Below are 121,896 nucleotides of genomic sequence, written 5' to 3' on the forward strand. Positions count from 1 at the left end.
ACAAAATAGTGTTTTTTTAAAATCAAGGTAAGTGTTGTTATTATTATATGTTTATAACAGGCTATAAGGTGGATTGGCTATGCTAAATGTGCCCCAGGTGAGTGAGTGGTGGACTGGTGACCCATTCAGCCTCAGACCACAAAATTAGGCATAGTACATAAAGTTTACAGTTGTTTCAGACTAAATTTCTTCATCAGCTATGCAAGCAAAGTGCTCTTGAAGCTGTAGGAAGTAATCCCCCTCACCATCACTCTCTCTCTCTCTCTCTCTCTCTCATATTTAGATAGATCTTTACAACCTCACATCCAACACAAAACATAAGACACTTTGCATTACAACACGTCTGCATAAGAATTGCCAGACCAACATTACGTTTCAGTAATGCTGTATGTCCATGTCAGTTTCCTGAATGTCATCATTGTTTACCACATCCTGAGGAGAGAGGGGTTTCACACACACTACCTCACCTACTGTGTTAAAGCACAGTATATTATTTGCACTAGAGACGTATTGTTTATATATAAATTTATTAATGATATATTATTGTTTGCTTGAATTTAATGACAGTAGAGGCCATGTGAGTAGAGCAGATTTTGCCCTTTCTGACCTCCACAGTCTTCCATGTCTAATGGAAAACATGAGTATGATCCTCCATCTGAAAGCTGTACATCAGATATCTGTAGTTCTCTTGGATTTCGGGGATTAACCTGCACCCTGCTCGATGTGTAGTTGATCACAGTTCGGTTTATAACTGGGCTGTAGACAAAAATAAGATTCCCATCTTTACGCCAACCAATATCTTTAAGTTCACTAGTCAGAGTTCCATTGAAGTGAAAAACAACAGTTTCCCCCTTAAAAGCAGTTCTGTTCATCTGGTGTAGAATATTTCTCTCAAACTTTCTGATTTTAGTGTACAATACAAAATGCCTGATGGTTTTTTATTTTTTACTGTGCCATTGCTTTACTGCTTTTAATTTTGAATAATTACTTACTTCATTCTGCAGTTTCAGATTAAAAATAACCAATTAACCAATTTTAACTACAATATTAAATTTCACTTTCTTATCACCTAATACAAATTAATCTTAGTTAATTGTGTACACCAATGAGAACTCATTCATAACCAAGTGATGTAAATGTCATTCAGGCTGCACTATGCTAGTAAAATCATCATTAATGAGAATGAGATACATGGAGGATGGAGGATATGAGCGTTGCTACTTCGAGCTCAGTCTCTGCTTGTTGCAACTTACGCTGTCTTTCTAGATGCTTGGATAAGGCCTTCTTTGCTGCGAGAGCGTCCTGTTGAATACGCTGGGCTTCCTTAGCTTGTGTCTGTAGCCGCTGGTATTCCACATCAGCCACTGAGTCCTCCTCGACCTGCTGGCGGAGACTATCTAACTGCCTCTGTTTGATCTTCTCCTCCAACATAACAGTCTGGATGCTAGAGAGTCCGGTGGAAGGTAAACGCCAGTGAAAGTGATAGCGTGCCAACTTGTCCAGGAGTGAGAGCTTGTGCCACTACGAGACATTTTCCTCGAGCTGCTTCTTGGTTGACTGGGACAGCGGGAAGAAGCTGTAGGAGGAGGGTCCACAGTGGGTCGGTAGTCAACCTCGTAATCGTCCAGGTGAGTAGGCAGATTATTCCTGCAGTGAGGTCTGTCCATTGTCTCTAGTGTGTCTCAATCCGGCTCGAAGGACCATAATAATGTAGCAGAGTCTCACTACAATCAAGATTTCAGCTGGTTGAGGCGGCCAAATATGAATCAGATTCCGATCAGAGAATCAGGAGCGAAGAAGAGATTCTTGATTATGAAGCATTTATTTACAGTCTTAAATATACATCTGAGGTATGCAACTGTAATATTGTATGTGGTACGTATTGCATGAACACATTACACAGAACATAACCAGCAGCATGTAAGAATTAGCAGTCATCTTATTCCGATGTGCGTCGTTAATAACGGAACATGCAGGAAACGATAATCAAACATTAGTTCCTATGACAGGATTTCTGACACTTGCCATTGGGAGCAACTTGGGTTTCAGTGTCTTGCCCAAGGACACTTTGGTATGTGGAGTCATGTGGGCCAGGAATCAAACTGCCAACCCTATGATTAGTGGATTACCCGCTCTACCACCTGAGCCACGGCCGCCCAAATATGCTAAAGGACAGCATTATCTACTGTACACTATAGTACTAAGTAATTTAGCGGACGAATATCCAAATTTACATACAGTAGGCCTACATTTAGGGAGCCCTCTATGTTGTTATTTTAAATGCTGAAATTACAAATACAGCTAGGGCAGACAACAATAACAACAACAAACACTTTTCCAAGCTATAAGTTATAAAAGGCAACATCATGTTCAATATTAGGATTTTTCTAAAAAGATATGCATGATGTAATTATTATTGTACTAACAGATATTTAGGCAATTTAGAAAATAATGTCTGCCATTTTTGTGAGGTTGAAATAAACCTTTTTTCTTCTATTTTTCGCAATAAGGTGGAGAGAGTTGTCAGGTAAAGACGAATTCAAGAGCAGACATTTATTTTTGAAAGTGTAAAACAAAACAGAATAAAATAGAATTGTGAAAATCAGAATGAAGCGCATAAACATGAGACACTAGGCAAAAGAAGCAGACTATAAGCAAGGCTGAAAAATGCAAAAACATAATCAGGAAATCAGGATGGGGCCAATACTTTTAAGGCCAGACAATTTATATATCCTTTCAGGATGAGCATCATAAAACATTTCTTCAGAAGCGCATGATGGTAACGCTGCTCATGGTCCAATGCTGTAGCCAGTGACACAGTTATTTGAGCTTGTCATTGTGTAGACCTGTACAAAATGCAAATAAGAGTAAATTTAAAAAAAGTATATACTTTACTATATCAACATTGACTATATCAACATATCTCAATTGGAGATGATTTGCTTGATTTGAGAGTGAGTGAAAGGGTGGGAGTTGTGTAAATGGGTCAGCTGATGGTGAGAAACTTACACAGGAAGTTATCACCTCACTGTGAGAATCTTCTTTTGCCTTTAGATAAAAGAAAATATATACATTAATAAAAACAATAATAATAATAATGATAATAATAATAATAATAATAATAATAATAATAATAATAATAATTTCACAGGAGTGTTAGAAACACCTTATGTTTTCAGATTGGCTGTAAACTTTAGGAGACCCAAAGATTACATTATTCAGGAAACCTTTCTACATATGAAAATAATAATGATACATTTCATTTGGAAGCATATTCAATGACATTTGAAATGTTTAAATGTTTAATGTTTACATGTTTAAATGTTACTTATTAGTAGAATTTCTAGTAGACAACAAATTTATAGTATGCATAGTTATGTAATCAAAGTTTCTCCACTTCTTTGCAAAGTATCTAAACAGTAAAATCCCCAGTGTTGAATTAACACCCAGAGCGTTTATTTGAGTCCAATGGACTTAAAACTGTAGGGTGTGAATTCAACACTGTGGGTGTTAAATCAACACTGGTAATTTTGCAGTGTATCTTAGATCATTTTATCAATTATAACAACAATCCTCTTTTTGGAAATCATTTTATTAACAATAAATGACAGTATTTCTAATAAAAAAAAATGTACCTAACCAATCACATTCTTATATATTTATGCTAAGTGAGAACTTACAAGTTCATTGCCAGTTACAGTTTGAGCAGAGCCTCCATTCTTTTTCCATTTCCTGTAATGAAAGCCACGTTTTATTTGCAGTGTAACATCAATGGGCCAAACAACCATCATATTAATGCAGTGTAAAACACAATGTTGCTCACAAATTGTAATGAATCCTGTTCCATCCTGAAAAGGCTGTGATTTTGCTTAAATAACTGATGTACTTCCTGTGTGTATTTATCATTTATCTATCAGTGACTAGTGAAAAAAGGGGAATCTGAAATATTGGAATTTGTTTGGTGCACTTATCAAGATTGCAGTTGAGAATAGGATTAACTGTATAAGATTAAACAGGATTAAATGTAAAATAGGTAAAAGATTATTGTAACTGAAATGTTACAATGTATTGTATGTAAACATTCACCCAGTCTTGCCATTTTCTGTTGAACTGGATGTTTTTTCTTTATTGCACCATATCGAGTACACTCTACAGACTGTTGTGCATAAAATTCCCCTGACATTAGCAATTATAGAAATACTCAAACCTGTCTGGCAGCAACAATCATGCCTCGGTCAAAATCGCTGAGAGCACATTTTTCCCCCATTCTGATGGTTGATGTGAACATTATACAAAGCTGCTGGCCGTATCTGCATATTTTTATGCATTTCACTGCTGCCACATGATTGGCTGATTATTGCATGAATGAGTAGGTGTTCCAAATAAAGTGGTGTGTGTGTGTGTGTGTGTGTGTGTGTGTGTGTGTGTGTGTGTGTGTGTGCGTGTGTGTGTGTGTGTGTGCAAATGGGTAAAAAATAAAATGCATTTTAGAATCCATTAAAAATGTATGCTTTTTTTACCCTTGTAGTGGTCACTCACCCGTGAAGCACATGCAGCACAATGCACACAATGCCACTGTAATGTTTTCTTTTTGCAATCCCCATTTTTTTTTTGTTTGTCTACAATTCTGGAGTTGTCTGTGTAAGACATCTCACTGGTTAAACTGATATAGAAATGCTGCAAATATATATTTTTTTAAACCCCAAAGGTTATTAGAATATTTCTTTCTGAATCTCTTATTGTTGCCACGTACCTGTGAATACACACAGCACAGACGGAAAAGAGGCAAACTGCAACAGCTCCGGTGACTGAGAGAACTGTGTAACTGAAGGTATTGGATACTGATTTACTGTCTGGAACTGGTGACAGAAAAACATAAAAATAAATACTTAATTTAAAGAGTGCAATCACACAGTTAAAAAAAAAAAGAATAGATTTAACGGCAAAAAAAGTGTTGTTTATTTGTTTATTTGTTGTTGGCGGCTTTTTATCCCAACAAATTACCTTCTATATTTAATATCCATTGTTTTTTTAATAGAAAACATGAGTATAGTCCTGCATCTGAAAGTTGTACATTAGATATCTTCAGTTTTCTTGGATCTGTGGGGTCAACATGCATCCTGCTTGATGTGTAGTTTATCACTGTTTGGCTCTTATGTGGGTTGTAGTTAAAAAGAAGATTCCCATCCTTACGCCAAATAAAATCTGATTTATGATCTGGATTTCCATTGCAGTATAAAACAACAGTTTCCCCCTCAGAAGCAGTTCTGATCATCTGGTGTAGAATATTTCTTTCATCTGACTTGGTATAATCTGCAGGAATGAAACAGAGAAGTCATCTTTCATTCTGTGTCTGAATTTAAATGAAACATTATTATCTGCGTGGGATTTGCCCCACACTGTGTTTGTATAAGCTGAAATCAGATCTACATATTATTGGCACAATCATTGATATGATTGACAGCAGTGAACATTTTAAATAAAAATTGTAGTACTCGAACTAAACATGGAATTTCGTCTATTTAAACCCATTTAATTTAATCCATAATGTTTCCTACCTGCAGTCATTATACTACATCGCATTGCATTTGGCTCATCTATGTGGATCCTATCTGAAGTATGTCATTTTTTTTATTTTTAGTTATGTATAACATTCATTTAATTTGTGGCTTTAGCTAGAAAAGTCTAACTTAGCTTATAGGAGTGGATTCATATAAAACTGCAAAAATACAAAAACATGGCAATTAAAAATGAAAACAAATTACCAGCAACCAGCATAACACAACATGTTTACTGATAACTAGTCAGGTTGTTTAGCAGAAAATGGCTTGATTCCCACAAAGGATATCTCATCTAAACAATAACTCTGTTCATGTAGAATTTAAAACAAAACTAATAAAGGATTTGTTATACTGTATGTACATAACTGCTATAGTCAACTAAAACAGAAAACATTGTTTTATGCTAATAATGTGATAAAAATTTTCATTTCTTTTTGCTAAGTTAGTTTTGCCAGTTATAAGCTTCTAAACTTATAGACTCTGGTATGCAACACAAAATTCTTGATAGTTAATTTTTGAGAAGTACTTTGTTTATTCAACTATATTAAACTTTCAGCATAAAAAAATATATATATATATAAAAACTTAAACCTAAAACGTATTTGGATTAAACTTCATTCAAAATTAAAACAAATTTGAACAAACATATTTAACCACAATGTTAAATTCCATGCCCTTATCACCTAATAGAATTTAATCTTACAGAAGTATGTATACCGATTGAAATTATAACAAAAAACATCATTCAGATTGCAATATTCTATAAAATCTTCATTAATGATGAAACACACTCCTTGCTTAAACGCTCCAAGACAATCACAGCAGACACTCAGAGAGGAAAACACACCAAAATAATACCTGAAAACTGAATACCTGCACAGAAGAAAAGAAACCAGATGACCACCAAATACAGCATTCTGATTTAATGATGATGATGATGATGATGATGATGGTGCTGTCAGTGTGATTAAAGACTAGGTCTACACACTCTGAAATGGCTGAAATACAGTAGAAGAATGTCTTTAAAGCCGAGGTAAACCGCAGAGAAGAGAAGGCGGAAGCAGAAGTTGAGAAAAAGTAACAGAGAGCAGATAAGAATTCATATGTTTATATAATTTATAATTATATGTGATTTATACATTTATATAATTTAATATAATAATAATTTTTCAGTAAATAGCGTAAACGTGCATTTACAGATGCGATTCTTAAAATGGCTGCTTAAACATCATGATCTTTGCAGGCAGGGACCAAAGCAAGGTTAGAAAGTAATCTAAATAAAATATTACTACATAATCTTGGTAAAATATGTTTGTTTTTTTAAGTAGAGATTCATTCATTTATTCATTTAATTAAGGAGAGAGAATTCACCCTGGCTGGGATGCTAAAGCAGAGATGTCAAAGTGCATGACTAGCACAAAAGCAATTTTGGTCAAAACCTGATTTTGCATAATTTTTCTCTGTGTTACAAAATTTACAAAATTTGAGTCTGTACAAATCTGTACAGACTCATTACTGGTTTTCAATTTTAATTCAAAGAAATCTCTATAATCTAGGATATTTCTTATTCAACTTAGAGTTGCAGCTCTATCATCTTTGCTTCATGGGAATAACCGATCATATAGTCAGAAATACCAAGCAAGGATCACTTTTAACTGTTTATCACTTCTTATGAGTTGGTATTTGCAAATTCTGTGAGATAATAGACTGTGATAATGGTGCATCTATTGATAGGTGTATATGATGTCTGAGGTTTCTCATTTGCAAACGTTAATAAACCCTGTGCTCGATCTAGGCATAGAGGGTGATATGGAAATTCAGAGAGCACAACGGCATACCACATTTTCCAAACTTGACCTAAATACTGGTTATGTTCCAGTAGACTACACACATCAGACTGTACTCTCACATGTGAACACAACTGCAAAAAAAAAAAAAAACACTCTTACATCTGTAAGTGTGAGATTAGAACATGTAATATGGACAGGGCTAATATACAGGTGCAATCAAAATTAACCCCCACTGCAAATCAGGTTTATTGTCAAAATTTACAGACTTTCAGCTGTTTGCAATGAACAAATCAAACAAAAGCAATTGAAATAGTTCAACACAACAAATGCTTCACGTGGCTTCCCCAAATTCACCTGAAAATGCAACTTATAATGACTTCTCCCGTTTCAAAATTATTCAACCCTTTCATAGTAAGCATCTTTAGTACTTAGTAGAGCAGTTATGACCTGCTGCATACGAGATGCATAGCCAGCATTAAAGCACATTAAATGTTGAACATTAGAGGCTTGATGTTTATATAATATGTTAATGATATATTTTTGTTTGCTTGCATTTAATGAAAGGTGATCAGTCTGTAAAACGCAAGTGGAGGATGTTGCCATCTCTGACCTTCATCTTGAGCCTGTTATCAGATTCATGAATAATAGATGGTTCGGTGTCGTTGTGTTCTTGCCTGGAGATATTCTTTTACAAAAGCACAACACAAATAAAGCAGCACACTTGTGTATGTTGGTGGGCTCTGTTTCTGTTCATCTTTATGATCTGCTGTCCCCTAGTGGCTCTTTTACTTCCTGAGCATGTGTCGGATATGAAATTAACAAAAACAACATGAAGATGTCAGATAAAACTCTATCAAATAAGTGTTGTTTTAAATGTTATTTATTTATTTATTTATTTATTGTTCAAGTAAGCATTTGACTGAGTTATATTTAAGCAACAAATATACACTATGTGGTCAGAAGTTTGTGGATGCCTGACCATCACACTCATGTGCTTGTTGAACATCCATCCTTTCCAGATTTAGTCCTCCTTTTCTGTTATAATAACCTCCACTCTTCTGGGGAGACTTTCCACTAGATTTTGGAGCGTGGCTGTAGGGGTTTGTGATCATTCAGCAGCAAGAGCATTAGTGAGGTTAGGCACTGATGTCGGGTGAGGAGACCTGATGTGCAGTCTGCATTCCAGTTCATCCCAAAGGTGTTCAGTGGGGTTGAGGTCAGGGCTCTGTGCAGGACACTCAAGTGTGACAACGTCACAGCTGTGTTTTAGAACATGTGGTGTTGTTATGACATCCCAGCTGTGTTTTAGAATAGATGGTATTGTAGCGACGTCACAGCTGTGTTTTAGAACATATGATATTGTGATGACGTCACAGCTGTGTTTTAGAACATATGATATTGTGGTGACGTCACAGCTGTGTTTTAGAACATATGATATTGTGGTGACATCAGAATTGTATTTTAGAACATGTGGTATTTTAGTGATGACTCACAGAAACTGGACAGTTAAAGATTAGGAAAAAAAATCACCTGTTCTTTTTCCAGTCTTCAACTGTCCAGTTTGGGTGAGTCTGTGCTCATGATAGCCTCACATTCCTGCTCATGATAGCCTCACATTCCTGTTCTTGGCTGACAGTGGAGCCCAATGTGATCTACTGCTGTTGTAGCCCATCTACCTCAAGGTTTGATGTTTTTTGCATGCTGAGATGCTTTTCTGCTTACCACTGTTGTAAAGAGTTATTATATAAATTACTATGTCCTTTCTGGCAGCTCAAACCAGTCTGGTCATTTTCCTCTGACCTTCTCTTATCAACAATGTGTTTCCCCCACAGAACTGTTGCTTACTCAGTGTTTTTTGTATTTTGCACCATTCTGTGTAAACTCTAGAGACTATAGTGTGTGAAAATCAACAGTTTATGAAATACTCAAACCAGACCATCTGGTACTAACAGCCATGCCACATTTAAAGTCACAGAAATCAAATTCTGATGTTTGATGTGAACACTGAAGCTTCTGGCCTGTATCTGCATGATTTTATGCATTGTACTGTTGGCACATGTTTGGCTGATTGGATAACTGCATAAATGAGCAGGTGTACAGGTGTTCCTAATAAAGTGAATGGTGAGTGTATATGGTATTTAGAGCTGAAGGGGTATTTGAACAGATATTTGAATCAATTGAACTAATTTATATGCAGGTTATGTTATTTAGAATGCATTATTAATAATAAAATAATAATTTAATATGTGTGCATTTTTTAAAAACTTTTGTAGTGGTCACTCACCAGTGAAGACACATAGCACAGAAGATAAACAAACAATCTGAGACACACAGTGTTGTTACTGAGAAATGGCCTTGCTTTGTTAATTGTATTTCACTCTTTGTGTTGATAAAAGATAAAAAGTAAAAAAATAATAATAAAAAAAAAACATGGAGAGGAATTTATATTAATCACAAAATCTGTTATAATCTTTTATCATAAGCCATTAAAATGACAGCATCTGATTCTGTTTCAGTTGATGTTATTTATTCATTCATTCATCTACAGTAAGCACTTTATGATGCAGGGGGGAAGAGCTTTCCCTTACAAAGCCTCACAGTTATGGAAATGCCTTACAATTAGTGTTCGGGACTCAGACACAGTCTCTGTATTTAAGTCTAGGCTGAAAACATTTGTTTACTCAAGCTTACCATGAATAGACTTACCTTTACACAAAGTACATAATCTTATCCATCACAGGATAGTAAGCATACCTAATAATCTCTCCCTCTTTTTACCTCATTCTCCCTCTCTCGTTCTGTCGAGCCACACATGATTTTATGGAGATGCCAGTGATCCTGACCCTTTCTGCACTCCGGACCTGCCTGATCCATCCAGATGCCCTACCTCTGGATGGAGCTCTCATCAATTAGAGGCTACAGCCTGGCGATTGATTAGGATGGTACTGTTTGAAGTACCATGAAATAGTTTTGGACCTCAATTCCACATGGACATGCTCACTGTGGTTGCTGGGACTATGGTTGCAACTATGGTCTTAGGACTGCAATTACCACATGCAGGTTTGCACTCAGGTCTCCTCTGGTGAATAGTGGACTAGTTCAACAAACAGACTTCATTTTAAGTCCATAATGAACTTTCTTTTACTTTCACACTATCCGTTGTTACCCAGATGAGGACGGGTTCCCTTCTGAGTCTGGTTCCTCTCAAGATTTCTTCCTCATATCATCTTAGGGAGTTTTTCCTTGCCACCGTCGCCACTGGCTTGCTCAATAGGGATAAATTCACACAGTTAAAATCTGTATCCTGTGTTTATATGCTTCTGTAAAGCTGCTTTGAGACAATGTCCATTTTTAAAAGCGCTATACAAATAAAATTGAATTGAATTGAATTGAATATTATGGTCAGGGTGGTCGTGGATCCTGAGTTGGATCCTGATGGCTCCAGGTGGATCCTGAGGGAATGAGTGTGTTTTTGGTTCATATTCTGTGTCTGGGTGGGTTTCATCTAGGTTTTTTGGTTTCCTCCAACTGTCAAAACACATGTGTGAACTGGTGACTAAATTTCTCTAGGTATGAATGAGTGTGTAAATGTGTGGCTGCCCTTTGAAGGACTGGTGTCAGGGGGTGTTTTTTTCTGCTAAATAACAGCAGTGATTAGAGAGGAGAGAGGTGTTTCGCATGCACTGCCTCACCTGCTGTGTTAAAGCACAATATACGATTGGCACTAAAATGCCAGAGGATTATTTTGTGTCTCTGACCTTCATAGTGGACCTGTGGTCTTTCATGGATTTTTATGAATGATAGACGATTCAGTGTAGTTATATCCTTGCCTGGAGCTATTCTTTTACAAAAGTGCAAAACAAGATAAAGCAGCACGCACCACCTGTATGATTTAAAAAGTAGGCTATCTGGTAAATATATACAATCATGTAATAAAGCTAATAAAATAGCTTTGCTTATTTGCAGATGTTGGTTTTTCCGTATCTGCTCATTTTTATGATCTGCTGTCCTCTAGAAGCTTTCCTGTTAATCTAAGAGCAAATTCACATAAAAAAAAAAAATAATAATAAATGGAATGTAGTATTGAACCTCCATAAGAGGGCACAGGAGTCTTTTGCTGAACATTTACTTAAAACAGGTTATTTCTTTTGAGTTTTCAGTCTTATACAGTAAACTTGTACTTGTATTATTGTATGTGTATTACTGTATTTGTAATTTTTGGGTTATATTGGTTTGTACTAAACAATCTAAACAAACTATATTGGATTGTTTTTATTTTATATGGACAGTCCCATGTTGTACTTCTTACTACTCTTCCCCACTACTTCTGCATTCATACAACATTTAAATCATATAAGGCTCACTGGATGAAAATGGGACTGAATTAATAATACACATCCTCTCAACTTCAGTGTAATCAAAAACCACGAGCTGTGACCAAATTTTAGTGTACATAATCCATACATACATGTGTAACTATACAGCACATCTCTTTGTGTGTATGGATACGGGCTATATTCAATTCAATTCATTTTTATTTGTATAGCACTTCTAACAATGGACATTGTCACAAAGCAGCTTTACAGAAATATATAAATTCAGGCTGTAGATTTTAAATATATAAATTTGCCCTAATGAGCAAGCCAGAGGCAACGGTGGTGAGGAAAAACTCCCTGAGATGACATGAGGAAGAAACCTTGAGAGGAACCAGACACAAAAGGGAACCCATCCTCATGTGGGTGGCACCGGATGGTGCGATTATAAATAATTCCCTTCTATAACAATGTGCTGTAGTCAAAAAATGCAAATGCATAACTGGACATTCATAGCTTTAACATCAAGTTATCAACTGTTCACTGATGGAGACTCGACTGCAAAACTGGTTTATCAATTGCAGTCAGAAGCCATCTTCATTGTTTTTAAGTGGTACTATCCACAGTAATCTCATTGATCTTTAGGTTGTCCATGTGGGCCATCCTCAGCAGCAGCGACTGGTTTCCAAGTGATGAGAACTCCGACCAGAAGTTGGGCATCAGGATGGATCCGGCAAGTCCAGAGAGCAGAAGGGGTCAGGATCACTGGTATCTCAGGAGTAGCATTTGTAACTCAACAGCGAGAGAGAGAGAGAGAGAGAGAGAGAGAGAGACAGGTTATTAGGTATGGTCGTTGTTATGTAATAGTTAAGGAGAGTGTGCATTGTGTGCGCATATGTGCTTGGTTTGTTTTTACATGAATGCATAGAAGAGTAAAGTGCAATAGAAGAGTAAAATAGAAACATCAGACAGAACTCAGTTTAGCCCAGGTGAGTATAGAAGCGACGTACAATCACTGAGAACGGAACACCCAAACACTAGTCTGAATCAGACCTCATGCTGATTCGCACTGACCCCTTGCTGGACATCCTGTAGTTTGCTTATCGAGCCAATATGTCTGTTGATGATGCACTCTGCGTAGGGTTACATTATCTTCTCTAACACCTTGACTGTCCGTGGACTTGTGTAACCCAGAGGTAAAATAGTCAATAAGCAAAATAAATAAATAAGTCCTAAGTGAAATAAATATGCAATAAATGTTATGTACAAGTGATTATACATTTTGTGTGATAACTGTGTGGAAGCGCGTTATGCTCAAAAGATCGCTTGTGAACTAAAAGGGAAGTTTTTTGTAAACCTTGATATCATCCAATAAGCGGGCATGTTGTTATTGGGACATTAGCCTGTAAGGTTGAGTGTTACTACATTCCAGCCAGTAGAATGGTTAGGCCTGCCTCTCAGCCATTCACGGTAGTGAGGAAGATGGGAAGTGATGCCAGTGGTAACTGAATCATCGTGACGGTATATTGATACTTACTTTCTGTTACAGGTGTAAACTTCTAACAGTGTGGAATACCACAAGAGAGTCTAATTTGGAGGGCATGTTCAAGCTAATGTGCCGTTCCACTGCATTGGTGAGTATATGTTCCACTAACCTATATGCTAATGTCCGCCATTTTATGCCCATTGACCTCAATGTAAACAGCGCTAGCAACCATGCCCTGTGATGCTGTAAGCTAAATGTAAGCTAACGGCTAAAGTGTATTATCCCTGTTAACATACTAGAAATGTATGTAATGGTAAAACGGGATATTTTGTGGTATTCTGGACTGCTGCCACTGGTGAGTGGAGTAGCTCTGTTGAGTTATATGTTTTGTAACTGTGTTTTACATCGAGTGTTAAATTGTGTGTATTAACCGTTGCGCCCTTGAGGCCTAGAGGCCTGTTGAGACACTAATATTAGTGAATGCTAACGGAGAGCTGGTTTTCATGCACTTTATTCATGCATTTAGGGATATTAAGTGTATTTTGAATGTGTTTATTGACTTTATTGATACTAGCCTTAGCCTATGACAGCAATGTCATTAGTCTTAGCTGTAAGGTAATTTTATGTGGACCTATTCCATATAGGTCAGGTTTTATTTTTGGATTCAGATGTTGAGTTGTCGCGGTTACTGGTGAAGTCCGAACCAGCGGTGGAGATTCTGGAGATCCTTGGAGAAACTGTTCAAGTACTGGATGGCGAGCCAACCCCACTTGATATAGAGCCTGGTTGTAGCTAGGAGGTTGCAACCTAGAGACACTGAGCCAGAGAGCCTTGATCTATTTCCCCTTGGCCCAAGTGGTCAGGTAGAACTGTGTGCACACTGACACTTGCTTTCCCTGGAGGAGGACACGCACCTTGCATTAATCCAATATCGGTGCAATCGATGGACTGTGAACTTTTTATTTTAACAGACCTGGGTCTAGTCTAATTTGAGTGCACTCACAACTGTACTGAGTTTTTATTATTTTGATACTTTTCTTCTTTTGTATATTTGGGATCCCACTTTTCCATTTTACTTCTTTGCCATTGCACTTGTTCTTATTGTGCATTGCATTTATGCAGTTAAACTAATCTCTGTGCCTTGTGTTGTTATTTCACTGTAGTAATCCAACTTTTGGCTTCAGCGAGTGAACCTATTATCTTCTGATCTGGACAAATTCCGAACATCTAGATACCTTGACTACTCATTACTGTCATGCGAATCTGTGGTTACCAATAATAGTGGCCAGTCTTTGAGTAGCTGGTTACACTTGCACTAGGATTTTTTTGTTCTATTCAGTGGTCACCTATTTTTTTATTTTTTTATTTTTTATTTAAGATCTGCTCCATTCCAGAGTCTCATCCTGCCGGTGTCTGTTTGTCAGTGCGTCTCCAACTCTCTCACCTTTAGTGTGTGTCAGTGGTGTCACCAACACTCAGTGTGTCAAAAAGGTCCCCTAAATTCTCCTTCCTGAATATACAACAGGTATTGATGGAAAACTCCACCCTAAAACATAAAAGCAAAAGCTTCTTTCCTCAATCACTCATATTAATGAGAAATCCAACACAGAAGCAATGAATAATGACAGAGACTTTGCTCAGCTAGTTAGCGATCTACACGATGATGAGTATGATGCAACTAAGGGTGGTATTAGCATGAAATTTAAAGCTTTTGAAGCTGATTTGTTTGAACACAGTGTACAGATTAAAGGACTAAAGCACTGGTGCATTGCTCTCTTTAGGTAGATTGAAGAGCATGTTAAATCCCACTGGCACCACAATCAGCAGGTAGTCAAACAACATTGACAAGTAAAATTATACCAACACTCACAACTGCCCAGGAAAATAATTCTCCAACTTCAGGCTAGTTCTAGTTCTGGTTATTCCCTTCCTGTGCTAGTTTTGTTTTCATTTCCAGTTCATGGGCTATAAAAGCAATTCACATACACTTACAGCAGGAAGTCTTGCCCAGTCTTGCCAAGTCTTGCCAAGTCTTGGCAATATGTTGATGGAACATCAACTAATTTCATTATAATATACTTCTCAGATGCCTTTATATCATGTTAATAATAAACATTAATATTCAAGTCCTTTAGGGTGATCTTTATATCTTTATAACTTTATATTTCACAGAGTTGACATGGCTAGTTACATTGTATAAATCAATATAAATTCAAGCTGAAATGCACAAAGGTTAAATCAAAGACAGTTAACAGAACTGCAGTAAAAAAAAAAAAAAAAACCTCAACAACACAACCACAAACAGATGCACATTTAATTACAGTAGGTTTTATAGCTCTTGAACCTTGTTATTTATGGTATTTGGATTAGTTTGCTGATTCTTTATTATTCTGGACATACTTGTTTTGTTTTTTTATTGCTGCTTATTACATATTGCCCCAGGGCTCTCCTTGTTGCTCCTTAGTGCTTGTACACTAATGACTACATCCACAATGACCCTTTATTAAACTCCTGAAGTTTGCAAATGCCACAAAAGTCTCATCAAAGGTGTCTCTGATGCAGCCATAACAACCTAGAATCGAACACACTCAAGACCATGGAGCTGAAGGCGGACTACAGGAGGAATCCCTCATCACTGCCTCCACTTCTCATATATATTTAACTAAACTGAATTAGCTGTGGAGTCCCTCCGTTTCCTGGGAAATATTACATCCCAGCACCTGAAGTAGAAAGCAAAACAATGAAATGTGTTGCTAAAAAGGTCCAGCAGAGGATGTACTTCCTTCACTAACATACAGCTGTGGTTTATCCTGCTCCAGGAGCAATCACTGATTGTGTCCTCACCCACCTGCAGAACATGAAAGAAATGTGACCAGTGTATAGGACTGGTTTACCTTCAGAGGCAGGAAACAGATAGCAAACCTGGCCACTACTTTCCTCCAACAGGGGCACTGGATGAAGGTACACCACAACCAAAATATCTTCTTTCTTCAACTGATGACAGGAATGTTACTGACAGTGCTGTGTTCAAGATACGTATACGTTAATACCTGCTCAGCAGTAATATATGGGATTCTCTCTTGTACACAGCGCTTGTGTGTACATTATCACTATTGTTCTTACCTTTCTTTTTGTGTTGTTTACACAGGCAGGGCTGTTTCTTTGCAATATCTAAGTGATATATTTCATACATCTCAATTTGCAGACCACAAGATGGCACCCTGCAAAAGCCTGAAAGCCTGAATCATGGTAACGAACAGGACGTTTTGGACAAAAGTCAGATGTGTAAGGAAAATGGTTCTGATGATGTATGATGATGTAATAGATTTTGCTAAAACATGACAACACCTCATGACAAGAATTATGTTTATTTACTGTATATATTTTGTAATATATGTGGCATCATGTTGTAACTGCGTGTTGGTTTGATTGCTGCTAAGAGTATAGATGAGCTTCTTTTTCTCCTTTCATTGCTCCCATAACAAAAACTAGCAATGGGGACAGATATGTCATTAACGTTATGTCCATTGCTATTGAAGTGTCTTGTCAGTTGAAAGGAGATGTACATTCTGAGGGTATAAAGGTGTTTGACAAAATAATCAGACACTCACCTCTTGGTTTTTCAAGTAATTTCTGTTACGGAGGAAGAATACTTTATTGTGCTTGTGCATTTGGCCAATAAACCCTGGTTTTAATTCTGACTCTGAATCAATGTGTATACTACTTAGTACTTAATAGCATTAAGCATGAGCTTAATCAATACTGAAGAAACACTGCTCAATTGAGCCAGCTGACCTGTGAGAGCTTGGAATGAGCAGTGGTGTCCCAGCGGTTGAGGCTCTGACCTACTGATCAAAACGAGTCTAAATCCCTGTGCCACCAAGCTGCTGCTGTTTGGTCCTTGAGCAAGAACCTCAACCCTCATATGTTCGGTTTCATACTGTTGCTTTGGGTAAAATGTAAATACAGTGTAAAGTGCTTTGAGTCCCTAGAAAAGCACTATATAAATCTAAGGAGTTATTAATTATTATTAAAACTGTCGGCCAAATGAAATGGAAGGGTAAACACTAAAAAAAAAAGGATGAATACACCCTGATTACTGTTTGTTCTCCAAATTGCAATGCAACTGTGATTAAATGTGTGTGTATATACAGTATGTGTATACAGATAAGTGTGTATGCATATATTTGTTCATTCATGTGTGTATGCATATATTTGTGTATTCAGTATGATAAATATAAGTGGTATTGCCAAAGCCATAAGCACAGTGCTGACTGCTTGGAATATCAATGCAGTTTACTCGAACAGCATGGCTTTTTGAAAAAATAAAAATGCTCCCTCATTACCATATGGAGTATGGTATAGGGATTGGATGTCAGGATCAGGGAGTAGAGGAAAAGAAGATGTGTTAATCCACCTGTTCTCTGCAGATATAGCAAGGGATATCAAACTACATGTTGTATACTATATGCTATACATTTCTTTTGATTTAATTGATTTATTTCCCACATAAATATAATCTACCTTGTTACAAACTTCACTACCGGCTTTGATTTGACTTTAATTTTGCAGAGCATGCAAAATCAAATTTCTTTTAAAGCGCCTTTACTATGTTTTTGTTCCCTGTGTTAATGAAGGTTTGTTCATTTAAATGTCTTTAGTAAATCTGTGGTGGATCCAGAGCTTAATCCAGGAACACTGGGCACAAACCAGGAACATGCAAGAGAACCAGAGAACCCAAAGGAAACCCACATGGACACACAGAGAAAATACAAAATGTCACACAGACAGTAATTGGAAGCTCAGGATTGAACCCCAGTCTCTGTAACATTACATACACTACGTGAAAGCCCTCTTTACAGTTTAAAACATTGTTATTCTCTATCTGGTTGTCCACCACATGTCCTCTATTCTCATGTACCACATATAGCTTTGAATTTGTCTCATCACCATGCCTATGCCGCTCTCATTTTCAGCAAATAAATCATGGTTTTCTTTGTGCCGCAGTTTTATTGACAGGTAGGCCATATTAATAAAACATATTGGAGCAATATGTCATGGTTAGTCATGTAAGCAATACAATTTCATATGGGATATATTGATCCGGGTAAGAAATAGGTCATTGCTGTGCATTAGAAATGTAACCCAAAACGGATACATTATTCAGAATGAATATATTTCTACCATGTTTCTATACAAACTAGCCTGGAATTCACAAACAAAATATGCTTTTATTTATAGAGCTGCCGCTTCATACAGTATAGTCCATGCAGACCACACCCTGTTCACAAGGCAGCATATCAGCAAGTTCACATTCCATGTGTTCTGTGTTTGAAGAAATTATTAATTATTTATTACCTGCAGTCTAGCCATTTAAAACACAGTGTCACGGTCTATCATTTCTGCTTCTGCCTCTATGAAGAATCTTCTGTTCCTCTAGTAAGTCATTAAGAGCCACCTGTTCACTGTGAGATGTAGAATGGTAGATGACAGCTTGTCAGGGGTCAAGGCTTTAATTACTAAACCTGGTATTAAGTATGGTGTATTACACACACACACACACACACACACTGAGCTCTGACAGTAAAAATGTGTGATATCATTGTCAGCTATGCAGCTATGCGTATGGTATAATTAGCTTCCATCTGTTTTTGTACCTAGAATGGTGCATATGTGAAACTCCGGTTTACAATGTAGCGTATTGTCGTTTTCTTTTACAGTATGTGATGATATGATAATTATAATTCCATGTGTGGATTGTTCTTTCAGTGTATGTTTTTCAATAAAGCTTAGTCAACTTCCTGTTTGTAAATTGCATGTACTGTATGATTGCATACACAGTTTCAATATTTCAGATTATTTCTGATATTACAGGTCAAATATCTGCATTTATAAGATTTCTAAGTCTTGCCTAGAACTGTGAGGAATCAAACAAGGCTAAGCTCCCTCTATATACTAGCTAGCAGTCTGTATGTGTGAGCAGCATCACTAGATATTATCTCCATGAAGTAGATGTGTCTGTGTTATACCGCTAGCAGGTATTTCTTTAATGGCAGATAGAAGTGTCTTTCACTGGCAGTCAAGCCAATTTCTTTTTACCATCAGTGCCAGTGACAGAAATGTAATTTCTACCATTAAAATGGTATGGAGAAGAATAAGTGTATTGTAATACAGTTTAAAACATATACTGTTTTCATGCATATTGTCATGTGAACCATCCATTTTAAAGCAATTGCGGCAACACAGAAAATCATAATATGATAAGTGAACGTAATTTCATTTATAACATCAGCTTTATGGCGATTTTTCAATATTACCCTGGAAAATGAAAGGTTGTACACAATGTTCTTTTTTTTCTTTTTAAATCACTTCCAGATTGTTCACTTAGCTCTTTATGTACCCACTATTATTGGATTTCTAAGGAAATTGGTATCTTTTATCTATCTAACTGTCAAATATGAAGGATGTTACCAAAAACGAATTGCATGTTTTTCATCTAGACAATGTGTTGCACGTGTTCCAAAATGTTTCTATAGTAACAACTTTCACAGGGACTTGTATAGTGGATGTGCCATAGATTTAAAAATGTGTGGAATTGTTGATGTGAGGACACGTTTGTTTAGCATTTTTGGAAGGATTCTCCAATTGCAGTGCTTTGTACCTGTTAGAGATAAAGCTGTAACTTAGGTTAACTGACACAAGAAAGTCTTCAAATAACACATCAAGCTGCATTTCTTTGTCTTTTAACTTCAAGAGGGAAAAAAGAAGGAACGACTATTTGGGGAACGACTGTTTATAGCTGCTACAATGTAATGTGGAACTTGTTTCATGGACGTTCCATAATGTTTAATGTAACTATAAATGGATAAAACAGACAATGTAATTTATTAATAAATAAAAAATTGTAATCGTTGGTAAATTGCTGTGGTATGAGAGGAATAATACACTTCAGGGCGTGCTATTATTGGAAAATAATGGTAATAGTAACTCATCACATCATACTACCATGTTGCTGATTGTTTTCCTGTAAGAGCACACCCTCATGTATTCTATTCCTTTCCTAATATTCATTAATTTATTCATCCATCCATTTTCTATACCGTTTATCCTACAGGGTCACGGGAAACCTGGAGCCTATCCCAGGGAGCATCGGCCACAAGGCGGGGTACACCCTGGACAGGGTGCCAATCCATCGCAGGGCACAATCACATACACATTCACACACCCATTCATACACTACAGACACATTGGACATGCCAATCAGCCTACCATGCATGTTTTTGGACTGGGGGAAGAAACCGGAGTACCCGGAGGAAACCCCCGCAGCACGGGGAGAACATGCAAACTCCACACACACACACAGGGCAGCGGTGGGAATTGAACCCCCAACCCTGGAGGTGTAAGGCGAACGTGCTAAGCTACCGTGCGCCCTGCATTTAGCCATATTAATTAATATTATTTACTATAGTGTATTAAGCTGTAAGTTGAGTAATATGAAAGGTATGCTGAACTGTACTGAGAATATAAAGAGGTTAAATTCAGTATCATTAAGTATCTTACATAAATGTCAAGAAGGTGTGTAAATGGCATTTATATGCACTATGTATGTATATGTAATGTAATATGAGTTGATACTTGTGTTCTTAGTGGGATGTTAGTGCTACCATGGATAGTTGGACACAGATATACAAACTAATCATGAATTATGATTTATGCGTGGGACTGGGTTTAAAAATACTACTGGATGTTCATGTCTCTCTCTCTATCTCTCTCTCTCTCTCTCTCTCTCTGTTGCTCTCCCTGTTTCTCTCTGTAAATGCATTCTCTCGCTCTACTCCCTACTGCTCTCCCCCAGTCCTTCTTTTTATCTGTCTTTTTTTTTTTTTACCAAAACCACCTCCGTTTCCTCTCCCTACCTGCCTGACAGCCTGGCATGTGTGCAGCATGGCAGGCAGAGATAAAGTGTGAAAAACAGAAGGTCCATCTCTGCCAACATCAGTATGCTTTTTAATGGGAAGGAGTTAACAAATGTCAGTGTTTATCGACTTGAATGCTTTGTAAGATGCTTATCTATGGGCTGCTAACCCTAAACAATTCTGCTGGAGTTATTTTAGAATGATCAGTCAACCCTTATGGCTGTCTTTACAGATAAAGAGACAAAGAGATAAGTAGAAGGCTGCAGGGTTTACATTTGGCTTGGTGGTTTTTTTTTACACAGAGAATGCACATGTCTGAGCCAAACCATTTTGTTTGCACTTGTTATAGAGTCTGAACTCATTATGATTACTATCTGGCTGCAGTAATCAAGTGGAGCCTTGAAAATGGGATTATGCCCAGTGCTCAGTAAATAGCTGATGTTTAGCCCAAATCAATATACTTGAATGAATTAATGTGGTCAGGCAGGGAAATTGTTTATTATTCTAACACCTGATACTCCTGAACATATTGATTAAAACAATTGTTCTGTAGTCCAGGGGTTCTCAGGGGTGACGTCTGTAATTAATTTCTCATTGTTTCAGAAGTGGTAATCATAATCCAACATTTTAACTTGTGTTTATACAGTACTGTGCAAATTTCTTGCAAAAGAAATGCTGTAAAGCAAAGACGAGTTTTATAAGAAAATGAGCTGTAAGTTTTACTGAGCATCTTACAGAACCAGCCACGGTTCTTCTGGAGACTTTGACTTTTGCATTTGCATTTTATTTTTGCAGCAAAACCCAGCAGCTATCATTTGTCTGAAAAGTGTCTCTTAACACTTAATGTGCTGCTTTCTTTGCTGACATACAAAAAATTTTCTGTAACATTTCATTTTGTGCTGGAAAGATGGAAATAATTTTGTGCTAGAAAATTAATGTTTGGAAATCTAAAATGTTTTTATACTAACTCGATAATGTACAAGTCATAAAATAAAAATCTATAACAAAGGGTGTCTAATATATATATATATATATATATATATATATATATATATATATATATATATATACACATACATATATATATATGTGTGTGTGTGTGTGTGTGTGTGTGTGTGTGTGTGTTCAATGTATCCAATGAAGAGCCTTGTATTGAATGAAATGATGCGATACACTGCATTGTTATGACTAGGGCTGCAACTAACGATTATTTTCATAATTGATTAATCACCTGATCATTTTTCAATTAATCGATTACTCGGATGGGGGCGGAAACAATCTTACAATACCATTTTTCAGTTTTATTTAAATCCACAAACTGAGTGTTACAAATATACTCAGCAAAAAAAAAATCTCCCTTTTTCAGGAGACTGTATTTTAAAGATAATTTTGTAAAATCCAAATAAGCTTTACAGATCTTTATCGGAAAGCATTTAAATTATATTTTTCATGCTTGTTCAATGAACCATAAACAGTTATTGCATGTGCACAGTTTACAGGCGGTAGGCAATTAAGTTCACAGTTATAATAACTTAGAACACTAAAGAGACCTTTCTACTGACTCTGAAAAACACCAGAAGAAAGATATCTAGGGTCCATGCTCACCTGCGTGAACATGTCATAGGCCTGCTGCAGGGAGGCATGAGGACTGCATATGTGACCAGAGAAATAAACTGCATTTAGTGTTTCTACATAAACTGTCTGTAATGTAAGACGTCTAAGACGGTGCTACAGGGAGACAAGAAGGACAGCTAACTGCAGTGGAATATTACATGTAATCATTTGTCCCCCCAAATGTGATCGAGAAGTTGAAAATGCCTTGGTGGAAGAGTGGAGTAACATCTCACAGCAAGAACTGACAAATCTGGTGCAGTCCATGAGGATGAGATGCACTGTAGTACTGGTGGACACCAGGTGCATTAAGTTTTTGCTGTTAAAAAAAAAGTCTGCTACATTAAAAGCTGGAACAACTGTTCTTGTCTATTGAAAAGCTGAATACCTGGCTGAAGAGGCAGAGAAAAGCAGCTTTTGGATCTGGGTGAGGAGAAAGGAGACGTGTTGTGGTAGTAACATATAACCCAAGGTCTAGATGTAGGGTGTGGCAGGGAAACGTCCCTGCCGCTGCTCAACCATGAGGGTTCCAGGGTTAAAAGAGTTAAACATTGTTGAGCGGTGGTACCCGGCTGACGATCCTACAGCTGATCTATGTCATATGGAACCAGGGGCATTGAGCATGCATTAACGGTGCCAGTGCATCTTGTCACAACCTTATTTACTGGGAAGGTCTGTATGGCTCTGGTTGTATTAGGCAAGCATGTTGTATTAGGCAAGAGTGTATTAGGTGTAACATGAGGAAACCATATGGAACCAGTGACACTGAGCATGCATTAACGTTGCCAGTGGGGCTCTCTACAGTCTTAATCACTGGGGAGGTCTGTATGGTTTTGGTTGTGTGAGGCATGTTGGCAAGGCTCACGGATAAGCAGGGTAATCCTGTGGGCACCAGAGGAGGTGCAACAGGCAGTAATTCATTTTGAATAGCAGGTCAACTTCTACCTATGTAATCAATGAAAAATAAAACGTATTTCATGGACACAGGCTTTATCCTTAAGCCATAATATAATTAATGTGTGTATTCTCTCTGTGTGTGTGTGTGTGTGTGTGTGTGTGCAAGATAAAACTGCTAAGATAATTTTTTTATTTTTTAATTAATTTATTCATGTTAATCAGCATAATATTCAAGACTAATCAGTGCATCGCACCACGCAACAAAACCTCTTGCTAATGGTGAATCTTGTATGAGGTATGTTTTTTTTGACTACGCATTGATTATTCATTCCTTTTGTGGATTTGAGATACGTTTACATATTTAATCATCATCCATTGTAGGATGTTCTCCTCCTCACCACCCTGCATTTCCCTCAAAATGAATCAAAATTCAATATTTCAGAATGTTTCAGTTGATTATGGGATAAAAGCAGCAGCTGCAAGAGAGCCTGTATTTGCATTTTAAACATACTTTACTGCTGCAAGCATTTGTGCTGTTTTGCTTTTTGGAATAAGGAGACAGTGGGTTACATTTGCATTTTCTTATCACAGCCAAATTTAATTACAACATGCACTCTGCCCTGATGTTTACTTTTTCTTATTATAATGTATAAAGAGAATCTAGCATAATTTAACTCAGTTTCATGCTCACAAGAGCACTGTATTAGACTTTCTGCTAATGCTCTGTTGCACCAGTTATGATACTTCTTGCGGAAAACATTGCTTATCTGAGTGTGTATGTGTATTTGTACAGGCACTGTTTCTTTTTTCTTATACTGCAAGAACGTCCCTAATGGAGACACTGTGACAGCTATTAACCAATGAACAAAGTTAATAACAAACCTTTATCTGTTTGAAAAATATGAGGTTCTTGACAAAACTTTAAATCATTCCTTTTGTTTATTATTCAAACTCTTTTCATGATGATTTATCTGATATTTTTGATGTCCACTGATGTGAGTTGTGAGTTTTAATGCCAGTATTGTCAAGCTTTGGATAAAAGCGTCTGCCAAATGAGTAAAAATGTAAATGTAAAAATATTAGGCCATGCCCTTAGAAGAGTCTGATCAGAAAATTCAACTGCTTTTAAATCAGTTTTATCAAATTCCTCCACAGCCACATAAAAAAACCAAACAATGGTTTCATTTTTAATACCCTACACTACAGGATCCCAACCCTGGTTATCAAGTACCCCGTGCACATTTTAATGTTTTCCCTGCTCAAATACATCCACTTTAACTGATGTTAAAGTGTTAAATGTTAAATGGGCTGTTAATGAGCTGATTTGTTCAGTTAGGTGTGTTAGGCCAAGTAAAACAAAAATAGGTTGGAGTTCCAAACATGTGAGTTTGTATACTAAGTAATGTTGGTTCAGTGGTTTTGGCTTTGGGCTACTGATTCAAAAGCTGAGTTCCAATCACTCCACCACTAAACTGCCACTGTTAAGCTTTTGAACATGACCTTTACTCGTCATCTGCTCAGCTCAGTTATAAGTCTCTTTGGATAAAAGTATCTGCCAAATATGTAAATGTAAATGTAAAAATACTATGGAAAATCGCTATTTAATATAACATACATGAGAGCAGAGATCATGTGTAGAGCGAACAAATTCGTCTGCCACTGTGGGCAGCATCTTGAAAAGCAGACTCCCAGACAGGCTGAACCCCCAGGCTCTCAGACTCAATAACAAGCACCACCCACTACCACTTTCACCTACACTACCATCTTCCCCTCACACCAACACAATGAAAGTATAAAACATACCATTCACTTTACAGCATGTACTGGGATCAGACCAGGTCCACCTTAATATCCAATTAGCCTCTTTTGCACAATAACTCATGTAAATACCTTTATTCAATAGACTACCTTATGCAAATATGACCTAGAGCGACCCTTACTGTTTTGAACTTCCAGGGTTGGGGGTTTGAGTTCCGCCTCTGCCCTGCGTGTGTGGAGTTTGTATGTTATCCCGGTACTTTGGGGTTTCCTCTGGGTATTCCGGTTTCCTCCCCAGTCCAAAGACATGCGCTGTAGGCTGATTAGCATTTCCAAATTGTCCGTAGTGTGTGAATGGGTGTGTGAGTTTGTGTGCAATTGTGTCTTGCGATGGGTTGGCACCCTGTTCAGATTGTCCTATGACTTGTGCCCCGAGTAACCTGGGATAGGCTCCAGGATCCCCGCGACCCTGAGTAGAATAAACGGTACAGGTGGATGGACAGACGGCTGGATGGATGGATGGATGGATGGATGGATGGTTGGATGGATGGGATTAATTATGACCACTGTTATTTATATGAGTAGTTTTTACATTCAGATTTCTTCCTCTACATACTGTATACTGTCATCCTGCACTGCATCTCAACACTGTTGTTTTAATTTATTATTTCTTTTATAAATTGTTTTACATTTACTTTACTGTCTTTATTATTATTATTATTATTATTATTATTATTATTATTATTATTATTATTATTACTATTATTATTATTATTATTATTATTAGGGGTCAAGGTGGCTTAGTGGTTAGCAGATTTGCCTCACACCTACAGGGATGGGGGTTTGATTCCTGCCTCCACCCTGTGTGCACGGAGTTTGCATGTTCTCCCTGTACGGGGGTTTCCTCTGCGTACTCCGGTTTCCTCCCCCAGATCCAAAGACATGTGCTGTAGGCTGATTGTCCATAGAATGTGTGTGCGATTGTGCCCTGTGATGTGTTGGCACCCCATCCAGTGTGTCCCCAGTCCCCAGGGATAGGCTCCAGGCTCCCCATGACCCTGAGTAGGACAAGCAGTACAGAATATGGATGGATTATTATTATTATTATTCATTATTATTAACTTCTTCTTGTGTATATGTCAACATACATTCAATACATAGCATAATATATTTTCAAATTATTGAATCTTGAATCTAATATAGCAGTTATAAACTACTGATAATATAAAACAAAATGAACAAAATGCAAGAGTTAAGTAAAAAATACATAAGATTGCATTAAAACGTTAATTTGAATTGTCTGCTATAATTAGTAGAGCCAATGAATTCAGCGCGGTCTTCAGTTCAAGGCGTATTGATTGATCACGTGATGAAGGGGCGGGGCTAAACGCTTCGTCCGGATTCCTGAGCGCGAGCCGAATTTCCTGTCCACTCGGTGTGTAGAGCCGCGCGTGAAGCGGAGCTTTTCTCTTTCCTCCATAACCGGAGCTGCTCACAAACAAACAAACAAAGAAAAAGGTAAGTAATCGTAACCGGGTACGTTCCATAAATTTTCCCTATATCTAGTATACATTTCTTGTCCTGAGTCACGACACTTGGTTTTAATTATAGAGTCATTTTGCACCCATTTTTCCCCTCTCTTTATTCCCTCTCTTCTTTCTCTTCCATCCTCCTCCCCGTTCTGTACAGATGTTCCGAAGTCTTGCAGCTGTTGTTCTGCTGGCTGCAGTTTGCTGTCATGCACAGGTAAGTCATTTAAAATGCAAAATAATAATAATAATAATAGGAAGAAGAATTATTATTAAATGACAAAAACAGATGTTAAAACCATCTCCCATTTGAACTCAGTAAGAAGTCAGTAAGAGTCTCTGTGTGCTTTTTTTCAGCCCCTCTGTGTGAACCCTGAATTCTTTAGATTTAACCCTATTAATGCCAGTGCAGTGAGGAATTAACTCACTGTCTACTGTATACAGGGATACATCTGACATAATGAAACTGATCTATAGGCTAACCCATTAATTACAACCCTGCTCGTGGTTCTATTATTTTATTTTATTTTATTTATTTATGTATTACTTATTGGAGTTGTTCCAGTTTAGGTCTGAGAATAAATGGACAGTGAATGTGTTTGACTAGTTCACATGTGTGTGTCTTGAATATCAAAATTACATCTGTATATGTATTTATCTACATAAAATGCAGGTATAAATGCAATTATTCAACAGCACATTGAATTGGTTGGAGAGAAGGTGTTGATTCATTTTCTACAACAGCAGCTCTGACAATATTGGCAGCTGTAATACAAACCACAGGTTTATATCAATGCACTTTTATCGTTTCTATAGTAACAGATCACTCATAGGGACTTGTATGGACACTCCACGTAATCCAAACCTAATTATTAACAGTTCTTCTTCTACGTAATACTGACGCAATACCTAGGACAAAATGTTTAATTTTGCATTGTTTATTGCGAATAGATGTCAGACAATTGTAAAGTGTTTTACATGATCTCCATTTTATTCAGTGCAAGTGTTCTAACACTTAAAGTGCACCTATTATGGTTTTTCAGATATTACCTTTCATGTAGTGTGTTATAGAGCTGTTTGTGAATGTAAAAAGTCTGCAAAGTTTCAAAAATCAAAGTGCACGACACACTGAGTTTTTGACACCCAAAAGAAGGAAGTGATTCTGAACAGCTGAAACGAGTTGTTAGTAATTCCAGACTTACTTCCTGTACTAACCTACGTAGGTTTGTAACAAAAATCCCCGCCTCTGGTCTTCATCGGTTGCTCTTGAACAGACGGAGCTGAAACTCGTTATGGTAGTGGGCGTTTCGTTTTTGACAGATGCTGACAGTGATACACCAATCACAACAGACTGGGACATCTGACCAATCAGAGCAGAGTATGCTCTCTGAAAGGAGGAGTTTAGAATGAATCCTTTAGAACGGGTCATTTAACAAGTCGTTTTTGACACTGGGGAAAAAAGGTAATGCTGCAATTTAAATTATGAGCACGTTAAAGTGTTCTCTTTTTTTTTTATCTTGGATGCATGTAAATCTATTGTATGAGACCTTTAAAACAAAATTAGGCACGTTTCAAAACCATAATAGGTGCGCTTTTAACAAGTGGTTTTCTGGATTCCTAGAAAACAGATTGATTCAGTTGCAATTTATGTCACACTTTTAAGGTTCTCATTTGACTTATCCTTGTATAACTATTGTTTATATGCCTAATAAGTAATATTTCAAAACAAGCTTTTTGTCAGGAGATTTAACGTGAAGAGTTTATTTGACATTTATGGAAGGTGTCTCAGGGATCAACATTTTCTAACTCTCAGTTTAATTCAATTTGATTTATATAGCGCTTTTAACAATGCACATTGTCACAAAGCAGCATTACAGAAAGTCTGGATATAACATTTTTATTTAAGTTTATTCCTAATGAGCAAGTCAGAGGAGACAGGGCAAGGAACACAGGTTAGGATAACATTCATTAAGTTTTCCCCCATGGGAGAGTCTTCAGGACAGAGACTCTTTTTTTTTTTTTTTTTGTTAACGTGACATACCTTATTAAATGTACTATAGAACAAAATAGAGAGCTTGGGAACAAATGTTAATAGTTGCTATAATGTAAGAGATAACAGGAGCTAACTTGTTTCCCCATACATTCTACAACCTTAAAAGTTGCTATAAATAGTAATGTAGGACATGTCGTTCATTAATAAATGAAAACATAATAATTAGCAAATTGTTGTAGTTTAACCCTCCTGTTATGTTGGAAGAAAAGATTACATCCATTATGTTATGGGTCAAAATGACTTCCACAGTTTAAATACACACAAAAACAGCACTTATATAGCGCTTTTTTAACCTTAGCGGTTCTACAAAGTGCTTTACACTGGTCCTCATTCACCCATTCACCCATTCACCCATTCACACTCACACACCAATGGTAGCAGAGCTGCCATGCAAGGCGCTAAGTTGCCATCGGGAGTAACTTGGGGTTCAGTTTCTTGCCCAAGGACACTTTGGCATGTGGAGTCATGTGGGCCGGGAATCGAACCACCAACCCTACAATTAGTGGACAACCCGCTCTACCACCTGAACCACAGCCGCCACGTTAAAACAGTAAAACTTTATTATGGCTTGTCCGAGACAGGCCATAAGAAGAAATATTTGCATATAAGTTCCTGACCCTAAATTAGGAAAGTCAAAAAATTTCAAAGAGAAAAAGAGAGATTAACCAGTATTTCAGACATCCTGAATGTGGAAATGAGTCAGATTGTCCTATAACATATTAGGGGTGATAACAATAGCTGCACTTAATACTGTGCTGCATCATATTGCCCCTTTGTTGAATGTTTCCCTATAACAGCATGTTGCGTTTCATTTAAAACAGCTTTAATCTTGAATGTGTAAACACAGGAGGTCAGGAGGTCAGGTCTGAGACCCTGTTTAAACCTGCTTGCTTTAATGAGTTTTGTATCTGGATTGTATTCTGATAAGATGTTTACTGCAGGCATTTACATTCGGAGCCAAATTGGAAAATCCTGTCAAATCCTGTCTCCTCTCTCCATCACATGTAATATTCAAATCACCTCATAACAACATACAGCTATCTGTATACCTAGTTTCAAGCTGTTTTATGCAAAAGATGGTTGTGGAATCAAATTTCATGACAAAATGTTCTTTAAAATTGCCATCTCCATGCTCCACATGAGTTGTGGTATTGTACAGTATATTGCGAGGGGCTTTTAGGTTGTCACTGGGTATATCCTGGGTGCATTTACATGTGAATATTTAATTGAATAATCCCTAATTCGGATATAATCCTAATAGCCAGCATGCATGAAACGACCAGGTGCAAAGTGCTTCCCAGAAATCCATCTCTACAAGCCACATTGTCAAACACCCCCCCCCCCCCCCCCCGCCGTAATACATTACATCAAAACACACAGATCTAGTGTTGCTCAAATTGGCACCTTTAGAGGGCCGTAAAATCACAAGACCTGTGATGCTAAGAGTATAGCATTAGATCTTATAGATTTCTATAAGATGGCATCTTTTGCATAAAACAACTAATAATGAGGCACAGTGCTAAAATCTGATGATCAAAGGTTATGAGATGATTTGCATAGTGTGTCTAATGCAGCAGTCAGGATTTAAAATCTGGCTATCCAGAGACACATTTCACAAGTATAAATGGGGTCAAATCTTATTAGGACGCAACTCAGATACAAGACTCCGAGTGTAAACAGAGTGCTGGGGGTGTGTTTTTGATGCTGATGGTGATAAGGATGATGATAGCATTTGTGTGCTTGCATCTTTGTGCGTCTGTGTTGGGTAAACAGGGTAAGAGATAGACGGAAGTTAAAGATGACAAACCTGTGAGTGTAAAGCGTAGAAGGGAGGATTGATTGGGTTGTGTCTGATTATATCACTCAGGTGTAGCTTTTCAAACTGCAGAACAGAAACTAAGGAGAAAGATTCACACTCCAAACCTAGGTGTGGTTTAGATATAGAAGGAATGTGACTTAATCCTACGACTTAGGGGTTTTTTTTCTCTGCAGTATCTCCTGCCTTTTTTCTCCCTTAGTGCTGCTGGATTAAAACCTCATAATCTGTATAAATGTGTTTATTTTTTCTTATTTTTGTGCCTGTGAAAGTGGCATTTCATTCTGAAACATGCACTAAGTATATATAAAAAGCCATTTTGTAATGTACAGTCATAAGAATCAGATGTAAGTGGTATACCGTGTAAGATTAAGAGCATTTCAAGAGCTCATGGCTCAATCGACAGATTTCATGCATGAAATGCGAAGAATGGTGGACGGATTAGATTTAAAGGAATGTTTCAGTGCAATTTTTTTTTGTTCTCCTACCACATCTGTGGTACCACCATGTCAGCTCAGTGGTTAAGACATTGGGCTTCTGAGCAGACGGTCATGAGTTCAAAACTCCAGCACCGCCAAGCTGCCACTGTTGGGCCCTTGAGTAAAGCCCTTAACCCTCAACTCCTCAGATGTAGAAATGAGATAAATGTAATCGCTTTGTATAAGGCTGTCTGCCAAATGTAAATGCAATTTTTTGTGTGACTACACTGGATAAGAACTTGTGCTGAGAAAAGTAAGACATTGTCTCAAACGTGTCTAATCTTGAGACCTCAAAGAGGATACTGGAGATGTAACTGAATACAAATATGTTATTCAGAATGAACAGATAATGTGTACAAATACAGATACGAATATGAAGCACACTGGCTGATAGGTTCACATGTTCACAGGTTCTAGATTAGAGGCATCAGGACTGGGATCCTGCTGGATAATAGAGTTGTGTGAGGCTTTTACTTTCATGCAGACTTGGGTAAACGGTCAAAATAGGAAACTTTTGGGGGACAAACAAAGACCGCGTTCATTAATATGAACAGCAGCACTGCACGATGCATTTATAGTATTCTTAGTAACTGCCTGCTAGTTTGTTTTTAGAGCTAACTAAATTTGTTAGAACATATCATGGACAGGTATAAACAAAAGTCACATAATGTAGCTGAGGTTGAGGACCTGTCAGAGCCAGAATTCACGCATTGCTGGCATTTCTACATCTGGATTTTTTTTCAGTATTTTGCAAAAGAAACAACGAAAACTTCTTCTTATTTAGACCACACCCACTTCAAGTTTAAATCCAAATCCAGATAGAGTCATAGTCTTCTATTATCTCAGTCAGTCTGTAGAGGATTTTGTGGAGTTTTTTTTTGTGATTGTTGTGGCCAAAAACGCTTAAAATAAATTTTTTTCAGCCAAAATTTGCATTGCAATATGCAGTTTTTTGGTGCTTTTTTTGCAGAAAGCTACTTGGAATTGGTGAAATTACAATTGCAGGAAATTATTTTGCACAGTCTGTCACGTTGATGTGTGTTGGTAAATGAGAACTTTTAGCTGTACTCATGTTCGACGCACATGAATTGAAGTGGCTTTGACTGAATGCGTGTTGCCATGATGTCACATGACACATCTTGGCCCAAATCTGAAGAAAATCTGCGATAAATTTGAAGTTTGCTTGATTTTGCGTTAATTTTGCCAATTGCACAATCACAAAATCCTGGAGGTACTGGTGTTGAAATACTTGTCTGTAGTAATTGCACATATGCTACAGATGCAGTTAAAACCTCATCTTTAATGGAAATTCTGTAGTTAAGGCTCACATACACACTTTAGGTTTCCTAGAGTTCTTAGTGGCGTGTTCTCTCCGCTCCACCTTGGCCAGTACACCATTAGTTCCTATCTCCCTAAGATTCTAAGGAATGATAAGTTGCTTACATGCTCTGAAAGGGTGTCGGCCCAAATTAAAGAGCATTGCTTTCCCTTGTGTGAGCTTAAATGCCCTACAGTATTTCCACACACACATCAGTATTGGGAAAGACCAGTCAGTATTGAGCGTGACCAGTCAGTATTGAGCATGACCAGTCAGTATTGAGCATGACCAGTCAGTATTGAGAGAGACCAGTCAGTATTGAGCGTGACCAGTCAGTATTGAGAGAGACCAGTCAGTATTGGGAATAAACAGTTAGTATTGGGAACAAACAGTCAGTATTGGGAAAGATCAGACAGAATTTGGAAGAACCAGTCAGTATTGGGAAAGACAGAAATCCATGACAAATGGGTTTGTGTACTAACTTTGTTGGTTGTCCACATCACTGTACTGTGTAGGTCTATGGTGTGTTTTTGTGTGTTTGTGAATATCCATCATATAATCTTGTTTGTGAGCTTACATGTAGCTGGCATTGATTAAAAACTGAACACCATTCCAGGAACAATATTCTGATGGTTGGTGAGTCACACAGATTAAGCAGAGACAACAAAAGCACACAGTGTTACAATATTTAGACAAATAAAATAAAAGTTAATCTAAAAATGAAATGTAGACAGATTTCTCATTACCCCAAGAGCAGTCAAATAGTCAAGAGATATTCGGAGTCCAACATCTGTTGCTTCGGTTCCTTTAGAGATTTTAGTCTACTGTTAATAGCAAGTAATGAAAGTCTGTATCACCCAGAATCATTTTGTAGACTATACGAGACGCTTCAGTTGAATAAAATTGTGTAAAACTGTCGCTCGCATAATGCATAATGAATAATGGCTAAATTTGACATCAGGTGAATGCAGTCCATTGTAGTGAATCTTACAATATGACATCTGCTGGTGTCCTAGGTAAAGGATTGTTGTGTTTGCCAAAACAAAAAACAGCTGAAATCTTTTAATAACTTTTTCTTACTCTTGCTGAACAATAAACGAGTAGAATAGATGGCATCTGTTCTTTGCACCAATCATAGGGATGATGGAAGGACAGGAATATAGTAAGACATATATTTTAAGACGGCACAGTACAGTGTATGTTCATTTTTGTGACTTTTTCAGAGCTTTTACAAATGTAACCTAGTATATACTGTATAATATGTATATAACTGTCTAGTACGTGTATAAAAAAGACATTTTTACACTTATCCAAACCTCAGTAAACACAAATACATGTTTGTTTTTTTTTATATACCTTTAGTTCCAGAGGGGAAAAAAAACCCAAAACATATCTTGTATGAAAAGTAGAGCTGCAATAACTAATCCATAAAATCGATAATAATCGATTATGAAAATTGTTGTCAACGTATGTCATTATCGATTAGTGGGTCTGCGCCCGGGACGAGGTGCGTACAGACCAAAGTTGTGTCTCAAATGACGTACTATGCATTTACACTATGCACTGTGTACTCTACTGTCTAGTATATGAATTTTAGAAAGGTAATATCGTTTCAAATGGAATATTAGGGGTTTTTTTTACTAACCGGAAGTATAAGCCATTTCCCAGTCGATGGCACATGACGTCAAATGCACATGGTGTCCAGGTTCAGCGTCTTGCCCAAGGACACTTCGGCAACTGCTAGCTTTAGCAGATACCCAGAGTCACCGACAATGACTTTCTTCAGTTTATTGTTCATGTCAATGTTACCTTTTATTCCCAACATGACCTTAGTCACCATCAGACGGAGGAGTAATAGTCAAGCAACTGAAGAAAAAGGTGTGCGACCTCCAAGTCCTCTAAGGCAGGGGGCATTTTATATTAAATGCCACAAAGAAAATGAAACTTTACAGCAGGGGAGCTTGTGTAGGACGGACACACAACAGTGATGCACGAGCACAAATTATGTTTATATCCAAAATGCTCCACTGTGTGCAAGGGCTTGGGGAAACTGGTACAAGTTGCTTAAAAGATTTAGTTTAATTCAAGTTTATTGTCATTATATGTTGTATTTGTGTGATACAGTGCAAATTCTGTAGTTTATTATAATGGAAGTGATCTATTTGTAAACTCCTCACTCACAATGTAGACGCGGTGATAAGTAAGATCTGCAATGTCAAATTAAATGTTACGATCAAAGTAAACATAAGTAAAACAATATATATAAAGGCAGTGAGTCATAGAAACCATAAGGTGTAGTGTAAGGGAGATTTTATTATTCATTTAGGACTGTAGTTTAATTATCAGTGCTTTTTTGTGCATCCATAAAATATAAATGCTTATATAATGTAAACTATATATAAACTTATACTTGTAAACTTGTAAAGTTTTAGTCTGAAGTTTATTTTTGTAACACTCAGTTTGTGGATTTTATATTTTAAAAATCATGAAAAAAATGGTACTGAAAGTTCGGTCGATTAATCGATTAGGGAAAATAATCATTAGATGCAGCCCTAATGAAAAGCACTATCTATCTCGTCCTGGCAAGGTTACTCTCATTTGTTTCTGGTTTTCCTACATAGGACATTTTGTTTGTCAGGATAATTCACACATGCACACACAGAGAGAGGGAGGGAGACAGAGGGGGGGGGGAGAGAGAAGAACACTGTGAGAGGAAAATGTGTATGCATGTCAGGTTTTTTTTACTAGGATGTCATTGCATGACATGGAGTGAAGCTAATACAATTGTGTTATTCAATTTCACTCTGAGAGAGAGAGAGAGATTCTGTGTGTGTGTGTGTGTGAGAGAGAGAGAACGAGAGAGAGAGAGAGAACGAGAGAGAGAGAGAGAGAGAAATACTCATCTATTCCACACTTACTCATGCCCCTACCAAAAATAGTGTTTTCCACAGAGTGTGAGAGCTGAAGAGACAGACATAAGGAGAAGCGAGAGACATAAGACATGAGGGATACAAGTGCTACAGAAACAGGAAGAAGTTAGGTGACTGAATGGAGCAATGGATGAGAGAAAAGAATAGGAAGTATAGAGTGAGAAATGAGAAATATACAGTGAAATACTGTAGGTAAGAGGTAGATGTGGAGATTAGAGAGAGAGAGAGAGAGAGAGAGGAAACTAGGCTCACCCTGAGGTCAGTGTGCTCTGATTTTGCTCAGGTTCAGCTCTCATGATGAATAATGATCTGCTGTGTTCAGGGTGTATGAGCTCCTAGGACACTCTCTGACAATTAACCTTAGTCTGGAGGCATGAGGGGCATCACACTCGCTCATACAAATATGAATTGGAGCAATATTCCCTGTGAGCCTTCTGAGACATTTTAACCCGGTTTACACCTGCTATTGTAATGCATCTTGAGTAGCACGATTAGATCAACACCCACATAGAAATGCTGGTAAATCCACCCAAGACACATTAAAATTTAATTAAGCAAACCACTTCCGGAGGCCTGAGACACATTTTAGACAGATGTTTGATAAGTTCAAATATATATTTGTCCCATCGAGCCACTTTAAACAAACAAACAACCAAAAACTCTCTCAATACATTACATCATAACACCCAAGGTCCATGACTGTCAAAATTGCCACCTTTAAATAACTTTAAAAATGCCTTACAAATATTGACTAACCATATTTTGATCTACATAGAACAACTGGAATAAAAACCAAAACAGGAAGTTCATTGTCAAGTGTCATGATTCGATTCACACATCCATATTTCATCTGGATAACTAGTGACACATTTGATCACATGTGTGAGTACTGTATATCTGGTTAATATTTTATTTCATAGTGTATATATGGCATAAATGGTCATAAGGATATGCTTATACAGTAATATACAATATCAACATGACAGTATATGTTGCTGTATTTATACATGATAAACATGTTAATATATTTATATTTGTATTAATATTTTAGCTTAATTCATGTATTTTGAAGGTATATATTAATGCTTTATAGCAACATACCTGTAGTAGCCATTACAAAGTTTATTATTATTATTATTATTAGTAGTAGTAGTAGTAGTAGTAATAGTACTGTTGTTATTTATTTATTTATTTATTCATTTATTTATTTAGGAAAAAAGGATAGTCAAAACTTGGAAAAGATGAACACGGTACATAAATAAAGAAAGCTTTTAATGCTTTTTATTTGATGACAACGGCTCTTGTGTTTCAGTTGTTTTGGCTACGTTTACATGCAACCAAATAATCCGATAGTAATGACTTAAATAATGACAGTAACTGAAAAGCCTTCATGTAAACTCCTTTATCGATCTGATTGAGCTCTATCTGAACGAAGTTACAATCGGACTGGATGGGGTGGTTTATTCCTTTTCTAATCCGATCGAAAGGAAAAAAAATGACCATGTAAACGCTTGAATCCTATTGATTTCTCAATCTGATTCAAAAATACCTTGTGCAGTGCAATGGCGCGTATGCTCACGTCTTACGTCTTAAATATGGCATCGGGTGGAAATATCTGGTCGGCGGAGGAGACAAAATATTTGTTGAACATACTAAAAGACAAAAAGATTGTCGAGAGACTGGACGGAAGAAAAGTTTGTTATAACGATCTCTTCAACGAAGTGTTTGAGGTAATGCATTTGGAGGATTCAGTCGGTCAGTAGAACAAATTAAAGTGAGTAAGATTTGGGGGGAAAAAAACATTGCTGACATATGTTTATATATATCAACAAAGCAAAAAATATCCTATTAGGTCATTTGGTGTCACGTCCATGGCTTTCTTTCTCCGCTATTGTATGGTTGGCATGACGACAGGCGCTGTGCGCTTGCGCAGAAGCTTTGTTCGGAATACATATAATGCACATATAAACGAATATTTGAATTGAATTGCAGTGTTTAGGGTACTGTACATATATCTGTACATAGATCTACAATCGGATTGAATTCATTCGGACTGACGAAAACCATGTAAACATGGTCAGTGTGACTGAGAAGCAGTTTATTTTTACAATCACGTTCTGCTTTTGCATGTGCTCGTTTGTTTGTTTTTTAAATAATAATGAAATTTTATATTCATGCATTATTACTATTTCAGTACATATTGTAATATGAATCGTAAATATGGTGCTTGAAGGACATTTCCACAATGGTTTTTAAAGCAGTGTTGAGGAAGATGCTCTGGTGGGGTAAAGAGTGCGTTCCCTCAGGCTGTCTGCTCTCGAGGCAGGTGGACAGGGTTCAGGTCAGACTGGAGGAGATGATGCCCCCTGTTAAAGGACACTGCCTATAAAGTGCTCACTTAGAGGGGAGCAGAGTGCTCATAAGAGTGTTCATAAGTGAGAAATTAAGACATTTGCTGTGTCCCAGGTGCTTGACTATTAAATTGTTGCACACTTGAATACTATAGATCTGCATAGTGTGGGCTTGCAGGAAGGTTGTAGAATGCCATGTAGACTTGGAAAACGGGCGTTTGGGACAGGGCCTTTGATGGACTCGGTCAGCTAGTTGATTTTGATTTTAGGATGCTGCCGAGATAGTGAGAGCTGTACACATGGTTCAGTTCTGCCTCTGTAGTGTTGTAGTTTCAGCCTTTATTAAAAACCCAAGGCCTTTTTAAGACTCTTTTTGTTCTGAAAAGAAACTTGAGCATTTGGCCTGAGAGAATTAATCAGAATATTTTTTTTATCTGGTCTTGCTCATACATGTTCTCATGGCAACCTTAAAAAAATTGTTCAAGAGTAGGGAAGAAGAAAATGGTATGAGAAAAAGGAATAGATTAGCAGAAATTAGACTCTGAGGAATAAACAGAGAACATTTTATATTCAGTGCAATGTCTGAATGATTCAGGGCTGTTTGGATTGTTTGTGTCCTGAGCTTTTAAAGCTTTTGATGTAGAAAGTGTAGTGAAGAAAACTATAGTTATTCTATCTGTCTGTCTGTCTGTCTCTCTATCTATCTGTCTGTCCTTCTATCTCTGTATCTATCTGTCTGTCTATCTATCTGTCTGTCTGTCTGTCTGTCTATCTATCTGTCTATCTATCTATCTGTCTGTCTGTCTATATGTCTACCGCTCTATCTATCTGTTTATCTGTCTGTCTGTCTATCTATCTATCATTCTGTCTGTCTATCTATCTATCTATCTATCTATGTGTGTGTACAGTATACCTATCTATCTATCTAACTATCTATCTATCTACAGTGGATATAAAAGTTTACACACCCCTGTTAAAACAGCAGGTTTTGTGATGTAAAAAGGATAAATCATATCAGAACATTTCCACCTTTAATTTGAAAATTGCAACCTGTATAATGCCATTGAAAACCAAATTGTCAGAATTCAGAGAAAAAAGATATGAATAAAATCTTATCATAACCTAATTGCATAAGTGTGCACACCCCTGAACTAATACTTAATTGAAGCACCCTCTGATTTTATTACAGCATTTAGTCTGTTTGGATAAGAGTCTATTAGCTTGGCACATCTTGACTTGGGAATATTTTCCTACTCTTCTTTGCAAAAACTTTTCAGATCTGTCAGATTGCAAGGGATTCTCCTGTGCACAGCCCTCATCAGGTCCCCCCCCCACACACAGATTTTCTATAAGATTTAGGTCTGGACTCTGGCTGGGTCATTTCAAACATCAATCTGTTTTTGACTGAAGCCATTCTTTTGTTGATTTGAATGTGTGCTTTGGATCATTGTCATGCAGAGAGGTGAAAGCCCTCTTCACCTTCAACTTTCTAGCAGATGCCAGAAGGTTCTGTGCCAAAATTGACTGGTACTTGGAGCTATTCATGATCCCCTCCACCTTCACTAAAGTACCAGTTCCAGCTGAATAAAAGCAGCCTCAAAGCATGATGCTTCCACCACCATGCTTCACCATCGAGATGGTGTTCTCGAGATGTGCTGTGTTGTTTTTGCGCCCAGCACACCTTTTACAATTATGCCCAGTAAGTTCAATCTGGGTCTCATTAGACCACAATAGATTGGTTATATGTTTTTGTAAAGTTCTTGTGGACTTGGATGTTTTTTTGTTTTTCTTTTTGTTAGAACAGGCTTGTTTCTTGCCACCCTGGCCCATAGCCCAGACAGATGAAGAATACAGGAGATAGTTGTCACATATAGGGAGCAATCTGTACTTGCCAGAAAGAGCTGCAGCTCCTTTAATGTTTTCTTGAAAGCCTCCCTGACCAGTTTTCTCATTGTCTTCTCGTCAGTTTATGAGGGACGTCCTATTCTTGGTAATGTCACTGTTGTGCCATATTTTCTCCACTCATGGTTTAATTGTCTTTGTGGTGTTACATGGTATATCCAGTACCTTGAAAAGTGTTTTGTAGCTCTCTCTGGAGTGATACCGTTGAACAACATGATCCTGTTGATGCTTTGTAAGCTCTTTGTGGCTCTTGCTGTATGATGCAACCAAGAAGATGCCAGAAAAGTCCTGCAAGAACAGCTGAGATTTATTTGGAGTTAATCAGAGTCACTTCAGTTGCAGACAGATGTGTACTAACTCCTATTTCACATGAGCTTGATGACTGGTTGATTCTGAACACAAACCCAATTATGAAAGGGTGTGCACATTTATGCAATTAGATTATTCTACGTTTTTAATTTTTATCTTTTTTTCTCTGTATTCCGTCACTTTGGTTTTCAATGGCATTGGACAGGTTGTAATTTTTACATTAAAGGTGGAATCTATTTATCTGTTCATCTGTCTGTATATTTGTATCATACTCCTTCTGTTCACACTCTTAGGAAATAAAGCTCCATGTGGCACCCATAAGGGTTCTCCAGCTTGTCCTGCTTGAGGAACCCTTTAAGGCTCTGTCTAGAAGCCTAGAACAGAAAGTTTTCCTTTCACAGAGGGTTCACATTAGAACCCCTTTTGGGAAGCTTGAAACGCTAGAAACCCTTCAGTATCCAAACACTCCTTAAAAAAAAAATCATTTTTTTCTAAGTAAAAAAGAGAGCTTTGTCTCTCTCTGTGTACATACTTTCTCTTTCTCTCTCTTTGCTTACTCAAGCTGATCTCTCTCATGTTCACTCTGTTATGTAAATGAGTTTTCTATGAATTTTCCATCCTCCATGCTTTATAGTACCACTCCTTGACCACCTGTCGCTTTTTATCTCTCTCTCTCTCCTTCCTTCTCTCTCGTAGTTTATATCAGTGCAATTGTCCTGTCATTGCCTTTGTGCTAGTGTTTTATGGTCCTGATTTTGTCTGGCCAGTCCTATCCATTTGCCTTGAAAGAGCCTCATAATGAGATGGAGAGAGCTGGGGATGAGCAGATGGAGGTAAATTACCTAATGAAAAAGAGGGGCAACGTATTTCTGCTCCGTTTGCTTTTCCTGATAGTGAGAGATGGAGGCCTGGAGAAAAGGTAAACAGGCAGGAACAAAAGGTTTTTAACAGCTACAAACTCATGGTTCAGATATACATTTACTGTGCTTTTGTCCTGGCTTACTGTCTCTTTTATCAATGTTGAGAATCTAACCTAAATAAAAAAAACAAAAAGAAAAATCACCACCATTATTCTAAGCAAAATTTCTGATTATTTAGAAATTACCAGGAAACAGCTCAATGTCTCATTAATTTCATTACCATAGTATGCAGCTAAAGAGTTGTGGATGATTACTCAGGGAATAACAGTGATGCTTCAGGCATTCGAACATTTTCAATGCAGAAAGAGCTGTTTAACAGAGAGATCCTTGACTGTTCTGTGATTTGCAGTGTGAAGAAAAAGGGCATTGTGGGAAATGTGTGTCTGGAAATAAGCACGCTTCCGTTTGCAAACACAGCCATTAGCGAGGCATTCTCTGTGATTCCCTCCTGAGAAAACCGCTGTCTGGAGAGTTCTCAGCAAGACCCCAACCTCCACAAGGCCTGGAATTGAGCCCAGAGAAAAAAGTGAGAAGAAATAACATGGGAGAGAGATAGATGTAGGGTGGGTTGGTTAGAAAGTAGAAGGTGGAGTGCTGCTGAAAAATGAGACAATGAAGCAAAAGAGAGAAAGGATAAGGGCTAATAGAAAATGCAAGCGATTAAAAGCATACCGTTGAACTTGGAAAGAGTGTAAGGGAGGATAGAGTCAAAAAGAGTGTGCAATTAAGAGGGCTGGGAAGAAGGAAATACCAACAGAAAGATAGTCTTTCATTAAAAGCCTGCACTTTGGCTGCCTGTACTTTGTTGGCTCTTTCAACCAAACCCTGAACTCATACCGAGCCCTGCTGCATGGCCTGAAAAATGGCCTCCAGCTGGAGGATTGAAGACTTTGAGACTCAGTTTGGGACACTATGGAGAGTGTGTGCACTCTTTTCCTCCACTGATTTATTCTCTTCTGGCAGCAGCTGTTCTGTTTTTATGGAGTCTGCCAGCGTGCTCTGCAGTCCTGATCAGAAGAAACAAGCCTTTTGTACCCACTCGCCTTGCGACATGAGGGTTAATCTCCCATCTTACTGGGCATTGTGCCATGAAGACCTGCTCTGTAATGGTTCCCCTAAACAAGCTCTGTCTCCGTGCCACTACTCTTTCCAAACTCTCCAGTCAGAAAGGGTGCGGTATTAAAATGAAATGACATCATTGTGTAACGGTTTTGCTTTCAAATAAAGAACAGACATGCACAAACAGAGGATCAACTCCTGCTAATGTTCTGCTCTCCTAACAGACACAAAAAAAGATATCTTTGCCAGACGTTAATAGTATGTCTCCATTTTGGAAAGAGCGAAAGCATTCTTTGAAGGACACATTGTGGTTGTATGCAGGTCACTCTGGATAAGTGGATCTGCTAAATGGCTAAGTCTAAAGGTTAAACAAAAGGATGTATATTAAAATGTCTGAACAACATAGGCCTGGACCAATCTTAAACATATTTGTAATGTTCTTAATGTGGTAATAGAAATCAGACTGGACAGACTGGATCAGTAATGAACCAAGTGAACCCCAGTTGGCCAGAGACATTCATAGCTGTCAATTACTGCGCTAGGTCTGACTTAGGGCTGAAACATACCCTACGTATCTACAGGAAGGCAAACAACAATACCTGTCCAAGGTTTAGTTAACGCACATTCCTGTTGTGTATATACTCAATGTACTTTTTTCTCTAGAGGGCAAAAAAGAGTGTTTAATACTGAACCGTATACAGTAGCATTACCGAATAATGAAAGTTAAACTCGGCAGTATGACTCTTTATAAAATCAGAGAGCCATGCAATCATTTCCAGAATAGCCATAGCCACGTTCAGTATTCCTGATACAAACATCCTTCCAGTGTTTCCTGGCTTGGACAAATCTGTCCCAAAGTTGTTTACATTCTTGTCATGACTGTTTTTCAGGACTTACAGAACATGCAACTTCTTGCCAGGTATTTTCAATAGCTGTTCAATTGGAGTGCAGAGCTGATGACGTATCATACATACAGTATATGTTTATAAGAACGAACCAACTCTGCAAGAGACTGATCAAACTACTGGTCTTGGTCTGCCATGACAGTTGACATGGAGAAACAGGCCTGTGCTCTTAGCCGACTATAGCACCTCTTGCTGCAGTGATCAGAATGCAGTGTTATAATTTCGTCATGACATATTTCTGAATGTAACAACTCATGAAATTTACTTTGTGTAGCACAAAGCATATGAATTTGGTATGTTTTGGCCCTTAAATTGGCCCATAAGAAAACACCCTAATTGGTCGGTAATTGTTTTTTTATCAGTCTTAGTCCATTTTGATTTGATTTATCCCTTAAATATATGTCTCTTTTTGGGTCCATATTAGTGTCATGATTGGTGGACAGATGAACACAGGTGCAGGGTCAGCAAATAAGTGGATTTGTGTGGAAAAAAAACTAGAGACAAACCAAAGGGGCAAAATGATGGACAGGCAAAAAGGTGTGAACTAGACAAAACAGGGAATCACAAAACAAAATGGATGTCAAACCAACTACACTTGTCAGCAATCTTGGAACCTCTGCATGGAGAAATAATACCCAGAGTAGATCATATGTAACTCCTCTTTCCTCCTCTCTGTGAGTAGTTCAGTTCACTTTATTGATTTTAGTTCAATTTTATTTGTACGTCACTATTTTTCAATGGATGCTGTCAGAAATGTAGGCTCCAGACCATTACTTATGAAACAGAAGGTGATTTTATATGACATCAGCATATTAAAACTGGTAGCATGTGAAGCAAGCCTTGAGAAGAGTCAAGACTCGAAATGTGAGCCCATTCTCTGAATGACAAGCGCTGTAGTAGATTTACTGTGATCCCCTAGTAGATGAACGACATTAAACAGAAGTAATCGGATTGTACATAGAGCAGATAAATCCTTTGTGAAACGACATTACTGATGATGTTAGAGATTTCCTGCCGTTAAACTGTATTTAAAGCCAACTAATGTAATTCCATCTTTACAACTGACACAGCATTGTTATTTTGCTCTGCTAGCTGGTTAATAAGCCATTATCTGTACATGGCTCGAAGGAAATCGAGCATACAAATCACCAAGGACATGTGCATTCCTTTTGAAAAATCCACCCACGGTTATACCACTGAGTTCTTGGGCTGCTCTGAGAGAGAGAGTTAGGGCGAGAGAGATTGAGAGAGAAGCAGCAGCAGGAGTATGCTAACAGGATTTTGCACAGGTGTGCAAAACGACAGCTTTGCAGCAGTGATTGGTCTTGACAGTGTTATTCATAAGTGCGCTGGATACACCGTTAGCCACTGACACATTTGCATGAGCGATTTTCACATCATGAGAGGCTGCAGAAAAGATCTTTCCTGCCTAATTATTTAGTTAGTTATTTGCACACAAAATAAGCACATTGTGCTCTCTCTTGTGCAAATTTACAATTTTAAAAGACATTTTTATACCATATATCTTTATTTAAAAAAGCACCACAGGAAATGTTAAACTACACTGAATGGCATGCACTAAAATAGTCCAAAGGTGATACACTATATGGACAAAAGTTTGTATACACCTGACCATCGCTCTCATACAGGATGTTGAACATTCCATTCCAGATTTATTCCCCCCTTGCTCTTATAATAACTTCCTTACTTCTATGAAGGCTTTCCACTAGATCTTGGTGGAATTGTTTTTACATTTTGGTGGCTGTGGTGATTTGTGATCATCCGGCCACAAGGGCATTAATGAGGTCAGGCACTGATGTTGGGTGAGGAGGCCTGATGTGCAGTCAATGTTCAGTTCAGTTCAATTCAGTTTTATTTGTATAGCACTTTTAACAATGGACATTGTCTCAAAGCAGCTTTACAGAAACATATAAACACAGGATACAGATTTTAAGTCTGTGAATTTATCCCTATTGAGCAAGACGGTGGCAAGGAAAAACTCCCTAAGATGGTATGAGGAAGAAACCTTGAGAGGAACCAGAGTCAGAAGGGAACCCGTCCTCATCTGGGTAACAACGGATAGTGTGAAAGTAAAAGAAAGTTCATTATGGTTTTTATATGAAGTCTGTTTGATGAACTAGTGCACTGTTCACTAAAAGAGACCTGAGTGCAAAACTGTATGTGGTAATTGCAGTCCCAAGGCCATAGTAGTAACCGTAGTCCCAGCAACCACAGTGAGAATGTCCATGTGGAATTGAGGTCCAAAACCATTTCCATGGTACTTCAAGCGGCACCATCCTAATCAATCTCCAGGCTGTAGCCTCTAGTTGACGAGAGCTCCATCCAGAGGTAGAGCATCAGGATGGATCAGGCAGGTCCAGAGTGCAGAAAGGGTAAGGATCATTCCATAAAATCTCCATAAAAATATTGTGTGGCTCGACAGAAGATGTGTGACAGACAGATGTGTTCCAGTTCATCCCAAAGGTGTTCAGTGAACACTGCCCACTATGTTTCATTAACCTTAGTTTTCTTGTTAAAAACAGAGTTGTTGACTCATTTAATATAATTTATAGCATTTAATGCCATTTACAGACAAGCTTCAGAATGTTGAAATTGTGACATAAAGTTTCAAATGTTTTTATAATGAGCTTTTTGGAGCAAAATACTGTGTAGTCATTCTGTTGAAAAAAGTTCACCGTGATCATCTTTAATAGTTATTACATGGTTCTGTTCTGAAACAGTGCTGAGTAATCATGAATGGCTACTTACAACATCAGTCAAACAGCCTTGTCTTGTGAAAGGGTTGTTCTTGGCCATATTTAATGATGAAAAGTACCAGGTTCTGTCATGAAAGTTCCATGTCTGGCTTGAAAGACAACTGAGGTAATAGAGCTCGAAAAATAGAAGACATCATACGGTAGACAGCCAAGTCACTTATGTGTTGCATCCAGGATAAATTCAAGGTCATCATGCAGACAGTTTGTGTCTAGTGCTGTGTTCAGCTCAAAAGTTCTGGAGATTCAGGGTTTATCAGTCATTCTTCTGACCCACATAACCAAGAAATCCGGCACAGCATGAACCCAATGAGAAAGACCCGTAGATATTAACCAAGGAATTCACACACACCATCTCTTTCCCTATCCTCTTGTGTATTTGTTTGCATGAGCATCTTGTTCCCTCCAATTCTCAATAGGAAGCATGTGTGTTGTATCGGAGCAACATTTTTTGTAGAAGTGACTCACTCGGTAGTTAGGCCATTAGCTGTAGAAGGTGGTACGGTTCTCAGTTTGGTGGTAGGAGACAGAGAAAATAAGCCGGGGGGAAAAAAGAAGAAATTCATGAAAAAGGTGCTTGGAGAATGAAAAGAAAACACATGATGTCATAGCTGTGCCCTGAAGAACATACAAAAGAATGTGTTTGTTAGCAGTGACATCATTCTTTTTAACGTTCGACATGGGTTTCCCCTCCAGACTTGTAAAATGCACAGACGGCTCTAATTTCACTGCTCGGGCCTCTTGAGGAAGGGAAGAAAATGGCAGCTCTGCAGAACACTGTGCGCTGAGTAATGGTCGTGTTTGTAATGTATTATTCTAGATGTATTTTTTTTTACCATTAATAACCAAATATTTTGGAAAGGAAAAGTTCAGTCTCAAATGCCAATGATGTTATGAACTCTCCACTGAGATGAGATTACACATTTAGAAAATTACAAAACTCACAGCTGCCTTTTTCACCCTGTGTTTTTGGAGTAATGCCATTGTAGTGCTTAAGACAATTATAATGTAAGGAATTAAACATAATGAGATGTGCTGTTATAGGGGGGGAAAAAATCAACATCATGGTGCTATGATGCACCTCAAACTGAAGTGGAGTTCTTGTTACCATACCTGAAGTTGATTGTTTTCTAATTGCATTATTCCTATTATACCTCATCAATTTGCCAATGATATAGTTACATTAAATATAGCAGCTACAAAAGGATATGTATAAAACCTAAAATTTAATAAGAAAAAAACAACTCCTCCGTCCTGCTGATTTTCGCAAAATGGAACAATTTACCTCTTACTATTACAAAACACTGACACTGGAGACTCCTTTCATTTTAGAATGAGCACATTAATATTTGCCTTGCATTCAACACTGTTGTCAGAGATGGCAAGGAAAATATTAATGTGCGCATTCTAAAATTGGAAATAGAGCAATTAGGATCAAGAATTGAACAGTGCTACAGTAAATATTTCTATACAAGAAATGTACACCATGGTGCATGAGATGGTGGTTATATAGAAATGTACACTTTTCTTATTAGGAATATAGTGGAGTGTCGACTAGTGTGTTATAGTTTATGATGTTCAGACCAGTGAAACGTGTCCAAAGTTAATGAGGGCAGTACAATTGTCAACAATTGCAGAGTTGTGTTAAATATTTAAGCACACTATAATATACTAGGTTTTTTAATTACTAAGATGGCTAGCTGACTAGCTAACTCACTGGTTCAGATGGGTTTTTCCTGCATAGCTGCATTTTGCCATCCAAGACTGTTGGCTCTAATCATACTTGAACCCATCATCCCCAAAATTCGATCACCACACACCCATGTACACACACAAACACACAGATGGTCTCCTATTACAGCCTGAGTCTGAAACACTGCTTCCTATTGTACTCCCTGGTCTTCCAGCACTGCTGCTCCTTATCCCTGCTTATTCAATAACATTCTTCAGCATCTGTTGACATTCAGCATTCTGGTTTCATTTACTTCCCACTATCTCGTTCATGCCACTGGCATTCATTTTCATTTCACTTATCTGTTTACTTGTTTACGGGATTTTTTTGGGGGGTATTGAGTTCTGTGTCATGATGTTCCATTCTCCAATCTCCTGTATTTAGTTTTTGGTGAGGGAATTAAATCTCCATCTGTCACTTGTGTAAAATATAAACCTTGTGTTGTCTTGTTTTGCATGAATACACACAGACACACTGACTCACATCAAATCACTACAATGCAGCAGGACTCAGTCAAACCACATTACTGATGAAACTGATGTCAAATGGTCAATCTCAAAGCTTCATCTGTGTAGCGTCATGGCATTGTCGGTATTCGAGATTTGCAATCTTCTGGCCTATTGGGTGAATACTTTTCCGTTGCACCACTCAGGAGTGTGGGTTAGAGGTTTATTCCCCCTGTGAAGTTCATGCAGATGTGATGAATCATATCTTGCTCGTTTTAATTTAAATCATTGCTGTAGTGTTGCAGTCGAATCTGTTGAGTAATATTAACTATGGACCGACTATGAAGCCAATAACCTAATGTCAAAATTTGATCACAGGCATTTATATAAATTGTTTAGCTAAAGGCGGCTCATTGAACCAGAGACTAGCTAGCTATTGGACTAGAGACACTACATCAGAAAGGGGAGAGTTTTCACAGACTTTCATAGATTTTTCATTTCATTTCCTCTCTCTGTTCTGATTAGTAGCTGACAACATTGCTTGTTTAAAAAAAAAGAAAGTCGATGCTGAAAACAGACTGGACCTTTTGTTCTTCCCACATCAAATTCAAAACACGTGTCTCATCTATTGGGTTGTGAAGTGCTTCTATGAAACAAAACACAACCACTTCGAGTTCTTATTTACAGCCATGAACTAATCATTAATGGTTAAAAGGTAACTGTTGTCACCATTCAGTCATATTAGTTGTTTACCTGACTGTGTGTAAGCAAGGAATTTTATTTAACTGGACCGTTACATGTTTTATTTGAAGATGCTGCTTTACATTGAGGAACAAATGAGAAATTCTGAGAACTTCGTAATTAGGTGGCGTTACCCCATAGTGTGATTTGCCACCATGTCTCTAAAAACCAGGACACTAATCAATGTCAGTGTGGCACCACTACAAGACTAATTCTGCCTGACAGACTTGTGTGCTAAGCTAATGGGCTGCAAGCTGTGCAGATTATAAGCTTGGGACAGAAAATGCAGAATGTGCAATTTCGAAGCCCAGCAGCAAATCAACAAGCTCATAAATCAGCAGGTTCTCCATCTCTATTTGCCATCGTATCCCTCTGTCTTCTTTTTCTACTACCTTCAGGCAGTTTGTCTTTCCTGCTGTCCCTTTGCTTTTTTTTTTTGTTTTGTTTTTGGGTTTGACACTACACATGATGTTGGCTCTAAGACAGCATGTGTGTGTTCGAGCATTGGGCAAGTCAATAAAATGAAAATGGGTCTCTGTCTGCACAAGCTTGGCTCAGCTCTGCATTGCTGTGATTGAATTCCCAGACATTAAGCATTTAGTCCTTAATGGAGCAGAATTGAATTGCTGTGTAGGTCTGTGTGTGTGTGTGTAATTGTGTGACCACAAGCTATATATTACGTACTATAGTCAGTGGAGGAGCTTGCAGTTGTCTGGAATGCAGGTCAGGACACAAGTCCAAGTAGACAGGTTTTTAATTATTGAAGCAATCAGAACAAAAACGTAATGCAAAGTCATGGTGCACAGGCAGAGGTCAGGCGAGAAAACCAGAAACAAGATCAAGAACCAGGCTAACAGTCAATATTCAAAAGGCTTGGTAAGGACTGGTGAAAACAACACAGAGTGCATACTTCTCAAAGAGAGTTTGCAGTGAGAATACTTAAATACCGTTCTTGATAGAGTCCAGGTGAGTGCAGTCAGTAGTCGGGTGAACGTGAACGTGAATGTCCATGATAGCTGTGAGTTGTAGTCTGTTTCGGCCATGTTTGTAGGCCACGTTGTATTATGGGAATTGGAGTTTGACACTAATTCCAGCGTAGACATGTCAACAGTTTCATCCCTTCTGCCTGATAAGGGTCGTTTCTACTATTTGGTGCTGTAAAGCCTTAGGGAAAAATGTTAATGTACCATGTTTCATAAAAGGGGCAGTTTAAATGTTTCAGAAGTAATACTGATTAAACACGAATGACCACACTGTTCTAGACCTATGCACTTTTAAATACTTCTCACCAACAGAAACAGCAATCCTCACAGGATGGAACCCACGTCACAACGTGTACTGTGGCTAGCTACATTAATTAGCAGCTGTTCGTAATGATTATAGTAGCTAGTGTTTTAAATGAACAATTCTCTGTTCTGAGTAATATTAATGAATAAATTGAGCTTCATTCAGTGATATACATCAGAAATCATATCTCCATATTTCGTTGTTTTTTTTTCCCCCATAAATTAATGCTATTGGTCACCCTTTATTTCTGTCTGTGTGTTTTACAAATATTTGACGAATGAAAAGTCTTTAGAAATGAACATTTAAGTGCTTGATTTAAAAAAGAAATCTTCTCAGGGGACCATGCCCCCCGAACCCCCTATCATTTCAGTGTTGCCCTGGTTCAAAATCACTCCTACATCCCTGTGTTATTCTACAAAATACATGTTTATATAAAGGAGAAAACATGTACAAGGTGACCAGTAACTTGATGGACTTGACAAGAGAAAAACATTGTTAAATATAACTATGAAGAACAATATAAAGTTTAGAAGATATTTACTTTATACCATTTAATTGATCCCACTTATATTTCTCACAGTATCTGTATGCACAGCTCTAGGGATGAGACCTGTAGTGTTTTGTGTTAAAATGTATCAAATTAATATCCGAGAGAGACTGTTTGTATCTCGCCTGTTGCTGAAATGCTATTCTTACTTTCTTTGACATAATAAATACAAGGACTTGTGCATGGATGTGTGAAAATCACCGTCACATAGGAATGACTCATAACCACCAGGACAAATAAGCTAGCTCGTTAGTCCCTTGTTAACCGCATACATGGACGCACACACACACACACACACACACACACTAAGCCAGGGAAGAGCTTTCAAAAGAACTTTAACACAGATGTGCATTTACACCAAAATAACATTAGCGGTGGCATGTTCAGCCCTCAGACTCTTTTCTACCCTGACTGATGTAAATCTCCCACACAGGACCGCTGATGTATTCAGCATGTCATTGTTTTTGCAGACAGTATGACATTTGCGCTGCAGTAATGGATATGTAAATAACCCTGTGGGTTTTGGACAGGGGGTATTCAATGGAAGCTCCCTCCAACAATTGGAGGCGAAAAGAGAGAAGAAAAATATCAGAAAACAAACAGACTCTCGCTGAATCTCTGGTCTCGGGGGGTTTAAACTCCCTGTGTGTGTGTGTGCGTGTGTGTGTGTGTGTATGTGTGTGTGGATCTCTTTTCACACTGAGCTGTTAGTACATATTATTAAAGAAAAACAGCCCCATGGCTGCTCAGTGCTCAGAGCAGAATATGAAGACTTTAACTAAACACACTTTGGGGAGAAAGGGAAACATCCGGTAGTTGTTTGAGTAAGGAAACTGGGCAGGCTTTAGAGTTTCCCTTCATTTTGTTTTGTGTTCTGTCTCAAGTCTATGGACTGTGTGTGTGTGTGTGTGTGTGCGTGTTGGAGCACATGCCCTATTTAAAACCACCATGTTGTTATAAACTCCTCTAGTTCATTGCTTCCAGTTTGCATTTCTTTTAACATGCACGTGAGAGACCATTATAGCACTTTTCCAGTAGTTGTAGCTTGGCACAATTACCCACAATCCTTCATGGCTCTTCTTGCCACCCATATAGGTGGAGTTAAAATAGTCCAGATATCCTGATGAATGTCTCTAGCTGTAGTTTCTCATTCTTTCCTAAATTAGTTTTTCTGCCAGTTTTAAGAGGCCAGAATTTGAAATCGTTTAAACTGCTTTAAAATGCAGTTTCATATTCAGATTTGTTTTTATTTGCTTAGCAGTCAGTATTAAATCTCGTTATTATTCTTGAACTTATATTTATATTTAGAATTTGCTATCTTCTACAGAAAATCCCAAAATAACTGCTTGTATGTGTATATATTTTTTTAAATGTAGTAAAGATTTTCACTCACATTCCTATGTATTTTCACAATAGAGTGCTGCAGGGATGACGTATTTTTGTAGGCCAACCCGGAAGTTATTATCACACTGGTTCCCTCAACAAAAAGCCAACAGGATTTTTCCATTCGCGTTTGTGTTATTGCAGAAAATAAGCTCTGTGTCCAACAAAAGTTTATGATTCTTACACGTTTTGTTCATCAAGATAATCTTCACAAATGAACACAACTGTTATGAATTTTGAAGCCTAAATACAATCGCCAGAAGTAAAAAGCTATGAATGAACTACACCACGGTCATATGAGTTCAACGTCACCACCACGAAGCTGTATAGCACTACAATTTTTTTTTAAAAAACACTAGAATTGGAAAATACTGTAAATTGATGCATTTACAAGTTGCAATACTTCGCAAGAGTGTGAGTATAAACACAACGAGGCTGTAGTGGATGAGTTGTGCTGTTCACACGTGATGACGTTTAATGTCCCCGACAACCTCTGTAGTCCCATTTATTCACTTGTTAGCAACCGTCTTTTTCAAGATGTGTAAAAGCTTAACAAAAACATGAGTAGGGTATTACTGATGTATTTTATGTTATAGAATAAAATGTGAAAATTTCTTAAGCTTGTTTTAACCCCAGACCTTATTTCAGGCATTTAACCAAAAACCCATTCAAAAAACCCACTGACTTCGAGGATGATGGAACCGGAAGTGCAAACATGCGAACTCATTTCAGAGTGTTTGGACTCATTTATGCAGCCAACTCAGTGTTTGGGGCAGCCATTACATTTCACTCAACACTGTCATTGTAAAAAAATATTGCCATTTTGACAAAAATATCAAATAGAGATATGTATCATAAGGTACATCTTTGTGAACAATTTGGTTTAAAAAAAAAATTATACTGAAAAGAGGGAAAAAAATCTTAATTTTTAAAATTTTTTTAAAAGAGTAAAGGACAAAATTTGCTTCCAGTTAGTTTGTAATTCTTGAAAAGCAATTCTTAAAATATATCACAGATAGCATTTATCATTTTACTATATATATATACATACATACACGCAGCACTGCAATTAAAACTCGCTGTATCATCTGTACGTCCACTCAGAGAGAAATGCACAAGCAACACGTGCATTTTATATTTCATGAGATAAGCCAACTTCATTTAAAAATGTGTTTGAATTTTGAGTAGTGTTCCACTACATGTGCCTGTCAAGTCACCACCCAAGAACCTTTATACAAAGGGAAAGCGACATACAGCGTACACTCAGACAGAATACAGATAGTCCGCATTTGTTGCAGAGTCGTGCTGTTCACTGCTATTAGTTCTCGCTACCTCTCAAAAGGTTTGTCTCAGAGTTTGGCATCCTTGTGCAGTGACCTATAGATAGACCTGGCATGGAGTGTGTGAGTAGACCTTATGCTCACAGCCTTCTCATCCAGAAATACACACTCTCCACACATGAGCAGCTACTTTGACCTCATTCTCTTCTCTCCACAAAGACATGCTCTTTATCTGACTCTTTCCACCTTGTTCAGTCTGCCTCGTACACGCATGGTGACACTCTTTAAACCTGTTTTCAGCATAGGTTTACTACCAGAATATTTAAGATTGACCTTATTTATCTAGAAGTACTCTTTTACATTTGAAACCACAAGAAATCATTGCGTTTGGTGGAATTTATGCATACTTTTGTTTTTGCTCAACATTGTGTTGAAACGCTATGTACTTTGCGGTTAACCTTAGTAGCACTAGAGACCGATTGAAGTTGTGATGGCACCTCGGGAAATATGCCGCTATGTTAACAGATTTCACACAGGATTCAACAGTTATTGCAAGCACGTTTGATCCTGAGAAACCATCACAAGCGTGCCAGAAATCAGCATGTGCTCCCACCTCCAACTATGCTTAAAAAAAAATTCTTCAAGGTTTGACCACCTGCCAATTCCCAGCCATCTAGCCATCTCTCCTCAATCATACACCAGCTACCTATCATAAACCATGCTACCTCTGTGATGCCATCTTTTCAAACTGCTGCTCATGTTGTGTCACACACATAACACACTCGTCAGAAAGCACTATCCGCCCTCTTCCACATACATGAGCTCACGGGCGCCCAGTGGCTAGTGTTGCTCTGATTGACAGGAGTGCGAGATCACTCCACCTCAACCACAGATGGTTGTGGCATCACCAGGATTCAATCTCCGAACTGTTTTGCGCCAGTCGGCAGCACAAGTTAAACTTTTGACCTGGAAATTGCATCAGCTTTGTCCAACATTTCTAACATTTGGTAACTATTGCTATCAGACTTGGTTGCTACAGAAGCAGTAATGAGTGTATGATAATATGATGTGTAACTCTTTTCAGATTGTTCACCCACCATTAGGACTAATCCAGATCTAGCATATGTTCTGATCTTTCATCCTTGGAGGGACACAAGTTGATCAGAGAGTCATCTTCTGTGTAAAATAAATAAATAAATAAATAAAAAGACTGGGGACACGGTGTCTTAGTGGTTAGCATGTTTGCCTCACACCTCCGGGGTTGGGAGCTCGATTCCTGCCTGCGCCCTCTGTGCATCGGAGTTCGCATGTTCTCTTTCCTCCGGGTACTCCAGTTTCCCCCTGCCTCATGCCCCAAGTATCCTGGGATAGGCTCCAGGCTCCATAAGCGGTACAGAAACTGGATGGATAGATGGATATTAATACAGAGTACTAGGCTATCTAAAATCTAATCTTGCAAGTGGGCTCCAATGTTCAAGTTCTGTTTGTTTAAAACACTTGACTGTAGATTAATGCTCTTATAACTTGAGACGTGACATGTCTAAAGTCTGCATGTCTAATATACTACTGAAGTTTCAACCTAGAAGGAAGTGAGACATTTTCTGTGTTTGCAGAATCCTTTTTGGTGTAAGTAGGCCTATAGAGGAACACAATAACAATTATGGAAATTAACGTTAATTCCAGAGTCTTAATTAAACCAGTTCCCCTGTGGAGATTGATAGCTCTGTGATTGTAAGTGTCTCGCAGGTGTTTGCTTCACTGTGCTTTATTTGGAGATAACATGAGCTTCGGGTTTCTTCAGGAAAGACTTTGTAATTAAGGCACTTTAATTAACTCATTTGCTTTGAAGTGATGCACAAACCACAAAGCTGCATTTCACGTTCTCGCTTGTTTTCTGAATACCAATGTACATCATCCTTTACACATTGGCATGTAACTTTAATACAGGTGGTCAGGACCCAAAAAGTCAGGACCAGGTGAGTGTCAAAGTACATATACTTCATTTTATATTTATTATTTACAACATATGCTGTACATGTTCACCCATACACTCTATGCATGTTCTCAGCTGCTGTATGATGTTTTGTAGATTTTGCTCAACATATTCAAATCAACATATTTGCTGAAGAAATTCCCATTGGTTCCTGACTTTTTGGACACTCTGTATAATTTCCAGTGCCAGCAGTACTGTGTTTTCCTTCTAACTAGTGATCTCAAAGCTGTGAGTTTCCTGCTAAACCAGTGCAGTGTATTGCTATACTGCAGCCACGGAGCTGGTCTGGGATCAGTGCTAGGGATTTTGGAGACCATTAAGCTCATTATGAGTGTGACTGAGAACAGGCTGAGTACTGAAACACTTACGCAAGGCTTAATTCACAGAGGGAAATTATTCATTGCTCACTTAGTGGATGAGAGAATTTTTGCTCTCTCAGTTTCATATGAAGCAATAATTTGCTTCCTCGGTTTCACTTTTTCTCTGCTTTGTAATTTAATGCACTTTTTAAGCACCATGTTTCCAACTTTGGTTAGGAGCAGACTTATTATTATGGTGTTATCCAAGACTGCACAATGAGTCATGATTTAATAATGATCACAATCATGTGTATTCCTAATTAAATAAAACAAAGATGGCAATATTAGCTACAAGTTCAAATGCTTTAATTGTCTGTCCAAACACCTACTTTTTGGACTCTGCTACCCAAACATTGATTTATATATATATGGGGCGCACGGTGGCTTAGTGGTTAGCACGTTCGCCTCACACCTCCAGGGTCCCACCGGGGCACACACATGTGTGAACATGAGTTTGCATGTTCTCCCCGTGCTGCGGGGGTTTCATCCGGGTACTCCGGTTTCCTCCCCCAGTCCAACGACATGCATGGTAGGCTGATTGTCCCTAGTGTATGAATGGGTGTGTGAGTGTGTATGTGATTGTGCCCTGCGATGGACTGGTACCCTGTCCAGAGTGTACCCCTGCCTGATGCTCCGTGGGATAGGCTCCAGGTTCCCCGTGACCCTGAAAAGGAGTAAGTGATAGAAGATGGATATATATATATATATATATATATATATATATATATATATATATATATATATATATATATATATATATACATATATGTATATATATGCGTGTGTGTGTGTTCTATATGTTGACTCATTGAATGGAGATTGTTTGCTATAAGTGGATTAAATAGGTTAACATTCAGTAGAATATTTGTGATATCTCATGACGCTTATGAAAGCAGTAACAATTATTTAGTATGACTAAATATCAGTCTTATTTTGATTGAAGTAGTTACACATTTGAAGTTATACAGGTTTATGATAAAAGATATGATGTACAAATGAAAAGATGTATAAAAGAAAAAGTTGTTTTCTGTTTTATCCAGTGTGTTATCCAATAAAAGTCAGAAAAATGATGTTGAAACACCTGAGTGGTGCAACAGAAAAGCATTCACCTTACCGAGAGGTGCTCATGAGTTCGAATCCTAACAAGGCCAAGGACGTCCATGGCCTTGAGAGAGCAAAACTGGCTGTGCTTTTTGTGTAAGAAGGATGTTACACTCTGTCTCCCCTTTCAATTACAGTGGCACGAGCAAATTATGGGTATCCGTGAGCTCTTGTATATGGAAGAGGGTAGACAGTGCATTCTGTAAGGAGACAGTTTTTAACAACAAAAACAATCAGTCTGAATAAAAATGTCCAAAACCTTGTTAGTTAAGCGTGGGTTTTTTCACACAGTTGTTTTGATCAAGTTGCTGGAGAGCTACTTGTCATAGTGAAACAGATATAAACGTAATTAATTCAGCTTGTTCATCAGTCAGAGTGGAATATTTATGTGTAATTTTCTGGTTTGGGGGTAACCAGATTTTATGTGGGGATGAGTTTTCAGACCTATGTACCATGTGAAGGTGTTCAACAAATTAGCCATTATTGTAGAGTATATAACCATTTAAATTTATAGGAAAGATGATGGGGCGCATGGTGGCTTAGTGGTTAGCACATTCGCCTCACATCTCCAGGGTCCGGGGTTTGATTCCCACCGTGGCCCTGTGTGTGCGGAGTTTGCATGTTCTCCCCGTGCTGCGGGGGTTTCCTCTGGGTACTCCAGTTTCCTCCCCCAGTCCAAAGACATGCATGGTAGGCTGATTGGCGTGTCTAAAGTGTCTGTAGTGTATGAATAGGTGTGTGAATGTGTATGTAATTGTGCCCTGCAGTGGACTGGCACCCCGTCTAGGGTGTACCCCGCCCTGTGCCCGATGCTCCCTGGGATAGGCTCCAGGTTACCTGTGACCCTGCAAAAGAGTAAGCGGTAGAAGATGGATGGATGGAAAGATGATGGCAAAGTGATGATGATGTTGCGGCATTGATATTATATTATACTTTAAGTCAATAGGAGGGCTATTTTACTGTGAAGAGTGCTTTAGGTTTCGGGGTTCTTTCTATTAAATTCATATACAGTTTGATCTGAAGTACCCAGTATGCTAGAAAGACCTCCTGGGGTCTGCAATGGCTGAGAAGACAGAATCATTGTTAAGGGTGGAGAGAAAATAAAAGCCTGACATTTTTACTGCACTGCCTACTTTGAAGGTCATAACACCGCCAGAACACCAGATTCAATCCCTTCCTCCACTTCTCTCCATCCACACTCAATGGTTAATTACTTTCAGTCACTTCTCCGGCTGATTCTAGGTGCTGTGTGTGTGTCTAAACAGCTGTTTCATTTTCACCTAACTCTAATCCTGTGTCTCCTGCTCAGTAGTACAGAAATGCCTGCTGTCTCAGGTCTAATTCAAAATGAAGAATGACATATTATAACAAAGAGCATGTACTGAAAGGATTGAAAGTGTGAGAAAATTATAGAGAGGAGCAAAGAAATCGTTGGCAAGGGAAACAGTGCCTGAGGGGAAAGCATGATGTGATGAAAATTGTTGGGTTTGATTTAAGAGAGCACATTAAGACATTCTCCCTTAACTGTCTGGGTAATAAGATGAAGAAAACACAGACAGTGAAGTGTTCGTGTCTGACAGGGAAGAGTATGTCTATCATTTCTTTTTGGGAAAGAACAGGAGAAAGAATAGCGATACTGACAAGCTGAGCTAGGGTGAACATTCTACTATTTGTAATATTACATGCACTGTTTGTCTTTTCGTTGTAGCTGTGTGTCTCACAGCATAATCAATGTCTTATTATTAATCCATATATTCATCTTCAGACTGATAACTGTGCAGCCAACCAAACAAGAAAGAGCAATAACCTGATATGATTTATAGTGTTTTGCTTTATTGATTGCCGCTACCTATTATATTATGCGATGCTGAGCTTGCACAACGACTTTGCAGGAGTAAGATGAGCCAGATTGGCTTTAATTTGCATGAGCTACACATGAGATGTTCAGTTAGCGGTGGGTTACACTCATGATTGAACTGCACACTGCTGGGAGATAGGGATAATAAGAAAATGAGCGTAAACTCTGAGCAGAAGGACGACCGAAGTTTCGGTTTCTCTCAGGCAATGTCATTTCATTTGTGCTTTCTATACTCCCACTGTGCAAAGTCAGTCTCGCTCTCTAACCTGCTTTTCTGTCTCACTTATTTTCCTCTATCCGCTTTCGGCTTTTATAAACCGTCTGTTTACTAGTCTGCGCACTATGTTCCTTTCTTTCCTTCATCTCTCCTTCATCTCTTGTCTTTTGTAGTCTCTGGGATCTGTGCAGATTTGGCTTGTTGTGGGTCAGAGGCAGTAGAGCGCTCAGGAAGCCTGACATGGACCTGACAGAGAGAAAGAGAGGGAACTCTAATTTAAGTGGAAGTTTTATCTGAGGAACACTTGATGTTCTTTAATGAGGTATCAACGTGAACAGTAAAATGGTGCCGCTTTCCTCTTCCACCACAGCAGTTTGTCAACGATTACAACTAACTTTTATTGAAGAATGACATATCATCGTTAAATTTTGTCGAAAGGCACACTGTGGCTTAGTTTGGTTTGGTTAGCATGTTCGAGGTTAGCATGGGTTTCGATTCCCACCATGGCCCTGTATGTGCGGAGTTTGCGTGTTCTCCCCGTGCTGCGGTGGTTTCTTCCGGGTACACCGGTTTCCTCCCCCAGTCCAAGGACATGCATGGTAGGCTGATTGGCATGTCCAAAGTGTCCGTAGTGTATGAATGGGTGTGTGAATGTGTGTGTGATTGTGTCCTGCAATGGATTGGCACCCTGTCCAGGGTGTACCCGGCCTTGTGCCCCATGCTCCCTAGGATAAGCTCCAGGCTCCCCGCGACCCTGTAGGATAAGCGGTATAGAAAATGGATGGGTGGTTGTTGTAGAACATCCACAACATAAGTACTGAGTTAAGGGGCGTACAGAATTGGCTTGGATAGTTCGTGATATCAAGGCGTCAAGCACAATGGGTTTGAGGACTACAGCAGTATTGGAAACTGATCTGTTTGGGCAGAGTGCACAAATGAGGAGGTGAGAGAGCTTGACAGACTAAAGGACTAAAGCACTGCTGCATTGCTCTTTTTATGTAGAGATGAAGAAAGAGCTACTCTTTTGACTACAGATGTGACTAATGAGGGTAGTGTTTGAGTAAAACTCCTAACTCTGAATTTCTGACCTCCGACTAGGAAAAGTGGTAGAAAATACCCCCTCAACTTGGAATTACTATTCAGAAAGTTGGGAAGGTCACCTCAACTGAACATGGCTGCTCAGCATCAACTATAACAAAGTAGCACTTCTTTATTTTAAATGAGTTGTGCTGCACATATATATTAATGTTTGCTTTGTGTCCGTCAACATACTGACATACTAGCTAGTTAAATCTATAACACTGACCATACAGATTATTGTTTTGAAGAGGAAAATATACATCACTCATCACCATTAGCTGGCTAGACAAACATGAACTTGGAGACATATATGTCGTCCCCCCCCCACACACACACACTTTGTAGTTCAAGCGCATGAAAGTCAAATGAAAATGAAAGAAGTTTCAACTCAGAATTTCATTACAAAACATGGATGTCACTGAATATCACATATTAATAATAATTATTTACATAAGTGGTTCCGGGTGGATTTTTCCTTTATACTTATACTTAGCTAAGACTAATTATGTTGTTAGAAGGAAAGTGACCAGTTCTCTGTGATGTGAAGTCCAGAAACGCTGTCCTACATACCAAGACTGCTGGGAATGTTTGCTCTTTGCTGTCTCTCTTTCGTCCTCCATCCATTACTCACTACATCTGTCTCTCTCTCTGTCTCTCTCTCTCTCTCTCTCTCTCTCTCTCTCTCTCTAGACTGTACACAGTCCTATACAGGGTGTGTTTTGGCAGCACATGTTTCTGTGTGTCAATATTTCCAAGGCACAGACTGCCTATCCTAGAAAGCTACTGGCTTGTGAATACAAGGGGAATTATATTTAAATGCCAAAGCAGCTAGGATGCTTGGTCTATCCACTTCTAGACCTCTGGACCTATAACATTTGGGGTACAATGAAGTGTTTTAAATTGAGTTGCTGTTCTGCTTTGATTTATTGCGCTCTCACTTTTTTTTTTTTGCTGTCATCAGAGTAGAAACTTTGATTATGTTGTGAACTCAACTGACTTTAAAACCTTTACATCAAGAAACGAAATGGGATGTGGCATGCTTGACACGTAGAGTTATTTTAGCTTTAATTATACATGGTAGGGTCATAAAGTTAAGTTATTGCCAAAAGTTAAGCTGGTGTGCAGAGGCCTGGGGAAAATGGAAGGGGTTAAGTACCTTGTCCTGGAACAAAATGAAAAATATGGCTGAAATCAAAGAGGAAATGATAGAACGATAGGCAGGGAAAGCTACTAGTTTAATGTGTCATATATAATTGAAATTTCTTGTATCAGTTTCTTTGCATTTCTTTGTATTGATCTCAATGCTTCTCTTATTCTCCACCACACATCATGCAAAAAGCAATACATCCACTATTGTTCTCTTGAAAGGCTTGACAAAAATCACCTATCACTTTTCAACACCTTTCAAGTTTATTACAACATTGAATTTTTCAACATAGCCTTGAAACAGCTATTGCCAAGCAGAACAAGACACATTTTAACCACTTCATAAAGAGAACTATGTCTAAGCCTTCAATTTTCTGGTTAAGTCATTTTTTTTTTCTCTCCACTAATTTGGTCTTGCCAGTTCCCACCCACTAATCCGAGAGGAAGAGGGCTAACACATGCTTCCTTCGAGATGCGTGAAACCGGCCAACCGCATCTGATATATACAAATTATCATATGTGCAATAGCACTTTTTTTTCAAACATAAAATGTTTTTGTAGATAGTATAATATTTTTTTTTCTTTAAAAACACTGGTTTTATCATTAGAATTAACACACCTCTGGAGAATATAACCGCACAAAGCCTATTAATGTAACATCTAACCAGATTGGAGCCAAGGATTCAGTGTTATTTAGAGTTGTTTAGTTGTGAAATAAGGTTGTGAAATATGATACGAATGAACAGGATCCAGTATTGTGCACATTCTGATTTGAATTTTAAAAGAGTGTTAGCTTGAGAAGTGGAAGGATAAGTCCCCTTTACTTGGACTAATAGGAACAGAGAAGCATGGAGGTGGAGAGAGAAAAACATACAAGGACATTTAATTGATATCACTTATAAAAGACATGTAGGTTGCGTCATGCTTTGCTGATACTGGAGTGTTCGTACTGCATTCCCTTTTTTTTTTTGACTGATGCACAGTGTTGTGAATAGGTGAAAACGTATCATACGTATGAGATTGGTGCCCTGACTGTAATCAGTCCATTTTTACATCCCTTACTGGTCCTTTGTTAAAGCCTTATACTGGTTCTTATCCACTTAAGTGGTCATGAATGCTGCAAAAACGAACATGTTTCTAAGCATCCTGAGGAATTCTCCAAGGCTTGATTCTGAGTCCATTTTGTAATCTCCTACTGATATTTTTGTCCCTAGGTGCAGACAACTCATATCACTTTTTGCTACTTCTTGTTCACAGGTCAATCAGCAACCTGTTGTACTCCATAGATCATATTTAGCTATGAATGTCACATTTCCCAACACCTTATTATTTAGTTACTGTAATGTATAGTGTGTAGAGAGTATGGCATGATGCAAGTGCATAAACTCAATAATGATTGTATGTCCACAGCAAGTCCTTAGCAAAGGTTAAACAGGATCACCTATAATCAGTGTTGAAATAAAGGCAAAAGTCCAAAACTAGAATGAACCAGGAAACAAGAAAGCTAGGCTTGGAAATACTTGATATAAAAATACATGGTAAGAATTTGCAGCAAGCAGTGACACAAAAAAAAAATCACAAAAACACTAATCAAGAACTAGCACAGAACAGGTGAACACAATCTGACAACAAACCAATGACAGGACAGGGCGGAGACATGACTAGAATACAAATCAAAACAGATTTACATCAAATATTCATCTTAAAGCATATTATTCAGTAACTACATTGAAACTACTATGAACAATATGTAGTGTCCTGGGAGGTAAACATACATAAAATCAATTATTGGAAAAGAAACCCAGGGTAATGTGAAATTGTCATATTTAAAGTGTCTCAGGGGCTGTTTATGTATCTGTGAGTCATTTTTGCCTGTGAGCTCATCTTCAAGACCCATGTCTCTAAACCAACATACTACCAACTCCATAAAAGGTCAAGTGACAACTGTCAACAATCAGTGACATTTTCTCCATTTCTAACACCGAGGAACTTAGACATTCTTTTGTGTTATCTAGACTCGACTCTCTGTTATCTGGCCTGAGGCACTTTTACAGCAAATGGCTTTATACGCAGAACGAGCTCTTAAATCCCCTTGCTGGTGATCTGTATCTTTTAGAAGTGATTTTAGATTACAATATTAATTATTAAATATCTTCACGGTCCTGAACATTAGTGAAATGATATGTTAGATTAGCACCAACTCGATCACTCACATCGTTAAACATCAATATGCAGGTCATTTATTAAAAAAAGCAGTGAGTCAGCTTTTAGTTGTCATAGCCCCAAGCTAAGGAGCTCTCGCCCTGGAAAATATGAGAGATAATGTCATGCTAAGCACTTATATGCACATCTCAAGATGAATGTGTTTAATATTGTTTTAAAACATTTTTTTATTATTATTATTATACTTTTAAATTTAAATGGTCTTTTTATTTATTAGCCACTTGGGTTTCTCCATAGCAAATATTCATTTTGTAGATTTTATTGTAACTATTGACTGCTCTTTTATTTTATTATTTAAATTTCATTAAATAGATGGATAGGTTTCTTTTTAATGAGGGTTTTTCTTTCTATTTCTACTTTACGCCATTTCTATTATTACACATGTTTTTATTCCTCTATACAGCTTGATCTCAAGTCGGTTTACAATTTATTCTGCTTTAACTCCACACACACCTGAGCCAGGTGAGAAAGGTTGTAGAATACTGATTACTTGGTGTGTAATCCTGGTGTGTTTGGAGCAGGAACTGAATAAAAATGTGAGCTAGCCAGGGCTTCTGAGGACTGCATAGAGAAAATGAGGTAGAGAGAAGATGCTGATGCTAACTGTGGTCAGACTTTCTTGCTTGTGTTGTCTCAGGGTGTTTCTCTTTGCCAGTCGCCTCTGGCTTGCTCTTTAGGGTATTTTGAGAATTTTGGATGAAAAGTGAAAGGTTCTGCAGGTTCACTTCCAGCATTCTCCTTGAAATTCTTGCATTACAACAAAATCCATAAAAAATACATCAGTTTATCCGATCTGTCAGTTAGTCATGGTGGTTTCGATATCCAACTGCTGGTTTGTAATTTGCCTTTAGAAATCAACTCCAGCATTCATCATTCCGATATGTCTAGAAGCTTCTGGACAACAAAGCCAAACTGTTTCACAAATTCTCGTCTTTCTGGTAAATTGGACACAGCTCCGATCCATGGATTTCTGTGTTGATTTTTGTAATCCTGTTCTTTGTGCAGCTTAACCTTCTCCTCAGAAATGCTGGAACAAAGCAGCTGAGTTAGAGTTCAGTGGCCCCTGATCGATCTTTCTTTCTCGTTCTTCATAGCTCCATCTGTCTAGCATCTACTTTCCAGTCCCCGCCTCTTCCAGTTGCCATGGAAACTCTTGCGGTTCAGGGTTTTAGATTTTGTATTTGGTTGAGCTAAAGTGTGCCCCACCAAATGTTAAATAGTCTACCCCAGTTCAGCAGAGAAAGTTTCAGTGTCTAAACGGTTCTCTCGGTTTTGCTCATGATCTGATCACTAATGAAACTCCAGCTAGATTCCAACATCCACTAATGTAATAGAAAGCTATGTTGGAGTGAGATCTTGGTGGGATTTCAATAGCCATGATTCGAGTTTTCACACCTTGCAGTGTATGACCGATGTTGGCGAATTTGCGTGAAATAACCACCATAATGCATGTACTGTTTGTTCGAGTACTTCGTTTGTGGTTTCAGTTACGCAGCATGAGTCATGGATTACACAGCATGGATGGGAAAGGGTGGACATGGAGAATGTGTCAGAATCCAGATGTGGAAGCAGCCCTTGTGGAAAACACCCACACACAACCATACAGGCACCTCCTATCACTAATCCTAATGCCATGTAGGGAGAAAGGTCTCACAGAGAGAGCGAGAAGGAGAAGTGTGAGGACGCTGAAGACAGACGGTGGTCAGTGTAGCTCTTGACATCTAAATGTTACTCTAGACAGCTACATTATGCTACGCTTAGTTTAATGCCAGCTACAATACTGAAGCCAGACTCTCCAACAGTGCTCTAACAGGACACAGGAAACATTTCAGAAAGGATGAGGAGGGGCACGGGGTAGGGTGCAGTCAGGGTGTGTGTGTGTGTGTGTGTGTGTGTTGTAGTAACCCCTTTACTTCAGACTCAACTTGGCAGCAGCTGATTGGCCAGTCTGCTGCTCACATGACCAGTACAGTGTGCAGTGCAGTGGGGGTCGTTTTAGTCTCATGAGAAAGGGGGGAGAAAGAGAGAGAGAGAGAGAGAGAGAGAGAGAGAGAGACTAACTTACTAACTAAAAGCAGATACAGGACCACTAGTAGGAGTGGATGACAAAACAAAAACGTATGCATGGAAGGTAGTCTGACCTCAGGAGAGAATCAGAAGAAAGTAGAAAGAAAGAGAAGAAGATGGAAAGGAAGGAAGAAGGAAACAACAAAGGGGTGTTGACTTTTGTGCTGGTTTAAAGTTACAGAAGAAATGCAAAAAGAGTCTGAGAGGCAGTACAATGCGCAGCAAGGGTTATCCCACTTCACTTAGTGCAGGCTTTAAATAGATTGTGGTGCTGAAGTGTGTGTGAGAGCTGAAAAATAAATTACGAAATGACGAAAAGAAATGAAATAGCCCGAAAGTGCATTATGCAGTGAGGTTTGGGCCACCTCAGGGAAAATATATATATATATATATATATATATATATATATATATATATATATATATATATATATCTATATCAATAGAGAGATATTAAGAAAGGGAGAAGGAAAGAAAGAGTAAATTTTTTCCCTCAAAACATAAATGTAAAAATAGAAAAGAAAAAATAGACACCATCATGTGATAAGAAAGAGTCTGAAAATATTAAAAAGGGGCACTGGCTTTTCAATTGAAATTGATTGTGGAGCAGAAATGTGTGTGAGGGATGAACAGTATATTTTTAAAATTTAAATGAAGTAGTCTGATAGAACATTAGTACACTGATGAAGTATGAATAGACAACATTGTGTCTAGAAAGAAAGGAAAAAAAGTGGTTTTTATACAGGCTTGAAGAGTCAGAAAGTCAAAAAGAAATGAAATTGTCTGACACTCAGTGAGGATACAGTGAGGGTAGGGTCGCCTCAGGGAAGAAACAGAGAGATAGAATATTATATAGAAATAAAAAAAGAAAGATATAACGAAAGGGGGATGGAAAGAAACGGCACCATTACTTTCATGAAGTGGTGAAGTAAAAAAAAAAAAAACCTTTGTGTACTGTTGGAAAGAAAGGATGGATGATCATAATTTATTAATTAGCAGATGGACAAAGCAGCAAAAACGTCCACATGCTGTAACAAATTTTTTCCAGAGGCAAACAAATACAAATGCACGAGCTAACAGATGTTTCCAGAGCTAGTGATAAAAAACCTGACGTGAAAGCTACTTATTTGCCTCAGCACTCCTTTCAGCTGTTTCAGTTATTTTAGTTGTATTCTTATATTACTAACTAATGTTTCTTGCTTGGACCTGACCTACATTTAGTCTCACCTGTTTTCATTCAGGATAAATTCAAAGCTCAAAATACTGTAGCTTGAAGAATTGTTGTTTCCTTTAAAAATAACAGTTTAGAAGAGACTTTTAAAGGTGTAATAGCTAAGATTTTTCAAAATTTGGCAAGATCTAGTCTCTAAAGTTTTTTTTTTTTTTACTTCTTAAGCCCACCCTCCAATCCCACCCTGTCCACAAAGCTCTACCCCTTAACTTACAGTGGTTCAACTAGAGTTAGTTGAACTTTCAAGCTCACTCAGATGTTTAGTTGTTTGAAAACTGAATTACAACTCTATAAAAATGCTAATTTAACCTTATAATAGTTTATGGGGATGTACACAAGTGCAGTCATTGCCCTTTTTTTTTTTTAATGAAAAAAAAAAGATTATCTACTTGACTCCGTTTATAAAGCGTTTCAGTCAGACAATTCAAAGCTTTATACGGATCGCCTTCACATACCTGTCACTAATTCTATGTCCAGCTTCATTTCCTTCACCAGAAATAAATTACTCCATTTTGGAAAAACACTGCCAATGTGTATTCTGGTTTTACTGTGTTTGTATTCGTTGAGTGTTTTCCAAGCCCTGAGTGATTGTTTGGGTTTTTTTTTAATCACACGAGAATTATCTGGCTGCACTGGGCGCTTTGAGACTTGAGACTTAGATGGAGGCGAAGTGACAGGGCATTGGGGTGTATCTATAAAATGATTAACAGGAGGTCCCTCCAAACACAAACAGACCAGAAGACAGTTTAAAAAAAAATATTTAGAATAATTTCGACATATTTTTCCAAGTTTTCTATTGCTAGCAGAAATTTTTTAAACAGTGACTACTGCACATTCAAAGTAAAGGCTTTTTATCACTTGAGTTTGTAATGAGAAAAGAAAACAGAAAAGGAACGGTCATTTTTGTGCAAATGCAAATACGAAATATTTAACTGGTACAGTGTGCGGAGAAGCCGGGAAGCTCCCACCTCTGGAGAGAGAGAGAGAGAGAGAGACAGAGAGAGAGAGAATGAATGAATGAATGATCAAACAAAAAAGGAAAGAAGAAAAAGTTGGGACAATATGGAAAATGCAAAAAAAAAACAACCAAAAGAGTCATTTGAAAATTCAGTTCACCCTGTACTATATTGAAAACACATTATTGGATGTTTTACTTTGTGAATTTAATTCATTTTTACACTCATTTCAAATGTGATGACTGCAACACACTCCAAAAAAGTTGGTACAGTCGACTGTTTACCACTGTGTTAAGCGTTTGGGCACTGAAGTCACCATTTGGTTAAGTTTAGCAAGAGGAATTTTCCCCCATTCATCCATTATGCATTTCTTCGACTGCACAACTGTACAGGGCCTTCATTGCCTTATTTTGTGCTTCATAATGCGCCACACGTTCTCAGTCAGAGACAGGTCAGGACTGCAGGCAGGTCATGCTAGCAGCCGCACTCTCTGCTTACGCAACCATGCAGAATCCGGGCAGAATGTGGTTTGGTGTTGTCCTGCTCTGGATGGCAGCAAGTAAGTTGCTCCAAAATGTGTACATATCTTTCTGCATTAATGATGCCCTCACAGATGTGCAAGTTACCCATCCCATGGGCACTGACACACCTCCATACCATGACAGATGCTGGCTTTTGGACCTGACGCTGATGATGGATAGTCCTTGGATGGTCCTTTTCCTCTTTGGCCCAGAAAACACGATGACTGTTTTGTCCAAAAACTATTTGAAATATTAACTCATCGGACCACAAAACATGATTCCACTGTGCTACTGTCCATCTCAGATGAGACCGAGCCCAGTGAAGTGGGCGGTGCTTATGGACAGTGTTGACGTATGACTTCTGCTTTGCATAGTAAAGCCTTGACTTGCATCTGTGGATGCAGCGGCGAATGAAGCTCCTTATATACTATGGTTAGACGATTGCCTCACCCGTTTCACATCACCTTCTTATTTCAACTTGTCACATCGCTATTAGTCCTAAATCTCCCCTTTCCCAACCTTTTTGGAAAGTGTTGCATGCATCAATTTCAAAATAGATGGTTATTTTTTAAAAAAACTATGCAGTTGATTTGGCAAAACATCTAATACATTGTCTTTATACAATTTTTTAATACAAGTCAAAGTACATTTACAAAGCACTCCTCTTTGTTTTTATCAGCGTTTTCGATACTGTCCCAACTTTTTCGGAATTGGGGTTGTACATGAAAGAGAAACAAATGTATAATTTTTTTAAAAAAGGCTAAGGTGTAGAGTGTATAGTGAGGTTCACCACTACTAAATGGGGAGGCAAAATGTTACCTTGAGTTTGAAAAGGTTTTATACACATTTCCAGCAGCACATTAATGGGAATGTAGTGACAGAGAACTAATAAAATACGAAATGAGCGAAGAATCTGAAGTGAGGGTGAGGAAGGCAAAGCCCTGAAACACATTCTGTTTTATTGTTGTTATTATATAGAGGAAAGTTATAGAGATAATAAAATTATAATTATATATAGAGGAGATTTTCTCTTGATGGCTCAGTGCTGCCCTCTACAGTAGACTTCTTTAGGCTTAATGACATGGGCATCATTAAAGAATCATTTCCCAAAAGCCTCACAGCTGGTTTGTCATCTAGTGAGCAAATGCTCGGAATGATTCTCACTCCATCATAGTACATATTACAGTGATGTTTATGCTGTTAATGTTTGGGGAGATTTCACCCAGAAGGGTGAAAATAACAATAAAGAGATGACTGATCACACAGTTTAGAAGCTAGAATGTTTTTGAGAAGAGGTGGGATGAAGTTGTAGCACATTTCCAAAGAATCAGTGTATTTTCCTGCCAACAAATCGGAAACTAGAGCAATCCATCCTGGCTGAGTGTGTATGAAACATAACTCTACCTGTGAAAGCCAAGATCTGTGGTTTAGTCGTAGTATTTACACTTTCTGACCCTGAAAACTGCACTTTTCACAGGATGTGAAAGATATGCATTTGCTTTTGGAAGCAGTAACTTTTGCTTTGTCAAGGTAAACTTTGACATGTGAATTCATGAGCCAGTAGTATACAAGTGGGCAGGACTGTGGTGTTTTTGGTTGGTTGAAAAAAAATGGGTGAACTAATTATTAAGTAACGGTCACAATGACTACGTTTACATGGAAAGCAATAATCTAATTATTGACCTTATTCTGAATAAGATAATATTGTGATTAAGGTGTTTACATGAGTTGCTTTTAGAATATTTCTTTCATGTTCCTGTTTTACATGTTATAGAACATAGATCGATTAACATCACATGTCATTACGTCTCCGCGCCACGCCGTCCTACGTTCCCTCCAGAATTTCATGTATCAACATACAGTTCGTCTTCGTTATTGTACCGTATACAGTTTTGTGTGTTTTTATTTTTAATTTTTACGAACGCTTCAAGTGCAGTTAATTATTTGTCATGCTGTAGGTGCTAATAGACGACTGCTTGAAGCCATGAGCTGCGTCCCAAACCGCGTACTTACCGTCTATAGAGTAGCCGAGATACAAGATATATAGAAGGTAAGTACGAGCTTTGGGACGCAGCCGTGCTCTCTTGTTTGCCGTAAAACGGTTGAACACTGCCGTGTGTGTATGTGTTCTGTCACAAAATGCGGTGAAAACTCCCACACAACGTTAATAATGTGATTAACGTGTGTACATGTCTGTAATGCATGTCGATAATGCGACTAAAATAGGAATACTCCACATGTTTAATTCGATTTGTGTTTACTTCGAGTATGACTTTAATCGGATTAAGGTAATTAAAAATTGCTGTTTACATGCTAGTTTCTTAATCACAGTATTGTCTTAATCAGGTTAATATTGGATTATTGTTGTCCATGTAAATGTACTGAGTGACTTTTGTCTCGTTGTTTTCGTACTGTTGCTTGGCACAGTTGAGCTGAAGAGATCAGAGTTAAGAACCCAACAGTGAAAGTTTAGGATTACAGTACTGGGATTTGAACTCGCAAACTACTAATCAGTAGTCGACAGCTCTTGTTTGCAATGTTGTCAGCTCTGGGAAAAATTGGAGCAGTCTATCTCCGGAGGTTTTCTGTTTCTGAACTGATAGGCACAAGTAGTGAAATGCTACTCTAGAATCCAGGAAATGAAATGAGGAATCTCTCATTTGATGGTAATGTACTGCCTTTCTCTCTCAATTGAACTACCAAACACAAGACATAATGAGAATAAAAGCACACAAACTCCAAAAAAATTGTTCACTAGTGCTTTTAGTGAACATACAAATCAAAAAAGTTTTGCTTAATAGCTTTCCAGGTGCATGAACACAGATAAATGAAAACACAGAAACGTTTGAATGAAAAGCTTACCAGACAGTGTTTAAAAAGCCAAAAATACCAGAAGCCGTACATCTGTGGCTGAATAACAAATGTTGTTCTGCACTGCACATGAGGGCACTAGGTAGGGAATTGAGATTCTTTGTGTTATGTTATATGCAGGCTGAATAAGAAGGGATTTTTGGATTTGCCCCAACTCGAACATGGCAGATTTTCCTCAGTTAAAACTGTGAAACTGTGGTGTTGCCTCTAGCACTTCTTGAATTCTGTGCTGGTGGAGAAGCGACTGCGTGTGATCAATCAGTGGTCTGCACTAATTTTAGCTCCAGTAATAAGACTAAGCTCTCAACTCAGCTCACATGGTACCAGGGCAAGTATGGCATAATACAATATGTATCCCAATATTTTGTTTGATAAGAGAGTGCCAAAGAGTAAAGGCTGTATTTCTTAAAAATAAAAAAAAAGGGAATAAAAGAAGCAAAAAAAAAAAAGTATTTTAACATCCAGTCAGCTAATTGTTAAAGACAGAGTTGGTATACATGTATTGATGATGACCTGCCCACTCTGTACTCTATAATAAGTGTGTTGTTACATAATTCTCTATATCCATGTTATGTAAGGAATAAAAAACACTTTGGGATGGGCTGTTACAGGAAAATAATCAGTGATTAGTTGTTGTGATCCGTTATTACCCCATAGTTGATTATTTTCCAATAGCAGCATGCCTTGAAGTATTTTATATCACATCATACTCAGCACATCATACATTTCCTCAGTTTATAGCTAGAATTAATGTCCATGAAACAAGTTCCTGTTCTCACTTACATTATATCAGCTATAAACCCTCGCCAGCCTATCATTTATTTTTCTCTTTCTTGAAGTTAGTAAGACAAAAAAGAACACTGCTTGTCCTGTTACAGAGAAACCACAATGTGTAAGGGTGGAAACTTAACACTTGACACTTGAGACTCCTTCCATCGATCGATCGATCCATCCATTTTATGTGCTGGAGCCTGTCGCAGGGAACTCGGGACACAAGGCGGGGGACACCCTGGATGGGGTGCCAATCCATCGCAGGGCACAATTACACATACATTCACACACTACGGACAATTTGGAAATGCCAGTCAGCCTTCAATGCATATCTTTGGACTGGGGGAGGAAACCGGAGTACCCGGAAAAACCCCGAAGCACAGGGAAACGGGATTTGAACCCTCAACCCCAGCGATGTGAGTCAAACCACTAAGCCACCGTGCAGCCGCAAAATCTGACCCGAAACCTTGGTTTATAAATCATTATTATAAGCTTACCATTGCAAATCAGGGTAAGGTAAGGAGACAGTTTTGAACACTGACTTGCTCAGTAATTGATTTTTGTTCATTTTTAAACAAAAAAAAAGATCCGTACTGCAGCTTTAACCGTAAGAATGCTAAGTTTTTCCTTCATGAAATAACATCTGTTTTTTAAAATCATTTATCATTTGCGATACAAGTCCTTGTGAATGAGTTATCACTATAGTAGTGATAAACTATTTGAACGAGCAGATTATAAATCATATCGTTAATAAGTACGTGACGAATTGCTTCCTTCATTATTAACACACAAATGATCTATGTACATCACTTAGGAAATCTCTAAATAAGAGAATGTATTATTGCTGTTGGTTTACAGTAGCAGCAATAAGGATGCTGATGTGTGTGTGTATGAGAGAGAGAGAGTCTATTTTCTGATAATAATTAGTTGTTTTGGTTTTTTTTTTTGGTTTTTTTTTGCTGTGGTGGCACTTTTCTAATTCTCACTTGCGTCGCTGAGTTTGATAGGTCAGTCTCCTGCTTCACTAGCTGCTGTGCTCCAGTTGAAGGCTCGTCCATGCTGTGTGTGAGTCGAGCACAATTCCCCCCCTTAGGAGTGCCATTTGTTACAGTGCAGGAGAGAAGAGCTTTATACCCCACATGCCCTTCTTTTCAAGGAGAACATCCTGTTGTCAGGGTAACAAGAGGCAGGTGGCCTGATGGGAGTTTGTGGGAAGCGGAGAGAGTTCTGCCATTTATAGAGAGTGATATTTATCCTCCCTCCTGAGACTCTGTGTGTGCGTGTGTGCGTGTGTGTGTGTGTGTGTGTGTGTGTGTGTGTCTGCATATGTGTGTGGGTTTCCTGTTCTTTTGAAATGACTGGCTTTTCAACTGTATTATCAAACCATCATATCCTTCAGGTCGTGGTTTCAAGTAGGTTGACTATAAAGAGAGAAAACACTGAACAATTTCTTTTTAAGATTTAAATAATGAAGGTCATAAAGCATAAACTTTTATTTGGATCACATTAATCAGACTCAGATTAATTTTTTTAAGTTTATTTTGGCTTATTCTATGAATACTTTCATTATTTTTTAATTAAACATAAAATATTCTTGTAAAAGTTGATGCCTAAATACTTTGCATACATTTTGTGCATCTTTAGTGCTTTTTGTGCTCTCTTTCTCAGCACTCATTTTGTTGTTTTGTTATTATGTTCACTGAAATGTAGATAGAATTTTTATTCAATTGATTTGAATTAATTATATGTTAAAAAAAGAATTATTTACATCGATCAGCCATACCATCAAAACCACCTGCCTAATATTGTGTAGGTCCTCCTTGTGCTGCTAAAACAGCTCTGACCCATCAAGGCATGGACTCCACAAGACCTCTGAAGGTGTGCTGTGGTATCCCGCACCAAGACGTTAGCAGCAGATCGTGTAAGTCCTGTAAGTTGCCTCCATGGATCAGACTTGTTTGTCTAGCACATCCCACAGATGCTCGATCGGGCAATTTGGAGGCCAAGTCAACATCTTCAACTCTTTGTCATGTTCCTCAAACCATTCCTGAACAATTTTTGCAGTGTGGCAGGACACATTATGCTGCTGAAAGAGGCCACTGCCATTAGAGAATACTGTTGCCATGAAGGGGTGCACTTGGACCGCAACAATATTTAGGTAGGTGGTTTGTGTCAAAGTAACATGCACATGAATGCCAGGACACAAGGTTTCCTAGCAGAACATTGCCCAGAGCATCACACTGCCTCTGCCAGCTTGGCTTCTTCCCATAGCGCATCCTGGCATCATCTCTTCCCCAGGTAAGTGATGCACACACACAGCCGTCCACATGATGTAAAAGAAAATGTGATTTATCAGACCACGCCACCTTCTTCCATTTCTCCATGTTCTGATGCTTACATGCTCATTGCGCATTCTGCGGTGGACAGGGGTCAGCATGGACACTCAGACATGCAGACACTCAGTGTGTGGCTACACAGCCCCATATACAGCAAGCTGTGATGCACTGTGTGTTCTGACACCTTTCTGTCATAACCAGCATTGACTTTTTCAGCAGTCTGTGCTACAATAGCTCTTCTGTGGGATCAGACCAGACAGGCTAGCCTTCGCTGCCCACACACCCCAATGAGTCTTGGGCGCCCATGACCCTATCGCCGGTTCAGCAGTTGTCCTTACGTGAATTACTTTTGGTAGGTACTAACCACTGCATACCGGGAACACCCACAAGACCTGCTGTTTTGGAGATTCTCTGACCCAGTCATCTAGCCATCACAATTTGGCCCTTGTCGAAGTCGCTCAGATTCTTATTCGTTCCCATTTTTCCTGCTTCCAACACATCAACTTTGAGAACTGACTGTTCACTTGCTGCCTAATATATCCCACCCTTGACAGGTGCCATTGTAACGAGATAATCAATGTTATTCACGTCACCTCTCAGTGGTTTCGATGTTATGACTAACGAGTGTAAATACATCTGCATGTAAACGTATGATATATATATATAATATAACTCATTGCAGGCTTTTTTTTATTTCATCATCGCCATCACCACAGAAATGTAAACCAGAATAATTGTAAAGAGTGAAGTGCTGAAGTGCTACTTATGTTTGGCCGTTATCCACTTCTGAAATGAATACAACACGTGGGGACTTAGTAAATGCTGACTGTTACTCTGAATATCTGTTTGGTAAAAATCCCATGATGTTCCCAAAAAAAACTTATGTCATCTCATAAAGGCCCAATGTAAAGAACATTCTGGATCCCAGCCTTGCTTACACTAACAAGCTCTCCAACGGAAGCTACTTAACCAGATCTGGAGCTGTGGTACAGGTTTGAGGAACACCTCTAGTCCTGAGATGAGCAGCTCTCAGTGAAGATAAAGACCAGGCCAACTGAGCAACTTTTGTATTTATGCAATCACTCCATCTAGTGTTGAGCTTGTGTAATGGAGTCCTTTAAGAACCCTTTGCAATATGCATAGTCTGGGTGAAAATAATGGGCCAAGCAAATAGTGCATGAAATTGAGTTATTTAAATGTATTAATGAATAAAAGGTTAACATATAAATAAAGACTGAAGCAACATAATTTAATGTGGAATAGCTTTTGCTTTAAAAAAAAAAAAAAGGTTCTTACACTTTTATTATATTCACACAGCTTATTAAAAAAGCAACTTGTACTATTTTCTTTGCTGTAACTCCCACATTAACTCCTATGTAACAGAGTTTTAGCCTTCTGTTATGGTATCCATTGCTTATTTGTGATAGCATGAGGATATGTTTTTTGTTGTTGTTTTGTTTATTTATTTATTTTTACTTCGGTGCGCGTCTGTAAATGTAAATGTACAAATAACGAAGGGTAACCATTCACACAGCCTTTTACACGTGGACATCAGGGTTGATCCATTCAGTTTTAGCAGCCTCCATCTGAAAGATTCATTAGGGAGCAAAATAGAGCAATAAAGTCTGGGCCATAAATTCTGCTACTGACAAAATGTGCTAGTTATAAGTAATTCTTCTTTTAATCCCAATTAATCCCATTTCAGTTCAAGTTGTAACACTACAAAATGTGAGAGAGTGCAAAGGGGGTGAATGCAAGATACTGTATGGCAAAAGCACAGTTTGGAAATAAAAAACTTTTTTGGCAAATAGAACCTTGCCCCATATATTTTTGAGTATATTATATATCTGTATAAATAATGTGTGTGTGTGTGTGTGTGTTTCTCTGCAGGAAACTCAGAGCAAGTCGAAGGTGTGTGCTAATGTGTTCTGCGGTGCAGGGAGAGAATGTGCAGTGACAGAGAAAGGCGAGCCCAGCTGCTTGTGTATTGAGGTAAGGAGTAGAGAATATTAATCCTCCATTTCATCATATCATCAGATCATATTAGGATAATTTAAGACATCTTTATGATGTACAATATGTGTCCTGACGTTCAGTCTGATATTTAGCATCAACAGAATAATGGAACTATATTAAGAAAAGTTACGAGTTCATGTATACTTACAAAAACAAAATAGGGAAAGGATGAAAAGAATTAAATGGTTGTTACAAAAAATTAGATTTTACAATCTGATTACTAATTACAGTGTGAAACAATGGTGGTTTTTAAAAAAATCGAGATTATGATACTTCTTTTTTTCTTCTGAAATTTGGAGTTATCAGCTGTTATCATGGGGGTTTTTAACTTAAGCTTTAAAATGAAATATTATTAATTGGACCACTTTAGCTTTAACATTCACTTTAACAATTGAGCCATTTAAAATACATTAAACAAACTTCACAAACACTTGACTACAGTATGAAGTACATAACCATCAACATGTCTCAAAAACCACAGAGCCACAAAACCATTGTCTTTCCAACAAAGAAACAAAAATAGAAATATAATAATAATAACTAAATATAACATAACGTACATCTAATGAAAATTATACAGATACAGGTGAAGAGCATTAAACATGAGAATGGGGGAAATGACTTTTGACTTTCACTGCTGGGGCAGTAGTGGTTTGGTGGTTAAGGCTCTGGGTTACTGATTGGAAGGTTGGGGGTTCAAACCCCAGCACTGCTAAGTTGCCACTTTGAGTGGCCACTTGAGGGCCTTTGAGCAAGGCCCTCTCTGCTCCAGGGGTGCTGTATCATGGCTGACCCTACACTCTGACCCCAGCTTCCTGACATGCTGAGTTATGCAAAGAAAAGAATTTCACTGTGCATATGTATATATGACTAATAAAGACTCATTATCTCTTGGGATTTTCACACATGACAGTCAGAAAGGTGTGACATTTTTTTTTAATCCAGTGAGCAGCAGTTCTGCAGGAGGAAACACTTTGTTGATGAGAGAGGGCAGAGGAGAATGGCCAGACCTGTTCGAATGTGACAGGCAGTAACTCAAATAACCCCTCTTGTTCAAGTTCACTGATTTTATTGTCATTTCAAACATATACAGCTGGTACAGTACATAGTGAAACGAAACAACGTTCCTCCAGGGCCATGGTGCTACATAAAAACAACACACTAACCACATGAGATGACACAGAACTAAATAAGATCTACCATTGTGAGGAGAAAAGCATGTTAAAACACACAACATGTTGAACCTTGGGGCAGATGGGCTACAACAGCAGAAGACCACATTGAGTTCCACTCCTGTCAGCCAGTAACAGGAATCTGAGGCTACAGTAAACTGGTTAGTTAAGGATTGGAGTAAACATCACCTGTTTTTTTTTTTTCAAATTGTTAACTATCCAGAAGAACAAAAAGAAAAAAAAAATATAGCTTTAACATGAAAAGAAATAGCAATATTTCCACTAGAAAATGAAATATAATCTACCATCTATGTGAAATAAACCAAACATTAAATAGATCATAAATCTTATGTGTGTAGCCGCATAATACACTGAACAGTAGGAGCTTCTCTGATCATAGACCATAGCTATACCAAGAACTTGCACAAGGTGAATACTAATACAGCAGTTTATTGTCTTCTTCACTCTTGTACATTAATATCTAGCAATCCATCTCAGAGGAATTAATCTCCATTATAATCATTCATAGGAATCTGGAAAATTGCCAGTTTGTTTTCTTGGAATGGATTAATACTGTAAATATAATGCTTTTATTGTTTTATTTTTTACATTTTTTAATGGGTGAAATATACTTGGGCGTTCCTAAATATACCTGCTCTCAGTGCCAAACTCTCACCTTGTGTGTGAAAAAAACACTGATCATTTATTCGTACTCCATATTTGATTCAATTATTCCAGATCACTGATTTAAACCTTCAGTGTTTGATCGGTGCTTGCTAGCAATTACTGCTCTGTCTTTCTCATTTAAAGATTAAATAACAACTAAAGATATTTATTTACCCTTGATAAAACTCTTGATAGTATGTTATTGATGCAGTAGTTTTTTCTCAGTTCCCATAATAAGGAATGTTTTGGTGGGGTTTTCTAAATACAGTACAGTACTAGGCTGTCAGCTGTGTTTCATTGATTATCTCTTTACCAAAGAGAGATAGATAGGGTAATCATAGTGTAATAGAATTAAAATAATTAATGGTAGAAAATTGTGTACAAATAATATAGATAAAGTTTGAATGTTACTGTAGATGCAATACATAATTTTTGAGGACGCTTTTAAGAACCTGATAAAAAGTTTTTAAAAAACCCAACTCTGAACGTTTCGCTCTCTGTGTCTCTTTGTCTCTCAGCAATGTAAACCTCATAAGCGCTCTGTCTGTGGCAGTAATGGAAAAACCTACAGAAACCACTGCGAGCTTCACAGAGACGCCTGCCTTACTGGACTCAAGATCCAGGTGGCACATGATGGCCACTGCAAAGGTGAGCAAGGGAAAGTATCAGAGAGGAGCCTATGGAGCACTGAATCTCATTTTCTCCACTGGAATAGAGAAAATACAGGGCATGTCATCTCATTTTCTTACATGTAGGAGCACCTAGAGGGCACTTCATCTCATTCTCTTATATACTGAGGAGCTTATAGGGCACTGCATCTCATTTTCTCCACTGGAAGTGCACTGTAGAGGGCACTTCATCATGTTTCCTTGCATATAGGTGACTCTGTAGGGCACTGCATGTCATTTTCTCCCCTGGAAAGGCACCTTAGAGGCCATTTCATCATGACTTCTCACATGTAGCAACACCCTAGAGGGTATATTTTGGTTTGGGGTTTTTTCCCATTTGTTTTTCTCCATTTTCAGCAATTGGGGCACTTTATCACATTTTTCAACTGTGGTCAAGGGCACCCAATAAAGCATTTCATCATGTTTTATGTGCCATATGGGCACCCTAGAGGGCACTTTATCATATTTAATCTACAACATGGGCACTCTAGAGGGCACTTAATTATGTTTTGTTTTCCATAGGGGCACCCTAGTGGGAACCTTCTCAGTGTTTTGTTTTTGCTCAGTATGTATTGCTTTGGGCGCATGGTGGCTTAGTGGTTAGTGAATGGGTGTGTGAATGCGTGTGAGTGTGCCCTGCGATGGATTGGCACCCTGTCCAGGGTGTACCCCGCCTTGTGCCCGATGCTTCCTGGGATAGGCTCCAGGTTCTCCCGTGACCCTGAAGAACGATAAGCGGTATAGAAGATGGATGGATGGATGTATTGCTTTCTTTTGGTTTTATACAGGGTGCCTAGAACCTTGTGATGCTCAATATATGGCATCCACAGAAAGAAAATGAAAACTGAGCCTGTTCTGAACATCATTCAGTGCATAAAACACCTGACAAAGGCATGGGTTTAGACATGGATTAAACTAGCTGTGACAAGTCTTTCAGAATATGGAGCCTAAGGTGCAGTTCTGAAGCTAATTCTGAAAATATCTTTTTAATGAATAAGCTTTCCCATGGTGCCATGGTCTTTCTGTTGTAGGTGGCAAAAGATCGCTTTTAAATATAATTGACTCATTAAATCCCCAGAACGATTTAAAGCTGTTGGGGACCCTCAGGGGTCCATAACATTTTAATGTATTTACATTGGTGGAAATCACCACTATCCCACCATTATCAAGCTTATAATTATAAGCCAGTTTGACTGATCACTTAAATGAAATGTATTTAATCCAAACCTCAATAATGTATACACAAGCACCCTGTAAATAATGTCAACTTAAACCTAATTGAGAAGTTTTAATACAAGTGTATTATGAGTGAAACATGCAGAACGAAAAAGGCTCCAAAGAATATCAAAAATATTATTGTATACATTTAAATAATGAGCCTAATATTTATATTGTTATTAATTATATTTGTAGACTAAATCTGTGCTCCATCCTATATCCATGGAATTGTTTTTTATTTTTTATTTTTTTATTTGAAGGGGTTACTGGCTGTAAAAATTTTGAAAACCCCTGTTTTAAAGGCATGCATTATTGTACATGGAGTTGTTCTCACTAAACAAGGTGTATAGTCTGATCTTTATAACAGATTTATCTCAGTTTCCTGATAAGCCTACACTTACTTATGTGTGGAACAGTAACTAAACTCTAGCAGTTAGCTGGCTCTAGACTGGGTGTTTGCTCATATTTTTAACCTCAAATACAAATGTATATGTGTGTCCAATCTTTTGAATATAAAATGGCACCAAAAGAGAATCTCAACTGACCTTGATATTGTATTAAACAATCTAATTGTATTGTTACTTGAAAAGTTGCAGTGGTAATGTCTATATGATGTCATGGACATTTGCTTGATATCTACTTTAATGTTTATCATTGATTATTAGGGATTATTGCAATTTTTTTTTTTTTTTTTTTATGACAGAAGTACCATTGTTTCAATATAAATAGCAAGCTCAGGTGAGGAATGCCGGAATCTGGACTGATCAAGGAATTATCAGTAAGATGTGATGAGCAGATATAAATCAGCTGGAACCAGCGTGAACCGCTGAACTGATTAGCATGAAGTCATTACCTGAGGGTTGAACAGTAACCAGGCAGCTCTGTCAGATGCCAAACAGATAACACATTATCAGATCAGTCTGTACTTTTCTCAGATGGTGTTCCATGTCAAACGATCCATTATAAAGTCTGGTATTTTATAATTGGAGGTTTTTTCAACAGTACAGGGCAATACAGTATCATACCGGGCTGTCTGATGTGTTATTTTAACTGTAATTTGTTAATAAGAGACATAGAATGAGTTAAACATCATTGTTAGTGCTTTATTGTTATAGTCTTAACACATTGGTGATATGGAGACTTCTGTGTGCTACCAGAAAAGTCTAGAGGTGCTACTGGAAAAGTCTATGGGTGCTACCGGAAAAGCCTAGTGGTGCTACCGGAAAAGTCTGTTGGTGCTACCGGAAAAGCCTAGAGGTGCTACCAGAAAGGTCTAGAGGTGCTACCAGAAAAGTCTAGGGCAGAAAAGTCTAAAGGTACTACCAGAAAAGTCTAGGGGTGCTACCGGAAATGTCTAGGGGTTCTACAAGAAATGTCTAGGGGTGCTACCGGAAATGTCTAGGGGTGCTACCGGAAATGTCTAGGGGTGCTCCTGGAAATGTCTAGGGGTGCTACCAGAAAAGTCTAGGGATTCTACAAGAAATGTCTAGGGGTTCTACAAGAAATGTCTAGGGATGCTACCAGAAATGTCTAGGGGTGCTACCAGAAAGGTTTAGGGGTGCTCCCGGAAATGTCTTGGAGTTCTCCCAGAAAAGTCTAGGGGTGATACTGGAAAAACCTGGAGGTGCTCGCGGAAATGTCTAGGGGTGCTACCAGAAAAGTCTAAAGGTGCTCCTGAAAAAGTCTAGGGGTGCTAAAAGAAATCTCTTTTTTTTTTAAAAATAAAAATAAATCATACAAATTATTCCAGTAGCTAAATCAGCCTCTAAGTGAACCTGTTTCATACAGCATTTAGTTCTTACAGCATTTCAAATAAACTACAGAAATTGCATATCATTGAAATGAATCATAGTAGCGCAATTTCTATATATACATCATTGTTTTGTTGATTGTAGCCACATAATTGTATTTAGCAAATATCAGTGTCCATATGCATGCGAGTCACTGCTGTTTATCATGGTCATGGACATTTAAGTGATTTAGTTTAAATGCGTTCTGTAATGTAAGCATGTTTTTTTCCTTTGTGCAGAAATTAAGCCTGGAATTTCTCTTTTTTTTCTGTTGCAGAGAGGAAAACAGAGAAAGCTGCTGCCAGTCCAGGTGAGTGTAGAGTCTGATATCTCTCCTCTTCCACAAATTAACCGATCAGTTCCCTTGTTGCTGATGAGCAGAATAAGCTCATTGCTACATCCAGATGAAGATGGGTTCCCTTTTGAATCTGGTTCATCTCAAGGTTTTTTCCTCGTGTCGTCTCAGGGAGTTTATCTTCGCCAGTGTCGCCTCTGGCTTGCTCATTAGGGATAAATAAAAAATTGATGTCCAGATTTCTGTAAAGCTGCTTTGTGACAGCGTCCATTGCTAAAATCGCAATACAAATAAAAGTTTAATTGACCTGAATTAATATTTAACCACTAAATGACTTAAAGAAATGTAGACAAAATGGAAGCTGGTACAAGAACAGATATGAACAGTATTTAATCAACTACACATTGCTAAGAGTAACAATAGATGCACCTGACGATAACACACTATGCTCTCGGAAAAATATATTTTGCCAAGCTCTAATGTAAGCAGATAAAAAAACTAGATTAGTGTCTTTATTTGCATGTACTGTGAAATGAAATGAGTGTGTGTCTCTGCAGTGGTCTGCTATGTGGGTGACCGTAACGAACTGCGCAGGCGTGTGATTGAGTGGCTGCAGACTGAAGTCGTACCAGACGGCTGGTTCACCAAAGGCTCCAACTTCACTGACCTCCTGCTCAAGTACTTCAAGGTGAGTTTAAGGATGTGCAAATTTCCTCATTTTATACCTGACTTTCAAATGGACTGATTTCCTATGAGTAGAATTATTTGGATTTGTTCTTCCTTGCTCAGATACATCATGGTCTGTCAAATATAAAAATAGATATTAACTTTATGATTAGGTGACCTATGAGACACCCTGTATTTTAGTGAAGGAAAAATGCAAAAAAACAAACAAACAAACAAAAAAAAAACAGTTGTTCAAATACGCTAAAATAAGTGACATTTAGCCACTGTTGCTCTCCTTGAGCATTCATAGGCCTGTCCTTTCATAGGCCTGTCTGTACGATCACATATTGTAAACTCAGCTGATTAAGCTTCTATCTGTTTCACTACAGCACGTGGCTATCCAACAACTTGATAACAATGTGACATTCACAGCATTACCCAACATGATATTTATGGGAAGATTTAAAACATTTCCAAGTTGTTTTAGTCAAATATGTTTATGATTTCTCAAAGATGAGCTGTCAAAATATGCTGAAATATGCTGAGGAACTTAATTCTGGCGGAATATCAAGAGCTGGAGGAGGGTCATGAAGTAGGTTTAATTAAAATTCATTTTGTCACTCCTTGGAATTAAAATGGTTTTCGATTTGGAACTCATCTGGGCTTAGGTGTTATTCTTCTATGGTTGTTTGATGTATTCGCTGGTTTACATTTCTATTTCAAAACGTCAATGTGCTTAGAGAGTTCATATAGTAAAGAAAAATAATGACAGAAGTCCTTCTCCAATCACTAATGAATTATACATCAAATATGAAAAATAAATTTAACAACATTAAATTAGTAAAAACACTTCTATTAAATCCTACCGGTTAAGGAAAGTTTGGTTATTGAGTTGCATAGACGAGTTTTATAGCAAGCAAGCAAGCCAAATTCTTCTTGTGTATAGATAGAGCACTGAGGTGGGAAGATAAAAAGAAAATTCAGGACTTAAAATCACATAAATTTTTTTTTAAAAAAGTATGACATGACACTCTACTGTTGAGAGAGAAAGATTAGATAAAGCAGCATATCATGATGCAGGGTTTTACATAAACCAGTATTTTTGAGGTTAGCAGTTCATGTTCCAGTAGATAATGCCTTATCAGGCTTAGGTGCTATAATCAAACCTCATTACGCTGTAACATGTGTGAATGATTAATGACCTGGGTGACCCTATTTATGTCTTGAGTGTGTGAAAGTGCATAGCTAATAATCAAAATCTCACAATGCCATGGTTACTCCTAAAGAGACTGTGTTCCTGTTTGAGTCTGGTTCCTGTCAAGGTTTCTTCCTCATGTCATGTCGTCTCAGGGAGTTTTTCCTCACCTCTGTCACCTCTGGCTTGCTCATTAGGGATTTTAGTCTACATCTGTATTTCTGTGAAGCTGAATAATAAACATGAGTTGAACTGAGTATGCATCACTACATGGGATGGCTTAGCCTTTAGCGCTTAGATTGTCCTGTTAATCAAGTAAAGAATAAAATGCGACAGCATGCTGTTATAGGAAAATAATCAAATACAGGCTAGTGTGATGCAGCCTTGTACAAAACACAGTTACTGTTACCACTGTAAAGTTGATTTTTTTTCCTGTAACAGAACATCCAGAAATGGTTTATTGCTCTTATAGGACATCAATTAGTCATCGATTAAAATCTTTTAATTTATTAAAGAATATAGTTACATTGAATGTTGTTAATAAATTTGCTTCCATTAAAGTTTAGATTTCTCTCAGATTTTCAGTATGACATCGAACTAATTCACCACAAAGACATTTTTTACACACCTTTAACAAGGGTGCCAATAATTCTGGAGCTGACTGTAGTCAACTGATCAGCATTACTCGGTGGTGTATGTTAATTTAGGGAATTCTCTCAGTGTCACACTCACACCAGCTGAGGAAGGGGCCTGGCTGATCTCTATCAGTAGCAGACTGATGGGAATCCAATTATGGCATTAATAATGAATGAATCTGAATACCTGACTTTTTCATGATTAGGTAATTATAAAGTAAAAGCTTATAGATGTCTTAAACTATCATTAATATAAGATGTTATCTTAATGGAAACATAGAACTTAACGAAAGAATTATATGCAAAAAAAAGTTTTTTTAAAAAAAGAAAAAGTATTTTCCCCATCCTGATTTCTTCTGTTTTTGTGTATATCTCATACTAAATTGTTTCAGAAATTAAAACAAAATCAAATGTAAAACAAAAACAGTTTTTAAATGACAATGTTATTTATTGAATCAAAAAAGTTACCTAATACCAACTGGGCCTGTGTGAAAATGTATTTGCCCCCATAGGTACTAATTCCCCAAATCTATGAAACTGCATTCATAATGGGGTTCAGCTGGACTAGACACAGCCAGGCCTGATTACTGCAAACCATGTTCAATCAAATCAACACTTAAATGTTCAACAGAATGAAGTTGGTTAAAAGGTCTTAGCCAGTAACACACTATGCCAAAGTTGAAAAAAAATCCAGAAATGATGAGGAAGAAGGTGATTGAAATATATCAGTCTGGGAAGGGTTACAAAGCTATTTCAAAGGCTCTGGGACTCCAAAGGAAGATAGTGAGAGCCATTATCTCCAAATGGAAAAACCCGGCACAGTAGTGAACCTTCCGGAAATGTCCGGCCTTCCAAAATTTCTCCAAGAGCACAACAATGACTCATCCAGCAAGGCACAAAAGAGCCAAAGACAACATCAAAGGACCTACAGGCCTCTCTTACATCAATAAAAGTCACTGTTCATGACTCCACTATCAGAGAGACACTGGGCAAAAATGGCATCCATGGAAGAGTAGCAAGGTGAAAACCACTGCTAACCCAGAAGAACATTAAGGATTGATGATCATTTGAAGACCTTGATGATCCTCAAACCTTTTGGGAGAATGTTCTGTGGATTTATAAGTCGAAAGTGGAACTGTTTGGAAGACAGGGTCCCGTTATAACTGGTGTAAACCAAACACAGAATTTCCACAAAAAGAACCTCATACCTACGGTCAAGCATGGTGGTATGGACACATGAATTCTGCTATTCTCTACCAGAAAATCCGAAAGGAGAATGTCCTGTCTTTAGTCCATAAGTTGAAACTCAAGTTCAAATGGATTATGCAGCAAGACATTGATCCAAAGCATAGGAGTAAGTCCACCTCTGAATGACTCAAAAAAAGCTAAATTAATGTTTTGAAGTGGTCTAGTCATAGTCCTGACTTGAACCAATTGAGATGCTGTGGCAGGACCTTAAATGGGCAGTTCATGCTCGAAAACCCTCCAGTGTGACTGAAATAAAGCAGTTCTGTAAAGAAGAGTGGGCCAAAATTCCACCATAGTGCTGTGAAACACTGATCTCCAGTTATCGGAAGCGTTTGGTTGCAGTTATTGCTGCTAAAGATTTTAAGTAAGGGGGCAAGTAGTTTTTCACATGTGTGATAGGTGTTGGATAACTTAATTTGCTTCGATAAAAAAAATATAAATACCGTATTGTGTTTACTCAGGTTGCCTTTGTTTTATGTTGTATATCGTTTGAAGATCTAAAACTATTTAGTATTAGACATACACAACAACAGAAGAAATCAAAGCAAATACTTTTTCACAGACCTGTACATAGAGGTGTAACGATACACTCCGGTTATGACTCAAGTGAGTTCGATTCTCAGAATATTTTAAGCAAATTTTGAATGAAGAAAAATGATGACTTGAAAGACTCCTTTGTTTTTTTATTTCTGAATCATAACCAGTGCAGTAACAATGTGCATTTTTGTCTGTATAAAACTGAATACATCTGAAATTGCTATGAACAGATGTTTAATATTGTAAACAAAATGTGCTACAGGTTCACCATATCTTAAAATAAATAAATAAATAAATTGATAAATTCTCTCAAAAATCTGATTAAATAAAACAAAGGCTTTGACCTGGTAAAAATGATCGACTGATACATAATGAGCTCCGTCACAGTGTCCGAGGCTTCGTTTTAACAAGAAATAGAGCTCCAAAGTTGGCTAAAATGCCTGACTTCCATGATTATATAACTGTTATAACATAGTTGTGTAACCATATGACCTATAATGAATGTCGGTCATTGTGAGCCGGAGCTATCAGTCAGAGTGGGACCTCGGGTGTTCAAATAGTGCAAGGGCATTAGATGCATGATCAATAGAATGCCGATATACACGATGTGAATAGCACATCTCCACAGTGCAATGCAATCATCACATTTTTGCTTCATAATACATCATATGCCATGATGTATCGTTACACCACTAGTAATACAATATATGTGGTGTGAGAGAGAAACTCCAGATGTTTTATTATTAGTGTGACAAGATTAACTAATTTGAATCAAAGTATATCCACCACGGCTCCAGCAGTGCCTTATTGGAATTGAATGTCACTATGTTTTGTACCTGGATTAAATGCAGTTTAGTGTAAAAGTGTACGGTCAGTTGTTAGCCAGGATCTGAATTTGCCTTTTGCATTTCGTGCCCAAGCAGAATATGACACTGACACTGTATGCTGTGTAGGGCCAAGTGTGTGTTCAGCAAGCATGATGAAACACTGATACGCTTTGTCTGAGCGTATGTGGCACATTCTGAGGTGTGGTAACATAACACTCTGGTTATGTTGCAGAACTACGATAACGGCGACTCGCAGCTGGACTCGGCCGAACTTCTGCGCTTCATCCAGCACAACGAGTCAGCGGTGGAGCTCCACTCGTACGCGGAGGATGAGAACAACCGGCTGCTCAGGTACAAACACGCCCAATGTATACAAACATTTAAACAATACAATACAAGCAATTAAGGTCTGTTGTACTTAATTTATGTTCATGGCTTATTTAAACCCTGTAAGCAAGAAATTGTACGGTATGTATCTACATATTTAACACGTTGCATTAGCTGAGCATTATCTTTTAAGTGGGCAGTGGTGGTTTGGTGGTTAAGGCTCTGGGTTACTGATCGGAAGGTCGGGGGTTCAAGCCCCAGCACTGCCAAGCTACCACAATTGGGCCCTTGAGCAAGGCTCTTAACCCTCTCTGCTCCAGGGGTGCTGCATCATGGCTGACCCTGCGCTCTGACCCCAGCTTCCTAACATGCTGGGGTATGTGAAGAAAAGAATTTCACTGTGCTGTAATGTATATGTGATCAATAAATACTCATATTCATTATCATTTTAGGCCGACTGTGCTCTCGCCTGGAGTCATGAGCAGTCTGGAGTTTTACTGGTGTGATAATTGTAGTGTTTACATGCTGTTTAGCACATACGGTGTTAAGAGTAGTGTATAACTATTGGTTTAGGGTCTGACACATTAAGAGAAGGACTTCTGTTACTGTTACTAAGGTGAGAGTTAGGAGATAAAAGTTACGGCATGTTTGTCCCATCAGTGAACTTTGACTGTTGCAGTTTATTGCTAAAGGAAAACATGTTTTTGATTTACAGTAAATGGACAACAGTGCTCACAGGAGGGGGAACGTGCAAATGAGCACAATAAATGCCTCACAGTTTACAATATTATTATTATTTTTAAAAACACTGCATGTTTAAAGATACACAGACTCAATTTGAAAAAGTGCCTTAAATATGTGACCATTTTACATCAAATATAATTATATTATTAACAGACCGAATTAAATTTTAGTCTTCCATGGCATTATTAAAATATGCATATTGAGTACTGCGCTACACCCAAAGCTGATAACAGAGTGTGTGTTGAAGTTACAGTTGAGGTCATGTGGGTACACACTGCCTCTTTTTTGCCTGTGTGAAGAGAAACAGAAGGGGAAAATCCTCGCCAACAATCACTACACACCGCAGCCAGACATTCCACGCCTGCACTGTCGCTTCCTGTGTGTGAGTGTGTGTGTGTATGTGTGTGTGTGTTCAGCTGGATACAGCACTTTTCATCCTGCACCGTGGAAAAATGAAGTTTCCTAACCAGAAAAAATGACTCGGCGGTGCTGTAGTAACAAGATGAAATAAAAGCTTGAGTGCTTGTAAATTTGAAATTAAGACACCCAATACACACACGCACACACACGCACACACACACACACACACACACACACGTTTATACCCACTACACATCTTTACACCCATTACACACGTCTGTTTCCATAAACATGTTATTATATCACTAATAACTGAGATTTATATTATTTGTATTTTTTTTAATTATATTAATTGTATTGTTATACATTTGTTTGTTTGTTTATAACCTTGATTTAACCAGGATAACAACTCATTGGGATAAAATCTCTTACAAGAGTGGCCTGGTCAAGAAGGCAGCAAAAACACAACATAATTAAGTCTTTAATTGACACAACAACAGTTAACACATTAAGGACCCCCCCCCCCCTTCAGGGGAAAATACGTGAAAATAAATAAATAAAATGAACAAATAGATAAAAATATGTAGTAATATACAATCAATATGAATATACTCAAAGTTATTTACTGTTTGATTTGTGTGTGTGTGTGTGTGTGTGTGTGTGGTAGGAGTCTGTGTGTGGACGCATTGATTGAGCTCTCAGACCAGAATGCTGACTGGAAGCTGAGCTTTGATGAGTTCCTCAACTGCCTACGTCCAGGATTCAACCCTCCAGAGAAGAGTAAGACTGCGCACACACACACACACACACACACACATGCTCTTACACACACACACACACACACACACACACGCTCATACACACACACACACGCTCATACACATACACACACACACACACACATGCTCATACACACACATGCTCATACACAAACACACACATGCTCATACACACACACACACACACGCTCATACACACGCACACACATGCTCATACACACACACATGCTCATACACATGCCCACACACATACATACAAACACACACACATGCATGCTCACACCCACACACACAAAACAAAACAAAGCCTGACACACACACAGAAACATGCAGACCTCACACACTTCACACAAGCATGCACACACACACACACACAAAACAAAACAAACCCTGACACACACACAGAAACATACAGACCTCACACACTTCACACAAGCATACACACACACAAAACAAAACAAACCCTGACACACACACACACACACACACACACACACACACATAGTTTAGAAAGATTTCTCAGCAGCCCTGCTGTAGCTGCTGCTGTCTCACTAGCTGCACTGCTAGAAGTAGGTGAGAGTTCAGGAGGAGGAACAGTGTGAGCACTGTGTCAGACCACAACTCTTTATATACACCCGGTCCTACATTTGGTTACTAAAGTAAACCAACAACAAGAAAAGATACTAATTCAGCGAATGAGAGCGACGGATAACATGGAAGGAAACTAGGCATGATGTCATGCGCAATCCAAACTTCACTGTATAAAATGAATAGCAGATTCCATGGAAGGCTGTTTGCTGGGATAGTTGCTGACACTGGACTTGTGTTACTGTATATAACAGTTCTCTATACATACTGTACATCTAATAGTTACATGCAGTCAGAGGATCACAGCAGTCAGTTAACATATGCACATTATATAATGTTTCATATTCCATTATGTATTCTTTTTACAGCTGTACATGCAGATAGAAGAGATTATACATCAAGCTGATTGTGTGATTGTGGAGGCCTGCAGCATTTCTTATGCTAGCAATGTTGTGAATTTAAGTAGGTTCCAAGTTTTGGAGGATGGGTGATTAGTGTGTTTTTTTAGGATGCTGTGATTAGTGCATTGTGTATTACAGAGAATGTTTTGGAGGATGGGTGATTAGTGTGTTGAGTGTTACAGAGAATGTTTTGGAGGATGGGTGATTAGCGTGTTGTGTGTTACACAGAATGTTTTGGAGGATGAGTGATTAGTGTGTTGTGTGTTACACAGAATGTTTTGGAGGATGGGTGATTAGTGTGTTGTGTGTTACACAGAATGTTTTGGAGGATGGGTGATTAGTGTGTTGAGTATTACAGAGAATGTTTTGGAGGATGAGTGATTAGTGTGTTGTGTGTTTCAGAGTGCGCTTTGGAGGATGAGACCTATGAAGACGGAGCAGAGACTCAGGTGGACTGTAATCTCTGTGTCTGCGCATGCGGCAACTGGGTCTGCACTGCCATGACCTGTGATGGTAAGGCACATTACACACAGTTAGAATCAGTCACATTACATCAGTTAGAAATGTAAAGTCATTCTGAAAACCAAAAAACCTGCTAGAACTGACCCTGGAAATGGATTCAATAAAACGTGATTATAATTCTATCCTCAGAGAAAACCCCAGCTCTCGAACCGGCTACTGGTGATGAGCCGATGACAGAGGAGGAGTGGAGTCTGCGTGTGGCTGAACTCAACAAACATCAGGTACTCTCTTTGGATCCGATTATAGCTCATCAATCACATTGATTAGTCATTACATATATAAAATTTTTTAATTTTATTTGTATTTTTTTAGTTAGGAAACCCTAAGCTAGTCAGTAATTTGTGTCTGTTGCCTAGCAACCACTGACTGGCCACTACATGAACTGAACACTTCAGCAGTGGTTAATCCTAATGGGCTCCAAATATTTAAATGATGTCCACTATAAATGAGGTAAAAGACATTACTGGAAGCCACATGCAGTGCATTATATGTAGATTATATACCGTATGTTGTAAAAACAAGAAAGCAGATCTGCTTATCTGTGTGTCTAAAGCTGATCAGCTACTGTAACTAAAGACTTATACCTAATAAGTAGCAAATAAGGGACTTTTTTCCCTGCAATTTTATGAAGCTGGCGATAAAAAAAACAGATTCATGCTGACTTGAAGAGTCAGATATGTCCTCAATGCAGTTACAATCCAATCTACTATATAGAGCTATAAAATTATATAGAGCTATAATCCCTGTTGAGCAGATGGTTTAAATAGCAGATGTCTTTGTCATTTCCTGCTTTTTAATAATTGGTTCCCACCACACAGTATAAAAATATTGTTTACAGCCCAGAGAATACCAGCTAGAGATTAGTATTATGTGTACAAATAATAAGACCAAGAATTTATTTATTTATTTATTTATTTGAACTCTACAGGAGACTATGGAGCAGATGAAGTCCAGCACAAAGGAGGTTTAAAGAAGGAGCGAGGAGGAAGGGGTCACACTCAGGACTCCTGAGATGACACACTATTGCTGGGAGAACCGCATCATGTATTGTTTTCTATCTTTGACCTATATTTATCTCTCATTGCTTTTTCTGTGTAACATCATTATAATCGTTTTAGGTTGACGTGTACTTTATGTCTGTGGATGTGTGTGTGTGTGTGTGTGTGTGTGTGTCACTAAGTGCTGTACATTGTTTTTTATAGCATCATGCTAAGCTTTGTCCAAGGCGCCCCAGCACTATTTTTGTAGTTTGACTTTTTTTCTCTATATATCGTTACATTTTTTGTCACATATTTTAGTCATTTTAGATTTAGATTTTGTTGCGTATGATTGAGACAATGGCAGTAGATGGAGGAGAAGAGTGAAGGAGGGAGATCGGCTGGACTGACTCAGCTGTTAAACCATGTCAGTAAAAAAAAAAAAATCAAGACTGCGATGTACGCTGTTATCGTTATGAGCGTATCAATCCACGTGATAATGTAAAGCGAGAAAGCAGATTATGTCACAAGTGCAATGTCAGCTAAGGTCTCCTTTCACACACTCTCTGTTTCCATGCAGACAAGGCGGTCATAGTCTTGAGACCTTTCAAAAAGGTGCTAATATGGATTTCTATCTTTCTATTTTTTCTTTTTTTTTCTTTTTTTTTTTTTGCATCAGCATGCTCCTAGAGTACGTCTAGATCGCTAGGTAGAATTAGAAAACCTGTAGATTTGTCAACGTGTAGACTTGTATAGGAGCTCCATGCCTCCGGAAGCTGTGATTCTTCAGCTGTTTCTGTGAAGAACCAGTGATTTAATCTCCAAAAATGGCGGGAAGACATTCACAGCATGGATGCTCCACTTTATTCCTGCTTCTATTTAGCGGAGTTGCTTTATGTAGAAGTAGTTTGTGTTAAAGCTTTGTTGCTGCGCTCATTTCTGTCTGAAGGACAAAAGTGTGAAGAATCACAAAGAGAATGAGAATGAGTGTTAATGTGCTGATTGATGCAGAATGAAAGAAAGAATTGTTTGGAGCAGAAGCAGTGTAGCCCAAAATAAAATAAAAAAAACCAAAGCCAGATGTTTAGTGTTTAAATGTTGTACAGATCCTCCAGGTAAACCATTACTCTGGACCCAGCAACAGCATCATACCTTTTATTTCATACGGCTGTCAGATTGAAGATTAGACGATTAGATTCAGTGTCACCTCTTTAGCTTTAATGCTTTCTTACTGCATGTGTGTGTGTGTGGCTGCAGAGGTGTGTTTGTATTTTCATGTGTGTCTGAGTGATGGAGAGTGTATGTGCTCGCTTTGTTTTCTCTTTATTCCACTAATATCAAGTTTTTATGATACTGAGTGCCTTAAATATACATCCACAGATAGAATGGCCTTCTCTCTTGTGTGATCACAGGTTGTAGGATTCCATGCAAAACTTTGCAGTGTTATGGTAGTCAAGCAGAAGTTGTCCTGAGTGACAGACTGAGACAGAATTCAACCATTTCAGTGTAAAGACTTGTTAACTTTGAATTGTATTTGAATTTACTTGTATTATGACTCTGTACTGTACATCAATAAATGAAATACACACCACAGTTAATTGTTTTTTTTTTAAATTTGTGATGCTCGTGCTGCTTAATGCTTACTTATTTGCTTTAGCATTCTGCTTTTTCATAAAGGGTAGATTTTGAAATTATGATTAAATGATAGATTTCTTTGTAGCAATATTCATCTTGTAAAATGGCAAGTCCGAGCACACGTTTGCACCTGTGTTCATTCTAATGCAAAAAGTGACCGACATATATGAATTTAATTTACATTTGAATCCAAAATGATAACAGTGCACAACAGCATAGTAAAACCTGTTGATCCATCAGGATCAGATCCATCTGATTGTCCTCTATTTTAATAGCAACCTGTATGCATTTATTAGACTATTTACAGACAAAAATTCACACCATATTTGTAACTATTTATCTGGATTTAACATTGAAAAAAGAGCAGTGTGTAACACATCAAGCTCTTACAGCAGCATGCCTGAGGTAAGCTTCATGACATATTGCATAATGAAAGCACGTGCTGACACATAATCAGCAAAAACACGACACTCTAACAAACTTTTACATATAAGAGAGGACAGATTTTTAAATAAATAAAAAAAAATGTTTTCCTGCTCATGTTTAAACTTATTGCTACATACAACTGAATCTTAGTGTGTAAAAAAATGCAGTAAAAAAGTTGCTCCTTGTACTAAGAGAAAGAGTTAATTTATTGTGGGCGTGGTGACGGAGTGACGTCCAAACCCCGGAACCTGAATTACACAATGTTTCCCGTTGAGTTGAGAGATGTGTGATGTAGTTATACAGGTTTCGGTGGTTAAGTCAGGTTACACAGTTTAATACCAGTGCATGCAGTGTGGAAATACACAGTATTATGAGCTTTTAAGTGGGTGGAAGAACTGGAGAAAACTGATCATGTTTTAAAAGGCAGCTAGCCGAGTTTAAAAGTTTGCACAAAGGATTTTTTTTTATTATTGTTATTATTTATACATAAAACAATGGATGTCGTGGAAGGAGCTGAAGGTGGAGAAAACGTTTTGGATTTGTCCCATTTGAACTTAAACAGTGTGAATTTTGAGACTCTGAGTGAAAAACGGAGGACGGAAACAACCGAGCTTCACCTCAGCTACAACAGACTGGCGGCACTTCCGGTCTCCATCAGCCGCTTCACGAGCCTCGAGTTTCTGGACGTGAGTAATAATGGACTGTCGGTCCTGAGCGACGCCGTTACTGGTCTGACCCGACTCAAGACTTTCATCGCCAAAAACAACCGCCTGGATGAGTTCTCTCTGCCCAAAGACCTCAGCTCGTTACAGAGGCTCGAGGTGGTCAATCTCAGCGGGAACCGCTTCGAGGAGATCCCCCAACAACTGCTGCAGTTACAGCAACTACACTCACTGTCCTTGGGGGGAAACCGCCTCAAACACATCCCCCCTGAGATAGACATCCTCACCAGGTCTGTATCGTATACATTACATTCATATATCACACCCAAACACATCCCTCCTGAGATAGACATCCTCACCAGGTCTGTATCGTATACATAAAATATACATTACATTCATATATCACACCCAAACACATCTCTCCTGAGATAGACATCCTCACCAAGTCTGTATCTTATACATAAAATATACATTACATTCATATATCACACCCAAACACATCCCTCCTGAGATAGACAGGTAAGCGCGTGCGCGCACACACACACACACACACACACACACACACACACACACACACACACACACACAGGTCCATCTACATGATGTAAAAGAAACCATGATTCATCAGACCAGGCCACCTCTTTCCATTGCTCCATGGTCCAGTTCTGATGTTCACGTGCCCATTGTTGGTGCTTTTGGTGGTGGACAGGAGTCGGCACGGGCGCTCTGACCGCTTTGTGGCTACGCATCAATCTGTGATGCACTGTGTGTTCTGACATCTTTCTTTCATAGCCAGCATGAACTTTTTCAGGAATTTGTGCTACACTAGCTCTTCTCTGGGATCGGAACAAACAGGCTAGCCTTTGCTCCCCACTCGCATCAGTGAGCATTGGACCCTGTCACTGGTTCACTAGTTGTCCTTCATTGGACCACTTTTGTTAGGTACTAACCTCTGTATACTGGGAAGCGTATACCGTAGACCTGCTGTTTTCACAATTTGGCCCTTGTCAAAGTTGCTCAGATCCTTACACTTATAATTTTTCCTGATTCCAACAGGTCAACTTCGAGAACTGACTGTTCACTTGCTGCTTAATCTATCCCAACCCTTGACAGGTGCTAATGTAACGAGATAATCGATGTTATTCATGTGACCTGTCAGTGGTTTTAATGTTATGGTTGATTGGTGTATAATATACATTACATTCATATCTCATACTCGTACACATCCCTCCTGAGAGCCTCCCCAGGTTTGTATCTTATATATAATATACATTTATATATCACACTCACACTCATCCCTCCTGGGTTAGACAGCCTCACCAGGTCGGTATCATATACAGTTATAGGCAAAAAAGCACGTATACTCTCCTTTCCGTCTCTGTATTTATTTATACACCTTTAGGTGTATATATAGGTACACCGTTCCTACTTCCACAATTATTAAGAGGGTAATTAGCAGCCAGGTGTTACTAATGAAATGCAAAAGATTAGTTAGTCATCAATAAGTGTGACTACCTCTATAAAAGATGAACTTTTGTCAGTTTGGAGCACTCAGGTGTGTGTCTACATCATGCCAAGAAGAAATGACATCAGCCATGACCTCCATGATGCAATTGTTGCTGCTCATGAATCTGGGAAGGGTTATAAGGCCATCTCCAAACAATTTGAAATTCACCATTCTACAGTGAGAAGGATTGTTTACAAATGGAGAGACTTCAAGACATTTGCCAGTCTTCCCAGGAGTGGGCGTCCCAGCAAATTGAGTCCAAGGTCAGACCGTTTAATGTTCAGAGATATAAAGAAAACCCCAAGAGAGGGACCAATCATGTGACCTAAAGACTAAACAAGCATGGCTTTCATGGAAGGGTGGCTAGGAAAAAGCCCCTCCTCTCCAAAGTGAACATGGAGCATGCCTTAGGTTTACAAAATTGCATCTGAACAAAACACAAAAGTTTTGGAACAATGTCCTTTGGACTGATGTCTGAAAGATCGTGTTGGATTTTGTATTTAGCTCCATCTCCAGAATTTCTTCCTGTTCCAAAACCGCTAATTAATGACCTGTCACCATGCACAGAGCAAAAACACCCATTTTTAAACTTTTCTACTGCTGAAGTAACAGTCAGAGCAGAGTATGAAATTAAGACCTACACTGTTACTATAAGCAATCATTAGACACACTGAGAGTTAATCCCACAGTTGGTGTGTCACTGTGTTTGTCCTACTTGGCATTCTGCTGCTGCTTCCTCGGTCTCCTCCACTGTCCGAGTAAAAAGCCTCGGCTCGGCAAGGCAAGGGTTTTCCTTATAGCCGTGGAGAATCAGGAGAACGTACACACGTAGCTCAGTGACACATCCACAATGACAACATTTTGTGAACCCTGTGACTTTTTTTTTTTTTAGTTATTATACCACAGTGCTGTTGAATTCTCAAATGATTGGGCAGAGAGTGGTGATTCGGTTTCTATAACAGCAGCTCTGACAGTAGTGTGGCCTGCTGGACACATCACAGATTTATTTGAACTCTTCGGCTGTGTTGGATTCAGTATGTCATTTTGTGTTACTCCTTTTAACCCATTTCTTTCCTAGCCATTATCACACTTCTTTTTGGAATATATGGAATATAGACTTTGTTTACCTGAAATCATGCCTTGTTTACGAGTCAAATAAGGACATTTGATGTATTATTTGCACTTATAGTCAAAACCAGAATCAAACATGATAATCAAAGACTGTATCAAATGTGTGTCAAAATACTTGTTTTGACATCATTTCAGTGTTCTCCCCAAACTACATCTGCGCTGTTTCAAAACTCACCGATATGATTTTCTTTATAAAGAAAAGACAGAAAAAAGATTAAATGACGAACAAACCACATTTACATTGCAAACATCAAATATTCTGTCAGGGTAAAAGATAAAATGAGATCATTTTAATATCTCGCATGTGTATGTTTTCATACACAAGAGTGGTATTGTGTGGTAAGGACTTGCAAATATATTTACTGAATTTGTGGCACACAATGCTGGTCTACACATTCCTTGGGGCACAGAGTTGGCACCTCTTCCTGTTCTTTTCATGGGGCAGCTGCTGGGGTGGCAGAGCATGCATCCTGTACATCCCTCACCAATCTGGCAGAAGTCGGTGTGCGAGGGAGGCACTGTCATCTTTCAATATTAGGAGTCACCGTAGCTCTCCTTAGCTTTTCTGGGAAGAGCCTTGTCCCCTAGTTCCAGGCTGTCCACACTGCAGAGGAGTTGTAGGTTCCAGGCTGTCCACACTGCAGAGGAGTTGTAGGTTCCATGCTGTCCACACTGCAGAGGAGTTGTAGGTCCCAGGCTGTCCACACTGCAGAGGAGTTGTAGGTTCCACGCTGTCCACACTGCAGAGGAGTTATAGGTCCCAGGCTGTCCACACTGCAGAGGAGATGTAGGTTCCACGCTGTCCACACTGCAGAGGAGTTGTAGGTCCCAGGCTGTCCACACTACAGAGGAGTTGTAGGTCCCAGGCTGTCCACGCTGCAGAGGAGATGTAGGTCCCAGGCTGTCCACGCTGCAGAGGAGTTGTAGGTTCCAGGCTGTCCACACTGCAGAGGAGTTGTAGGCAGCCTTCTAAGATGTTCTAGAACACCACCATGGGCCAGTGGATGGGCACTTGAGGGGGAATGAAGACCACATTAAATTTCCATTCTTCATTGTGAAGGTGCAGAATGGAATGTGAGCATGGCGGCCGCAACATATTTGGAGCTCACAGCTAGGGGAAAAAAAATAGTGGGATCATGTTGTAACACAATTTTCCTACAGCAAACAGATTCAATGTTGTGGTTGCTGTTGTTGTTTTGTTTGTTTGTTTTTGTAAGGTGAGGTTCCCATGGTAGAGTATACGATCCCAAGAACATTTGTGAGTCTCTCCGGGGTTTCGTGATTTTGCAAAATCAAGCAAACTCCGGAATATTCAGAGGAACTTAAAATTTTTCTAAATTACCAGAGTTCCCACAGATTTGGGCCAAGACATATCATGTGATGTCATCACAACACGCGTTCAGCCAAAGCCCTCTTCGATTCACCTGCGTCGAACATGAGTACAGCAAAAAGCTCTCATTTACCAACAAACCTCACTGCGAAAGACAGTGCAAAACAATTTTGTGTAATTGCACTTTCACAAATTTAAGTAGTTTTCCTGAAAAAAGCACAAATTTAAAAAAAAAAAAAAAAGACACAGCAAAATCAAGCAATTTTGGCCGCAACAACCAAAAAAAAAACGTGCGAGATCCTGTATGAACTGGACTCTGATAAGGGGTCAGACACAGTGTTGTGTGTGAGTGAGAGAGAGAGCGAGAGAGAGATGTAAGAAATCATTTTCCCTCCATGAGAGCAGCATGTGAACATTTGTGACTGCTCTCAATAAACCTTATCTTAATGTCTCCATGTCATACTGACACACACACACACACACACACAAACAAGCTCTGACTGGCTTCCAAATCTCCAAACTTTATAACCCATCACTGATCCAGGAGACGTTTTACTTTTATCTTCAGATGTTTCTCAACGTCTGTGACTTGTTTTATTGATTTATGAAATAGGAATCGCTGAGTGCAGGTTCCTGACCTTTTGGATAAAGTCAGTTTGATTTTGTACTGAGAGGTGACTTGTTGGTGTTGGTGAATGTTTGCAACAGTCAAAAAAAAGCTCTGTTTAAGAGCTTTAGTCACTTACAAGACACAGTACATATGCTGTATGGAAGAGGGAGAAGCAGAAGAGATGGCTCACTCTCTCCTCTGACCTCTGTTTAGCCTGGTAGGAAGTATAAACATCCAGGAAACTGAACCATATTGCGAAGGACTTTGCTTACACTTTGGGTGTGTCTGAAATGGGGAAAAATGCGAACTAATGTTGTATCCTGAGACCTGAAGAATCAAATGTTTGCATTGGATACTTTTCATATGGCTTTCACAGATTAGTATTTTTTATTTTTATTTTTAGATCTAAACCAGGGGTCGGGAACCCATGGCTCTTTCAGTGATTGCCTGAGGCTCAACGGCAGGGTAAAAATTTTATAAAAACAATCACAAATCATGAAACTGTTGACGAAAAAGTGTCAATTCAATTAAAACTCTACATATTATAAAATACTGGGTTACTGAGCAGAAGGTCGGGGGTTCAAGCCCCAGCACTGCCAAGCTGCCTCTGTTGGGTCCTTGAGCAAGGCCCTTAACCCTCGCTGCTCCAGGGGCTCTGACCCAAACCTCCTAACATGCTGGGGTATGTGAAGCAAAGAATTTCACTGTGCTGTAATGTATACGTGACCAATAAAGACTCATTATCATAATCGATGCCCGTTTTTCATGTATACACAAACCAATCGTGTTGTGGCACAACAAGCTCCGATTTGATTGGATAATGTGGAGCAGAGCAGTAATTTCCCGGTCCAGTTCATAAATCGGTCAGTCTGTTTTCAGTTTTTTAACAAAGGTGAAATGGGTACAAGAAAGAACAATAAGAACTTTTTATTTTTCCAGTCCGAACAGACAGACCAATTTGCATATTTGGAAGTCGCATTAATGGTAAGTAGTTTTCAGTTTGCTCTTGCTCTTGCTCATGTACTGCATCTTGTATTGATTTACCATTTGATGAAACTATCATAGTTGGTTAAGTGAAGTCCAAGTGCACTAGGTGAAGTACAGGTTATTAGGTCAAGAACTCACAATGTAAAATGGCCTTTATTACATTACCACTTTTTATAATTATGCAATAATCGTAAAGATAATAACTAGAATAATAAGGAGACAAATATAAAAATGTCAATAAAAAAAAAAAAACTTTTCTCTGGCTCTTAAAAGGAAAACAATTTTTTTTTTTTTTTGGCTTTTATGGCTCTGCCAGCTGAAAAGGTTCCCGACCTCTGATCTAAACGATAAACTAAACTTTTTGTATACATTAGAAATTAAATTATTGAACAGTAGGTGTGTAATAATACTCTTTGGTCACGATTTAATTCGATTCATTTCTCAGAATGTTTTGAATGAAGAAAAATGATGACCTGAATAAACTCCTTTTAACTGACTAGATTTCTAAAAGAATAAATAAATAAATCGCTATGATTAGAGATTTAATATTGTAAACAAAATGTAACCAAGTTCACCATATCTTAAAAATAAATCAATAAAATGACAAATTCTGACTGAAAAAATGTTGATTGAATAAACAAAGTCTCTGACCTGGGGACTTTGAAAATGTTTGATTGCAACATAATGAGCTCCGTAGCAGTGCCTGAAGTGTCAATTTATCTGGAAATAGAGTTCCAAGTAAGATTGATACTAAATGCCCACTAAAATGCCCAAAGTCTGTGGCCTCTGGTGTTGTTTGAAAGCTACTGACGAGCTCTTTTTAACTATTATAAGGTGGCCATGTAACTGTATAACGTATAATGCATGGAAATTAGTATTGAATGTTATAAGTACTGAATATGTTAGTAAAACTTTCTATTGTGTAGATTATAACATGGCCTCTTTGACTTTGTTTTCAGATGAAAGAAAAAAAAAAACATCTGTCACTTAAAGAAAAACAAGCTTTTTCATGAATGAGAAGCTCGTAGGTGGTGTTTACTCTTTCACCCGCAGTAGTGCGCCCTCTGCTGGCTGTAAAGTGTAATGTTTGTGCATGGTTTGCATGAATCTTGATTCTCAGTTTCTTATGGTATTAGTAATTGTACTTTGACACAGGTGACATTTTGGCAGCTGATTGTATGATTGTGTCAGACTGCTGTCTCACCCCTCACGTAGGCTTTAGTTTTATAGTAAATGTTCAGGTTAGTGTAGAACTGCAGTGCTGAGTTTGGGTCAGAACATGCACGCGTACACACGCGCGCGCACACACTTGTCCCTTTGGGCCACATTACACCCTAGGTCAGTCCATTAGTGAGACCTGCCCTATTTCTTCTTGTGTGTGTGAGGGGGGAGCATTGATTGTAGAGACTCGGCTCGCCGACCTCTGCAGGAGAATGGGTCATTGATGCAGAAGTGAATGGCTGTGTTCAAGGAGAGAAACACTGCGGGCTCAAGAGAATAGAGAAAGCCGGACGGCTCACACACGGCCCCCCCCCCCCATCTCTTTCTCCCTGTTTCTTCCGTTATCAGACATTTTTTGATTCCATCTCGTGCCTCGTCTCTGATCACGTATTAAAGTGCACTGGGTATGATCTTGGAAGGAGGCACACACACCATAGTCACTTATAATAGTTTACAGTTCTAATAGTGTCACTGATTTTTTGTGTGTGTGTGTGTGTCTCCTGCAGTTTGGAGCTGCTGTATTTAGGAGGAAACATGATCTCATCAATCCCAGTGGAGCTGGCCAACCTGCCTGTGCTCAGTTACTTGGCTCTGTGTGACAACCGCATCCAGAGCATCCCACCACAGTTCACCAGGTACACACACACACACACACACATACCTTTTTGATTTCTTTAGTAGTGTGCATAGTGAAAGGCACTTGGTTAACAGGGTTGTCTGTGCTCATCATGTTTTCTTTTTTTTGTTTTTGCTCTGTCATTCATCCTCGTCAGTCTTCCTTTTGTTTCCAACCCATTCTTTCTCCACTTTCTCTCTCTCACTCTCTTTCTGTATCTCTTTTTCCATGTCAGTTTCTCTTTCTCTCTCTCTCTCTCTCTCTCTCTCTCTCTCTTTCTCTGTCGGTTTATTTCTGTTTCTCTCTCTTGCTCTCCCTCTGCCTTACTCTCTGTCTGTCTCTCACTCGCTCTCTTCATTTCTCCCCTCTCTCTCTATCTCTTTTTCTCGCTCTGTTCCACTCTCTATGCTCAATGTCTCAATCTTGTTTTCTGTCTCCCAGTGTCTTGCCCTCTGTCACTCACTCTCTCTGACTGTTTCTTTCTGTTTCTCTCTCTCTGGGGTTCTCTGTCTCTCTCTGTCTTCTGCTGTCTCCCTCTCCCTCTGTCTCCCCCTATCTCTCGCTCACTCTCTCCTGCCTCTGTCCCTCTCTGTCAGTCTGTCCCTCTGTTCTTTCTCTCCTCCTCACTCTCTCTCTCTGTTCAGTAATAAGTTTTATAGGCATGACCTTATGGAGTTACAGTACTGTTATTAACAAACGCATTTAGTTTTGAATTGAATTGTTATAATAAATGCAATAGTAACGATAAATTCTAAAGCTCAAATAAGACTCTCGCTCTCTCTCTCTCTCTCTCTCTCTCTCTCTCTCTCTCTCTCTCTCTCTTGCTTACTCCATTCTCAAGGCTCCACTCCCTGCGTTCTCTCAGTCTCCATAATAATCTCCTGACCTATTTGCCGCGTGAAATCCTTAGCCTAGTGCAGCTCCAGGAGCTCAGTCTCCGTGGCAACCCACTGGTCGTGCGCTTCATTAAGGACATGACCTATGACCCCCCGTCACTGCTGGAACTGGCAGGTCGCACTGTTAAAACGCGTAACCTCCGCTACTCGGAGCAGGACCTGCCCGCGGACCTCGTCAAATACCTGGACCTGGCCAGCAAGTGCCCTAACCCCAAGTGCGGAGGTGAGACACTGAAGCGTGAGATGAGGGACATTACCCAGTGTACGACCTTCAAAATATTAGAGTAACATGCTTGTGAGACTGGAGCAAGTGAAACCAGTAGATTTTCTTTTGATATACTCTTCCTGAAATGTCCTGTTCCTCTGGAAATTACAGTGAACTTTTATTACTTCTTTTTTTTCTTTTTTTTTTTTTAAGAGATTACTGTTTATTAGGTATAGATTTGTACAGAATAATTTTGTCCGTGTGGGTTTCCTCCGAGTTCTCTGGTTCCCTCCTAAAATCACGCAGGTAGGTGGATTGGTGATGCTAAATTGCCCCTAGGTGTGAATAAGTGTGTAAGTATTTTTTTTAAAAAAACAACTAAATAGAGCCTTTGGTCAGTTGAAATTGATGTTGTACTGGAATTCCTGTATGAAGGTCAACTGCATCTGAGGAAATTTCTCTCAAATGTACTGTATAAGACGACTGAAAGTATGCATGTGTCACTTCCCCTGCAGGTGTGTACTTTGACTCGTGCGTGCGCCACATCAAGTTTGTGGACTTTTGCGGGAAGTACCGGCTGCCACTCATGCACTACCTGTGCTCCCCAGAATGCACCTCTCCCTGCAGCTCCAACCCTCAGAGCGATGCAGACTCGGACGACGACCAGTCCGTCCCGGCCGATCGGCTGCAGAGAGTGTTGCTGGGGTAGCACGCTCACACACACATGCTTTCTTACACTCTCACACTCTCTCTCTCTCTCTCTCTCTCTCTCTCTCTCTGTCTGTCTGTCTCTCTCTCTCTCTCTCTCTCTCTCTCTCTCGCTCTGACTGCTCCAGCTTCTTCAAAAGCACTGAATTTCACAGCCCACCTGATTCAGTCTGTCAACTAAAGCCAAAAATGCTTTTTATTTTCACTCCAGTACATTGACCCTGCCATCCTTCTCCCATTGCTCCATCTTAAGATCTATTTCAGTTCTTATTAGCTCACGTGAAGTTTGGTAGCTGAGCCTAGGCATGGCGTGAATGTAAAACGAAGTTACCGCAGTCTCCTGAAATTCCGCCTTTTCATAAAATATAAGATTTTATGACATTGCTGCATTAAAAGCAAACTAGCTAAAAAATTTTTTAAAAAAACAACGTACAATTCAGTCTCTTCAGCTGCGGTTTTCTTCACTCAATGTCTTGTGCTGCAAGTTGCCACTGTTACGCTGTTTTCCCCTCATGCTCGCTATCCACGACCAAATTCTCTGGTGGTTACACATTGCCAGAGACAACTATTACGCACACAGTAACAACACTGAGCCTCATTTATCAACCTGTATACGAACAGATTTATTTATTTACTCGTGCTCCTGAGTGCGTGTGCATGTGTATGAAGAATAACTAATGTAACCCTCGACTTTAAGTGATGTCATTAGCACGGATTACCGCACGTGTATATCTGGAATATATATTGTCGAGGTTAAATTGCTTATGTTGTTTACGTTTACAGCATTCAGCAGACACTCCTTATCCAGATTGACGTACAGAAGAGCTTTGGAGTCTCTATCAAAAACACGTCCTTGTGTTAGTTCACTAGGTCTGGGACTAAGAGTACCACTGAGAACATTTTTGTGAAAAGCAGTCATTGTATATTACTGGCATTAGTTAAAGACTATGAAAAATAAAGCACGTGAGCCAACGCAACCACATAAATTAAGACAAATAAAACGAATCATTCAGTTATGACAAAAGAAACGGCGGCGTAAACCATAAACAAATGCCTTATCTGATAGCATATTTAAATCTTGCTTATTATTATTACATATTATTGAATGTTTTATTATATGTTTATTGGCATTGAAGTGAGTCAAAATAACTTGCACTTCTTCATTTCAGAGTTTACCCTTTTATGGAGTTTATGCAAATGTGCTGTGTTGGGAGCACTATTTGCACTTCTGGAGGGAGAAATGTAGTTCAGTTTGGCTTCTACAAACGTTTACACACAGCATTTTGATTAAAGATCGATAAACGAGGCCCAATGTTCATTGAGATGCTCCGGTTGTTGTCATGGTGATGAACCGATGTTTTTAATTTCAAGAGCAGCAGCATGTTCGCTGGCAATCGAAACACGTTTTCGGATTACACGCCAACTCCGAAGTCGAGTCTTTCGAGGGTGTGTTAAAAACCGTACTGAAACACAGTTTGGGAGAGCTGTCCTGCACATGCCTAATATCTCTGGGTACAGTTGTGCCTAAAAGTTTGCATACCCCTTGCAGAATCTGCTCAATCTTAATAATGTTAACAAAATAATAGGGATCATAAAAATGCAATGTTTTTTATTTTATTTTATTTTTTTAAATTTTTTTTTAGAACTGTCTTGAAGAAGCTATTTCACATAACGGGGTAATTTTTTATAAATTCAGCTATTATCTTGTCTTGTGGACTATCTGTAAACATCTGCTACGTGAAATAGCTTCTTCAGGACAGCACTAAATAAAAAAACAACATGGGATTTTTATGATCCCTCTTATTTTGTTAACAATATTAAGGTTCAGCAGATTCTGCAAGGGGTATGCAAACTTTTGGGCACAACTGTATCTTAACAGGAGAGACATCCGTTTCCCTTCATTTTCCTCACCAGGTAACTCTGTAGCTTTGGGTTTCAGACTGAAATGTGATGCACTACAGAGTTTTCTTGCCTTTTCTACCTGTTGATGTTTTCTTACACCACTAGGGGCCACGTGGTGCTAAAATTGTGACTCTGGCAATAAAGAATCCTTAGAGACGCATCGATAATTATTTTTTAATTTTTTTTTTTAGATACGTTTTTTAGTACTCGCCAATAGTGATACTGATACCAGAATGACTAACCGACTTATTAATGAATCAGGGGTGTTTTATAACATGTTATTTAGCTCCGTTTGTGTTCTGGTTTCGATAGTGGCCGTGAAAAGCGCACAAGTGTGTATTCATGCACTTACACTTCTAGGCTTGTTCCAAATAATATTAGGTAGTTAGGCAGATTTTAAATGAAGTGGTGTTAGCTAGCTCCATTAGTTACATTGTATCGAGTAGTGTTGCAGAGGAGAAGAGCAGGGACTTGTTTCACTTCGGGAAAGCTCTTCTGTACAGCTGTTAGAAATGTATGTTTGATTGTTTTCATTTCCATCAGAATCCATTCATCCTGTCAAGACCAACATACTGGCAAAGAGCTGTTATTTTCACTCATCTCGCGGTGTTTTTTTTTTCTCACCCAACTAGCGTTTGCTGTTTCTACTTGTATTGTAGGAAAATGCTGTAATTCCTCTGCTTGATATTTTACACAGTCTGCAGTGCTCTGCTTAGATTGCTGTCAATATTCATGAAATGCGTTCGTATCGCTGTCTGTTTGTGTCATCTGTTCATTAGTGCGATAATGTACACTTGGAACCTTTTTACAAATACAAGTAAATGGGCACTAGGTATTACTTATTACTTATTGTTATTATTAGAGGTATTGATGCGTCCCCAGTTTATTTAAACCAGGGTGCCTTGGTATATGTGTAGGAAATATAATGTCTGCTCTTACAGCCTTTTTTCTGCTCTGTGTGTCTCTGTAGTTGATTGATTGTATATGCACATATCTTTAGATTTTTCAATCTAACAATTAGACTGTGAATTTAAAAAAATACTGTTTGAAGTAAAGTTTATAATATTGCTAATATTGATACAATATTGGTACATTGGTATATTATTGACGTTATTGATAACATGTCAATGCGTGAGTGAGAGAGTGTGTGTGTGTGTGTGTGTGTGTGTGTGTGTGTGTTAGAGATCAAGAAATTGTACCCCTGTGGCCTTGTAGGTACTTCTCTGAGGCCTTTAACAACGTATGGTTGCAGACATCTTTCTTTTATGTCACGTTTTGTGTCTTCGCTGTCTATTAAGATAGCTGTTACATCCCTTTTACAAGCTAAACCTATTAACCCGAGGAGGGCCTAAGTAGAATATGGTAAAAAATTTCTGAGGTATTATGATCTGACATTTATTCAATGTGAAACTTTTTTTTTTTTTCTGAACAATTTAAACTGCAATTATTTTCACCTTCAGTCAAAAATTCTGAAATATTTTCATTTAAAAGATTCAAAACATTTCAATACATGAGGCGGGAATGGATAAATGTTCAAGAACACGTTTTTATAAACATGTATTTAATTGTACTTATTGTCCATTTGCTTATCTAGTACTACTCAGTAGTCAGTCTCAAAGGCATTATTAGGCATTATTTGAAATGGTTATTTTAAAGTCAAGACTGACTGTAGCACATAAAAATTTGGCTCATTACACGTAACATTGAGCTCCATTTTTATTTTATTTAACACGCGATATTAACGACTAGGCAACCAAATGTGATTTTTAATCTGGAACTCACTGTGTATTGCTTTTGTATCAATTAACCCTATCACTAGTTCTGCATCTCCTTATATATATATAAATCTAATATAAAGGAGATGTAGAACTAGTGATAATAGTGTAAAAGTGTAGTGATGACTAATTCTGCCTTTCTCATTTTAAATAATTATATATATATATATATATATATATATATATATATATATATATATATATATATATATATATATATATATATAAAATATAAATTTAAAATGAGGAAGGCAGAATTAGTCATCACTACACTTTCCTCTAATGTGTAGAAAATGCACTTTGTCACCTAATATAGTAAAGGAATAATAAAGTGTTTTATTAAAAAAAATTGTTGTTGTTGTTGGCTTTCTCTCCTGGAGAATCTAAATCCTCTAATTACTTTACCATCTTGTTATGAGCAGAAATTACCCAAAATGCACTGCAATCTTTTGCGACTTTTGAAAAATAAGCTGAGAATCTGTTTCTACAGTAAACATGTACAGTACCGTACATTCTGATATACAAGCTGCAATATTGAGAAGGATAGCTTTCATATCTTGATCTGAAAGCTGTTATTAGTTCCATATGTACTGTATATGTGTATATTATTATAGTCTTTTAAAGAGAAGTGGATTAGGACTCTCCTGTGTATGGATTGCAAAAACTCCTAGTAAATGTGTCTGTATTAGTGATGATAATTCAGTGATTTAGATCAAATGCCTCAGCTCACCAATAAGAGTCGACACTCGGCTTCCAAACAGCTCACTGCCATTTTTTTCTATATTAGGAAAATGTTGGTGATGTTTTGACCAGATCTTCTTTGGATGGAACTGTTTACTCCAGACCTTCTAATCAGGGGTGGTACTGAGAAATTACACTTACGTAAAAGTATAGATCATGTTGAAAGTGAGAGTAAAGAAAGTTCTTTTTTTGTTTGTTTTTTAAAAAGGTTACTACTTTTAAATATATTCAAGCATCAAATAGTTTTGATTAGTAAATCTTTTTTAACTGTTAAAATGAAGTTAGTCATGTTTTTATATGAAAAGAATCTTTGATAACTCATCTGAAACTGCTAGATGATGATATTACACTTTTGCCTGAAAACATCAATCAGTCTCTGTAGGTTTGCAATATTTACCATTAGGTAGAACTAGTGTGCCTTATAAAGTTATGAAATGCACATGCTTGGCTGTAGGTTTGACTACACTGTGTAGCATGAGACGTTGGTGATGAATTGGCGCTCTACATTGATGAACTATACTGAACCAATTGGAATGTAAACTGAGCCCCAAAGTACTTTGAAGGCCTTAATAAAAATGTAAGGAGTAAAAAGTTGTTGTTTTTTTCCTTAGAAATCAGTACAATTATTCAATTTCAGCAACATTCTTATAAAGTATAAACACACCAAAACAATAGTCAAGTTCTGTCCAACCTGCTTCTAAATAACAAAACATTGGACTGTATTTTATACAATCTATTTACGTAATCAGTAAATCAGCAAGACACTACAAATGAAAAATATTCATTTGAATTCATCCTGATTACACTGCACGAGTAATGACCTTGTCTACAGTACATCTTGTAGGGAATTAGCCCGGGGGAAGGGCGGAGCACAGACCCACAAGAGACAGGTTGCAGTCAAAATGGGTGTTTTATTTGTCCAAGTGTGAGCTATCTGTCGTGAGGAGGTGAGGGTGTGAGAGTGCATGGGGTTTCGTGGGGGCGTGGCTGGCGTTGTGACCTTCTCGAGGGCGTGTCGGGTTCCCGAGGCGTGGGCGTGGGTCTCCCGTGCCGTCATCCACTGTTGAATGCGATCTCACCACCCGGCGGTCTCGTCCGCACTCGCACCTTCGGGGAGAGAGAGAGAGAGATTAGCGATTGGGGAGAGTATACCGTCGTGATCAATGTTGGCGCGCCTATATGCCGCTGAAGAGCACGCACGGAGTCTGTCTCTTAGCCGCCTTCGTCTCGCCCGTATGGCCGGAAGTGCGTCCTTTTATCCTCCTCCGCCGTCGCCTGAGTGGTGGAATTTTCCCGACGGACTCCCCAATCGCCAGCCGGTGTAGCGTCAACGGTCCTGCCCCAACGTGACGGTCCTTCCGGCTGATGGTGTGGTTGGCACGAGGCTGTCCGCTTCGTGCCGGTACGGCAGTTGGGGAAGGAGCGACTTTCTTATTATGTGCGCCGGCTGTCAGTCCGTCGCGACCCTCAGCTCCGAGCCTACTGCCGCTCGGTGGTGGGCCCAGAGTGCGTCTCGTCGCGAGAGCCCATCTGCGTTACCATGTTGGGCCCCCGCCCGGTGTTTAACCTGAAACGAGAAATCTTGTAAGGCGAGAAACCAGCGTGTTACCCGGGCGTTTGTGTCTTTGGCTTTGGCCATCCACTGTAGGGGGGCGTGGTCCGTTACGAGGACGAAGTGCCGGCCAGCCAGGTAGTACCGCAGCTCCTCGATGGCCCACTTTATTGCCAGGGCCTCTCGCTCGACGGCTGCGTACTTCCTCTCAGCAGGGGACAACTTCCGGCTGATATAGAGGACCGGGTGTTCTTCTCCGTTGAAGGTTTGCGAGAGGACGGCGCCAAGCCCGGTCTCGGACGCATCAGTGTGCACGATGAATGGGAGGTCAAAGTCCGGGTTGCGCAGTACCGGCGTGCTGGTGAGGGCACCTTTCAGGGCTTGGAAGGCCCTCTCTGCATCAGCTGACCATCTGACCCGGTCTGGCTGGCCCTTCTTTGTGAGATCTGAGAGGGGGGAAGCTACAGCAGAGAAGTTAGGCACGAACCTCCGGTAGTACCCCGCCAACCCCAAGAAGGCACGTACCTGTTTCTTCGATGTTGGTCGAGGGTAGTCCTTTACGGCCTCGATTTTCTTTGTCTGTGGCTTCAGCATTCCCCGGCCAATGCGGTATCCCAGGTACTGGGCCTCAGTCAGCCCTAGGTGGCACTTCTTGGGGTTGGCCGTCAGGCCGGCCTCCCGGAGCGCCTTCAGGACCTCCCTTAGATGAAACAGGTGGTCGGCCCATGTGGAGGAGTGGATGACTACGTCGTCCAGGTAGGCAGCTGCAAACGTGCGGTGGGGCTGCAGGAGGATGTCCATCAACCTCTGGAACGTGGCGGGTGCCCCGTGTAGCCCAAAGGGGAGAACCCGATACGGCCGGTGGCCGTGCTAAAGGCCGTCTTGGGTCTTGCCTCCGGCCACTTGCCAGTAGCCCTTGGTCAGGTCCAAGGTAGATATGAACCGGGCCCTCCCCAGCCTCTCGACGAGGTCGTCCACTCGGGGGAGGGGGTAGCTGTCAAACTCCGATACCTGGTTCAGCCTCTGGAAGTCGTTGCACAGCCGCATGCTCCCGTCCGGCTTCGGCACGACGACGATGGGGCTGGACCAGGGGCTGCTGGACTCCTCTATGATGTGGTCCCGCAGCATTCGACTAATTTCTTCCTCGATGGCTTTGCGTCAGGCCTCTGGGACACTGTAGGGCCTTTGTCTCACCACTACGCCGGGAGGAGTTTTGATCTCGTGGTGGACCAGCTGGGTCATCCCTGGGGAGGCCGAAAACACATCCGAGAATTGGTCTATCAACTCAGTGAGCTCCTGTCTCTGGGCGGGGGTAAGGTCCTCCCCCAAACCGACTAAGGTACGCTTGCCATGGTCCGTGTCCCGGGCCGCGTATGCCGACACTACTGGGGCCGGTTCTACCCACTTCTTTAGCAGGTTCACATGGTAGAGCTTCTCCTCCGCGCGTTTACCGGGCTGTTGCAGGCGGTAGTTGACCGGGCCCCGGCGCTCGAGGACTGTATATGGGCCTTGCCACCGGGCCAGGAACTTACAGGCACTGCTGGGCACTAACAGGAGGACCCGATCCCCCGGCTGGAATTCTCGGGGCTGCGCTGGGCGGTTGTATACCTTTCTCTGCTCCTCCTGCGTGGCGTGCATGTGCTCCCGGACTATTGGAGCTACCCGGTCGATCCTCGCTTGCATCTCCTGCACATATTCGATGACTGAGCGGAAGGGGGACGGTTGCTCCTCCCAGGCTTCGCAAGCCACGTCCAACAGTCCCCGCGGGTGCCGCCCGAACAGGAGCTCAAAGGGGGTGAAGCCCGTGGATGACTGGGGGCACTCTCGGACCGCGAAAAGCACGTAGGGGAGGAGGAGGTCCCAGTTCCTCCCCTCCTCGTCCACCACCCGGCGCAGCATCCGTTTGAGCGTCTGGTTAAACCTCTCGACCAGCCCATCGGTTTGCGGGTGGTAGACCGACGTCTTAAGGTGCTTCACCTGTAACAGTCGACACAAATCGGCCATTAATTTAGACACAAAAGGTGTACCTTGGTCAGTCAGCACGTCCTTTGGAATCCCCACCTGACTGAACAGGAGTACCAGCTCCCTGGCGATGTTCTGGGAGGTGGCTTTGCACAGCGGCACCGCCTCAGGGTACCGGGTGGCGTAGTCAACAATGACCAAGATGTACTCATGGCCCCGGGCAGACTTGGGTAGGGGGGCCCACGAGGTCCATGCCCACTCGCTCGAACGGGACACTGATAATGGGCAGAGGGATAAGGGGCGCCGGTGGGGGCCTCCGTGGGGCAGTGCGCTGGCACTGCGGGCATTGCTGGCAGAAGGCCCGGACCTCCGTGTCCATCCCGGGCCACACAAAGCGATCCCTCAGCTTCTCCAGGGTGTTTCGTGGACCCAGGTGGCCGCCGAGTGGATGGGTATGAGCCAGATGCATTACGGTTGGCGTCTTGGGTTTGGGCACGACCAGTAGGTCCACCTGCTCCCCGCGGCGGCAGGCCCGCTGATAGAGGAGACCGTTCCGGACGAGAAAGTACGAAGTAGGGAGTCTCAGGTCCGGGTTCTGGTCGACCCCCTCTATCACTCGCACCTGGGCCCAGCAGTGCTTCAGGCGGTCGTCCTCCTTCTGCTCCCGTCCGAACTTCCCCTCCCGGTTCACCTGGTGAAAGACAGACCACAGAGGGTTAGTGGGTTGGGGGGCCCCGGATCTGGACCTCGGCTGCGGGAACTTCCCGGGTGTCCCCATGGACGCAGGTTACGGTGAGAACCCCCCCGGGCAACGCCCCTTGGGTAGAATGGAGGGCCGGGCGAGGGTCACCGTGCTCCCGGTGTCCAGCAGGGCGGTTACCAGGTTCCCCTCGACCCACACCGTCAGGGAGGGGGCCTCCGGCGGCTGTTGTAGATGGAGAGTGCAGCCCGCTAACCATGGTTTCAGAAGCGGTCGGGCAGGTTCCATCTCCGGCTCTGTAGGCATGGGCTCGTCCACGGGGGTTACACGAACGGGTGACCTCTGGCGAGTCCTCCAGGTGCCGGGACGGGGCCGACGGTCGGACCGGGGGCCAGGGGCACCAGAGGGCCGGTCGGGGAGCCGCTGCTCACCTTGGCTGAGCTCAAGGGTGGCCATGGTTCGCTCCAGGGCGGTTAGGAGCTCCTGGGGCGTTGTTGGTACTTGCTCCCCTTCGGCCTGGCATTCTGTGCGGGGTAATGCCCTCAGGAACCGGTCCGCAGCCACTTTTTCTGCCACCTCCGCGGCGGTATGCTGATCCGGCCGGAGCCACCTTTTAGTTATCCGAATGAGGGTGTTCAGCTGTCCGCGTGGTCAGGCCCCCGGTCGATAAGCCCAGCGATGGAACTCTGTCGCTGCCTGGTAGGGGGTTCGCCCACACCATGCCAGGACTCCCTCCTTCATTGCTGCGTAGTCGGCAGCCTCCTCCGGCTCGAGGGCATAGTAGGCCGTCCGCGCCTCTCCCGTGAGCAGCGGGCCGAGGGTGCGAGGCCAGTCGTCACAGTCCCACCCCTCCCGGCGGGCAATACCCTCGAAGGCCTCGAAGTACGCCTCAAGATCTTCGGGGGCGAGGGGGGGAAGCAGGCGGCGGATCTCGCGTCCCGGGTCGGGGAGGGGTATGGAGGCGGCGGGCTGCTGTGTCACGGCTTGCTGCTGGATGCTAGCCTCGAGCAGGTGTTTCAGTGTGGGGTCCATGGTTTTTTTTTTTATTATTATTTATTTATTTATTTATTTATTTATTTCTCTCTCTCGGGTTTTTTTTTGTTTTGTTTTGTTTTTTTTTGGTGCTCGTTTGTAGGCGAGTCTGTACTCTATGCCCGCATCCTCCACCAGTGTAGGGAATTAGCCCGGGGGAAGGGCGGAGCACAGACCCACAAGAGACAGGTTGCAGTCAAAATGGGTGTTTTATTTGTCCAAGTGTGAGCTGTCTGTCATGAGGAGGTGAGGGTGTGAGAGTGCGTGGGGTTTCGTGGGGGCGTGGCTGGTGTTGTGACCTTCTCGAGGGCGTGTCGGGTTCCCGAGGCGTGGGCGTGGGTCTCCCGTGCCATCATCCACCGTTGAATGCGATCTCACCAACCGGCGGTCTCGTCCGCACTCGCACCTTCGGGGAGAGAAGGAGAGAGAGAGAGAGAGAGAGAGAGATTAGCGATTGGGGAGAGTATACCGTCGTGCTCAATGTTGGCGCGCCTATATGCCGCTGAAGAGCACGCACGGAGTCTGTCTCTTAGCCGCCTTCGTCTCTCCCGTATGGCCGGAAGTGCGTCCTTTTATCCTCCTCCGCCGTCGCCTGAGTGGTGGAATTTTCCTGACGGACTCCCCAATTGCCGGCCGGTGTAGCGTCAACGGTCCCGCCCCACCGTGACAGTCCTTCCGGCTGATGGTGTGGTTGGCACGAGGCTGTCCGCTTCGTGCCAGTGCGGCAGTTGGGGAAGGAGCGACTTTCTTATTATGTGCGCCGGCTGTCGGTCCGTCGCGACAATCTACAAAACAAGAAAAAAAAAAAAACAGCTGTAGACGATTTTGCTCTCAACATTCACCTGCAGGAGCCGACTCAAAGTCTTGACTCGTTCATGAACAGCTTTCTGGTCTTCATGTAGGTTTATGCTTTTTAACAACAAATGCAGTCTTTACAGGAGAAACCCAGAGCTCAAACCAAGAACAGACATTCAGAGCTATCAATCACTCTAACAGGGCACACCTGGCCAACACTTGAAAACTTGGGTTAAAACAATGGGCGCCGTGTTTAAAGTTGTTTAACAGATCCAGATGTAAATATCAGGAAGTGAAAGCTGAAATTCTGATCTATCATTAAATATTCATCTTTCGATCTCAAACCCAAATGTCTTCAGTATATAGCAAAAACAAAAGAATCGGCCTTACTGTTGCAGTATTTTCAGAGGGGGCTGATAGATATACAGTACTGTGCAAAAGTCTTGCATATGCAAAGAAATGCTGTAGAGCAAAGCTGCCTTCAAAAATAATGAAATTAAATGTTTCTCCATTAAAAAAAAAATACTATAGCAGTAAACAGGAATAAATAAAACAAAGGCAATATTTGGTGTGACGACCCTTTGCGTTAAAAACAAAAAAAAAGTAGTCTCAAGTAGAGTTCGTGCAGGTTTATAAGGAAATGAGCTGTAAGTTTTACTGAGCATTTCACAGACCAACGTAATATTGCTGGTTTCTTTACTGACATACAAACATTTTTCTGTAACATTTCATTTTTTGCTGGAAAACTAATGTTTGGAAATCTAAATCTGAAAATAAAATCTATAACAAAGTTTGTACTAAAAAAATAGGGTGCCTAAAACACTACAGCACAGTACTGTGTGTGTGTGTGTGTGTGTGTGTGTGTGTGTGTGTGTGTGTGTGTCCCCAAAACTGACAATCACACCCATATGTGGTTCTTCCCACAAAGTTTATAATAATAATAATAATAATAAATCTGGAATGGGATGTACAACCACTTATTGGTGTGATGGTCAGGTGTCCACAAACGTCTGGCCATATAGTGTATTTGTTCTTTCTGGGTCTGTTGTTGTTCCAGACAAACTGAGATGCTTGTCAGGTTGGAGTAGTGCAGTTCAGTCCACTATGTGTGTGCTTAACACTGTTGTCTGCATTAGCACATGAATTCCAAGCACATCAGTGCTACTGAATATAGCAAGCTCTCCTTTTCACTTCAGTTCCCAAACCTTAGTTAATTACAACATGCTCTTTCTCTCAACTGAGAATTCTGCCAGGAGCCACTAACACACTTTTCTTCTCATCTTTTCTTCCCACTGCACTGATGACTGAGGCTATTTAAATGTTTAAAACTATTTTAAATGTCTTTCTAGGACAGATTTGTTGTCTGGACTCTTTTTAGATGCTTGATTGGAGCTCTAAGCCTCTGTGGAATTTTCGTATCCACTTCAATTTGTCTTTGTGTGGTTTAGTGAGTGGCCCTGATATTTAGCCAACATCGACACAATGTAAACAGTTAATGTTATGTTTGACGCGGGGGCCCCCCAAGTGGCAAAACATAAAAGATCTATCGTTGGTAGATCACGAGTTAAGTTCCTGACGATTACACATTGCTGGGAGAATGGGAGTCCAAGAGAATTGGTGTGTTCTCTGGGTGTCCTTCTCTGTCAATCATAGCAACACTAGACAATCGCTCGCGTTTATGAGTTCAAGTATGCTGGAAGGGACGTTAGGTAGGAAAGGTGTTTTCCTCCAGGTATGTTGCACTTCCCTGTGGTAACCTTCATCATCCCTGTATGATAGGGCAGAGCTAGAGGGTGGGAAATAGCTGGGGATAAAATTGTGGAGAAAATGAGAGGAAAATATCCACAAAAACCAACAAAAAATCATTTCTAACTGCTGTTGACATTTTTTATCTTAATCTTGAGTTCACGATTTAATATGTTGTGAGAACGTACAATTAATTATTTGGCAAGAACTTTGGCTAATGGTATATCCATGTTGAAATGATATGTACACTTACAGTACATGTACATTTATGGCATTTGGCAGACACGCTTATCCAGAGCTACTTAAAGAAGTACTTTGAAGGTTTTATCAATAAATACATCCTGATACTGGTTCACTAGGATTTTTGTTTTTAGTGCTAGTTTTAGTACTATATGAAGAGGTAGGTCTTTAGACATGGTTTGAAGACCGCCAGTGTCTCAGCTTTTCAGGCATCTAGGGGAAGTTCATTCCACCACCTAGGTGCCAGAACAGAGAAGAGTCTCGATGCGTGCCTTCCTTGTACCCTGAGAGATGGTGGGTCCAGTCGAGCGGTGCTTGAGGATCAGAGGGAGCCTGGTGCAGTGCGGGGTATGATAAGTGATTTGAGGTAAGTAGGTGCTGGTCCATTTTTGGCTTTATAGGCAGGCATCACTGTTATAAATCTGATGTGGGCAGCTACAGGAAGCCAGTGGAGGGAGCGTAGCAATAGGGTGGAGTGACAGAGACTCCAGTATCGCTTTATGTGTCGTTCCAAAATTGAAATGTAATTTCAGTCAAATCCATGACATTATTCAATTCATTTCTCTGTATCCCACTCGATTTAAGATATAGTAGTTGCCACAGCTTAAGTATTTCATGGCCACAAAAAAGATAATGAGATACTTGAGTTTAATATACTCATCCGTGGCCACATCACTTCAGCAGCTCAGAATTATTGCTTAGACAACTCAGATTATTTATTCCGTTGCTGTCTGTAGCCAGTTGTTTCCCCAGCTAAAACAACAGCGCTCAAACAATAGTACACTATGTCATTGAAACCCAAGAGGAAAGGTGCGTCTCATGAAGGAAACCTGAGATTATGCTGCTTATCACATGGTGAGAATATTAAATGAAGCACTACATGATCATAGGAAGATAATAATAGTGTACAATTGGCACCGTTTTTTAACCAAAATATTTCGAACAAATGTCCCCTGGGTCCCCAAGACAAAATCCGTATAGAAGTTTGAAGATGGAAAAATTATGTTGTGGTAGAGACTGTAGACGTGTGCTGCTGTAATCATAAAGACTATCCTGTGCTCATCCCAGGACTCTTATTCACAATTCTGGGCTCTTGAAGCCCTGTTAGGTCGTCTCTCTGTTAACAAATATGTCAAAAATCATGGAGTTACAGTATCTCACAAAAGTGAGTACACCCCTCACATTTTTGTAAATATTTGATTATATCTTTTCATGTGACAACACTGAAGAAATGACACTTTGCTACAATGTAAAGTAGTGAGTGTACAGCTTGTATAACAGTGTAAATTTACTGTCCCCTCAAAATAACTCAACACACAGCCATTAATGTCTAAACCGCTGGCAACAAAAGTGAGTACACCCCTAAGTGAAAATGTCCAAATTGGGCCCAATTAGCCATTTTCCCTCCCCGGTGTCATGTGACTTGTTAGTGTTACAAGTTCTCAGGTGTTAATGGGGAGAAGGTGTGTTAAATTTGGTGTCATCGCTCTCACATGCCCTCATACTGGTCACTGGAAGTTCAACATGGCACCTCATAGGAAAGAACTCTCTGAGGATCTGAAAAAAAGCATTGTTGCTCTACATAAAGATGTCCTAGGCTATAAGAAGATTCCCAAGACCTTGACACTGAGCTGCAGCACGGTGGCCAAGACCATACAGCGGTTTAACAGGACAGGTTCCACTCAGAACAGGACTCGCCATGGTCGACCAAAGTAGTTGAGTGCACGTGCTCAGCGTCATATCCAGAGGTTGTCTTTGGGAAATAGATGTATGAGTGCTGCCAGCATTGCTGCAGAGATTGAAGGGGTCGGGGGTCAGCCTGTCAGTGCTCAGACCATACGCTGCACACTGCATCAAATTGGTCTGCATGGCTGTTGTCCCAGAAGGAAGCCGCTTCTAAAGATGATGCACAAGAAAGCCTGCAAACAGTTTGCTGAAGACAAGTAGACTAAGGACATGGAATACTGGAACCATGTCCTGTAGTCTGATGAGACCAAGATAAACTTATTTGGTTCAGATAGTGTCAAGCGTGTGTCGCGACAACCAGATGAGGAGTACAAAGACAAGTGTGTCTTGCCTACAGTCAAGCATGGTGGTAGGAGTGTCATGGTCTCGGGCTTCATGAGTGCTGCCGGCACTGGGGAGCTACAGTTCATTGAGGGAACCATGGATGCCAACATGTACTGTGACATACTGAAGCAGAGCATGATCCCCTCCCTTCAGAGACTGGGCCGCAGGGCAGTATTCCTGCATGATAACGACCCCAAACACACCTCCAAGACGACCACTGCCTTGCTAAAGAAGCTGAGACTGAAGGTGATGGACTGGCCAAGCATGTCTCCAGACCTAAACCCTATTGAGCATCTGTGGGGCATCCTCAAACGGAAGGTGGAGGAGCATGAGGTCTCTAACATCCACCAGCTCCGTGATGTCGTCATGGAGGAGTGGAAGAGGACTCCAGTGGCAACCTGTGAAGCTCTGATGAACTCCATGCCCAAGAGGGTTAAGACGGTGCTGGAAAATAATGGTGGCCACACAAAATATTGACACTTTGGGCCCAATTTGGACATTTTCGCTTAGGGGTGTACTCACTTTTGTTGCCAGTGGTTTAGACATTAATGGCTGTGTGTTGAGTTATTTTGAGGGGACAGCAAATTTACACTGTTATACAAGCTGTACACTCACTACTTTACATTGTAGCAAAGTGTCATTTCTTCAGTGTTGTCACATGAAAAGATATAATCAAATATTTACAAAAATGTGATGATAACCGATACCAATTGTTCTACCTTTTACAGTATAGCTTCTTTTAAATTAATAACAATTAATTCCACAATTCAGAAAGAAATGCAAATAAAAACTTTATTCTCTCCATTTCAACAAGTTGTTTCACAGTAACTGGTCTCATAAACAGAACACACATTACTCTAATTAACATTAACACATGAACTAAATTCTGAAGATAGAAGTAAGATTTCTTCACTTATTGAATGTTATTAATTCATATTAACATTGACTGAATTGTTAAAAAAAAACCCTCCTGTTAGTCTCACATTCACTCACCACAAACAAAAGCATTTCTACTTCATCATTGAACATCAAACTGGTAATATATAATATCAACTTTTTTATATATTAACATTAACTGGATTTGAAATATACTACTCTACAAATATATTTTTCTGTGCAATATATACTTTTTTGTCAACTCATCTTCATTTAAATCTTTCATCGGTGTACTGGCGCTTTAATTCAGCGCAAATAGCTCGGCCAAAAAAAAAAAAGTTAGACTCGACGCCGAAACTCCCGCTTCACTGCTGCAGCGTCCGGTGTAAACTTTTAGCAGTGCAGAGATTACAAACTGGAGTTTTGTCATCATTCCACACAAGCGACATCATCCCTACACACAGCACTAAATCCATGTTTTCCCATCCTCTTTTGATTGACAGGATATAATCGGCCCTGATCATCGGATGTTTTTAAACTATCCGCTATGGCCCATAGCGTGAAAAATTGTCTTTATCGGCCTAAACATCAGTGCATCGCTAATTGATAGCGTACAGATGTGGAAGAGTAATGTCTCCGGCGTCACCCAGAAGAAGATGGGTTCCATTTTCAGTCTGGTTCCTTTCAAAGTTTCTTCCTCAGGGAGATTTTCCTCATTGCCTCTGGCTTGATTATATATTCACAACATCTATGGTTAACAGCGTTTTACAAATAAAAACAGAATTAAATGAATGTTCTACATCAAAACAGACAGGCAGAACTTTAAGTCTGTACCTGCACTGGATTTTCAGTGCCACACCCTCTGTTGTGCTACTCCACCCTCAATTATCTCTGACCACGAAAATGGCTTATATCCAACCAAATTAGCAGTACGCTTGCATTATGTCACTAGGTTACTCTTGAGCCTGTGAAACAAATTAAAGCCCTTGAGGTAATCTATTAGGTTGGGAGTGTACATGCAAAGGTTTTGAGGTTATTTTTAAAGGAAGCATTTGTTATTATTTACATCTTGTCCTCCAAGTTAGCTGCGTATTATCAGATCCACCTCTTAATGAGATAATTGGCTTCAGCTCTAACTGAGATAATAATAGTATGTGAAACAGAGCTGGAAAGAGTTCACAGGATCTCCTTAGATTGTTTTGTGGGATTTCGTGGATAATATATAAATAAAGGATTCCTTCTGTATACAATATAACGCTGGGTAACTGAGTAGTGATTTAATTGGCTTACTACCTCATACATGGAGCCCTAGTGATTTTGCACCAGTTTTTGCTCTTTTAATACTTAAATTATTATAAATGTATGGATGACGGAGCTGATGTGGGAGTTTATCAGCACCATTTATGCGCCCAGCTTCCCCAAAACAAACATCACATCACTGACCATCGCTGTCAAACAGCAGTCAAAAAGCTCTGTCTAAACGTGTAGATGATATTAACACCATGATGCATTTTGTTTTGTGAATTATTAATATGGGTCATGTCTGGGACAAAGCTAAAGGACTTTCTAACATGTTTTAATTCATTCATGTTCACACCTTATCATCATGCTGTGCATGCAACTACCTGTACACAGCAGACTGAGAGCCTGACCACAGGAATGCAGAGCCAGACGGTAATGTGGGTAAACATGAGCTGCTCTTTTCATTGTTTTATGAAGCTGTACACTTGAAAGAAAAGAGGAGCAGGCAGAGGCAGAGATGATGGCTTTCCAATCGGGTTTACATTTATATTCACACACTTAATGTGTTAAACCTGTCCCTGTCCTTAATGTCAGTTTTTTTTCTCTGAATGCTGTTATTGTACACACCCAGCTCTGTAGGGGAGAAGGGTGTGTCTGTACTCAGCAGCCAACATGCTATAGGCCTCAGTACAGAATGAAAACCACCAAGCAACAGCTAGGAGTGTGTGTGTGTGTGTGTGTGTGTGTGTGTGTGTGTGTGTGTGTGTGTGTGTGTGTGTGAGCCTGCTATCAGTTGCAACCGGAGCCAGAGAGACACGTGGAAGACGCCAGGATGAAACCTAATCTTTCGCATTTAAACAGCAGACAGAGAAGAGCGATGAAGCAAGTGAAGTGTGCAGTGAAGTGATGTTTTCATCAGCGGGAGACGTTTTTTAAAACCCCAAATCTGGAAGAGGATGTAACCTGCGTGCTTGGGAGGATGGAGTACATCCTGGATGATGTGCATCTGAAGAGTCTGAAAGTCTTTTAGGACACATCTGTCCTCCTCATGCTGATGTTACACTTGGTAAGTCAGAGATACAGTACCTAGTTTCACTATGGTAACGAAAGTAGAGACCTTTTATAAACTAAAAAATGTCTTATTTTTGGTAGATGATTTTATCCAGAGTGGTTTATAATCCAAGCAATTAAAGGTCACTGCTTTTTGGAAAACAAAAACACTTGTACAGAAAAAAAAATACCTTAAACATTGGCAAATTCAACTAGTGTTCCTCTTATTAGATTGTTTTTACAACAATATAAGATTAGTACTTCTATATCTATATATTTTGATTCATTTCAAGCTTAAAATTGTGTTATCCTAATTTCGATAAGTTAATTTCTAGAAAGAAGCAAAATCTCTAGACCATTTTAAGCTTGAAATTAGCTAATATGTCTATAAATAGGCTTAATGGTCTAATATTTGTTCATATTTAATTAACTATTTATTTATTTATAATTAGAAATATTAGAAAACATTTCCTTTATTCAAGATATCTTCACTTGGTAAGATATAATTTTTGCAGTGTAATGGATCATGGTTTTACTATCATGGTTTTAATTGTAAATGGAAACCACTTGGCTTATTCCCACTGGTTAGTTTTTTTCAGCGCTGGATGAAGACTTGATCAAGGACTGTGGCAGTCCCGGCAAGTCAAAGTCAGCTTTATTATCATTAAGGATATGAGTATCATTGCTGACTCACAGCTCCAAGTTTCCTGGTTCGATCCTGAGCTCAGGTTACTGTCTCTGTGGTTTGGCGTGCTTGTCCGTGTGTGTTTCCTCTGGATTCTCCGGTTTCCTCCCACCTTCCCAAAAATGCACGTAGGCAGATTGG

The 121,896-nt window shown here is 39.4% G+C and overlaps 2 protein-coding genes across 3 annotated transcripts; both read left to right on the forward strand.

Annotated features, from left to right (window-relative positions):
* The first annotated feature begins 26,739 nt into the window (after nucleotides 1-26,739).
* On the forward strand, nucleotides 26,740-93,046 carry fstl1b (follistatin-like 1b). Of its 2 annotated transcripts, none has more exons than XM_053626614.1 (11): nucleotides 26,740-26,850; nucleotides 27,022-27,078; nucleotides 75,713-75,814; nucleotides 78,195-78,324; nucleotides 81,630-81,662; nucleotides 82,205-82,335; nucleotides 86,988-87,106; nucleotides 88,854-88,966; nucleotides 90,357-90,467; nucleotides 90,606-90,697; nucleotides 91,405-93,046. In XM_053626614.1, the coding sequence occupies exons 2-11, from the start codon at nucleotides 27,022-27,024 to the stop codon at nucleotides 91,444-91,446; spliced, it is 930 nt and encodes a 309-aa protein (XP_053482589.1). In that variant the 5' UTR covers nucleotides 26,740-26,850; the 3' UTR covers nucleotides 91,447-93,046. The 2 variants fall into 2 exon arrangements, with proteins under 2 accessions (XP_053482589.1, XP_053482590.1); XM_053626615.1 differs by lacking the exon at nucleotides 91,405-93,046 and adding an exon at nucleotides 90,833-90,929.
* A 697-nt stretch (nucleotides 93,047-93,743) lies between these two features.
* On the forward strand, nucleotides 93,744-107,195 carry lrrc58b (leucine rich repeat containing 58b). Its single transcript, XM_053626613.1, has 4 exons — nucleotides 93,744-94,466; nucleotides 101,469-101,597; nucleotides 102,420-102,697; nucleotides 103,195-107,195. Exons 1-4 carry the CDS (start codon nucleotides 94,009-94,011, stop codon nucleotides 103,386-103,388), a joined length of 1,059 nt encoding a protein of 352 aa, XP_053482588.1. The 5' UTR covers nucleotides 93,744-94,008; the 3' UTR covers nucleotides 103,389-107,195.
* Nucleotides 107,196-121,896: the final 14,701 nt, after the last annotated feature.

Source organism: Ictalurus furcatus, chromosome 6 (assembly GCF_023375685.1).
Source record: "Ictalurus furcatus strain D&B chromosome 6, Billie_1.0, whole genome shotgun sequence".
NCBI lineage: Eukaryota > Metazoa > Chordata > Actinopteri > Siluriformes > Ictaluridae > Ictalurus > Ictalurus furcatus.

Bases quoted from the DNA above. Each gene is read 5' to 3' on its own strand.
- fstl1b (XM_053626614.1), top strand. From the start codon at position 27,022: ATGTTCCGAAGTCTTGCAGCTGTTGTTCTGCTGGCTGCAGTTTGCTGT. The intron at 27,079-75,712 runs GTAAGTCATTTA...GTTTCTCTGCAG, and splicing joins CAGTTTGCTGTCATGCACAG to GAAACTCAGAGCAAGTCGAA. The intron at 82,336-86,987 runs GTGAGTTTAAGG...GTTATGTTGCAG, and splicing joins TCCTGCTCAAGTACTTCAAG to AACTACGATAACGGCGACTC.
- lrrc58b (XM_053626613.1), top strand. From the start codon at position 94,009: ATGGATGTCGTGGAAGGAGCTGAAGGTGGAGAAAACGTTTTGGATTTG. The intron at 101,598-102,419 runs GTACACACACAC...TCCATTCTCAAG, and splicing joins ATCCCACCACAGTTCACCAG to GCTCCACTCCCTGCGTTCTC. The intron at 102,698-103,194 runs GTGAGACACTGA...CTTCCCCTGCAG, and splicing joins CCCTAACCCCAAGTGCGGAG to GTGTGTACTTTGACTCGTGC.